The sequence below is a fragment of the Ochotona curzoniae genome, unplaced genomic scaffold (assembly GCF_017591425.1).
Source record: "Ochotona curzoniae isolate NIBS_2020 unplaced genomic scaffold, NIBS_Ocur_1.0 contig_3520, whole genome shotgun sequence".
NCBI classification, from domain to species: domain Eukaryota; kingdom Metazoa; phylum Chordata; class Mammalia; order Lagomorpha; family Ochotonidae; genus Ochotona; species Ochotona curzoniae.
This window is the reverse complement of record NW_024465894.1, coordinates 3,735,930-3,875,484: the sequence shown is the minus strand read 5'-3', so window position 1 is coordinate 3,875,484 and position 139,555 is coordinate 3,735,930. Positions and strand designations below refer to the sequence as shown.

General features: G+C 51.3%; 5 protein-coding genes and 1 pseudogene across 11 annotated transcripts in view; 2 read left to right on the top strand and 4 right to left on the bottom strand.

Annotated features, from left to right (window-relative positions):
- The window catches only part of BCAS4 (breast carcinoma amplified sequence 4), a 45,043-nt gene extending 2,921 nt beyond the window's left edge, over positions 1–42,122 (top strand). Inside the window, exons 2-6 of one of the 3 annotated variants that reach the window (XM_040981313.1) lie at positions 7,385–7,456; positions 14,044–14,145; positions 22,765–22,899; positions 40,869–41,007; positions 42,048–42,122. In XM_040981313.1, coding sequence (XP_040837247.1) covers positions 7,385–7,456; positions 14,044–14,145; positions 22,765–22,899; positions 40,869–40,991 — 432 coding nt within the window. In that variant the 3' untranslated portion in view covers positions 40,992–41,007; positions 42,048–42,122. Of the gene's footprint in view, positions 1–7,384; positions 7,457–14,043; positions 14,146–22,764; positions 22,900–40,868; positions 41,173–42,047 lie in introns of those variants that run through there. The other 2 variants (XM_040981312.1, XM_040981314.1) reach the window with 2 other exon arrangements.
- Positions 42,123–48,163: 6,041 nt separating this feature from the next.
- Positions 48,164–74,646, bottom strand: LOC121157261 (activity dependent neuroprotector homeobox). 3 transcript variants are annotated; one of them, XM_040981308.1, is made up of 4 exons: positions 72,553–74,546; positions 58,058–58,170; positions 56,232–56,324; positions 48,164–54,236 (listed from the first exon to the last, which is right to left on the bottom strand). In XM_040981308.1, exons 2-4 carry the CDS (start codon positions 58,163–58,165, stop codon positions 51,123–51,125), a joined length of 3,315 nt encoding a protein of 1,104 aa, XP_040837242.1. In that variant the 5' UTR covers positions 58,166–58,170; positions 72,553–74,546; the 3' UTR covers positions 48,164–51,122. The 3 variants fall into 3 exon arrangements, with proteins under 3 accessions (XP_040837242.1, XP_040837244.1, XP_040837243.1); XM_040981310.1 differs by lacking the exons at positions 58,058–58,170; positions 72,553–74,546 and adding an exon at positions 74,597–74,646; XM_040981309.1 differs by lacking the exons at positions 58,058–58,170; positions 72,553–74,546 and adding an exon at positions 56,676–56,867.
- LOC121157517 lies at positions 71,342–71,515 on the bottom strand (annotated as a pseudogene).
- A 1,093-nt stretch (positions 74,647–75,739) lies between the features above and the next one.
- DPM1 (dolichyl-phosphate mannosyltransferase subunit 1, catalytic) lies at positions 75,740–100,903 on the bottom strand. Of its 3 annotated transcripts, XR_005883994.1 has the most exons (10): positions 100,723–100,891; positions 98,487–98,586; positions 90,271–90,304; positions 87,162–87,238; positions 87,052–87,077; positions 84,088–84,183; positions 81,016–81,084; positions 79,544–79,658; positions 78,396–78,601; positions 75,740–75,943 (listed from the first exon to the last, which is right to left on the bottom strand). XR_005883994.1 is itself a non-coding variant. In XM_040981306.1 (9 exons), the coding sequence occupies exons 1-9, from the start codon at positions 100,881–100,883 to the stop codon at positions 78,497–78,499; spliced, it is 783 nt and encodes a 260-aa protein (XP_040837240.1). In that variant the 5' UTR covers positions 100,884–100,903; the 3' UTR covers positions 78,037–78,496. The 3 variants fall into 3 exon arrangements, 2 of the variants coding, with proteins under 2 accessions (XP_040837240.1, XP_040837241.1); XM_040981306.1 differs by lacking the exon at positions 75,740–75,943 and having other exon boundaries at positions 78,037–78,601; positions 100,723–100,903; XM_040981307.1 differs by lacking the exons at positions 75,740–75,943; positions 81,016–81,084 and having other exon boundaries at positions 78,037–78,601.
- A 280-nt stretch (positions 100,904–101,183) lies between these two features.
- MOCS3 (molybdenum cofactor synthesis 3) lies at positions 101,184–103,038 on the top strand. The gene has a single exon (XM_040981057.1). The coding sequence runs from the start codon at positions 101,207–101,209 to the stop codon at positions 102,587–102,589; it is 1,383 nt and encodes a 460-aa protein (XP_040836991.1). The 5' UTR covers positions 101,184–101,206; the 3' UTR covers positions 102,590–103,038.
- A 20,287-nt stretch (positions 103,039–123,325) lies between these two features.
- Positions 123,326–136,887, bottom strand: KCNG1 (potassium voltage-gated channel modifier subfamily G member 1). The gene is made up of 3 exons (XM_040981056.1): positions 136,625–136,887; positions 126,536–127,344; positions 123,326–124,086 (listed from the first exon to the last, which is right to left on the bottom strand). The coding sequence occupies exons 2-3, from the start codon at positions 127,316–127,318 to the stop codon at positions 123,331–123,333; spliced, it is 1,539 nt and encodes a 512-aa protein (XP_040836990.1). The 5' UTR covers positions 127,319–127,344; positions 136,625–136,887; the 3' UTR covers positions 123,326–123,330.
- Positions 136,888–139,555: the final 2,668 nt, after the last annotated feature.

Below are 139,555 nucleotides of genomic sequence, written 5' to 3'. Positions count from 1 at the left end.
GCATCCCACATGGGCCTTGGTTCGCATCCTGGCTGCTCCACTTTCTATCCAGCTCCCTGCTAATGTGTCTGGGAATGCAGCAGAAGATGACCCATGTGCTTGGGCCTCAACCCCATGTGTGAGGCCCAGAAGCAGCTCCTGACTCTAGCCCAGCCATGGCCATTGTGGTCAGTTGGGCAGTAGACCAGTGGATGGAAGATTTCTGTCTCTCCTTCTCTCTCTCTCTGTAATTCTGCTTTTCAAACATGAATCTTTTTTAAGGGGGAAATTATTTCTCCAAACCATCTAACTGGACAAAAGGAAAGATCCAGATTAGCCAAGGGTGATCTTGATTTTCAAGAAAAATGAGAGGCACATTGATTCTTCGTAGAAGCCAGAAGGTCTGGCAGCATCTAGCCTGGCCTTGTGGTGGAAAAGCTGGCACATGCTCACCCCGGGGTCTGCTGGTCTCCTGTAGGCACTCAGGTTTGGGAGATGGGTTTGATGTGTGCAAGTGGGCACTGGTGCTGTAGCCCATCCTGTCTCAAAGGGCTCCCATTGCATTCGGTGACTTCTTGGGTCTTTGTGGCAGTCCTGCTAAGTGCTGGGCATGGCAAGGCAGGTGGATGGCCTGGGATCGTGCTGGGGAGAGATGAGCAGAGTGGGGAGCAGCAGGGTAGCGATGAGAGACCCTCGGGACTCATGGCTTCACACCCGAGGACTCCCCAGCCTGCCTGAAATGATCCAGTGCTATACCAATCCTGCAGGAATTGCAACCTGCAGTGTAGCAACTGCCCACATGGGCACCTGCATTCAGGGATGATTTAGGGCCTCTGGGAGGGAACATGTATTATTTTATGAGCATCCAGGCATCTGGGTGCCTGCCATGGGGGGCACTCCAGAACCCATGCCCCAGGGGTACTGAGGGCAGACCCAAATTCTGCAGTGAGGATGAGCTGGGCCGTGTGAGCTATGCAAAGAAGGATGCTGGGGAGGACAGAACCAGGCGGAGATCTGGCAGCTAGCTTTCTGCCGCTCAAGAGGCTAAAGTGGGTGCAGGAGACTGCAGAGGGAACTGGCTTGGCCCAAGCTGAAGCTTGGGTTCTATTCTAGGTTCCTGGATCAAATCTGCAAGAGGTGTGAGCTGGCTGTGAGCAGGGAAAGGATAGGGCTGGACTCAGCCTCAGAGCTGCGATGCTGGACCATGGGGGCAAGGTCACAGATGGTGGCCAGGGACAGAGCTGGCCAGGTTCCAAGGCCCAGAGCCTTCGGGGGTGTGAGGGCCAGGGAGGCTGCGGCTGGGAGCAGGGCAGGCTTTGTGTGAGGGAAGTGAGCTGTGTGTGTCCTTGTGGCTCTTGTGCCTTTATCCTGGGACAGCCTTGCTGTGAATGAGGGTCAGCCAGATCATCAGGCCCAAGGAGCTGAGTCCCCCACGGGCTGGGGATGATCCCAGAGTCATCAGTGAGGCTGGCTGACCTGCGGGCCACTGGTGCCACTGCGACAGGCACTCTTTTTTTTTATTATTATTATTATTATATATATTTTTTACTGGGATTCCTCCCACCCCTCTCCCACCCCTCCCCCCGACAGCAACTCTTAGGGCCAGGGAAGGCTGCCAGGGAAGGGCAGGAGGCTGGTGGGGAGTGGGTCACCCCTGCCCCCCGTAAGTGCCTCTGCTACGTATGCACATCTGTGAGCAGATGAAACCTATCCTGTCTCTAGGGAGGGCTGGGGCTTCTGTCTAATGCTCTCATCCAGAGCTCAGAAACAACCCATGAGGTGCAGTGGCAGCATTGAGGCTTTTGTTTTGTTTTGTTTTAGATGTATTTACTTTTATTGCAAAGTCAGATATACAGATAGGAGATGCAGAGAGGAAGATCTTCTGTCCATTGATTCACTCCCCAAGTGGCTGCAATGGCCAGAGCTGAGCTGATCTGATGCCAAGAGCCAGGAGCTTCTTTCAGGTCTCCCACATGAGTGCAGGGGTCCAAGGCCACAAGCAGAGAGCCTGATGGGAAACAGGGCTGCCTGGGATACGAACTGGTACCCATATGGGATCCCAATGCATACAAAGTGAGGACTTTAGCCACTAGGCTACTATGCTGGGCCCAGCATTGAATTAAAAAAAATTATTTGAAAGGCATAATTAGGGAGAAACAGAGGAAGATTGTCCATACTTTTGTTCGCTCCCCAAATGGCCGCAATGGCCAAGGACAGGAACATGGAGCTGCTTCTGGGTCTCCCACATGTGCAGGAGTCCAGTTACTTGGGCCATCTGCCACTGTCCTCCCCTGCTGTAAGCTGGGAGTTAGATCCCTTGCTGTGGCTTAACCAGTTATAACGCAACACTGCCTAAGGGATTTTTCTAAGATAAAAGAAAAAATGCTCTTTTGCAAGCCTCTGTTTGAGCCTCACCTCCAGGTGCGCCTCTGGGGCATGGGGATTAGCTGAGCTCCAGCGTTAGGTCCCAGGCTGCAAGTCCCGGCTCAGCTTCCTATACCAGTGTCCTGCCACCGTGCACCCTGGGAGGGTCCCTGCCTCTTGGCTTTGACCTTTGACCTGACCCAGCCAAGGCTGTTATGGGCATGTGGAATAGTCTCTCTCTGCCATTATTCCTCTTATTTTCCCTCTTTCAAACACACTTAAAAATATACATATTTATGTATGGGCCTGACGTGATAGCCTACTGACTAAAGTCCTCACCTTGCATGTGCCAGGATCCCATATGGGTACTGGTTTGTATCCCAGTTGCTCCACTTTCATTCCAGCTCCCTGCTTGTGGCCTGGGAAAGCAGTGGAGGACAGCCCAAAGCCTTGGGACCCTACACTCACATGAGAGACCCGGATGAGGCTACTGTCTCCCGGCTTTGAATCTGCTCAGCTCCAGCTGTTGTAGCCGCTTGGGGAGTGCACCAGTGGACAGAAGATCTTTCTCTCTGTCCCTCTCTCTCTGTAAATCTGACTTTGCAATAAAAAAAAAAAATCTTAAAAGATCTATATAAAGTAAAGAAATAAGGAAATGCTCTCCAGGGTGGGGGTGGGAGCCTGGGAGTGACCCAGTGGGACAGGCCTGTTGGGAAATCACTCCGGTGGCTGGCGGACAGGTGGGAGCCAGTGCAGGTCTGTGGAGCTGGACCTCTAAGCACCTTCAGGCAAGTGTGCTGGCCAGTCTGTGTGAGGCCACATGCCTACTCTGCCTGGACCTAGCTAGGGTCCCAGGTGTGGATCAGAAGATGTGGAACCTGTCCATGGGACTGTCTGAGAGCGTCCCACTTCCAGCCACAGAAGGTAGGGACCCAGCCTGTACTACTGCCGCTGTGCCATCTGTGCATGGGGCCTTAGCTGAAGAAGCTCCTGGACAGATGCAGGAGGCCTGAGGCTCCGCCTGGCCCTGCACTCCCGGGAGGTGGGCCCGAGAGGGAACCCGGACCTGTGCGTGATAGCTCTTCCTGTGCCGGGTCTGCGCACTTCATGGGGTTCAGGGGCTGGGTGTGATGGTCCCCAGGGAACGCTTGGTGAAGGGCCTTGGTGAACAGTGGGAGCACTGGATTCGAGCAGTCACTTATTTGTCGCCCAGATGTGCCCTGAGCAAGTGCTGGGTTCAGGGGCCACAGCCAGCACTGGACACGAGCGGGAGCCCTGTCCTTAGAGCCACACCCTGGGCCTAGTTGGGGCTGGAAGTCAGGAATAGTCACTCGCCAGGGCCATCTCGTGTGGCCTGGTGTCTACCCTCCACGTGCCAGGCCAATCTTGGACTTCAGTTTCTGGTTTGCAGAGCTCAGTCGCTGAACCCCAGGCCTGAGTGAGCCCAGGCTCTTCCTGATTTATGCCTGGATTTGGATACATTCCTCCACAGCAGCTGGAAGGGGAGTTTGACTTGCTTTCGAAATCACTTGAAATTGGCTTCATTTTCAACCAATTTTGGTTTTAAAAATTTTTTATTTGTCAGGTTGTTTTATTAATTTACAAGGCAAAGTTAGAGAGACAAAGACAGCGAGATCTTCCATCTCTTGGTTCACTCCTTGAACGACTGCAATGGCCAAGGCCAGACTAGGTCAAAGTCGGGAACTTCATCCTGGTCTTCCTCATGGGTGGCACAGGCCCAAGCACTTGGGTCAACCGCTGCTGCTTTCCAAGCCATTATCAGGGAGCTGGAGAGGAACTAGAGCAGCCAGAACTTGGCCCACCGTCCAAGTAGAATATCAGCGTTACAGGTGGTAACTCTGTAACTGCCCACTATGTCACAACACCAGCTCCTAAAAGTACGTGCCTGCGACAAATGCCTGTGGCTTTCCCCCATCCTCGCACTTGTTCCTCTCTGCTCAGGCCGCCACGCTTTGTTGCTTGTGCTACTTTCAGGACAGTTCCGTGCCCGCATCATGTACCTTTATATGGTGCCGTGTGCACTGCCCATGTCTTCTGTGGGGGTGGGCAGGGAGCTGCCTGAGTATTTCTAACAGCCAGACAGCTTCCTTGTCTGAACTGGAGCTGAGCTCGCTGTTTCTTGGTGGATGTTTGGGCGGTGCAGTGTCTCCTGCTGTCACAGGTGTACGGAAATCCACACCTCTGGATATTCTTCCTGTGCTGACGGTGGCACATAGGATTGCTGCCAAGGTGGAGACCATCAGAGTTGCGAAGGGTACACCTATTTTCAATTTCTCTAAAATTATTCATTTTTATTTGAGAGGCAGAGGGAGAGAGAAATATCTTCATCCCCAAATGGCTGGAACGGCTAAGGCTGGCCAAGCCAAAACCAGGAACCAAAAGCTTCATCCAAGTCTCCCATGAGGGTGCAGAGGCCCAAGGCTTTTGGTCATCCTCCACTGTTTTCCCAGGAGTATCAGCAAAGAGCTGGATCAGAAGTGGAGTAGCCGGGACTTGAACCGGTGTCCATATGAGATGCCAGCATTACAGGCAATAATAAAATCGGCTACACCACTGTGCTGGTCTCACCCGTCTTCAGTATCAGTTCTATTGCCAAACTCTTGTGGAACTCAGGGTTAGGGTGAATATAGAAGAGAGCCATCAGCCCTTTCCAGGACACACTTCAAGGTCAAGGGTCTGTGTGGGACTGGGACAGGAATTCTGTTCTGCTTCCGGAGCCTGGCAGGGAAGTGTCCCGCACTTCATTTCTGGGACATGGTTGTTACTGATCCCGCATGTGTGACCAAGCTCCTGGCAATGCCTCACAGTTGCTCCATGGCTATGCCCCACGACAGCCAGCGCTGCTGTTTCTTCCTTTCTTCCTGGGTCCAGAGGGGCTGTTTTTCCCGCCTCGGGTGGAGCAGGCCTGCTGCTGCTGAGCAGGACCCCTGCAGGTGCGTGCATGTGTTTGTGCCTGTTCCCCTGGAGTCCCCCTGGAGTCCCTGGCCATGAGAGGAGATAGAGGTCATGCATGCTGGCGAGATGCCCGCTCCCGCTGGTGTCTGCTCCCCGAGTATGGCTCCCAGCTGGGCCCAGGCCCATCCCGGGAGCCAGCGGAAGGCTTTGTGCCGGTGGCTGCTGCCTCTGCCTTGGGGGACCAGCTGGGGAGCAGGGTGTCTTGTGGGAGCGGACTCTTGTTGGGAGTCTCTGGGGCTTGAACTCCAGAAGGTGGACTCTGCTCCTTCTTGCATTTAGACACCACCGCCCGAGGCAGTGTGCAGCTGGAGTAGGGGAGACCGCAGCTCAGAGCAGCCAGGAAGGGGCGCCTTTTTCTTCCTTCACTCCTGAGTCAGAGCAGGGTCCAGTTCTGGTTCCACATGTCGGCTCTGTGACTCTCAGCAGGTGACTCATCCTCTCTGACCTTCTCCTGCCCAGGGAGGGGTGGACAGCACCTTTCCTGGAGGGTTCTTGCTGGGAACCAGGTGAGCTCCTTGTGGTCGGCACACTCTCACTCCTCCGGTGACATGGGTGTCTGGAGCAGCCCTTTGTGGACTGGCCTGTCCTGTGCCCACCTTCAGTCATGCTGAACATGTCACATTGACTTTTTCGCAGCCCTGCCAGGTGGTGTGATAACTCCCATCACAAGGACCACCCACAATGCCCAAATCCACACATTGGGCTCGGGTGTCAACGGCTGGCAGAGGGGACCCCGAGGTGGCTGTCAATGGGCTGCAGCCCATGACAGGCCATATATGTAGGTAGACACACTTCCTGGGGCTGGGCTAGCCTGGCTCTTACGAGGGTCCTGCCTTCCCTAGCATGGTGGAAGAACTCCACACTGGAGCTTCCACCTGCCAGTCTCACCCCTTCTACCCCTCTCACCTTCCCCTCTTCCCATTCCCTCCTTGTCCCCTAGTGTGCTAATGACTTTCATTTGACCACAGTCGAGTTTCTGGAGGGTGGGGGAGGGTCTCCTCACTTCCCCTTCTTGGGGAGGCTGCCATGAAGGCCCAGAATAGCCTGGCCAGCTGTGAGTGGCAGGCTGGGGAGCTGAGTGTCGCCTCTTGCCCCTCATGCTATTTTTATTCACACCGCAGAGCTGGGGTTTGGTGCAATGGTTGGTTTTCTTGTGGGGACACGTGGGTGGTGGTGGGTCCTGCAGGTGCACAGCGTAAGGTGGGGCCAGGCACTCCTATTCTGGGTGACTTTCCCTGCTTCAAACCAGCACCACCATCTTTCACACATCATGAGAGGAGCATACGCTGCAGGCGAAGAGAAGTTTAAACTGATTTTTGCATAAAGGAATAAAGTAGGGCGGTTCGTGTTTGGCTTGGCCCAGGCAGCGTTCAAGGTGTGTGTGTGTGTGTGTGTGTGTGTGTTTCTTGAATGTATGCCAATATTTGAAAGTTGGAGCTCATTTTCTATAAAATGAGAATTCCTGGTTTTTGAACAAGTGGGAAGATCTGGCCAGTCCCAGGCTGTGTGGGGACTGGCCAAGGCCTGAAAGATATTGGATGCTCGGCTCACATAAGACTGTCCGGCTCCTCATAGGCGCCCACTCCCCATCGCTGCTGGCCTTTGCATGACTAGGGTTGGGGGGCAATTCAAGTTAACACAGGTGAGCGCATGTACATCCTGTGTGTGGCCCCTGCACATGGCGGGTCTCTACACTGCCTGCAGCTGCTGACTCTTCTGTGTGGGGGCTGAGCAGGGACCATTGAGCTCCCATTTCTTGGCTACCTCTTCTGGCTGTGTGACCAGCTCTGGGTGACCTGGCCCTGGCCCCCCTGAACTTATGACCTGCTGTCCATGCAGCCTCAGGAGGCTGAGCGTCCCCATGTAACTGCTGTTCGTGTTCCCTGATCCCATCTTTCTGAAGAGCGACCGGGCTGCTGTCCAGTGAGGCCGCGGAGGTTTGGGAAAGAGGCAGGCTGGGACAGAACTAGGCATGAGCCTGTGATTTAGTTTGCTTAAGTCAAAGAAGGGACTTTGTCGCCCTGGAAACCGCCTGCTAATCTCCAGGCTTCTGGCTCTTTTTCAGGCGAAGGAGGTTGAGGAGACCATCGAGGGGATGCTGCTGGGGCTGGAGGAGTTCTGCAGCCTGGCCGACATGGTGAGGTTCCCCCACCCCCACCCCCCGTGGAGCCAGGCCCAGCCAGACTTCAGCCCCGAGCTGGGCTTTCCTGGGGAAGCCATTTTGGTGGTGATGTAGCAACCAGAAGGAATGGGGCAGCGGCCAGCGGCAGGAGGCCAGCCACACGCTCGGGCCCTCCCTCTCCCTCCACCCCAAGGCTTCCTGGGGCGGCCATCTTGGCTCCGTCCTTCCCGAGAGGAGCCGGGAGCCGGACACAAGGTGGCGCCCTCGGGCCCGCCGCGGGAGCCGGCCGCCGTGGGGAGACTATATTTAACTTCGCTCTGCGCTGCCAGCGCCCTGGCAACATGGAGCCGGTCAGGAAGTGGCTTCAGGCCTGTGCGGCCTAGGAGAGCCTGGAGCCTGGGCCTTGCCGTGGGCATCGGTTCTCCTCCTGGGTCCCTCTGCTTCCCCTCCGTATTTCCTCCTGGCCTGCTGCGATGGGTCAGGCTTCCTAGGCTTGGAGAGGAGGTGGGTGGAGTACACCTTCTCCTCTACACAGCTCAAACTAGGTCCTGTATCCCCAGGGTTCTCACCAGCTCCACGTGGAACTTTCTAGAAGTGCCCAAGCTTCCCAAAGGCTTGACAACAACGTGACTGTGGAGGTCTAAGGGATGGAGCACTGGTTCCTGACCAGGCTCTGCCTCTCCCTATAGTGGATGCCTCTGGCCAGTTAGGTCCACCACCCCGGCCCACGTGTAGATTTGGGACCCCAAAACCCGCGTCAGAGTCTGAGTGGAGTTTGCAAGCACCTTGGGGAGCAACATGAACATCAGCCTCATATCCCAAACACCACGGGGTCCCCACAAGACTGGTGGGTCTTGGAGACCTCTGGAGCATGGCAGTGGACAAGACGGGGATGTCCCCAAGGGGCCATGTGTGCCATTCCCTTTGGGGAGCTGGTGCTGGAGGCCACAGGCAGGCCTGCCCCACCGTTGGTCACCACACGCAGGCACCTTCTCACAACATGAGGACGCAAGGTGCAGGGGTGATGGGTTTGGGGAGTAAGGACTGTGTGCTGTTAGGCCCGGGTTGTTTAGCAGAGGTGTTCAGCCCTGCCTGGGTGGCTGGGTGCACCTGCAGAGGAGCGGAGGATGACCTAGACCTGTTAGTAGGCAGCTCAGTGGGAAATGGAGCAGCCAGAATAGGAATCGGTGCCCCTAGGGGAGGCTGGCTTTCCTGGCGATGGTTTTACCTGCTTCACCATAACACTATTCCTTCTGTACAGAGTCTAAGCTAAGGTCACCAGCAGGTGCTCCAGGCCCACCTGTAGACTTGGTACTTCTAGGGGGAAAGTAGTTTAAATTCCATGCAAAAAAAAAAAAATATGAATTTCTGAATTCTCTTGGAAAAGTAAAAAATCTGGCTCCTCCTAAGCTGCCCATTTCTTCTGGCAAGCCCTCTCCCCCAACCCCAGCGCTGGGGCCCTGTAATGGCTGCAAATGAGCCCCCATCGTGGCCTCGCTGCTCCAGGCCACCGTGAGCTTGTGTATTTTTCTCAGCACGGATATTTCTATGCCCTCGACCTCTCTGACAGTGGGGCAGATAAATGCGCAGTGAGGGGTTCAAGGAGTCTGTGCTGCAGTTGGTGGGGTGCAGCGTTTCTAGGTCAGACTTACACAGCCTCCTCTCCAAGGCCCAGAGCATGCACTTGGCCCCCAAGGGTGTAGGGTACGCAGTCCCTGCGCCCTTTGTGGAGTGTGAGTGTGTGTTATCGTCTCAGCTGCTGCTGGGGAGGCTTGGCTTGCTTGGTGTGTCTGTGCCCGGCCACCTGGGGTGCTGTGGCTGCAGGATACTGCCTGTTTGTCAGCCCCAGCTTGCCACCTGCTTCTGTCTTTTATTTAAGTTTGTTTCCTTTTTTTTTTTTAAAGAGAGGCAGGGAATGCCTATCTTCTGGTTCATTCCCCAAAAGCCTCCAGTGGCTGGGGCTGAAGCCAGGACCCTGAAACTCGATGTAAGTTTCTGGTCATTTCCCCCTCTAGGGGTCTGCTGGGGAACCTGGGGCTGGCAGGTGGGGCATGCATGGAGACCAGGCACTGCTGTACAGGACACCTGGGTCTTCATTGCTATGACTGAAGCCCACCCCTGCCTTCCTCTTTAGAGCTGTTTAAAATGCAAGAGGTTCCTTGGTGCCTCTGTGGTGCATTAGCGTTGTCCTTCAGGGCTCTGTTGCTGGGTCCCAGACCTACCTACAGAAGCACTTAGGCCCCAGGGACACCAACTCCAGGCTACCTCCCTGCTGTTAACCCCCAGCCCAGTGCATCATGCCACATACCATGTCTCCCTCTGCCTGTCCTTCCCACCGTGGGGCCCTGGGTACACAGCAGCACCTCTCGGAGCCTTTGCTGCCACCTCTGTAGCGAAGAGACGGTGGCCCTGGTCATTCTTTGCTGCACCAGATTCCCCTGTGACTTAGTGGTGTGATAGTGTGGCTGACTTTGTGGTTTAGAGCCAGGCACAATGGGACAGCCCTTGGTGACTCATGAGCCACCTACCTGGGTGGGGATGTGCAGGTTCTGGCTCCTGCACTCTCCTGTCCAGTGCCTGGGCTCATTAGCATAACTGGCACATAGACTGTCTGCATGATTGGTTTGAGGGCAGGCTGTGGCTGTGGGAACTGACAGTGTCACCTCGGGCATACAGATCAAAGCAATCACAGGATCCACCCAGAATCAGGGAAGAGAGGGGTAAGTATTGTGACCTGCTAAGTCACAGCTTGGGCTGCCCCATCCCCCATCAGGGTGCCTGTATTGGAACCCAAGCTTGGTGCCTGCTTAGCGCATGCTGTAGGAAGCAGGAGATCATGTGGCCCAAGTACTGGGGTCCCTGCTTACAGCATGGGAGATCTGAATTGAGTTGCAGGCTCCTGGCTTCAGCCTGGCACAGTCTTTGTTGTTGCCACCATCTGGGGAATAAACCAACAGGTAGAAGATTCCTCTCTGTGTTTCAAACAAGCCTGCTAATTAACAACAATTTAAAAGGTGGTGTTAATTGATGACAGTGCACATGAGACGGTGGTTAGCTCTGGGAAGGTGGCCAGGTGCTGGGACGGGGGCCGTTAACATGGATGGAAACATATGCACACCTTCATCAAGCCACTGTCCACTGAAAGACTGTTACCACCTGTCCTTTACGTTCTGCTGAAAATGCTTGCTGAGCATGGCTGCCTGCTGTCTGTGATGGCCGATACATGGCCACTCCGATGGCATCGGCCCTGCAGTACCCGGCATGCTGTCCACACCACCAGCTTGGCAAGGCTCAGGGCCCCACTGGCATCTGGGCACCTTCTCTGATGCTCTGATGCACCAGTGGCCTCCCCAACTCCCAGTCAGCAGGGAGCAGACGCTCACTTCCCTCACATGCATGGAGAAAATTTCTTGTTGGCCTGGGCCCAGCACTTGCATTTGGCATTGGTGCAGGTTATTGGGTCAAGTGCATTTGGCTCTCCTTCCTAGGGGCCTTGACTCATCATGGATGGCCGTCTGAGCTCTGATGACCTCATTACCTGCCGTCCAGACTCCTGGGCTCCAAGAGCAGCCCTGGGGAGATGGGGGGAGAGGTGGGGAAGGGCCCCCAGGATCCCCAGTATCCCCAGGGGGATGCCTCCTACTCACTGACATCTCCTTCCTCTTCTTGGGGTGTGACGTGGTCACATGTGCCTCATCCCTCTACCTGAGAACCCTCTATAAGGAGGAAGGTGCTCCAGGTGGCCATGAACTGCCTGTTGGGGAGACTCTAGGGCGTGGTGGGGGCTGTGGTTAACCAGAGGGGGGCAGCTGTCACCAGCTGCAGCTGTTTTTCTCCTGACCATGGGCTCAGGGCACCAGGTTGTCTGAGTTCCCATCAGGAGCCAGAGCTGTCGGCTGCAAAGGGACATGCCCAGAACTGAGATCGCAGCCTCGTGCTTGCTTGTGTTGACACTCACTGAGTCCAGTAGAATGCATCCGTGGGCCTATGGCGCTGGGCCTGGGTGGCCTTATGCCAGCCTGGGTTGGAATTCTCCATCGCCTACTCTCCGGCTTCTGGTCCCAGCTCTGCTAAGCTCACTCCCATAGCAGGACACAGTCTGACCCATCCCTCTGTGGCTGGGTCACCATTGAACATAGTGTTTCCTGGGGTGAGGCCAAGGGAAAGGCCTGGGGGTCTCTCAGCCCCAGAGAGACTGCAGCCCACCCTGGAGAAGCCACTGCCGAGGTGGGGCTTTTTGCCCTGCCCACAAATTCAGCTGGTTCTGATTCATTCCGATGAGGGGAGGGAAAGGTCCCTGGACCTTGCCCTCGACCACTTTTCTTTTGCCCCTGGAGGTGACTGAGATCAGTCCCAATCCTCTCGGCCTTGTCCTGTTCTTAGGGAAGGATTTGCACCTGCCGGGCTGAGTTCAGAGCTGGCCATATGTCCATTATCTGCTCTTGGTGATGTTCTGCAGAAACCTTGCCAGGGGGAGTCTGGGGAGGAAAGTGAGGATGCTGAGGACTTGACCTGCCACAGGCCTTGAATGCAGATGCTGCAGGAGCAAGCGGCAGGGATGAGACGCTGGGGAGTGGTGGGGACTGGGGAAGCTGGCGAACTCGGGGCCCAGCCATCAGGCCCCAGTGTTGCCAAAGTAGGTGCTCTAATTTTTTAAAAAGATTGATTTTATTGGAAAGGCAGAATGAGGAGAAATGGTAAGCAAGGCCTCCCGTTTGCTGGTATATTCCCCAAATGTCTGCAGAGGCTGGAACTGGGTCAGGCCAGGAATCTCCTCTGGGTTTCCCATGTGTGCAGGGGCCCAAGGTCTTGGCCATATTCCATGCTTTCCCAGGCCATAGATGGAAAGCTGGATTGAAAGTGGAGCTGCGGGCCCTGTGCAGTGGCTTAGCGGCTAAAGTCCTTGCCTTGAATGTGCTGGCACCAGCATCCCACATGAGCACACTGGGTTCGAGTTGCTGCTCCATTTGCAATTGAGCTATCCTGTTAAGATGCCTGGGGAGGCAGTGAACCAATAAATGAATACAGCATGTTCTAGTAGGAGACTTAGTCTCACCATGTGGACCCAGCAACGTACATCTGTGGCTGTGTGCAGGGACAGTCTGACCCAGTCCTTGCTGGCCAATGGACTTGGAGCCAGGTACCCCCAGGATGAAGGCAGAGCTGTGGCCGAAGGAGATGGGTGGATATGAGGAAGGCTATCAGGAGTGGGCATTTACACACGCTGATCATAAGGATGAAGGTTCTAAGACTTGGTAAGGGAGACGGGGTGTGGCACATATGTGTGTGTTGGAGCAGGGAATGTCCTGTGTGGTTGTGTATGTGTGTGTGTGGTTGTAGTGTCCTGTGTAGTTGTATGTATGCAGTGTCCTGTGTGGCTGTATGTGTATGTTTGTATGCATGTGCCAGGGTTGGGGGGCCCAGTGGGTGGGTTGGGGCTGCTGTCATCACTGGGCCTGGCTGAGCAAGGTTCGCTTAGCCATCGGGGCAGATGGGCCGAGGGCCCCAGACCCTCACTGGTTGTGGTCTGCTGGCCACCTCAGTCCTTGCCCCAGCATGCCAGCTTGCCTTGTTAGAGCCTGCAACCACGAGGGTGTGAGAGCGAGAAAGAGGAGTAGGCAGGGAGGGCCAGCATGAGATGGAGTGGCAGTCTCTGGAAGTAACTCCTGTCACTTGGGCCAACTCCTTGGTAGAAATGAGTTCCTAGGCTTGGCCACCATCTAGGGGAAAGGGAGACATCAGGGTGTGGGCCACAGGGGTGTCTCCACCTTGTGCCATTATAGGAAAGGGGGCGCAGAGAGGTGTAGTGATTTGCTCAGAGTCCCCCAGCTCAGGATGAGTGGAGCTTGAGTCCCAAATCTATTTGCTGGGTGCCCACTAGTGGCTCTCTAATTGTGGCCCCAAGGTCTCCCCACCCTGGTGTTGCCTTGGAGCCTTGGCCAGCAGACTGGACTTGAGGCAGGCACAGGCTGGGAGTCAGCATTTGCAGGTGTCCCTCACGGTGTTTGCAAACACAGGAATTAGGCTTGGTCCTTTGGCTTTGATGGACCCCAGGCATCCTGATATGGGCAGACCCCAGGCTGATTCTGGCATCGAGGGGGCAGGACTGCTTTGTGGAGTTGACAGTCGCTGTCAGGGGTCTTCTAAGCAGAGTCAGTTATGGGAGACGGTAGAGCCATGCTTGGCACTGTGCCTGTGTGTGGGAAGCACTTGACACACGGGAGCTGTGGTTTTCATTAGCGTCGTTAATGAGCATTCAAGATAATTATCAACTTGTTAATATTCCAGCGCAGTGGAAAAGGGGCCTTAGCACTGCTTTGCTTCAGGGAAGTGGTTCTTGCCGCCGTTCAGGGGTTTAGAAAAATGCTCTCTAGTTTTGGGTGTGTGCTGCTGCGTGTTTAGGGCCACGGTGATTTGTTATTGTGCAGTGAGTGATATTTGGGTGCATCTGGTCCTGAGACTCCTGCGTGGGACCCGGGTTGTCCCCTGACCAGTCCTTGACTGGGCTGCTACATGATGTCTTGGCTGCCAGCAGGGCGTGGGGTCTGGAGGGGATGTGGGGTTGCCATGCAGGGCCTGACGAGCTGCTCTGTGCTCTGCAGATCAGGAATGACACGTCACAGATCCTGGAGGAAAATATCCCGCTACTCAAGGCCAAAGTGACAGAACTGCGCAGCATCTATGCCAAGGTGGACCGGCTAGAGGTGCGCCCGGGGCTGGGCAGGGGCTGGTGGGGTCTTGATCTGAATCTCAGTCTCCTGTGTAGTATGCTGGTCTGGACTTCAGAATGGGATGTTATGCCCAGGAGAGGGGCTGGTGAGGAAAAGAGGTCAGGGTCAGGTTTTTTTTTTTTTTTTTAAGATGACCAATCAGAATTTGCTTCTGAAATTAGAAATCGGGCTATTTTACATAAAAATGCAAATTCAAAGCTTTAAAAAAATTCAAAAAGCTTCTGGGGCTAGCATTGTGGCATAGCTTGTAAAGCTGCCGCCTGGGACACCTGCTTCCTATGTGGCTTGCAGTTCAGGTCCTGGCTGCTCCACTTCCCATCCAGCTTCCTGCTAGTGGTCTGGAAAAAGCAGTGGAGAATGGCCCCAGTGCTGGGCCCCTGCCACCCATGTGGGATGCCTGGAGAATGCTCCTGTCTTGTGCCGGGCCCAGCTCTGGCTGTTGTGGCCATTTGGTGGGGAGTTGGACTGGCAGATGGAAGACCTCTCTGTATCATACTTTCTCTCCATAGCTCTTTCAAATGTTTTTGTAAAAATGTTGTAAAATTTTGTAAAAATGTTCCTGGGTCAACATTGCTTTAAACATTTGGGCCTGTTTCTTTCTCAAGGTATAAACCTATAGATTGTATACTTCTCAGGTGTGCAGTTGTGAGAATGTTCACCTGGCTCAGTGGAGAGAGAGAACTTCCTGGGTCACTACCATTGTCCCTCAGAAAGTACTTGGGCTTGGTGTGGGCACCGTGGGATGGTAGCTTAAGCCACTTCCTACAATGCCAGCATCCTATTTGAAGGCCAGTTTGAATCCCAGTTGCTTTATTTCCTGTCCAGCTCCCTGCTAATAGCCTGGGAAAGTAGTGAGGGAGGGCTCAAGTATGTGGATTCCTGGCCTCCATGTGTGAGACCTGCATGGAGCTCAGGCCCTGGTTTTGGCCTAGCCCAGCCCTGGCTATTGTGGCCATTTGGGAAGTGAACAGCTAGAAGATTCTCTATCTTCTTGTCTTTCTTTCTGTGTTGATGACGTATCCCACCCACCTCCTTACCTGCATGCTGGGATTAGGTATATAGCTGCCTTTCCCTCATCCCTGCCTTTTCAGGCTACACGGCCAGGCCAGTCCCCTGGGGAGGAGCCCCAGGTCATGGTGGTAGTGTTGTCAAGCTGGGCCCACAGGTCAGATCCTGGGCTCCTGGCACCTTGCCCAGAGAGGGAATGGGGACTTTGGTGGCACCGAGTTGGCAGAGAATTAATATTTTCATCCTCAGAGAAAGGCAGGAATCCAAGGCTTTGCTCTCGGATTAGCTGACTCATTTGTGTGCTGCCGCGCACACTTGCGTGTCTGAGAGGGAGGAAGATGAAAGTTCAGCCACTGTGCCGCCTTGCTGGGCTGCCCCAGCCCCATTCCTAGCATGCTGCCCCCTGACACTTGTGGGTGCGTGTGGAGCCCAAGGTCAGAGCTGAGACTGGAGCCTTGGCCATGTGCTGCAATGCCAACTGGAGTCATGGAACTGGCCCCCTGTTCTGAGAATACCGGAACCCATCCAAGAGATGGCAGGTATTGCTCTGCTGCCTCTTTGATTACAGTGGCCCTTGTTCATGGTGTCACTTCAGGGACCTGCACTCAACCATGGTCCTAAAGTATGAAAACTGTAGACATAACCTGTAAGTATTGTCATGTTACTTATATTTATTTGAGAGGCAGATGGAGATGCCCACACATGCCCACACAGCTCAGGCTGGGCTAGGTTGAAGCTGGTAGTCGAGACCTCAGGCTGTGCCTCCCACATGGCAGCAGAGCGACCCCTTCTGCTCCGGGGTGCACAGTAGCAGGAGCCAAGATGCAAACCCCAGGCCCTGACACAAGGCACGGGTCTTCCAAAGTGGCCTTGTAACTGCTGCAACATGTGCCCACCTGTAAATTCTAAACCTCCTACAATCCTGAGTGTCGTGGTAAAATCTCAAACCCCACCTCCTGGTCCTGCGTTACCACTTATGCTTTTGGTGTGGTGGGAGAATACATAGGGCACACTGGGGTCAGTGCTGCAGTTTGAGGCCTCCATTGGTGGTCTTGGAATGTATTCCTCATGGCTAAGGGGGCATCCCATTGTTTATTTCATTTTTAAAATATTTATTTTTAAAAAGATTTATTCATTCTTGTTGGAAAGGCAGATATACAGAGAGGAGAGACAAAGAGGAAGATCTTCCATCCACTGATTCACTCCCCAAATGCCCAGCCAAAACTGCTGGAGCTGCGCCAATCCAAAGTCTGGAGCCAGGAGCTTCTTCCAGGTCTCTCACACAGGTGCAGGGTCTCAAGGCTTTGGGCTGTCCTCCACTGCTTTTCCAGGCCACAGGAAGGAACTAGATGGGAAGTGGGGTTGCCAGGATTAGAACTTGCACTCATATGTGATCCTGGTGCATTCAAGGTGAGGATTTTAGCCTCTAGGCCATTGCACTGGACCCAAATATTTATTTATATTTTATTGGAAAGGCAGACCTATAAAGAGAAGGAGAGACAAAGATCTTAAATCCACTGTTTCACTCCCCAAGTGGCTGCAGCAGCTGGAGCTGAGCTGATCTGAACCCAGGAGCCAGGAGTTCCTTCCACATTTCCCACACATGAGTGCAGGGTGCCAAGGCTTTGAGCCATCTTCCACTGCTTTCCCAGGCCATAAGCAGGCAGCTGGATGGGAAGTGGAGCAGTCGGGACACGAATTGGTGTCCATATAGGATCCCAAGAGATGCAAGATGAGGATTTGGCTGTTGTGCCAGGCCCCACTTCCTTGTTTATAAAGTATATCCTTTGGGGTTGGTGATGCTGACACGACAGATTAAGTTGCTACTTGTAATGCCAGCATTTTATGTCAAGTGCTGGTTCAAGTTCTGGCTACTCTACTTTCCATGCAACTCCCTGCTAATGCACCTGGGAAGGTGGCAGAGAATGGCCCAAGTACTTGCAGCCCTGTTGGCCGTTTGGGAGATCCTGATGTAATTCCTGGTAACTGGCATTGACCTGTCGAGCACTGGATGTTGTAGCCAATTATAGAGTGAACCAGTGGATGGAATATCTGTTTCCCTCCCTCCTTCTTACCTTACCACTCCATGCTTCTCCTTGTTTCTATCTTCCCCTCTTTTTTTACTCTGCCTTTTTAATAAGCAAAATCTTAAAAGAAAAAACATAGCATGCAAAGAATTGGATGTATCTACAAGGCTTATGGCTTATAGATAAACCATATCCATTCTAGAACATTCCACTCCCCCAAAACATTGCATACCGGTTAATGTCCTTGCCCATTCCCAGCCTTTGGCAGCCACTTAGCCTCCTTCTGTCGTTGGGACTTTACCTCTCCTGTGTGTTTGATACTGATGGAATCACACAGCCTTGATGTCTGGCTGCTTCCCCCTGTATGTGCTCAGAGTTTGTCCATCGTGTAAAGTGTAGCTTATGTCAGAACCCCATCCTTTGTTTGCCAAGTAGTATTGTACTGTTGGATATACAGGGGAATTTCCAAAGGTTCGTGAAAAATGGAATTCTGGGGCAATCTAGGGTGGGCATCTGGCCTAGTAATTAAGGTGCCTGCCTTCCATGTGGAGTGCCTATGGCCTAGCTCCCTGCTAATGTGTACCCTGGCAGGGGTGATGGCTTAACTACTTGGGACCTGTTACCCACATGGGAGGCTCACATTGAGTTCCCTACCTCTAACTTTGGTCTAGCTCAGCCCTGGCTGTTGTCGGCATTGTGGATAGAAACTCCTCTCAAACTCTAAAACTTAAAATAATAACAATAATATATTTTGAAACAAAATATTTTGAAGTCTATGCTTAGTCTTTGTTATGATACACTTTCCAGGAACTTTTTGGAGAGCTGTTCTCTTTCGTTGTATTGGTCTACTCTTGGGGCCATTCATTGATTGACATTGGGGTGTGTCGTAGATTGACATTTGGCTGTCGCAGTGTGAACTTGTGAGCAGGTGTCTGCATTTTGGGGGGGGGGCAGGGTGTGTAAATACCATGGAATGTCACTTTATATCCCACCAACAAACTACTTGGGACTTCGCATGGAGTTGACAGGAGCTGGGACTGCCAAGGGGCCAGGTGTACACAGACAGCCTTGAGTGCAGCCTGAACGTCTCCAGAGCAGCTGGAACCATGATTGTTCCTTTGTCAGCCATGAACCTCCAAGCTGTTCTAGAACCTCAATCGGTTCTAGACTCTTAGCAGCATGGAGATTAAGTGACACTTAACCTTTAAAATGTATATATATTTGGGACTCAGCACAATAGTCTAGCAGCTTAAGTCCTTGCCTTGTATGCACTGGGATCCCATACGGCCGCCAGTTTGTGTCTCAGCGGCCCCACTTCCCATCCAGCTTCCTGCTTGTGGCCTGGGAAAGCAGTGGAGGACAGCCTAAAGCCTTGGAACCCTACACCCATGTGGGAGACTTGGAAGAAACTCCTGGCTCCTGGGTTCAGATCAGCTCAGCACTGGCTGCTGCAGCCACTTGGGGAGTTAATTAGCAGATGGAAGATCTTCCTCTCTGTCTCTCCTCCTCTCTGTATATCTGCCTTTCCAATACAAATAAATAAATCTTTAAAAAAAAAACTTTAAGATTTGTTTATTTAAAAGAATTGCAGGGTGAGGCATGGAGAGACTGATCTTCCATCTGCTGGGTCACTCCTCACTAGACCAGGCTGGAGTCAGCGGCCTGGAAAGCCTTCTGGATTTCCCATGTGGGTACAGAGGTCCATGCACTTGGCCTTCTCCCACTGCTTTCCCAGGTGCATTAGCGGGGAGGTGGGCTTGAAGTGGAGCAGCTGGGGCTCAAACCAACACCCATTAAGGATGCTGGCATCGTGGGCAGTTGCTTAACCTGCTGTACTATAGCACTGGTGCCTGTTATTACCTTTCAGCCTCACTGCAATTGCTTTCTCTAGAACAGGCAATTTCCCTGTAGTAACTCGGGACTCCTGTTGAAAGGGGGAAGTGACATTAAATCAAAAAGTTTGGAGTGGATGCTTACATAATTTGGATTTGCTACGGTCTATGACCTCAATACACTGAAACTTTGGGACACAATGGGAATGTTGCATTGTATCTGAGCAGGTGGATTTCAGAGCCAGGCAGCAGGGACTTGGCACTGCCCTTTTGTGACTTACCTGTCCTGTGAGTCCAGGACAGTGACATTGTCTCTGGCAGAGCTTTGACAAGATTCCAGCAAGCCAGAGATTAGGCCAGCAGCTGGATGTTGCAGGTGCACAGCAAGGCCATGCTGTGGTTACGGCTGTCATTGTGTGTGGGCGAGAGAGGCAGAAGCTCTCCAGAGGTATGGGCACAGGTCTACCCGCCAGCTGGGGCCCAGGGGACTGGCATTGCAGTAGCATCCATGGCACAGACAGATGGGGGATGGGAAACCACCAGTGACCTCTCAGGTCCATCCAGTTTGTGTTCATACAATGAAATCTCTGAGTTTGGGTGACAATCTAGAAAAGGGGCTTACTGAGCTCACTGCCGAGTCCACAGGCCTGCGCCTGCTGGTGGCCTTCTGACTGGCACAGTCCCAGGTCTGCACTGTATATCACGTGGCGATGTGGAGGAGGTGGAGAGAAAGATCTTGTACTTGGAGGTTTACTCTCTAAGTGCCCAAAGAGCTGCGGTGAAATCAGGAGCCAGGAACTCAGTCTGGGTCTCCCGAGTGGAAGTTAGGGACCAAGTACTTGAGTCATCCCTTGCTACCTCCCAGGTGTGTCAGCAGGAAGATAGTGAAGCATGGGAGTAGGGAATCAAAGTAGGCACTTTGGTGTGGGATATGGACCACTTAACCACTTTGCCAAACTCCACCCCCTCCTTCTTCCTCTATAGCCCTTTACCCACCTCCCCCATTTAGACTGCTGTCAGCTCCCATGAGCCCCACCCTCAAGCCCCGCCAGCAGAGCAGGTTTCCCTCCCTTGGCCTCACAGTGAGGCAGTGGGGACGACATCACAGACAGGAAGGCTACCTGCCCCCCCAACCTCCAGGCCCAAGCCAAGCCAGCCATCCGCCCTGCTAACACAGCCTACTGGAACCAAGTCTTCCCTGGGCTGGGCACTCTCGATGCTTCCTACCCAATCCCTCACTTCAGCCCCCTCGAGGCAGGGCCCAGGGTTCAGAGAAGACCAGTGAAGCAGAGCTGAGAGGGAATTAAACCCACAGTAAACAGGGTATGAAGGGGAGATCTGGGACAATGTCAGCCTCCCGTCTAGACATCCCCTCCTCAGCACCCCAGGGACTTTGGGCAGAGGAGGAGGGGTCAAGTTCCCAGGACCTGCAGATGTGCCTCCAGACAGGAGGGTTGGGGGTCCTCCGCTAGCTGATTGTGGATCGGTGCATTCTCCCCAATTCTGGCCCAGCCTCAGGGAGACTAAGTTGAGCTGGCTGCCCTCTTGCTGCCTGGCCCAGTGTGGGGTCTGTAGGTCTGGCTGGGTGTTGGCCTTTCCTGGCTGCAGCTTGGCGGGCTGCCCAGGCTGGCAGGCATCAGGGGGCTGCTTCAGATGTGATGGTCATGTACCACTTGTGGCTTGACACTTTCCATCATGTGGTTCTTCTTGCAGCAAGTGTAAAATTGAAATTGGCCGGAGGAAGGAGAGTGTAGGCCTTCATTTCTTTCTCAACCAGATGTTCAGGCTAGGCCGGGCTGATGTTCTTGGGAGCCTGAGGCCTGGTCTCAAGCAGTTTCCCAGAACATTTGTCCTGCTGCTGCCTCCAACACACATGCACGCACATGCCTCCACTTCATGCACATGTCAGATTAACAGCCCTTCCGCTGCCAGCAAGCCCACAGGAGCCACAGCACAGTACATCCCGCCATGTTGGGTCCAGTCTGTGTCTTTTTGCCAAAGATGGAATCGTTCATTCACTCATTCCCTCATTCACCTGTCCATCTGTGTTCTCATGTATGCAGCCACTAGATGGAATGCTTCCACCTGGCGGGCTTGGCCTTGGCCTGTGAACCATGCTGGATCTCGGATGCAGCAAGGCTGTGGAGATGAAGGAACTGGGAGTGCCACAGTTGTGCACGGAGCAGCAAGCAGAGGAGGCATCTTAGGAGACAGTTGTCCCTGGGGTCTGAAAAACAAGCCTGGCCACCCCATTGAGAACCAAGGAGGCTTCTGGAAGCTTCCAGAGAGTGAACACAAAGGCTCTGTGTTGAGTGAGGTAGGGTGCTTTCCAGGGGCCGCAGGAGAGCACAGGAGGCAAAAGTCACGTGCAGGGCTGTGGCCTCGGGGCCAGGACACAGGTGGGGTGGTTCTGTTGGACGGATGGCCTCCTCAGGCGTGGCAGCACCTGCTGTCCTCCTTCTGGTCTTCACACAAGAAAGTGATCTGTTGTATTGCTAGTGGGGTGGCTTCCTGAGTAGTACCCATCTGAGGTGGCACCGTGTGGCCACTGGCAGTGGTCTCAGCTGTGCTGCGCAGAGCACAGAGTGTGGGGAGAGAAGGTACCCACCAGGGGCTGCCCGTGGCTTTGCAGCATTGCCCTGGGCTTGCATGGGGTTCTGTTGTGTTAATATGGATTTATTGTGAACGCTGATTTTAACAAAAGAGCAGGAGGTTTTTTTTTGTTGTTGTTTGTTTGTTTTTTCATAAAATTTGAGTGACTGATAGTGGCCAGTCTAATGAGTTCCTGTTAAGTGCTAAGCACTGCATTTGTGTAGCATGTTGGGCATTGGCATCCCCATAGTACAGATTTTAAAAATGAGGCCTGTGGAAAGTGGCTTTCCAAAGACACACACTGGCATGTGGTAGGACCTGGATTCCAGATGTGCAGGGTCCAGTCTGGAGCTGGGCAGCCCCCAGGGTCTGGAGCCAGCATTGCTGGCTGCCCGAGTGCTGGCTGAGCGGCCGTTTCCTGCCTGGCCCCCAGGGCTTTGGGTTCTGATCGTCAGCAAGTATGGAAAATGAGCCTTTGGACAACTTTAAGTAATTTTTTTTTTTTTTTTATGATTGGAAAGGCAAAGTTAGAGAGAGCTCAAGAGAGAGCCCTTCTGTCTGCTGGTTCACTCTCCAAATGGGCACAGCAGCCAGAGCTGGGCTGGTCTCAAGCCAGGAACCTAGAGCTTCTTCCAGTGTCCCAAGTGGGTGCAGGGGCCCAAGGGCTTGGACCATTCTGTGCTGCTTTCTGACATGCATTAGCAGGGAGTTGGGTCAGAACTGGAGCAGCTGGGACTCAAACCAGCACCCATGTGGGATGCTGGCACCACAGACAGAAGCTTAACTTACTTCGTCATGTTGTGGATCTGGCAATTTCTAAAAACTCTTGCTTTCAATAAGGAGAGCTTTGAATTGTGATGATGTGCCTGGAAGTCCCTTCTGCCACTTCCTGGCTGTGTGGCCCTGGGCAAGTTACTCAGCCTCTCTGAGCTTTCATTGCCCTCTTCTGAAAGATGGTGGCTGCCTATTGGGAAGCAGGAGGACACATGAGCCAGGGGCTGCCAGGTCACCCCTGGGGGATGGAATCCTTACTATGAGGCTTCACTGGGCCTGCAGGAGCGCCTGTGGGGCAGGCTGTGGCCTGTGCTTCAGCCCTTGCAGGGGTGGCCTCATGTCCTCTCTGTCTCTTGCAGGCCTTCGTCAAGATGGTGGGGCACCACGTGTCCTTCCTGGAAGCCCACGTGCTGCAGGCAGAGCGGGACCATGGGGCCTTCCCGCAGGCCCTGCGGAGGTGGCTGGGCACCATGGGGCTCCCCTCTTTCAGGAATGTGAGTAACCAGCACCTCCCTCCCCCAGCAGGGGCCTCTCCCTGGCTCTGCCCCGTACCCCAGTCTGGGGAGCAGTGGGGCTGAAGGGCAGGGCTGTGGTGTGTGTCTTCCTGGCCAGCCACCCCACCTGTGCCTTGCTTTTCACCCTGCGCCAACAGACTTACCCCACACTTACTGAGCACCTACTGTTTTCCCAAGGACTATGGTCCCTCGGGGTTATCACAGTGAACACAGAAACAGCCTGCCACCCGTCCGGTCCTTACACACCTCAGCACGATGGCCAGGGCCGTGGCCAAGTGCTTGATTATCCAACTCCAGATGTTGGTCGAATTGAGCCCCGGCTGTGACTGCATGGTGACTAGAATAGTGGCCTGTTTTAGTTCCCTTGAAAGTGATGGTACCTGCGTTGAATGTTCACAGTAGTCTCTTGGGGTGGCCCCTTTTGTCATCACCCCGTTTTGCAGCAAGGAGCCTGAGGCCCAGGGACATCAAAGGATTTGCTCTGGCTAGCAGAGCTGGCTGGGAGCCCTGGCCGGCCGTTGGCAGGAGCCTGGCCCGCCCCCAGCTCAGCCTCTGTGCCTGTGGTCCCTGCTGCCTGCTCTGCTCTCCCACAGCTCCCTGATGGAGTCCCTAGCGTTGCTGGCACCAGGTCAGGCAGTGGTGCACAGGGCATCCTTGCTTTTCTTGGCAGTTGGTATAGTGGGGAGCGGTGTTAGTCCTGGGTGGAAAATGGGGTGTCAGGAGCCTGGGGAGTCCACTGATGACATGTTTTTTCCCTGGGACATGGGGTGCTCTAGATGTGGGTGGGTCCTGACCGCCTGGCTCCCTTGTGGCTCACACCTCCTTGGCTGCTCTCTGCCACTTGCCTGCAGGTGAGTGAGGGGCCTGAGGCCAGAGAGGACTAGGCGGTGGCTTCTCAGATCTCCTGTTGATGTGCTAGAGCCCAAATTAATGCCACATCCTGTGAGAAGTTTTCTGGGATTTCCCCTCTCCTAGTTCACGCTTTCCACCTTCCTTTCTGTATTTAAATTAAAAAAAAAATATTTTTTTGAGACACAGAGATAGACCAAGAGCTCTTGCCTGCTTTTTCATTCCCCACATGCCCACGTTGGCTAGGGTTGGGCCAAGCCAAAGCCAGGAACTCAATCCAAGTTGCCTATGTGAGCAGCAGCGACCCAGTTACTTGAGCCACAACCTGTGTGTCTGTCCCAGGTGTGCATGAGCAGGCAGCTGGTTTCTCTAATTTCAACAACCATGAGGTTGCCAGCCGTTTCCTTCTTTATCCCCTCACTGCTGGGTGGCTGGGAGCCTGGTCTCTGCTCTTTGATGGATTTTGAAGCCTGCCAGAGCGAGGAGGGGCAGAAGACCAGGGCTGCCCATGGCCACGGCAGGGGTCCTGATAGTGGGCATCTTTGGGTCTTGGGCCTCTGCCCTTCTGACCGCTTCCCTGAGCCGCAGCAGTCCCCGTGAGGACATGGCTGCAGCCCGGGGCTTGGCGGGGGCTTCGGGGAGTCCCTACCTGCCAATCAGACCTGTGCTGGGAGCCCTACCTGCGGGATTCCTAACCTGGGTCCCCATGAGTAGCCGTGGGATGCCACCCAGTACAGGTCCTGGCAGGGACAGGCTGGCACCCGCAGCAGGCACCGGATCACGTGGAGCCTCCGAGAGGCCCCCGGCCTGTCTACCTGTGCTGACTTGTTCCAGGAAGCACGTTCCGGCCCGCGTTGGTGACTCATTGTGCTACTCCGGCTGTTGATCTTGGCCCCACAAGGGCCTGTTGGAGGTAGGGGGTGGGGGGGACAGGCGTGGGTGAGTGTGCACACACAGGCGTGTGTGAGTGGGCCAGCAGCTTCCTGGGCTACAGTAGTACTTGGTGAGCCCTTCGGGAGTCATGATTGCCCCTGCTCTTAGGTTCAAGTTTGCAGGCACCTTACCTTCCACCCTTGCCCTGATTCTGATTCTTGTCCCTGTTTTACAGATAGGAAAACTAAGGCATGGGGGGTAGGGTAGTGGGACACAGCGTGCCTGGTGGTGGTGGTGCTTGGATTGGAACCTGTGCTGCTGGGTCCAGGCTGGTGCTTGGCACTTACTCACTGTGTGCCTGGTGTGACCATGGCACCTGCTGTCTGTGAGCTGAGTCCTCACGGGGGTGGTGGCTCTCCTTCTCTCAGGGTGCCTCATGTCAGTTCTCCCAAGGATCCTTGGCTGCCATCAACCCCAGCGGCTGGGGTGTTAGGGCCAAAGCCACACCCAGCCCTGGTCCCGAGGCCTTCCCAGCACTTTGCCAGGAGCTTTAGTTTTTTTTCCTGCTCTTTCCTCTGGGAACCCATCTTTGATCTGTGGAGGATGGTCAAGGCTTTCCCAACCCACACAGCCTGGGCTTGAGTGTGCAGGCCCCAGAAACCCGTCAGAGGTCAAAGCTAGCTGGTGGTACCTGGGGTGGGCTGGCCCTTGCTTGGTCCCTGGGAGGGTGTCACACCCCTCTCTGGGGTCTGTTTCTGTCATGTCCCCAGGACCATGCCCAGAGCCAGGAGCCATGGGAACCCCTCATCAGCTGGAGCAGGTCGTGGGGTGAAGGCAGAGAGAAATCAGTGCTTGTTTGTTCTCGCCTTGGCTACCCCCTTACCTCTTGCCTCCTTGTCCTCATGGTGGGAAGCTTGGGCCAGGGTCTCCTCTTGCATACAGGCGCTGGGCTGGGTGTGGACAGTGGCTGTGGCCTGGCTCCAGGGCTGCCTTGGGAGCAGTGTCCTGGGAAGCCTCGTCCTGCCAAGGCCCCTTGCTCAAGGCTCGGCCTGTCTCCCACCGCATGTGGAGCTGCTTGCCAGACCCCCTCAGCCGGCAGCCCACCTCATGTTTCCACACAGAAACCTGTGTGGTTTCACACGCAAGGCCCGTGTTCTCGCTCATGCCGTGTCACAGAGGGCCCCACTGGTTTCCATGTTGAATACTGTGGCCTCCCATGTTCCCGCCAGAATTGCACCCTGCTTTCCTGGGAGCTCAGTCTTGATGTGGGTGCTTCTGAGCTGAGTGGCCTTGGCCCCAAGGAGCTAACTATTTGCCTCGGTCAGGGGTGGACACCATGACCTTGAGGACTGTCAGGAGAAACTGGGCTTAGGCAATGCTGCTTAGGCCCTGCTGGCACTGAAGCTGTGGGAAGGCGCTGGCAGCAGAGGGATGGGGTTAGCCCTGCGGTGGAGGCACCGGCCTTTCTTTGTCCCAGACAGCTGTGAAGGCACAAGTAGCCAAGCTTATGCCACCCACACGGGTGACTCTGGGTGGCACCCCAGGCTCTTGGCTCCTGGCTTCAGCTTGACCCAGTCCTGGCCGTTGGGGGCATTTGGAGAGTAAGCCAATTAGCAGCTTTGTCTGTCTCAGAAAGTAAAGCAAAATACTGAGAAATTGTGACAGAGGAGAGGAATTTGGGAGCTCTGAGAAGGCTCCAGGCGTGGGATTTAAGGGTGCTGGATGTGATGAGATGGGGGACCAGCCCTGCTCCTGCATAGCGAGTGGCCAGGATGGACTCAGCCCTCAGGCCAGTGCTCAGCAGCTGGAGTGGGAGGAAGCACAGAGCCAGCCCTGCCAACCTCCTCCCCTCGAACCTCACAGCCTCCTAGGGGCAGAAGCCAGTTTAGTCCCAATTTATAGGTGACAAAAGAAGCATATAGAGAGGTTAAATTATCCAGGATCACACAGGTGGACAGGCAGATGGCTTCTTATCTCTGTCGCTTGTCAGAGCTGTGGGGCCTGCCCTTGGGGAGCTGTGGGGTCTGCCCTTAGGGAGCTGTGGGGTCTGCCCTTGGGGAGCTGTGGGGTCTGGTAGGAGAATCTGCACAATAATCAAATTCTGAGAAAATTCAGCTGAGAGCTTATCTGTCCTTCCTTTCAAAGCCTTGTCTCACAGGGTTCCAGGGCCTCTGTCCAACCACAGGAAAAATAGAGCTCAGGTGTGGCGTCTGGGCTTCTGGGCATGTTTAGGACACCTTAGAGACCCTGCCTGAGGGGGAGGCGCATCAGCCCAGTGCCTGCCCTGAGACATAGGGCTGGAGTCACCAGCTTCTGGCCTTGGAAACCTGTGAGAGGCCAAAGCAGGTGACCCCTTGGCCTGGACAGTCATAGCAGGTGGCTGCCCGGAGTCTGAGGCGGGCCAGCCTCCCGTTGTGCACATGCCAGGAGGCGTGGAGCAGTCTCACTAATTTGTTGTAAGGCACTGTTTGTTGTTTTCAGCTGAGCCAAAACATCTTGTTCATGAGGTGTCATTTTGATGAATTTTTCCAAGGGAAAAGAATGTGGTGCTTTCCGGGGAAGGCTCTTTGGCTGGTGTGAGAACCGGCAGTGACCGCAATGGGGAGGGTGCTGGCCTGACCTGGCCTTAGGGCTGCCCAGCTCCCCCTGTAGGTCCCCACCCAAGCCAGCAAGGCCTAGCAGGGAAACTGTGTGGAGGGGCTGGCTTTAGAGGCCAGCAGGACAGGATGGAGAGAGCACGCTGGCCTGCAGATGACAAGGGGGAAGTCTGGCAACAGTGGCTGTGAGACCCCCAAGTGGTAGGGGCGGTGGCAACAGTGCCTGCTCCTCTCTGAGAGCAGGGGGGATTGTGTGACACTGTCCTTGCAGAGACATGGCCACATGTGAGCAGTTTCCTGTGCTGGGCAGAGGGCAGCTTCTTAGAGTTCATCCAAACCTTCCTGGTTTGCAGAGTGAGCACCTGGCTGTGGGGAAGGCCTGCAGCACCTGCAGGTGGCATCCGGAGCTCTCCCCTGGTCTGGAGTTTGGGGGCCAGAGAGAGACAGAGGGGCAGCTGCTCTCCTTGTGGTCCTAGTCCCTGTGGGATCCCTGCAGCAGCAGCACTACGGGTGGTTTTATTGAGCACCTATTACATCTTGTCTCAGTTTCCCTACATCAACCCTGGGCAGTTCTCATTCTTCCAGTTGACAAAGGAGAGATTTGAGTCTTGGGGTTGTTCACCTGCCCAGGGACTGCTGTATGCCTGGGGGCCGTGCAATGCCCCAGGGGCTGCCCAGTGCCTGGGCTCCACTCCCTCTGGAGATGCTTGGCAGCTGCCATGCCAGGGAGGGCTGAGGGCTCCTGCTAAGCAGGGCGAGGATGCGCTGGTACTTCTGAGACGTTGCATCTGTGTTGAGCTTTTGAGGTTGAGAAGGGAGGCAGAGCCCTTGCAGAATAAGAAATTTAATGGAGGTGCTGTTTGAAGACCACTTGAAAGTACCTCAACTTCTGGTTGTTGGGACATACCTGGTGACCTTGGCACATATTGGCCTCCATGCCCAGATTCCCCTTTCTGCCCCATGTCCTGCAAGGGCCGTCTAGTACCACCTCTGGGAAGCTATGCAGGCTTTCCCCAGGCAGCAATGACCCTCTGGGCTCTCTGCACCCTGGTCCATCTCCTAGCTGGGATGTCATCTGACCATCACCTGTCGCTTCCCTAGACTGCCAGTCTCTCAAGGGAAGGGACTGTGTCTCCCCTGTGACCCATGACCCAGTGGTAGCTGTCACCATGGTGATTGCAGTGCCAGCAGCCAGAGTGTCCCAACTTCTCTAATGTGGCAGAGGAAAACACCTGGCCTAGTGTGGCCCAGCTGTGACCCGGGTGGGGGCTGTTTGTGTCCCCTACCTTATAGGTGAGGAGGTGGAGGCTCAGAGAATGTGACATTCTCTAAGCTGAGGGCTGGCCCCTTTCCTTCCAGAGCCCCCTTTTCTACATGTCCCAGGAGTTGAAACAGCAGTATTCCTTGGAGGTTGAGCAGAAGGCCCAGAGGGTCCAGTACCTCAGAGAGAGGTCGACTTTGTGCAGCTTTTCCCATGAAATCCACACCAAACTGAGCAGCTCACAGACCTCCCCTCGTTGGGTTCCTACCTGTGCCAGCGCAGCACCTGCTTGCTGATGGAGGTGGGCAAAGGGGCTAATTAGGGAGTGGGTCACAGAATGGACAGGGCTTCCAGACCTGGTTGCTGAGTAAGCAAACAGCAGCGCTCGCCGAGCACCACACCCTACCCAGCCTTGTCCTCCCTGTACCCCTGGCAGCTCAGGCAGGGCTGTGGCCAAGTGAAGTGGCCAGGAAGAACCGCAGAACCCTGGACATGAGCTGGGCCAGTGAGCAGGGTCTCTCCCTGAGACAACTGGCTGGAGTGGGGCCATCCCCTAGGGCAGGGGTGAAGCTAGCTCAGATCTTAGTAGCTTAGTACCTCTTCCTGGTGTTGAGCAAGAACATGGATGAAGCTCCTATGTGCCCTCAGTGCCACATGTGTGTATGACCTGTTGGTGATGCAACTGCCCACGGCCCTGTCCTAGCCAGGTCATCACCCTCTGGCTACCCTGTATAGAGAAATTCTGACGTCATGATTGTACCCCCAAGCCAGTGAGCATAGACCAGGTGCCTGTGGGGTGTGGGAGGGCTCCAGTGACCCATAGGCACCATAGCATGTTTAGCTGCATCCCTGGCTTCTACTCATGCAAAGCACCCGTTAATTGCCAAGTGGCCCCCGAAGTAGACTCGCCTGCTAGGAGCTGCTGACATGGATGCATGGGTGATGTCGGAGCTGACAAGCATGCCTTGTTTCCATCTGTGTGGATAGTTTCCAGAAAAAGCACATTGCGAAGTTGTGACAACCTAGGTGTAGAGCTCCCAGAGTCCTCGGTCTTTACCTTGCAACGAGTCTCGACTTTTCTCCTCTGTGAAGTGGGTTTGCAGTTCTCTTTCCCTAGGGGATTGAGCCAAGGATTGGCATGGGCATGGTTGCTGCTTTTTGGTGACTCCTAGAACAATTGTTTGCTGTGGACACCATTCCAGATGCTGAGGCCCCAGACCGGAAGGAGTCTTTAGCCACACAGGTGTAGAGTTGAACTCTCTGCACCAGTGTCCTTACTCGTTTAGTCAGTTCCTGGAGTAACCAGTCAGCCTGCTCTTCGGGGACCTTTAACAGAACAGCAGCCAGGCCAAAGGACACTAGGCCATTTGCCCACTGTCTGTGGGGTGGAGAAGAGGAGAAGCCACAGCAGGCAAAATGACCCCAGCTGCTAGTTCTATAGCCCATGCCCCTGAGCGCTGTAGCACTGCCTAGGCCACCAGCCTGGTCAAGGTGGCAGCTGGTGGAGCCCTTGTGTGGGACATGTCCTGGGTGAAGCTGGCCATGCGGTCAGCCACATCCACCTTGCGACTCCTTCTGGGTCCCACCTCTTCCATATCAGGGCTCTGACCCTTCTGCCATGGCCTGGCTGGGCAGCACGTGGGCAGGACGTTCATGCTGCCCTCTCCCCAGTGGAGAGTGTACCTTGCTAAGGGTATGGTGCATACTTGGCAGGTGGCAGTTGTCACCATGCAGGAGTAATGAAGCCCAGCCCTGCTGAGGCTCCAGGTCTGCCCAGAGGAGGAAACTGAGGCAGCAAATGCCCCTCACCCACTGTGGATGGCACAGTCAGCGCTTATGAGGGCAGAGGAGATGCAGAGAGTGGGCCAGGACAGGACCATGGAGACACAGGTACTCAGGGCCATGAGCTTGGGCTGGCCAGAGAAGGAACCGCTGTGACCCCACCCCTACCCTGGGAGAAGTAGCTCCGAGTTCATTGTTACTGCGGACCCCTGCCTGATGCCTGTAGCCGGAATTGTCTGGAGAAATTGACTGCTTTGGTGCCCTATAAACCTGGGACCCTTGAACTTGACTTTGCTTGTGGTCACCTTTGTGCTGCGAAAATAAATCATATCTCATTAAGCAGTGAAATTGTGTGTGTCCAGGAGCCCATTCCAGGTGACACTGTCATACCTTGTGACCTGGCCAGGTCCTCAAGTCAAGGCCAAAGTGGCTGCTGCCTGGGTAGTTCTGATAGCTAACTGGGGAACCCCGCTGGATTTAAACAGAGAGAGCCCCTATGTGGGGTGTCCCTGTGCCCTGGAGGGAGAGCTCAGGCATCGGCCCCTGCTTCCCCTCTCGCTGACAGCTCTTTGGCCCCAGGGCCTCACGCAGTGCCCCTCACCCCGTATGCCTACAGGGGACAGGACGGGCTGAGGGGCCTGCAGGTGGTTGATGAGGCACCCCTGAGAACCAAACCCGCAGAGTGGCAGGTGAACCGTGCCTTGTGCCAGCTGGGACTTCAGTTTTTGTAGCTCCTCGTGAATAAATGGAGAATGACATTCCAGAACCAAACGCTTGTTTAGAACTGGAGTGTGTTGAGTGTGGAAAATGCAGTGTTATGAGCTCATACACTTGGGCTGAGTGGGCACTAATGGTGGCATCTCAGAAGGATGTTAAAGCAAGGGCTACAGTACAATGAAGTGAGCAGGCATTATGGACACCAACTGTTTCCTCAGCCCTCCGCAGCTATGTGGCATGGCACCCTCTGAGGTGAGAATTCTCACTAGTTCTGCTTTGTAGAGAGGAAATGGAGGCCCCAAGAGGTCAGGAACTTTGCCAAGGTCACAGAGCTGAGGAGGAGACCGCTGACATGTGGTCGCATCATTTCCTAAGCTGGGAGGGGACTGCCCTCCATGCATGCTATCAAAATGCGGGTCTGGATCCTCTATGACCCTCGCCTCCATGTCCACCCTCATCCTGGGAGGTGTGAGCCCCATTGGAGGAAGTGGCCTTGACCCTGGACCCTCAAGAGACCCCTAGGGGGTGAATCACACCTCCCAATCCCGCCAGCCCTAGCCCCCTTTATCCGGTTCTACTGAGAGCATCTGTGGTGGGGGAGGTGGCAGGCAGCCAGCTGGGCCTACAGCATCTGGGCTGCTCTCATTTTCCACCTAAGGTCTGGAGACCCCTACACCCTGCCCTAGCATCCCTGACCCTGGCCTCATTCCCCTTCGATGTTCCCAAAGGGAGCCCCAAGCTGCCTCCCCTGCCCCCTGGCCATGTGCCAGGTTTCCAGCTCCTTCCAGCGAATTTTTCATCTTTTAAACCCCAGCTGTGCCAGAGCTGACAGCCCAGGCTGACACAGATGTGCCCACCCTAGCAGAGTGGGCCTGGAGCTGTGTCTGGGGAGAGGTGCTGGTCAGGGTTCTGCCTCTCTGGGAAGGTGGGGCTGGGGAGACTGGTGCCTGGGAGAGGAGGGGCTGCCCGGGTGTCTGCAGCAGCAAGGGTTAGGGGCAGTGTGCAGACACACCCAGGAGGCTCTGCAAGCCACCTATGCATCTTCTTATGGGTCAGGAGGCTGCAGCCACCCTGCCCTGATGGAGGGGAGGCTGGGGGACATGGTAACACCTGTGACTGAGATGCAGTGTTGCGTGCAGTTGTGAGAAGGAGCCTGGCAGAGGGGCTTGGGGTGTGGCCACGTGGGGCATCACTGGGCATCTGCCATGCCAGTCTCGCTTGGCCTGGCTGGCGGGACTCATCAGAGTGTGATGAGCCGCTGTGTCAGTTCTGTGTGGTTCTGTGGCACCGAGCTTTTGCCTTAGTCCTGTTCTGCTGGGATTCTGCAGCAACACCCCCAACAACCACTCACCTTGCCTCCCTTTCCAGAGGTTTGCCATTTCAGAAATGCGCTATAAATGGAACCAGACAGGCTGTAACCTTTGGGGATTGGCTTTTCTTACTTGACATAACTCCCAAGAGATTCAACCAAGCTACTCTGTGAATCCATTGTAGATTCAGGCTGGAAGAATCACCTGTGCTGAATGAGGTGGCCCTGGGAGGCACCCCCCACTGCAGCAGGTACAGGTCTGTGGGGTACAGCATACAGCACCCTGCTGCAGGTGCCTGCTGAGGAACCAGGTAGGGGGTTGGAAATGGCGCTCAGGATGCCTCTTTCCTGGCCTATAGCCGTGGGGTGGGGGCAGGCACCATGCTGAGGCCAGTGGCTTGGCTAGAGGTGGCCCAAGTCCCTCCCGAGGACACCGAGAAAGTGGAGGTCACCCCAAGGCCCCCTGGAGTCTGCTCAGCAGCCTGGCCTGTCTGCCAAGCTGTCCCTTGCACTTTTTGTTTATTTGAAGAACTCTGTTAGGTAGGCAGAGTGGGGGAGGAATGGACAATGAGGAGAGAGAGGTCTTCCATCTGATGGTTGACTCCCCAAATGCCTGCAATAGTTGGGGCTGGGCCAGGCTGAAACCAGGAGCCAGGAACACCATCCGAGTCTCCCACATGAGTGGCAGGGACCTAAGCTCATGTGCCACCATCTGCTGCCTCCCAGGTGCAGGGAGAGGGACAGGGAGGAGGTGCAGGGCAGAGGCTGGAGTCAGTCACAGGTGCTTTATTGGGGCAGCAGCAGCTTGACTCTGTCCCCTTACCCCTCAACACCCTGCCCACCATGTGTTGGGATACCTGTTCTTTTGTGCTTCAGGATTGTGCTGGAGCAGAGGGGCACAGGCAGTGGGCACACGGCTGTTCTGTGTCCTTGCCAGGCATGGTGGCTTGGTCACCCTTGGCTTGGAAAGGCTTTGACTGCAGAGCAGCTCCCCTAGCCCCCCACATGCAGCAGTCTACTGCCTCATCAGGGCCGCATCCCGCGTTTTCTCTCCCACTGCCTCGGTGTGTCCCGTGTTCTCGCCACCTCTTCCCCCATGCTTCTCGTTCTTCCCACCCTCTCCTGGTGTCCTGCTGTCATGAGTGACTTTCAGCCACTCATTGTCTCTGCCTCTTATGTTTGCTCCCCTCCTTATCCCCTGGACCTTGAGGGCCCCCCTTTTTCACTCCTCAGGGCCAGATGAAGAGAATTCTTTGATCAGGCCACAGGGTTCCCTAGGGCCCCAGGCAATGGCAGCCAACTTTCTGGAGTCAGGGAGGAGGCCAGGGCTGGACCATGCTGGCAGGCGCCCGCTTCTGAGGGAGGGGGTGGGTTGGGCAGAGGCCTTGATGCAGGAGGAGGGGCCTGGTCACTGCAGCAGCAGGAGGTGGCCTCTGCTCCAGGGTAACCCTGGCAGGCCAGGCCAGAGCCCGGAGGAGGAGGCCCAGCACCTGTCCGTCCTGGGGGATGGTGTGTTTTAAAGGTTAACAGCAGCTGCAGACTGGTCTTTGTGGAGCCTGGCAGATGGCTGCTGTGTCTGCTGGGAACCGATCACCACCATGTTCTCCTGGTCTTATGTCCAGGGGAGAACGTGGCAACTCTAATGTGACAGTAGCCAGGGGCTGGGCCTCAGCCAGACTGCAGGGACTCTAATCTGGGGGCTGGACCTTGACCTTATCTGGGCTCAAGGCTGTCTCCCTAGGGAGGTTGCTGGCTGAGCAGGGCCATTAGGCACAGCTGGCTGCCCTGTGGCTTGGGCTGGGAGCAGTTACCCCTGCGCTGCCCTGTCCTCTGACTCCACCAGGAGCACCTGCTGGTGTTTCCACTCCTGCCCATGTCCTTTGCCCCGTGGTTTTCTCGGCTGCTTACTCACCCTATTCCAGGTTCTGATCTTGTCCATGGAACCTTCTGTGAGTGGCCTTTCCCTCGCCAGGATCCCACTCAGGGATGCTCACTGCCTAGCTTGTCCTTAGTTTCCTATGTAAACTTTTCTAAAAAGATTTATTCATGATTGTATATTTATGCATTTGAAAAACAAAGTGACAGGTAGAGGGAGAAAGAGGAAGAGAGACCGTTCATTTTTTGGTTCACTCCCAAATGGTAGGGCCAGGCTGAAGCGAGAGTCCGACATCTTTCCGGGTCTCCGGTGTGGGTGCAGGGACGCGGGCACTTGGGCTCAGCTGTTGCTGCTTTCCCAGGCACATTCACAGAGAGCTGGACTGGAAGTGGAGCTCGCGGCAGCCAGGTCTTGAACTGGCACGCATCTGCAGCCAGCAGCTAACCCACTGTACCATAGAGCCAGCCCTCCAATTATTTGTAGGGAAGCTTAGAATCTATTTTTAAAAGGCGAATGGCACTTCTTCAGGAAATAAGTTGGGGAAGAATTAGCAGGTGGAGTGAAAAACAGGCTGGGGAGCAGGTGGGGGGAGGAGAGGGAGACCCACGGGATTCTGGTTTGGGCAGACGGGTTTGGCTTGGTGAGACAAGACAGAGGGTAGGGTGTGGGGAGGGGGCATCAGTCACACAAAGCAGCGGGGCTGCAGGGGTCACTGACCCGCACGAAACAGTGCAGTTTGTGACACTTGTGCAGATGGACATTCCTGCCCTGCAGCTCCTCCTCAGCTAAAAATAGATGTGGAAGTAGGGCTGCGGGGCAGTGCTGTGGAGGTAGGGCTGCGGGGCACTGGTGAAGAACCCGCTTAGGGCCCCACACTCCACTGTCCAGGCCCTGAGTTCAAGTCCTGACCCCAACCAGATTCCAGCTTCCTACTGACGCACAGCAGGTGATGGCTCAAGTCCCTTGGGACCCTGCCCCACAGGGGAGGCCTGGATGAAGTTCCTGCTCCGAGCTTTGGCCTGGCCTGGCTGTTCCTGATATCTGGAGGTGTACTAGCCAATGGGAGGCCTCTCTCTGTCTCTGCTTTTCAAGTAAATGATGGGTAAATTTAAAAATAGAAATACACACCTAGGTGAGATCAGTTGGTGAGGATGAGCAAGGGGCAAGCTGGGGTATGGGACAGCAGACACAGCGGCTTGACCGAGGGGGCAGGGTTCTGCTCTCAGCTGTTAGGCTGGGGCCCTGGAGCAGATGCAGGCAGCTCAGCCTGGAGTGGGGCGTGGCCTGAGGCCCAGGGAGGCCCAGGGGGTTGGTGTGGCCTCTTCCAGGGTCAGCACACTAGCAGAGGAGGAGGGTCGGGGGCGGAGAGGGCCAGGCACTGGGACAGCGGGTGTCCCTCTGCCAAGGTCAGAGAGGCTGGGCAGCTGGTGCCCCCAGGCAGACCTGATTCTGGCGGGTGCCTTGACACTCACCATCTGGCTGTCCCTGTGTGGGCGCTTGAATTTAGGAGCCAGCGTCTTGGCAGAACTTCTGGGGGTTCCTCCTCTGCTGGTTTCCATGTTAACGCTGCTCCTCCAGCTAAATGTAGACTCTGTGGGGATCCAGGAACCTTCCAGAGCTGCCACGTGGGTCAGCAGTGCCTGCTGAGCTGCACCAACTTATCCCAGTGGCGGGTTACCATGGCTATTAGCTGCCCACCCTGGGGACCCCCAGATCTGCACATGCACACCTCACTGGGTTCCTGGCCAGCAAAGATTGGGGCTAGATCGGCCTGTACAGTGGGACTATGTGAGCAGTGGGACTGCGAAGCCAGCCGGCCCTGCCTTGTGGGCAGGATAGGACATGCAGGGACCACTTACAGAGCAATGGAGGGGTTCTGCTCACAGCTGTTGAGTGTTCTGGAAGGTTGGGGACCCTGGTGGAGTAGACTTGGGCAGTGCAGGCAGGACAGCCAGGCATGGCCAGAGGACAGAGTACTGAGCCAGAGCCAAGGGGCGGGTCTGGGGTAGCAGGGCTCTGGGCAGCGCGGCCACTGCCATGGAGTGGCTGAGCGCACATGACACACCCTGGTCCTCCAAGCTGCTGTCTTCTTTGGTAGAGGATGTCCCAGCTCATCTTGGGGTTCACCTGAGCTCCAGGGGAGACTGAAACTCAAAGAGCAGCTGTGTGGGATCCTGGCACTGGTGGGGGTGCACAGTGTGGTTCTGGAAGCCAAGCGCTTTCCGCCAGCAGTCCCACTGCCCACCATGAGCCTGGCGCTCCTTCCCCTGGATGTCCCGGCTTCCGCAGGCCTGTGCCGAGTGAGTCCAGCCAGGCGGGGACCATGGCAAATCAGACAGCACATGCCCTGGGTGTGCTGCCAGCCCGCTGCACTCCACAGGAATGTAGCTGGGCAGCCAGATCACTCTGATTCAGGAGAAAGAGGCAGGCACACGCTCCTGGTTGGAATGCCCCACTTGGCAGCGAGCTCCTGATTCCGTCTGTATCTGCGTGCTGGCCAGGGGTCAAGAGTCTGGGATTCGGGAGACTCCCGAGGGCCCCACGCCTGGAAAGCGGAGGCTCCTGGAGGGCTGTGTCCTAGCTGGCTGCTGGGGGCCGTGCCAGGCTGCTCTGCTACTGTCCAGTGGGGGTGCTCAGGACCAGGCTATCCCTGAGCTGCAATTACTGCTCTTGCAGAATAGGGTCAAGACCATGTGCCCCCTTGGCAGCTGGAAGACTGAGCGTGCTGGACGCCTGCAGGGTGTGGGGAGCAGGTCGGAGCTTGTAGCTGGGCCGTGTCCTGCTCACCGCGCTGCTTAGAATTAGCTTTTAGCACATCAAGGAGAGGAAGTTGCCATGGTGATAAGAGTCCCTGGGCATTCCTCACCCACTGTCATTGGTGACATGTTGCCAGGGCTCCTGGTCACAGCCCAGGAGCCAAGGTCAAGACACTGTGATGAACCGGATGCCTCAGGGCCGTTTCCCTGTGTCCCAGGAAGACCTGGTCAGTGTCAGGCTCTCAGGCTCAAGTGTCCTTGGCCGCTTGTCTCTGTGGCACGGTCTCTGACTTCCTGATTTTTTGATGCACCCCCCCCTTTTTAAAAAAAAAAAAAGATGACTATCTTTAAAATGCACCAGGGGAGGGGAAATAGTTTCCATCCACTGGTTCATCCCCCTCGCCCACCGCCAGATGGCCACGACAGCCAGAGCTGGGCGAGGCCACAGCCAGGAGCCAGGCACTCCAGCCTGCTGGGCCATGTATTTTCCTGACACTGTCTTGTTTTCATGTCCATGGCTCTTTACAGGGAGCTGGCCTGGAAGTGGGGTGAGCAGCACAGAGGAATGCACGGGTGCAGGCTGCCAGCTATGTGAGCAGCTCCGTGCTGCTGCTGCACTGCCATGGGCCCAGGATGGTGGGCTTATCTGACACTTTTCTCTTGGTTCCACTGGAGACATGTGTTGGCTGAGGAAGACCCAAAGACACATCTCTGTCATCTGTGGCTGCAAAGGTGTATTGCTGAGGTCAGCACCCGGGAGCACCTGGCCACAGTGGTGCTTGCCAGGTGTCTGCAGCACACGGTTGCTCCCTACCCTCTCACATGGCAGTTCTTGGGAGCGAGTGGCTGAGTGCAGCCCCCACCGCACGTGGGGTCCTCTGTGCTGCATCTGGCAGTCGCTCCTCTCACTACCCGATCTCGGCAACCTGGGCCGAGTCCCAACTTTGCTCCTCTGTTCTCTGCACAGTCTGGGGTGACTCACAGTTATGGGATGTGATGGTGAGAAGGAAGGGTCACAACTGGCCACTGTGGGGAGACCCAGCTGCAGTCATTTATCCAAATAGAGTTTTGCATTTTCGCTTCTCGTGACAGGAAGTCCTGCACTGGGAGCAGAGCTGATGAGGTTTCTCCAGGAAGTAGTCGGGGCACGTGAGGTTGCTGGCAGCTGTTTTGCCATCTTTGTCCTCATGGTCCCTGGGTGGCTGAGGCCCTTCTGGCATCACTGCAGTGCTCCGGGCAGGGCTAGATGGCGTTGAGGGTGTGGTCCCCATTCTGCAGAGTAGCAAAGTGAGGCTCGGAGGGATGGGAAATCTCTACCCCAAAGGGGTGCAGCAAAGGTTAGAGTACACCTTGGCTGCTCCCAAGCTGCCTGGGCACTGAGAGGTGGAGGGTGGACACCTAAGCTGCTACTCGTGAACAGCCTGGGGTCTCCCCTGCCCAGGGGTTGGCGCCCGCTCTGAGGGCTTCCATCTTGGGTAGGGCTGCCGTGTACCTGCAGCTCCTCTGGGGGTGGAGCCGAGACCCGGGTTGTGGTGATTGTCCCAGAGCGGCTGACCTAGTGGCCCCAGGCGGTACCCCTGGTAGGTGAGCCTGTGGCTGGCTCCTCGGTGCCTGCTGGGGTGGCAGGTGGAGGGAAGAGCTTGCCTATCCTGTCTGGGCAACCAGATTCAAGGCAGAGGCAAACTCTAGATCTGGCCTGTCCCTGTGTTTGTAAGGTTTTATTAGCACCCAGCATGCTTTTTTATTTACATGTTGTCAGGGCAGTGTCAAACCGTGGCGACAGACCATGCGGCTTGTCAAGCAGGTTGTAAGCACAGCCTGACCCTTCCTATGGGGTGTACGTGCCAGCCCTGTCTTAAACTGAGAGCTGTCTGGGGTCAGGAGGTGCACCTGGGGCTGCCCAGCAGAGTTGGGGCATAAGAGAGGATGTAACACTTCCTGGGTACAGGCGAGAGGCCACCCTGGATGAGCAAAGGCCGTGAGGTGGCTGGACTTGTCTTTGGAGCAGGTGGAGGTTGATGGGAGCTTCTGAAGAGAAGCTCTGAAGCCCACTGGGCCTGGGGCTTCACCTTCACCTTACCGTGTGCTGGGCCAGCCATTTGTGAGTTGTGAGCTACACCCCCCCCACCCCTTTTATTTTGAAAAGCAGAGAGGAGACTTTCCACCTGCTAGTTCACTCCCAAAATGCCTCTGGCAGTCAGGACTGAGCCAGGCTGAAGCCATAAGCCTCAGGTGTGGGTGGCAGGGCCATGTGCGCCAACATGGGACAAGGGTGTCCTAGTGAAGACTTAATGGCTGCACTAAACGCTAACCCTCCACCCTGTTTGGACTCATCATCCAGAAAGGAGCTGCTTGGGGGTGGACAGGAGCGGGTGGGAGGGCAGTGGGGATCTGCCAGAACAGTAGATTCCAGATGGGTCTGAGGACAGTTTTTCCTTGGCTGCTGGGCCCCCTGGGGCCACACAGGGCATTAGCCCAGGGCCGTATGTCATCTGATTTGCCAGAAGGCCTGGGCAGTCTGCTTTTCCAGCAAAAATCTGGTCTTCATATGTTGCCAGCTAATTCTGTTTTCATGCCATCATGAGGTAGAGCGAGCACATGCGTGCCTGATCTGAGGCTGTGTGTTTGGGAACTTGGTGTCCAGGAGGAGAGTGGGGACGACCCGCCAGGCTCAGGCTTGCAAGAGGATGGAGCAGGGCTCTTGACCAGTGTTGTCAGGTTTCTAGTCTTGGCCTACCCAATTTCCCGCCTTAGAACATTCCTGCCCACAACTGGGAGATGGGAAGCCAGACCCTAGGCCTCATAGCCCCAGGGAGGGGTCTTGTCAGGGAAGGACCAGGGTAGAAGCTGCTGGAAAGCCCATCCTGGAGTGTCAGGGTGCAGATGCAGGCAACACCGTTGGGTCTGGGTTTGCTACCTGTTGCCCAGCAACCACAGGGGGCAGTGAGAGGGTCTGGGCTCCAGCGGGTCACAGCTGCATGGTCTGCTCACTCCTGTAATTTGAGACCAGAGTGGCTCCTTGCAGAAGCTTTGGGCGCTGCCGAAGTCGGGGGGATCCAGGAGATGGTGCTGGGGTGCTGGTGACAGTTCTGGCCTCTTGGGTTGAGGTCCTGCTCGCTCACACGAATCTATGTCTTCTTGGAGGCATCTGATCGTTTTCAGGCACAGCTGGGCATACTGACTGTTAACAGCTGGTAACAGGCATGGTTGAAGATTTGTTTGTTACAAGCAGGATTCTTCTTTTTTTTTTTTTAAGATTTTATTTTTATTGGAAAGGCAGATTTACAGAACAAGACAGAAATGTCTTTATCTGCTGGTTCACTCACTCCCGAGTGGCCGTAATGGTCGGAACTGAGCCTGATCTGAAGCCAGGAGCCTCCTTGAGGTCTCCCACATGAGTGCAGGGTTCCAATGCTTTGGTCTATCCTTCACTACTTTCCCAGGCCACAGTCAGGGGATTAGATGGGAAGTGGAGCAGCCAGGACACAAACCAGCATCCATATAGGATGCCAGCTCTTGCAGGTGTAAGATTAGCTAGTTGAGCCATTGTGCTGGTCCCTTAAATCATGCTTACAATTGGTGGCTTAAGTCTATTTCATCAGATGATGTGTGCTTACCAAAGAGCTAGTTATTTCCAGTTGCAAATAAAGCACTTGGGAGTGTTAACTTGTCATTGTGCCACCTGCAGTTGGACAAGCACCACCTTTTGCCTTTCGTACTTCATTTGCTGTGGATTTGTCCCAGATGCCCTTGAGTGCCTGAGGGTGTGGAGATGGGTGACACCTGGGCTCAGCCCTCTGGGGTGGCTGGCTTGGACACTCACATCATAGTGGGCACCTCATTGTGGGGCCAATCCTACACCGAGTCCCCGGGTCCCAGAACAAGCAGGCTGAGACCACTGACTGCTCCGTGGTTTTTGTCATTCCAGAAAGCGCCCGCGTCAGCACCCCCGACCTATGAGCTGCCTACGCTCTACAGGACTGAGCACTATTTTCCCGTGGACGCCAGGGAGGCCCCGCGCCCTGCCACGTCGCCACCAGCTGCACCGTGAGCTCTCTGGTCAGCCTGTAGGTCCCGGCACTGCCTATGCATCCGCTCCTGTGCTCATTCTTTGCATCCTCTACCTTGCAGTGGGAACCCTTGGGTGGTTTGGGGCGTGGCTGGCCTGGCCATAAAGGGCAGCCAGGTTTACCCTGTGGCTCATACCAATAAAGCTGTTGAGAGCTTGTGAATGGATGAATGTTCTCGGTGTGAGAGCCACAGGGGTGAAGGAGAGCCACAGGAGGTGGAGGTGAACCTGTTTGCAATGGGGGTGGATTCTCAAAGGCCCCTCTGTGTCTGATTGTTCATGACAAAACTGCCTGTGGTGAGGGACAGGCCAAGGGGCAAGGCTACTGGAATCTGCACTTGGACATGAATTTCCAGCTTTGTCCCAGCTCTCCAGATTGCTCATAGGCATGGGGTGAGCAGGGATATTTCTGAGATTACACACACCACCACCATCCCCCACCCCCACTAAAATAATGTGTTCTGGGATGTGGCAAGAGAGCAGTAGAAAAGCCAGGGAGCCGTGGGACTGTGCTAATGTTAAGATGGGTTTTTGGATCGAAAAGATCCATGGGGGCCCCTTATTTCAGGAAGGTTTGGCACTGTTCTGCCGAGGTCCCTGCTGCCAGCTGCTAGGGGAGGAAGAGTCATGGTGACAGACGGGTACCCCAGGGCCTTTTCACCAACTGAACACACCTGTTCTGTCTGCACCAGGCCCAGGCCTCCATGGGCTTTAGGCCAGAAGTGACCACACCAGGGACAAACCAGGTGGCGCAGCACCCCATGTGCATCCTTGCTCATGGCATGTCCCCATCCAGCAGCTGGGGCTGGTGAGTGGCTGGCTCCATGGATGGCATGCCATGCCTGGGAGGTGTCCCCTGCTGCCTGTATCTGCAGACTGCTGGCATTCTCAGCCATGCTGCGCTGCTTCAAGGAGCTGTGCTGGTGCTGTATCTGTCCAGGGAGATGCCAGCTTCCGTGGAAGGTGGGTTTTTTAGACACAATCAAGGGCACTAATTCCCAGGAGGCATGCAGCTGCCCAGCTTCTTTCTCCTTCCAGGGACCAGTCTCAGGGCCAGATAGAAGGGAGTGTTGTGGGAAGAAGCCACGGCCACAGTATGCAGTCCATCACAGAGACTCCTGGGATTGTGGGGAGCCCGGAGCCTGTGAGGTCACCTGCCTGGTGTCTGCGTTCTCCTCTGCTCAGCTCCGGGACCCTGGAATCCTTGTTCAATGGTGCGATGACCAAAGGCATCATCCCCTGCCATGTGGGAGGTCAGTTGATATGGATTGTGCACAGGGTTTGGCTCGGGGTCCAGCAAGAGGCATGAGCAAGGGGCTTGGTGGGGAACGGGCTGACTGTGTCGCATTTCTCAGTTGGCAGTGCCCTCCAAACAAGGACCCCCATGGAGAGTGACGCAGGGACTACCCTGTGTCGCACTAACTCACAGAGAAGACCCTGGCATTCCTCTTGGGGCTCCCAGAACCCCGCCATCCCTCCTCAGTGAGATGGAGTGAGGCTGCCTGTTAGGAGCTGCTGGATGAGCTGGAGTGTCCTGGGAGTGGCCCTGGGGACACCTGGAGAAGGCAGGTGGGGACAGGGACCTGCCAACAATTCCATCTGGCCCTCTGAGCTACTCTCTGAGAGGCACTCTTCCTGTGCCAGTGACATGGCTCTAGTTTGGTGTTTTTAGGACTTCTTTATGTATTTGAAAGGCAGAATGAGAGAGAAATCCATCTTCCATCCACTGGTTCCTTCTCCAAATGGCCAGAAGTCCAGGCTGAAGCCAGGAGTTCCAACACTCCAGTGGGGTCCCCTGGGGGTGGGTGCTGGACTTGGCTGCTGTCAGGTCAAGCAAGTCCTTAACCGCTGAGTTCAGGATCTTGTCCCAGGGCAAGGGCAAATGCAGTCTAACAGAACTCACCTTTGTGCTGGGTGCCTGGCAGGCAGGGCCACTAGCACAGGGTCCCCACCCCTGTCCCTTCTTCGGCCTCTCCCAGGGGAAGTGAGAGGTCTCGAAGATGACAGCCTGTGGGGGCTGTGTCTGCAGGCCAGGAGTCCATGGTTGCCCTGCAGAGCTGTTTAAGATGCTTGCCTGTGGGACAGCTGGGTCAGCATCTGGAACAAATTAAAGGAGTTCTGTGCCCCACTCTACACTCTCTGGAACAGCTCCCAAATTCCAAGTGGATCAAGGAGTGAAACAGACAGAATGAATCCTCTAAGAAGTAGGTGAGAATGCCGGAGAATGACCCCAGTGCAGAAGCTGTCAGAGAAACTTGATCATACAAAAAGGAGTATTATGGCACAACAAAAGACTCCACCAACCAACCAACCAACCAACCAACCAAAATACCTAAACAGAAAATCACAAGATTCCAGGCAAATTCAAGACAAATGACAAACTCGGAACTACACTTCCAAGTCATGATACATAGGGACAATGTCCCTCATGTGTAAAGGCACCCACAAGTAAAACTCCAGACAGATGGCAGGGGACACACACAGGCATTTTTTTCAGGCAAGAAGATCGAGAAGGTATTTAAACATCTGGAAAGACTTTGAGCTGCCCCGCAGGCAGATAGGAACGGGAGCAGGCTGACATTGTTCTAGACTCCTGACAAATCATAATGGCAACAATTACAGGCCGAAGGAACAAACCTTGTGCGCAGCTGGCAGGACACTGCCATTGTCCCTCCAGAGGCCAGTGGGCAGTAGTACTGTGAGCTGGAATGGTAACCCAGCAGCCCCACTATGGCAGCCCAGGTGACACCCTCAAGGACACAGACTATACCAGGCAACTTGCCATGGAGACAGGGGGAAGAGTCATACATATGTGTGTTGGGAGGTGGAGTGGGGTTCCCTGAATGCTTCCGCATGACAGTTCTGGGGGACTGTAAAAACAGATTGGGATTCCTTAGGAAGGACATGGAAATACCAATGTTAAGATGTGAAAAGCGGGCCCAGTGCCGTAGCCCAGTGGCTAAAATCCCCGCCTTGCATACACCGGGATACCATAGGGGTGCACATTTGTCATGGCTGATCCACTTCCCTTTCAGTTCCCTGCTTGTGGTTTGAGAAAGCAGTAGAGACAGCCCAAAGCCCTGGGACCCTGCACCCACATGGGAGACCTGGAAGAAGATCGTGGCTCCTGGCTTCGGATTGGCTTAACTCTGGCCGTTGTGACTACTTGGAGAGTGAACCAGTAGACAGAAGATCTGTCTCTTCTTTCCTCCATAATTCTACCTTTCTAATAAAAATAAATAAATAAATCTTTTAAAAAGTTTTTTCTTTTAATTTTGTTGATAATCTTTACATATTGATGAGGGCGCAAAGGGTCAAGGGCTAGAGGAAAGTAGGTAAGACCATTGTTACCACATTCTTTTTTCCTTCTTGTATCTGGGGAAAGGGGAGAGATAAGGGGAAAAGCCACACCCAGCTTCTCAACCATCCCAGGGTCCCTGATGTGGGCCTGCTCCGAGGGATCCGCTCAAGTGGTTTTGATAGTTTAACAGTTCTGAATTGCTTGTCAGTCTCACCACTCCAAGATGGTGAAATCGCTCCAGAACCCACTGGCTGACACAGTCCACCTTAGAGTCTCCATTTGCTTAGATTTAAAAAAAAAAATTCACAACTGGCAGTTGTGAACTACAGCAGGTGAGAAAGGCCTGGAAGGAAAACCTTAAGATAGTGGGCACCTGTGTGGGCTGAGGCCTCCTGGTCACTGCCCTTTCACAGCTCTTTGATATTCCAGTACTTACCTTTACAACGCCACTTAGAAGCAGTTGCCAGCCCTTCAAAACGAAGACCTGGATGTCCTGTTTTTGGGGAAAATGACCGTGTGCTTTTCGCACCAGTTGTTACAGGACAGTGAAGTCAGATGCACGTCGCTGTGTAGGCACCTGCTTGCAGGACTTTGCTAGTTGATCCTGCCTGCTTGGCCCTGTGTGCCTTAGCCAGTGGATTCTGACCAGAGGTGGTGGGGATTTACTGCAAGGATGGGAGTGCATGGAGAGGCATCTGGACCTCGCCTTTGGTGGTTGTGGCACCCCTGGCATCCCTTGCCATTCTGGCAGCTGGCAGCCTCACCAGGGCCTATACACCCACCCTGAGGACAGAGGACAGGTCCCCCTCGTGAAGATGATGCCAGTCAACAAGATGTGAGCACACAGAATCCAGCACCACACAGGACACAGTCTACATGGGAACCAAGCAGCACCAAACAGGCCAGATTTCTCCCAGGAAGGCAAGGTTTGTTTCACATCTGGAAATCAGTCACCTTAACATGCTCTGTCAGTAAGGGACAAATCCTCTATCACTTCAGTAGATGCAGAAAGGCAAGTAGCTAACAGCATCCTGCATCCAGTCATGAGAATGCTCCCACTGCAGCTCATGGCTGGGCAGACACCCCCACCAGGGTTACAGAGCCACTGACTCTGGACATGCTTTGCTGACCCAAGCAGCCAAGGGCATCTGGGAAGCGTCCTCCCTGTCAGATAGCCAAACCCACTTGGCCTTGTGGCTGTGAGCATGGCCAGCAGAGGTCTTGGATTTCAGAGCCGTTGTGATGTAAGGCAGCTGTCATGACTCTGCCATGTATCCTGTGGGCAGCCAGGCATGGGTGGGGTCTGTGGGGCAGGGCTCACTTGGCCCCACCTCTGGCAGTGTACTTGGGGGCCTATGGTGCTGCTCATCATGAGGAAGGAGCTGAGGTGACAGATGTGTTGGGTCCAAGTGAACATGTATGTGTGTGTTCTGGGGAAAGGCTCCACCCGGAGGTTCAAGCAGTATCTTCCGAAGTGCTCCTCTGGAAGAGCTAGGCCTGAGGAGCTAGGGAGGGAGGAGACTGGAGGAGGGGTAGCCCAGGAGGGCTGGGTTTGTTTTCTTCCATGGTACACTCAGGAGCCTGGAGCTGAGATGATGGCAGCACCATCCATGAGCCTGGTGGATCAGCTCAGGCTTATGTTCCCACTGCCTGGTGTAATGGAGACTAGGGGCTCACACTGAGGCACGTAATCTCTGGTGGAGTCCAGCTTCCTTCCCAGGCTGCAGGCTGGTGTTTTGTGTGGGGAGACAGAATGGTTTCCCAAAGCTGCAGGCAGCAAATACATGATTCTGTGGGAGCCACATGCTTATAGCCCATATTTGCCGTGCAGCGCTTTCAAATGGGTCCTCAGCCCGACATCAGCCGCTCTGGAAAGGCAGTGTGGCCCTAGGCTGCGAGTCATGCTTTCGCATACCCAGCAAGTTTTCAAGGAGGAGCTGCCCTGGGCCATGTGGGCACATGTGCCTGTGGAATCCATGTGGGTCACAAGGCTCCTTTGCAAGAGCGTAACACTCTTCCCACTTGAACCTCCCTGAACACAGCATAGTCTTGGGTTTCTTTCTTGCTTGGGTTGCACTGGTTCCAGCTCAGCTTGAGAGGGCTCCTGGCTGGCATTAGCCCACATGGACCGTGCTGATTAGCACTGGACCTGGCACATCAGCTCCTGAGACTGGCTCAGGATATTCCAGACAGCTGAGCTTGGCATTTGCTCAGTAGTGGAGGTGGGTCATCCCCTCTTGGGGTAGGTCAGTGAGAGGCACCTCGCAAACACCAGGATGCTTCCTTGCCATCATAGTGCTGCCTTCCAAAACAGCTCACAGATCCTGCCTCCTTGGTTAAGCCACCTAGGCTGGACTTAGGCTTCTGGCCAGTGGAAGTCCTCTTTGTTGAGCAATCACTACTGAAGGAAGCAGACACTTCCCTAACCAGCATTTGCAACCAGAGCCCAAGCTGGACTGGGAGCCCATCTCTGACCTGTTAGGGCAGTGTTACCAGTGAGAGGTGCCGCGAGTTGTTGTGGCAGGACCCCTTCAGTTGGCCTTCTGGTGTCTGTGCTCAGAACCAGCCCTGTTAAGGGCTGAGTCTGGCTTACAGTCCTCAGCATAGTAGGCTTTGTCTTGCGTTCCTTTTCATGGTAACCTTCAGTAATGGCATTATGATTTTCCTTAGTCTAAAAAGGGGACTGGAAGCATGGTGAAAACGTCAGGCTGTTGTTAGGCTTCAGTAATGACGGTGGCAGTTATGCCGGGGAGACACTGGGCCAGGTCAAAGCCCACGGGCTGGTGGAGACTGAGGCTCTCCGTAGCAGGGGAGGCCACTCTCAGGAGTTACCTTTCACCAAGGCTAAAATTGTGGCGGTGCGTTTGGGAATAGCAGCCATGGCCACAAGTATCCCAGGTGTGAGCCAGCCAGCAGCATCTCCCCTTTTGCAAGTGTGATCTTAGGTGTATTCTTCTCTGAGCCTTCATGTTAGCACTTGGGCTTAGAGCTATTATTCCCATACAGAGCTGTTTAGATCCGGACATCTCTGGAGTGTCCCACAACTACATCCCAGAGACAACACTTCAGTCATATCCTGAGGACAATGGAAAGGTGTGCCACAGACACAGGGGACTCCTTTGGCTACAGGTCCCCACTTTGGAGGGCAGGGCTCAAAATCCCCATGCATGCTCTCCTTAGGGGTGCCCATTCTGCCTTATTGGCAGGCTGAGCCCCCAGGCCCAGACTTATTTAGTCTCCAAAGTAGGGTCATTTTGTGCTCTAGACCCCAGGTGGCTGCTCCATGTACACAGCGGACAGTCTGTGCCAGCCACCAATGCAGCCAGGACATGGGAAAGGCCTGTACTTCCAGCTTCTTAACCAGATTCCAGGCATCCAACCATCCCCTACTGGTACTGTAAGGTTTTCTATTGCCAGAAACGGTTCAGGCTTAAAAGGGTATTATGACAGGCCATTTTGTTCTTGAGTGTCAGCAATGTAACTGACAGCATATTCTAGAACGTATCATTGACAACTCATCTTAGTGGCATGGCATTCCTGCAACTGACTGCAGACCTCCTTTGTGGTTGGAACCCTCAGTTTTTTTGATGACACCCAAATTTCACAGTATATACAGACGTTCCAGTTTAACCACCACTACATTCAATCTACTGGGGCTGTTCCAGTTGCATTAAACCTGTGACAAGGTAAGAGCAAGTTGGAGGACACAGAATTACCCACCTGTGGCACAAGTTCATACCTGGTTTCCAATCCAAGCCTCAATTTTGAAACAGTGCACCGTCAACTTGTTTCAGTTGGGATAGCGGATCTCTGAATTGCTTCATGGAGGCCCAGTTGGCATGTTGAGATCCCATTTTGGAATGTCATCCTTTTATTTTTGATCTTGTGTGGAGTGAGTTTGATGTGTTGCTACATGATGCTGGTAAAATATTTGCAGCTGGAATCAACTGAATGAGCAGCGACTGAGTAGAAAACCCCAGGCGTTAGGTCAAGTTCCGTAGGAAGAGTGAATGGTCTTTGGGACTCACCTTGAGGGTTCAGTGCCAGTAGCCTGAAGTCAAGAACCAGCCCTTTGCTTGGTAGCCTTCTCATGGCAAGATGGCTTACTTCCTTCTGGCTCAGGAAGGGATCTCTCCAGTCTACAGTAGATCCAGTTTTCAAGTCTGGTGTTCACTTTGTTCATGTCTGAAATTGGCTTCTTTACAACGGACTGGCATTTGGATCATATGCACAGCTGAGATGTTAAAAAGGGACACGCACTTTCCTGCTTAGGTCTCTAGTGGGGACAGAGGTGTCTAACAGACTTCTCCTTGTATGGCTTGTTGGCAAGGAACCAAAGATGGTCCCATGTGTTGAGGCGGCAAAAACACCAAAGCCTTTTTTTTGTGTATGTAGTATTCAAGGAAATTTCAGGAGCTAAGTTCTCTGGGATAATTAGGGATTTCCTTATTTTTTTAAAATAAAATCTATAGATCCATCAAGCTCAGTTATGGAGATTTTCTAAGTGTAAGGTGGCAGACTGCCACAGCTTAAGTTAAAGAATTTCCAGATTGTTCCAAAACCAAACAGGAGCAACAACACTCAATTTTAACATTAAACATGGCTTTTATTGAGATACTTTTAGGGCTTCTGCAACATTTCCAGTTGGGAATCTGGATTTCCAACTCTTTTTGGTGGCTAAACCGTTTTTACTCCCAGAAAGGCACGTAGCCACCACTAGCAAGAAAGCACATTTGTTTTTGCCCAAGTGTTCAAGACCCTAGATCCCCATCCTCAACCCTCAAGCTGCCTGTGCCCAAATCTCACTGCTCTGCCGTGTATGGACCCAGAAGCCCACCTTAACCAAGCAGAATCCGCCTCCAAGCCAACGTTAGGTGGTTTACCTTCAGGTGGCAAGATTTGGTACACAGGTCTTGTCCTACATCTGAGTGGGTGCACAAAGAATCCACCAGCTACTTGTGTAGCAGATATATAATGGCTAATGGGCCCAGACACCCTGAAGATTACAGACTGTCCTTGCACTCCTCACAGGCCTGGGATTGTGAAAAGCCTGACCTAACAGGCAGAAAGGCTGGTCAGAATTCTCTCAGGTAACAAGAGTCTTCTGGGAAGGGTCTTGGAACCATGAACATCAATCATTACAGGTCAAAGTCCCTAAGAGGTGACTGACCAACCTCAAACCTGCTGAGAGCATCACACTGTTGTTTGCATCACTAAGCCTGACAGCTGAGTTTTGCATCCTTGTGACTTTCTGCTTTTCAGTACCACTTTCTCTTGGAAACCTGCAGTCAAGCAGCCAGCTCCTTCCACCTGACAGCCCTAGCTGTGTGTGTGGTCTCCAGGCTCTTCTCTTACTGGCTAGATGGTCAAGAGCTTTAACACAAGAGTTGTTGCTCTGGGTACAACTGTTCCATTCTTAAGGTGAAAACTAATGTTTTTTTTCATCAATGGAACACCATGGTGATGATTCTGCTTGTAAATTAATGCCAATATGGTTACTTTTTAAAAAGTGGAGACATTTACACAGATCTGCAGGTTCTGCTCAACAAAAAAGGATGTTTGCTCAGTTTAAAGGGGGGGGGGCTACAAAACTGAAAACAATCTATAATACGTGCCTTAACACAAAAGATAACTTAAGCAAGTGGCAGATCTGTTTCCTCTGTGACTGTGCCATGGTGGGAAATGGCACAGACCTGATGCACACAGGCCATCGTGTGTAATGAAGCAAATGTTTACATTAAGCACAATACAGCAATTTATTTAGATGCTTAAAATGAATACAAAGGGAAATAAAGATCACAAAATTATACATACTACAACAGTGTGTCATATATTAGATGGTATAAATGAACACACCAGAGTGGTGTTTAACTAAAGATAAAACTAAATATCCAAAATGCAGCACTCATTGGTTTGCTGCTTCAACACAACACACTTTTATACAGATCTAAAAGGTGTCCAAATTAGTAGCTGTAAAGTCAATGTTTCCATGTGATTTTAGCTTAAAAGATTTCAGAAAACAGATCTGAAATACCAGTTTTTTGTTTTTGACAACTGTAATGTCAAGGATATTCAGAACAAGAAAAATTCTATAATACAAGAGAGTCCAGATATATATCTTATGTGGCTGGCCTCTGTTGCAAGATTGTACAAGGTTATGTGCAAAGAACTAAGTCTGTCCAAAAGTCCGTACTAGCGCAGTTTCAAGCTTTTGCTAGAGAAACTAGATACAGCGTTTATACACAGCAAGGGCAGCACTAAAAAACCCAAAAACCAAAAAAAAAAAAAAAAAAAACAAAGCTATGATGGGCACACAGTAACAATATCATATGCATCACTTGCGTAGGTCTAAAAGACTGTACAAATATACATTTCAACTATTCAGAATGAATGAATACAAGAAAAAGAGCTGATTTTCCCAAAGCCTGCTATACACTTTAGAATGGCAGCTTGTCTGTTGGCCCTACACTACCACATGGATCAGTGAATCAAGGACATCCACCAGAACATTCTACAGAGAGAAATTGCTGAAGACAAATCCACCTCTGCTCTCCCTCTTTGGGAGTGTGAGCCATCAGCTTATTTGTTTTCACATTAAGTTACTGTCTGTCAGAAAAGTTCTGAAGCAATCACCAGCCAATCATGTGTCACAGACTTAGAATTAGCCACTGACATAGCAGTGGCTCCATGTCCCACAGTGTGTTGACCAGCACTCACACGGCAGTACCAGTTATGACACAGCCCTGCAGGCACACTGAAAGGACTGCGGAGTTCCAAGCTGCAGTGTGTCAGTGATGCGGGCAACCAGGCACTCAGGCCTGCTGGCTGCTCAGTTTCACGCCGGTTAGGCTGCCGTGCATGGACTCAGCTACTCCATCAGTCATACTGTCAAACTGCTCCCCGTCCTCACTGTCAATTGTGCTATTCTGCCACTCAATCTGGGGGTTGGATAAGCGCTCATCATTCTCAGATGTGTTCTTCCACTGTGACTGGTCCTTGGACCAAAATCCTTCAACTTTTCCATAGGAACTATTCTTCCATTTCAACTGCTCTCTGTCACCATGCATGGTAGCCTTTTTTTTGACAGCTGGCTTACTGCTCCTTGCATCTTCACTCTGGGAAGACTCATCAGACCAGGTCCCGGGTTTCACCTCACATGTGTTGTCCTCAAAGTCCGACACATGCTGGGAGCCAGGCACGCTCTCGGGAGGAGAGGCACCGTCCTTCCACTCAACGACATCATCCTGGTCAACCTCACTGTCAGAAGCATCGTGCATTAATTTGGTTGGTGCCTTAGTCAAATGAAGAGTTTCAAATTTTGAACCCTCCTGCTCTTTTTGGTCTAGTTTCTCCTCAGATTCTAAAGCATCCTCTGGAATTACCTTCGGTTCATGTTCTTCTGGATTATCATTGGGGATTTTAGGTTCAACTTCAAAAACAGGGTCAAAAGGACTACCACTTGCATTGGATTCTTCTTCTAGATTCTCAAAGCTGTCTGAGGAACTGTCATCGTCTTTGCCGAGGCTGAGCTTTTTGTCAGCAGTCTTACTAGCATTGACTCTGGAATCCTTTTCATCATGATTTTCAAACAGCCACTCAGCATCAAAGTCCATCTCATGTTTGACTTTATTTAATTCTTTCATGTTGAAACCCAGCAACACACCGGGTTTATATTTTTCACAATCACGGACACATTTCTTCCTTTTGTTACTAAAATGGGAAGCAATGTCACTTTTCCATAGCCATAAACTGGCCGCCAGCTTCTCAATCTCTCTCCGGGTGGGGTACGGTTGCTTGTTGAAATACTTTGTTAGAAAACTTTTCCTGGCTTCATAGGAATCATCTTCATGACCCTTGGGGTCTAAAGCCAGGACGACAGGCTCCTCTGGCTTCTCTTCAAAGAAGCTGGGTGCATCGCTATCTTCCTCTAACTTCCGCTTCTTCAGCAAGGGAAATTCCATCTGTTCGTAGGTGCGCTTCACAGGGGCCAGGCCTGGGGACTGATTAAGCCGAGAAGGCGCATTCGTCTTATCCTGGCCATTCTGGGTCTTCCCAACACCCCTGCAGTGAACCAGATGCAGAGTGATAGTCGAGGCGGTCATATTGCTGGTATATACACCAAGGCAATGAATACATTTGTAGGTGAGCTTCTTCTCAACTGGATGAACCGTCTGAATTACTTGGTGCCTCTCTCGTAAGTGATGTGCAAGTGCATCAGATATGGGTCCTTTTAGGATTGAGAAGCAAAGCGGGCAAAGGGTTTTTCCGACATCCTTTTTGTAGGGCACTGCAGCTTGAGGCGAACTTTTAACAGGGATGTCTGCCTTTTCCTGAACTTTGGGCTGTGGCTTTGGAGGAACTGGAGGGTTATTCTGGGCATGGTAAGCAACAGATTCAGCAGGAGCATCCCTCAGGTTGTACGTGGTCACCAGGAGGTGGATGTTGGTGTGACTGCCCTGCTGTAAGGTCAGATCAAAACTCAAAGTAGAATCTGTCTTGGGCCCCATTTCCTCATCAATGTGAACCATCCGCATGTGTGCTGCCATCTTTTCTACATCATTGAAAGTCGAACGGCAATATGGGCAAGACAGACCATGAATAAGCATGTGGTTGAGCAAGGTATCTGTGGGCAAATAGCGATTACAATAGAGGCATTTGCTAGTAAAATTGTGTATCTTCATAATGTAGTTGGCTACTGCTGGGACTTTCTCAGCTTTATGTTCTTTTTCGAAGTGCACACTATAGACATTTTCAGGAAAAAGCTCATTGCAGATTGTACAAATTTTCCACTTTTGAGTTGAGGAAGTATTGGCTGGAGGAGGGCCTGTGGCAGCTGCAGTAGGTTTAGAGCTGGACTGACCTGATACTCTAGAGGCCTGTGCCTGGGACAGGGAAGGGGACTTTAATGGGCCCGATGAGAGAGACGAGGTGGCATTAGGAGACTGTAGGGAGAACCGCGCAGGTGCCTGGGACCTCTGTTCCGAGCCAAGCCCGTACGATCTTCCATTTCCACTTGGAAGTAATTGCTTCACAGACTGAGATTGCTGAGGGATAGAAACTGGTGCGTTGCCACCAAGACCCAGTCTCACTGACTGACCAACGCCATAGCCCTGGCCCACGGACTTGACCCCATAGTTATTTTGCTGTAGGTGAACATTGGGCATCATGTTGACTCCTGTAGAATTTAAGTTAGGCTTTGGTATGGAGAGTCGATTCACCATCTGCTGTGATGGTAAAGATCGGACATTTCCAGAAGCAAGAGAACCAATTCTTGGGGGAAGTCCCATGCCCTTCTTCTCTTGAGGCTTGGGCGCAATCAGCATCAAGGGTTTAGATCGAGGAACCACCACATTGGTGTGCCCGATCATGGCAGTGACCTGATAGCCTATGCGTTCATGGTCTTCAATGACATGCTGTACCAAAGCTTCATAGGACTTTGGCATGAAAAGGCATCGCTTGCAGTGAATACTACACTCTTCCCTGGCACTTGAGCCTAAGGGGACTGCACCGTTGAGTGATTTTTCTCCTGCCTTTGCTATGTAGGGTGCTGCCACATGCTGAAAATGTTCCCTGTATATGTGCTTCCTAACTATCTCGTAAAGAGGATCTCGGTAAGTGCACTTCTTACAGTAATAAACAGCTTGCTCTACACTGTCAGCCTGCTTAGGTTTAAGGCCATCATTTTTGCTTTTATCTTTGAAAGTGCTGAGGCTGCTACTTGGTGCGCTGGCGTTTGGAGCATGAAAGATTTTAATGTGTGTTTCCAAAGTCTTTTTGTCTGCATTGAAGGTACAGTAGGGGCAATTAAGAAGAATCCTATTTTCAAAGTCTTCACTATGGACATTCCGGAAATGACTTTTGTAGGCAGAGAAGAATTTTGAGGAAAATGGGCAAGCACTGCAGCAAAAAGGTTTTGTTCGATAGTCCTAAAGAAAACAGAAACTAGTATGAGAACGTCACTTCAGGACAAGTGATTGCAGGTTCTAAAGCACCCCGCACCCCCACCACCGGCACAGACATTCTCAGAGTGCTATATTTAGAACAGAAACACTAACTGATTTCAATATTTTTTCCTTTTTGCAGAATACATTTATGAAATAGAAATTCAAAGGAAAAAGCTGTGTGAAATCAATGCTAAGGCCTTTCTAATATTTGCTTTGAGTCACATTTGTTCATGGGTTTTAGACAAACTGAAGACAACTAACTTCCAAGGAGCAATACTTTCAGTCAAAAATAATAAACCTTGTAAAAGCATTTTACTTCAGGAATCTGGAAACTTAAATACTTCAGACTTTATATACAGTTAGGTTCAGTGCCTGAGTGTTTTTTGGTGAAACCAGACAAAAGCTCAAGTTGCAATTTCTTTCTCATCCCAGAAAATTTCCAGATTAAAAAAAATTTTAAGATTTATTTATTTTTATTGGAAAGGCAGACATATATAGAGAGAGGAGGAGAGATAGAGAGGAAGATCTTCCGTCCGATGATTCACTCCCCAAGTGCCTACAATGGCTGGTGCTGCGCTGATCCGAAGCCAGGAGCTTCTTCCAGCTCTTCCACGTGGGTGCAGGAACCCAAGGCTTTGGGCTGTCTTCGACTGCTTTGCCAGGCCACAAGCAGGAAGCTGGATGGGAAGTGGGGCCGCCGGGATTAGAACCGACGCCCATGTATGATCCTGGCTCATTCAAGGCGAGGACTTTAGCCACTAGGCCACGGCACTGGGCACAAAATATTATTTTTCAATGTACTTTCTTCTGTGATACAAAGTGTGCTACGGTATTCAGTTTCATTACTGATGAAAAATGAATGTATTGAATTCACATGTCGGCTTCTTTCTATAAAGAGTGTTATCCCCTCTCCAGCAAGACTTGCTTCCAAAGAAAGTAAAACTGTCCTACAAGTGGTAAAGAATGCACTGGTACCCAAAAATCCAATGCTGTGCTGCAACACGTACCGACGTCAAAAAGGAACTGTGTACTGTAGTCCATGAAAACAGGTTAACATGTGCATACTGCCTCATTCTCTTCTCCCTCAAACCCTGTTGTAAATATAGGTTTACACCCAAATTTGAGGGCTTTGTATACCACTCAGTTAACAACTTCACCATAGCATTTCCACAGTTTTAGATACTGGAAGTAACTCAGACATGAAGGAAATCTTACATGATGATGTGTACAGGTTCCATGCAAATGCTACACCATACTGGTATCCCCAACAGTCCCGGAATTTGTCCTCCTTCTGTAGCATTAGGCTATGAGGCTTACCAGATTCATAAAACTGACCTAAATAAAAGCTAGTGAGAATGCTGAGTGTTGAGAAGGCCCAGGTGGAATTTAAAAGCAGCCATTGGCTGCCACATATAACCCCAACAGATGGAGAAGACACTAATGCTGAATTACCAGCACGAGAGGGATCAGTGACATCTGAATTAACAATTTTTCCTTATTGGGACAAAGCATCACCACCACCTTCAATTCCCTGTAGCTCCGCACATCCTCACTCTCAATACTGATGTCCATGCTGTTGTGTGGAATCAGCTGTGACTGCCACCTTACAGATACACTTCACGTCTCCCAGAGGCTGTGTGTCGTCAACAGGAGAAAGAAAACCCTAACTAGGCTGTGTTTGGCTCTGGTCTATGAAATCAGAAAGATACTTGGCATCTGGGTCAACACAACTTGGGAAGAGACAGAAGAGGCCAATGTGCTCCAGGAAATCTAGACAGACACACAGTGGCCTTCAGAGCTTTGCAGCAACAGAATTTTCCTTTTCTTTTTACACTTAAAGCCTCATTCCAATGACCTAATAAGTAGATTTTTAGATGCCAAATCTGGAATGTTTAGCATCACTTTGGATGGCTGAGAGCTACAGCACGAGATGAGCCAAGGATGCAGATAACTGGGGAAGTTTCCTGTGCCACTCACCTGGTTTTTCGTAAGTGAAGGGTCCCACAATCCTACATCCTCCCATGTAGTGTTTTTCAAATAAAAGTCATTAGGTTCAAACTGTTTAAAATCCTAGAAAACAGTAAAAAAAGTTTACAAAACACACAGTGATATCAACTCTAGCCCAACCTTACCTAGAAGTCATTACCTTTTTACTAGGATTGAGGAGAGGCACAGGAAAACCAAACCCAGCCCGAACTAAAAACTAGGAACATAAGACTCTTAGGCAAGACAAAAGGGCACACCTTGAAGTTAAGTTATACTGAACATTTTGTATTAACCCAAAAATACCCCGATGGTCAGCCAGGTTTCCAAGGAAACCATTGTGTGTTCTATATACAGTGATACCCGAGCAGTTTTCGTCAGAGCACTGTAACTCATCAGCGACAGTGCTGGAATGTAGCCTAAGAAACGTGCACTTACGGTTCTGCAGATGAGTATTCTTTTTGAGGGGTGGGGTGGGGTGGGGTGGGACGGGAGATTCTTCAGGGGTAGATGGGCCAGGCCAGAGATTGGAATGGAAAGAAAATTCAGGATTTTTGAACCCAAAAAGGAGGAAAGAAAGCTACTCAAAGAAAGCAAGCAATGTGATGTTAACTTTATATGCTCATGTAAAATGCTAACAGCCCCTTTTCCCTCAGACTAGGAAGATAAAAAGTTTCAGAATAAAAATTTTCCTTGCTCCTAAGTGGGTCACAGTTCCAGGGAAATCCAGTACACCTCATCCTCAGTGAGTAACGATGTCATCAGAGGAACAAAGCACGTGCAGGACAGAAAGGCATTTGAGCACCTGCATGGTTGGTTTCTGTGAAGAGGGCCTCATCCACTGCGCAGTGAATGGACCACTGAGTTGGGGCCCAGCTGCCTGGAGCTGGGCTGGGGACAAGCTAACCAGCAGCTCTCCTCCAAGGAGCTGCAGACTCCACGCTGTATCCTAGAGTCTTACTGGGACTCGGGGAATAAAGACCACCGCATTAATGAATTTACTCTTCCATCCCAAATATTTACTGAGGTCCTATTTTGTGCTGAACATTGTGCTAGGTACTTAGGGATAAATGGATGAACAAGGTAGCTCTGGTCCTTGTGTTAGCAGGGAAATGGTTTTAAATATACCTTTTCAACCAGAGCTCTGACCAACTAACCATAAGACCCGGAGTACTGTGATCTGGAAAAGGAGGAACCTTCCACTCTGGCTATCCCATCCCAGGGGTTGTCATAAAGCTCTCAGAATAAAAAGGCTAGAGAACAGTAGGTAAAAGGCATCTGTTAAACAAGGGGAAGACCTAGTCCCTGCTGGGTCAAAGGGGCCAACAAATGCTCAAATCCCAAGGAGAGACAACAAGCACCTCAGTAACCATGCCTCCGCACTAGGTCACCAGCACCCTTAGGCCTCTCAAGAATGAGGACAGGCCTGGAGCCCCACAGACGGCACTGCTTCCTCAGCTGGGAGGCCGACCCAGACCCTGCGCCAGGCTCCACCTGTCAAATGGAGGTTAAGAATTCCTACTCTCCCCTCCGAAGTGGCTGAAGGAGTCAATGGAGAGGCTATTCTAGACCAGCCTGTTCAACGTCTGACAAGCTCTGAGTTCTCAATGGCAGCTGCTTTTGCTGCAGGACGCAAAGATGAAAAACCCCATTTTAAGGTGAAGGGAAGAAGTTTATGCTAATTCAAAAAGCTTTGGAGAAGCTAATGCTGTGGTTAAAATTCAGAATCCCACCTAAGAATTAACCATCCTGGCTGCTGACACAAAGTAGTGGACCAGAAGCTGAGTCATGTTAAAAGTTAAAAATGACATGCTACTTACTTCTATATGTTCTTTACAGTATTCCAACCCAATGTCACTAAGTATTTTTTTCACAGTTTTCCGGGCTTTTCTTAAACTGCCAAGATTGTTGACAGGAAGTTGGAACATAGTTTCTATTGGGAAAAAAAATTTAAGTCAAAGTCAAAACATGTACAACTTGTAATAATTTACTAATTCCAGTGATGATAGGATCACAAACCCTGACCCCAACTAAAAAAAGGTGAATAAATACAGGCAAAAATAAGTGCTCTCTGAATTGTTTCTGAATGGCACATTGCTTTGAAATTATAGATCAACTGTGAGTCTCACTCATTCTGGCACAATTCTGTTTAGACAAAAACAAAAAAACAAAACAGTTCAATGATAAAGTTGAGAATGAGGAAATAATACCAACCAATTATTTTTAAATAAAGTTTAAGTGCTTTTCTGCTTGTGATGTTGAACCTCTGAAAATAGAAAAATGCTCACCGTTTTAGTATTGTAACCACAGTGTTGAGTGCCAGGGAAAAGAAGTCTGTCTGGGAACTGTCCCTGTCCACTGCTCTGGCATTCTTAAAGAAACATGCCGAGCTAATCCTGCACACGCCCCAAATCAATGACAAAATGGTTTTGAGGACTCACCCCTGACAGCTACTGGCTGACAGCTGGAGTGACTGCCAGGAGGGGAAGGTGGGTACTTGGCATTAGCGCACTTGGCATCTCTCAGGGGTTTTTAGTGGTTCCTTCCCAAAGACAAAAAGCCCATGTGTGTACGAGAATGGTACAACTGCCTAAGTGACCTAAGGCATTAATACCAGAAACTTAGAGCCACTTCTCCCAGGTCCTTAAAAACAAAGGACGACGTAAAATTAGTATTTTGGACAACTGAGAATCTGTATGGCTCCCAATGTGACCATAAGTGCTTCCATAAAACATCTTTAAGTATTTGTCTTCAATTTAATGGTCCAAATTCAAAACAATTTTACAGAATAAAGTAGCTCTAAAACCCACAGCAGCAAAAAGAAAAGCCAAAGCCACCACTAGCTAACATTTAATATATGGAAATATGATTTGTCAATTAGGATGAGCTGTTATACCTGCAAGTCAACTATTCCAAATATGCGTTCTCACTTATCCTAATCTGAAACTTAACACTACCTATGAAAAATGGAAGGAGAGCTAGAAAGGACTCACACCTACCAAAACAAATAATGCTCAGAAATGCTAACTCTGGTGTTCAGAACACAGAAGTCTCCAACAATCCTAAGTGAGGTACCAAGAAGGGCCAAATGAGAATAAAGCACTTCACCAAACTCCCTGGCTGCGGTGGTGCGGACTTAGCACTGCGCTGTGGGTGCTGCGGGTCGTGTGCCTGCCACCAGTTACACATCCCATCTGCATCCTGCTTGTGACACAAACCAATGTGCGCTAAAGGTCAAATCAACTATTGTTTGTGGAGTGTTATTGCTAAATTGTTTAAAATCATTGTTTGGGTAGTTTACTTTTTTCTTTTTTTTAAAGAAAACCCAGTTGTTCACACGAAGTTGATCTTTTTTTGAGAGAATTAAAAAGCAGCTGGGGCTGACTTCCTGAGGCTCAGCAAAGCAAAGGCTCCAGAGCTGCAACTGTGCCCACTAAGGCTGCCAGCCTCTACCTGTGGCTTGGGGAGGAAAAGCGTTCTCCTCAGGCCATCCCACAGCTCACAGTCATTTAAATCACCCAGCGGAGCAGCCCAGCTTCTCCAACCACAGTCCTAAAGAAGAAATTGTGCTTATAGCAGCAAGAGATGTATTTTAAAAGTAGCACAACACAGGGTCACCTTCTGAGTTTACTTATATGACTGAATTAAAAGTGTACAAATGAAATAAACATCACTGCTTACTGAAAAATGTGGTACATGTTTATTTTTCTACGTGCATACTTAAACTGATAGATGTAGAATGTTGTAAGAGTGTAAATGGATTCATGACATTCTGATTACTCTGAGAATTCTTTAATCTACCCCTTCACCCAGATGGAAATGCCCTCATATACTTGTTTATGGAAACTATTTCTAAGATTCTGTCCATTTGGAGCTAGTCTGCACATATTCAAAATTAACCATTTACAAAGATTGTTCTGGTTGTTGGCTTTCAATGACACAGTTCTCTACAAAGAAAAAATAAAAAGCACAGGAATAGAAATGGTGGCGAGCTTCCTTGCCACCATCCTGCAGCCATGCAGCCCTCTTCCCAGATGGGGTGACCACGCTCAATTCTGAAAGCACATGCTAGAACACGTCTGTGCCTTCTGTTTAACGAGCCAACCGACCCCTTGAAAGTCTCCTCCCCGCCTCACCCTGTCAGTGCTGGGATAAACACAAAATTCAAGGGCCCTACGTTTTCTTCAGCCGCTCGTTGTTCAAAATATATACATGATTCATCAATGTAATCTATTTGATCCTTTAAAAACGCCTGGCCTCCTCTCCAAACCCCTTCCTAATCAAAAACCCGGACAAGGGCCCCTTACTTGTAAGTGCCTGAAGAGTAGGGACAGAAGAGAAAAAAATCTATCTGCTCTTAAGGAAGAGATGCCTCGAAGTTACAGCAAGGTCCTTGTGCAGTCGGCTGCGGCAGGCAGGGGAGCAGGTCAGCCGTGCAGCCCCCTTTCTCTGTAACCTTCTTAGTTATCAGGTCTTCAGCAGATGAACATCACTATCCTGATGAGGGAGAGCGCCAGTTATGGCATCAAAGGGAAATGACCCATTGTAATGGAACATTCCCTGTTTCTCCATCATATTCAGAATCGCTGTGTTAGGGACGGAGTAGAGTGCAACAGAGCTGTCTTCCCTCTAGCAGCAGTCCACCTGTCTAGAGCACACAGCAGGCCCTTCCTCCTGCCTGCACAGTGTCCGCTCAACTGCTGCTGGGCGGTCCTTGCTCCTCTAGAGCACAGGGTCAGAGTATTTCATCTCTGCAGCCACTGGTTGCACACACACACACGGCAATGATGCTGCAAAGGAGCAGAGACCTGACAGAGCCTCCTACTGACACTGCTCACGGGGCCCATACAGCTGTGCCTTTTACCCCGCCTGGTCTCCAGGTTTCCCTGAGAAAGCAGAGTCACTTCCACTTAAGCTTTGTTCATAACACTTGCAACTGAGACTCGGCGTATCCACCAGGTAATGGGACACAAAAGAGGAACTAATAATTAAGAGGGAAGATACAGCATTTTACACAATTACACTTGTGAACTAGATCAAGTAATAACATGAATCTGTCAGAAGACAGTTATTCTAAAAAGGCTTTCCCCCAGTTTCATTAACCTAAAACAATGCATAGAAAAGTCAAGCATTTTCTAATAGAATTTAGGAAAAGCTCAATGACAACTGAACATTTCCAAGTGCTTTATTTGCAACTGGGAGTAACTAGCCTTTTGGTAAGCACATATCATTTGATGAACGAGGTGTAAGCCATTAATTTTTAGGAATGATTTAAGGACCCAGTACAATGGCTCAACTACTGGCTAATCCTCTGCTTGCAAGGGCTGGCATCTCATATGGTGTGGTTTGTGTCCCGGCAGCCCCACTTCCCATCCAGCTCCCTGCTTGTGGCCTGGGAAGGCAGTCAAGGACGGCCCAAAGCCTTGGGATCTTGCACCAGTGAGGGAGACCTGGAGGAACTTCCCGGCCTCAGGTTGTTAAGGCCATTTGGGGTAGTGAATCAGATCTACTACTGTAAACCTGTCTATTCAATAAAATAAAATTTTTTAAGTTAATAAAATAAATTGTTTTAGGATATTTTCATTGGAAAGTCAGATTCACAGAGAAAGATCCTCCAGTCACTGGCCCACTCCCTAAGTGGCCGCAACAGCTGGAGCTGAGCCAATCGAAGCCAGGAGCCAGGAGCTACAGTCTCCCATGTGGGTAGAGTCAGTCACAAGGCCTTGTGCTGAACCAGCAGATTGTAGATGTTCTGTATCTGTAAATTCTCCTTTTCAACAAAAACAAATAAAGTATTTTATTTTAGATCTTTCATCCACGGCTTCACCCTCTATCCAAGTGGGCACATTGTCCAGAGCTGAACCAACCTGAAGCCAGGAGCCAGGAGCTTCTCCCACACGGGTGCAAAGTCCCAAGGTTTTATTTGGGCCATCCTCAACTGTTTTCCCAGGCTACAAGCAGGGAACTGGAAGGGAAGTGGAACACCTAGGATATGAACTGACACCCATATGGGATCCTAGTGGATGCAAAGCGAGGACTTTAGCTATTAGGCTACCACACCAGGCCCCAAGAAAAAAAATCTTACAAAAAAAAAAAGAGGAAAGAATTTAAATGATTTGGCTGATTATTCCTGTCAATCTCCATAAATTATACCCAGCCCAGCTGGCCAGGGCTCAAACATTCCAGTATTTCTACTCCAGGCTCCCATCAGCATGCTTCCTAAAGAAAAAGTTAAATGACTGGGAAAAGCAGAGAATCACTCAGACTAAAAATGCCAGAGATGAATTGAGGCCATATAAATAATAAATAACACCTATCTGACTCTACCCTCTGAATACTAAACACAAGACTACTCTTACTCAAGTATTACAAAGGGAAATAAAAGTAGACAGCACCCACCTCATGAGGAGATAATCTGTACAGAAGGTTCTAACACCACCACTGCCTGAAGACAGTGACTGACGATCCTAATTACCCTGATTTACAACTGCTCTTTTAGAACCCCGCGCCTGGTCAGGGGCTTTGAATCAGCAGACGGAAGACAGTACAACAAGCCCTCATACTGGCTTAGCAGTCTCACTAAGGCTTGCAAGACTGAACACAACAAAACTATTACTAGGGCTTGGCTGTGGTGGTTCCTATTCAAAACCACCACTTCAAGGATGGCCCATATATTTAGGGATAGCAGAAAAGCATCGACTGTGCCATCAGAATGTAAAACAAACAAACAAACAAACAAACAAACAAACAAACATTTTCTGCCAAGCACAGAAAACAATTCAGGAGAAAAGCAATCAGCCTCCAAATCAAATTGTCCATGTTACATTTTAAACAATCATAAGCAAGCATCTAGTACATTTTCTAGCACACAAATCTTAACATTTTAACCTGCATTCTTATGTGATGTTCCCAAATGCTGAGTAATAATACATAGCATTAACTTGACATACCAGAAAATTCAGCAGTAAATGAGTGTGTCCTACTTTTCACCAATAGTAAGTGGCTATTTTTTAATGCTATAAGAGCCAAAATATGAATATACACAGTAACTAGAGTTTATCAGTTACAGCAGTGAAAGTCAATCTACAGCTTCTGTTAGGACAAGTGGCTCTACCCTGTCCTGATGGCCTCCTGGGAACACCTAACAGGACCTGCTCAGTTTAAACCATGTATTTTTCCTTTAGGTAAAACAGAGAGAAAACATCTCCTTGTAATACTCACACTCCAAACTAAGTCCTCAGGGCAGCTGTGGTGGTGCAGCTAGTTAATCTACCACTTGTCACGTCTGCTTCCCTTGTCAGAGTGCTGGAAGTTATCGCTGCTCCACTTCTCATCCATCTCCCTGCTGATGCACCTGGGAAGCAGCAGGCAACAGCCACAGTGCTGGAGGCCTAAGTGGAGTTCTTGGATCCTGGCCATGGAGTTACTCAGTGGATGGAAGCTCTCTCCTCACTCTACTTTCAAATAGTTGAAAGAACAAACAAAACTAAATCCATAATGCAAATTTATGCTACAGTGGCATTCTACTGAAATGTAGTAAACTGGGCCCAGTGTTTTGTTTGAAGACTAATGCCTTTTTTTAAAAAAAAAAAATTATTTATTTATTTTTATTACAAAGTCAGATATACAGAGGAGAGACAGAGAGGAAGATCTTCTGTCCGATGATTCACTCCCCAAGTGACCGCAACGGCCAGTGCTGCACCGATCTGAAGCCAGGATCCAGGAACCTCTTCCGGTCTCCCACGTGGGTGCAGGGTCCCAAAGCCGTCCTCGACTGCTTTCCCAGGCCACAAGCAGGGAGCTCGGTGGGAAGTGGGGCTGCTGGATAGAACTGGTGCCCATATGGGATCCCGGCACGTTCAAGGCAAGGACTTTAGCCACTAGGCCATGCTGCACAGCCCGAAGACTAATGCTTAACCCTAATAGTTTACAAAAAATTTTCCCTATATCAAAGTAGTCTTCTCACAGTGGTAAGTTACATTAAGTCCACAGTAGGGCTAAAGGATGAGAATGTAAAGTTTATACTACTGTGCTGTCTTCTTCAGTATCACTAAATACAGTCTTGCTGGGATCATCCTTCACGGAGGTAGAGGGTCAAAGGCTGAAAAAAAAAATGCTGTTTCTGGTGAAAAGTCACCAAGTTCACAGGAATTAGGATATCCAAGTTATTAATTATCAGTTATTTCAATTCTGTGCAATTCTGTGGACATCAACAATTCAGATCAATACGCAAAAAATTCACATTCTTCATATTTAAGAGTACTCCAATCACTGTTATCTTTAAAGAGTACATAATATCCACTGGGGTTTACAACTCAGTAAAGTTTCTTTAAATCAATGATTTAACTAAAAATGTTAAGTTGTACTGGCAGTCTTCTACAAGGAGCAAACACCGTACATCAGCAAAGTACCAGTTACTTCATGGCTATGACAGTACTTGAAGAGATGTTATAGTGTTTCTAGGCAAACATTTATGCCGTTTTTAAAAAGTATTTATTTTTATTAGAAAGGCAGATTTTCAGAAAGAACATACAGGGAGAAAGATCTCCTGTCTGCTAGTTCATTCTCCAGGTGACTACAATGACTGGAGCTGAACCAACCAGGAGCTTCTTCTGGGTCTCCCAAACAGGTGCAGGGTCCCAAGGCTTTGGGTCATCCTCAACTGTTCTCCCAGGTCACAAGCAGGGAGCTGAATGGCATGTGGAGCAGTGGACATAAACTGTTGCACACAAATGGAATCCCAGAATATGTAAGGCAAGGATTTAGTTATTAGACCAACATGTCGGGCCCACATTTAGGTCATGTTAAGAATTATTTAGGGGCCTGGTACGGTAGCCAAGTGGCTTAAGTCCTTGCCTTGCATGTGCTGAGATCCCATATGGGCACCATTTCATCCGGCTCCCTGCTTGTGGCCTGGAAGAGCAGTGGAGGATGGCCCAAAGCCTTGGGACCCTGCACCCGCATGGGAGTCCCAGAAAAAGTTCCTGCCTTCGGGTCAGCTCTGTTCTAGCCATTATGGCTACTTGGGGAGTGAACCTGTGGACGGAAGATCTATTTCTCTCTCCTTCACTCTGTAAATCTGACTTTCCAATTAAAAAAAAAAAAGTATGACCCAAACTAGAGTTGGACACATGCGGCAAAGAGGAATTTATGTCTGCATATGGAATCAATGTGTATCCCATGTTCAGCAGTTTTTTCTTGTTTCAAATAACGGGTGAACCAGAACTAGCACATGTTACAGGACAAGGGTATCATTTCACAATTTGAGATAAAGGAGTCCCCATAAAAGAGCTTGCACGGGTTTCCCCAACTCCTTATCGCATGGCTGGCACAAAGCAGGTACTCATTAAAGCAGAATGCATAATTTGGAAATCACACCCCATAAGTATCAGCAAAAGAGGTAGTGTGCCACAAGGTAAATGGCAGCAAGCTTTGCAACATAGGGAACACGTTCTCAGTAAAGGGGTGGCAAGTAGGTACTGAGAGGGGCACACTAAATTAGGCTGACCCTGCACATAAAATAAACCCACAGGCAGGAAAGCAGTTCTAGGAACTACTGCAGAGAGGTCAGAACAGCTGCTGTGTCACGACTGCAGGTGACAATGAAGGACAAAGCTGGAAAGCTGGTTGAGGGTCCAGTGCAATGGCTCAGGGGCTAAATCCTCACCTTGCAGGCACCAGGATCTCATGTGGGCACTGGTTCATATCTCGCCTGTTCTACTTCCCATCCTGCTCCCCGTTTGTGGCCTGGGAAAGTAGTGGAGCATGGCGCAAAGCCTTGGGGCCCTGCATCTGTGTGGGAGTACCAGAAGTTGTTCCTGGCTCCTCGCCTTGAATCAGCTTCAGCTCAGCTCAAAAAGCCTGAATGAGGCACAATGATTAAGACTCCACCCTAGAGGTGGATACATCTGTGTTTAGACCCTTGCTGCCACCTACTTATTGCCTTTGTGACCCTAAAAATGCTACTTAGCCTCCAGAGGCCTGTTCCTTTAATTTTTTTCAAATGTCAGAGGGCTAAATGGGAAGATTCAATTCAACACGTAAACCAGTTAGCATTATTACTTTAAACTAGAACAAATACTGCAAAAACCATGGAAAATACAAGCTTGTATCTCCCGCACCCCTCCAACCGTATGAATTGTCATTTCATTTGAAAGACAAAGACAGAAGGAAGATCTTTCCTCCAATGATTCATTCCCCAGGTGACTAAAATAATTAGGTCTAGCACAAGCCAAACCCAAGAAATCAGAATTCAATCTTGGTCACCTGTGTGGGGGTAGCTGACACTTAAGTACTTGAGCCAGCATGTGCTGGGGCCCAGAGTGCACCGCAGTAGGAAGCTGAATCTGAGGCAGAGTACCAGGACTCAACCTAAGCACCCCAATATGTGATGTGACTGACTTTTCTTTTACTGCTAAGCCACAGTCCACACCCTTTAGAAAGCCTGGCCTATTATTACCAGGAATCAAACTGGATGACAATATCTGTTCTCAAACACATAATGCACATTCATAACTCAAACACACACACAGCAGTAATTTCATAGTTTTCAATTACTCCATATGATCCATTTAAGTTGAAGAGTCTGCATATTAATGATTTCATAGAGAATGTATGCAAGAGTGAGACTTCACTCCCTGGTCCACTCTGAATACCTATAAGTGCCTGGGCTTTGGCCACACTGAAGCCAGGAATCAGGAACTCAGTTCAGGTTTCTAATGTGAACGGTCGCTACTTGCTACCTCCCAGGGTACACAGTAGTAGGAACATGGTTTCAGGGGTGGAACTGGGACTTGAACCCACATACTCTACTACATACCAGAGACATGTAGTGTTTACAAGTCCCTAAAATACTTACGCAACTGGACATCTATAATTGCTTTAAGTAAACCTAAGTGACTTACAGTCACCCAGCTGTGGTCCGATTATGGATCTGAAGATTTCTCTCTTTGAAAGGCAAAGTGATAGATGTTCATCCATTGGTGCACCCCCCAAATGGCCCCAACAGCCAATGCTGGGCCAGGCTAAAGCCAGAAGCCTGGAACTCCATCTGGGTCTCCCGTGTGGGTGGCAGGCTTAGGGATGTGGCCCATCATCCACAATCCACATGCACATCAGCAGGGAGTGGGAATGGAAGAACAGTCAGAATCTAAAATGGCAGCCTGTTATAGGATGCTGGTGTCACAGCTAGTAGCTTAACCTGCTGTACAACACTGCCCCACCCTCTTTTTAAGATTTTATTTTTTATTGGAGTAGTTAGTGTACTTACAGACAGAAAGATCTTTCATCCACTACTTCACTCCCCAGATGGCTGTACAGGTCAGTTCAGCCACAGAGAAAATTGAGGGAGAGATCTCTAACATACTTACACTCTTTGAACATCCGTGACAGCTGGAGCTAGCTGGGTCAAACACCATGGAATACCATCTGGGTATCCTACTTGTGTGGCAGGAAGCCAAGTTATGAGCCATCATTGGCTGCCTCCCAGGATGCATTAGCAGGGAGCTCGATCAGAAGTAGAGGAGCCGATGTTCAAATTAGGCACTTGTGACTGAAGATGCAGGAATCTCAAGCTTAACCTGTTATATGAGAACATCCATCTCAGCCACTAGACATTTAGTCTGAAAGTCGTAGAACACTGGTGATCCACATACTTTTAAGAAAAGCAAATGTGGGTCCGGTATGATAACTCAGTCGGCTAATCCTCCACCTGCAAGTGCCAGCATCCTGAATAGGTACCAGCTGTTCCACTTCCCATCCAGCCCCTGCTTATGGCCTGGGAAAGTAATATAGGATGGGCCAAAGTCTCTATCAAAAACTCCTCAGAAAAGAAAAAATTCCCACAGTAGCGGAAATAACAGAACTATTGCTGAATGACAGAGCAACTTGTCTAAATCACGTTACCAATTGTCTTTCTAAGCCATCTCTCAGGGTCAAAGCTTAGCCAAAGGCAGTTTTCCACAACCATTTTTTTAAAAACACTTTTTGCCACTTGATGGTTCAATCTTTACAGTGTTAGCTATTTTCTTGTATTATTCTGAAATACAACACATCTTGAACCAGATTCTGAGTAGTCACTACATTGGGATCGTCTCAGCCTTAGCAAGCAAGCACAGTACTGGCTTCACTCTTGTAAGTGCAGTGTAAAAGCTCAACACATCCTATTAGAAGCAAGAGACCACTGACAGTTACCAATTAAGGTACTAACGCCAAAAGAAAAGAACTTCACAGATCAGCAAGGGAAGTGCAGATTTCCACATGGTCTGAAATGGAGCATAACAAGTTTGGAAAAAGAAAGAGTAAAAGCCAGCTGATAATTATCTGTCTAAGCAAAAATAACTGCTCAGGGAAGGAAGAAGACTGTCCCAGACTAAAACACTGGGAAAAGCAAAGGGTCCATCAACAAAGTTTCTTTCTAGATACTCAAACAGGTAACTCCAAAGGTGACAGGTTACTTTAACTGTCACCTGTGCAATGTATACCTGTATTCTATTGCTAGGGGTGTGAATGGTTTAACTTTCAGCCCATGTGGCGCACACACACACTACTACTACTACAAAATCAGAAGCAACCCTGGCGCCCTGTGACCCCTCACAGCCCCAGGGTCACCACTGCGGCCTGTGTTCTAGTCCTGGTCTGGGAACCAAGCACCCCTGGCATGTTCACTCCATCAGTGGATGCAGTGGTGACTTGACTTCTCTGCTTGTCTGTCAATCAAAGACAGTCCCCACAGAATTGAGAACGGATTACAGAGGGATCGAAAAATAAAATGGAAGTCATTTATAAGGGTACACCAGAATAGTCAGCAACAGGATCTTATCTTCCCAGCTCATCCCTACAGAAGTAGAACACAACAGCCCACGGCTGGGTGACATAATTACACTTCTATATCCTTACTGCACTGAGTACTAGGAAACGCACATTCACTTTTTAACTCTAACAGCTGGTCGAATACTGTATGAGTTTCTTTTAGATTATACGTCGGTTTTCTTTTTTTTTAATCTGAAAATCCAAATCTAGAACTGGAGCTCTTTCACCCACTGGTTCATTCCCCAGATGACTGTGAACAGTCAGAGTTGAGTCAGGTGGGAGTTGGGGCTTCATCCAGGATTCCAACATGGGTCCAGGGGTCTAAGCACTCGGGTCATCTTCTGATGCTTCTTCTAGGCCATGAACTGGTGTCATTATTGAATGCTGGCAGCAGCAGTTTTTCCCACTATGCTACAACACAGGCCCCTTAAGTTATGTTCCCTGTGTATACTCTAAAGTTTCCCGTGCTCTCTTCTTCTCCAAACATTTGTTTTTGGAACAGTGCTGAAACTCCTGAGACCTTCTAGGATTTCTCTACTTGGCGCTGGGGAACTAAAGTAGGGACCAATCAAAGGAAGGCGGCTTGTGAGTGCTGCTCAGAGAACTGAAGGCTCACGAAGCAGAAGCAACTGGAAGGTAAACAGCAGAAGGATTTGCACTGAGTGGAACTGCATCCCCATCCAAACTGTCCCTTCACTTTGTGGCTCTCATTTCCCTGAGACTGCTTACACAGACATGCATACACTCCCACACACTCCCATTTGAGCAGGACAATGGGAATGAAGCTGTCTCCTAGCGAAGCAGACATGTGCTCACTTAGGTTGAGCTCTGCACAGGCAGACAGCAAAGGTAGCGGATGGCAAAACACAGGGAGAAGGGAATGAAGATGTGCAGACTACAGAGACACAACCCTCCCCCACTCAACTTTCTAATTAAAACGTAGAAAGTCACAATGGTCATTCGGTATGATTTATCTTACAGTGTTTCAATGATGCAAATGAAAAAAGTGAATGCAAAAAACAAACCAAAACAAAAACAGTTTTTATATTTAAAATGAGTAGGGAGCTTTGATTTCATCCAGATTTGAACAATTTCCAAGCTAACAGCGATGCACCTGCAACAGGACGCAGCACTAGCTCCAGGGAATACCTCATGCTCTCAGAAAAACCAGGGGAACAACTAGGGAAGGGAATCTATGCAACAAAACATCAAGGGCGGCCAGTCTAATGAATGCGAATGTTCACACGGGGAGCAACACTTCTCTCAGTGCGCGCCTCTCAGGCGATGAATGAGCGTTAAATTCTCATGAAACTCATTTTAATTTGAGACCAGAGAAACTATAGGATGCTAACTCAAATTCAAAAAATTTAAGAAGTCCAGTCTGAAGCAGCAGCTTCTTCTAAACCAGTACCACAGTGTCAGGCATCTTGGTGCATTACTACAAACAAAAATTTCATAGTTTTGTTCTTTTTATCTAACTTTTTAATCTTCACTTCACTAAGGTTTAAACAGTTTTTTTCTTTTTAAAGATCTATAAAAAAAGCTTAAATCTGGTATGTTCATTTCCAGCTCTTAGAGAAACACTGCACTGATGTGTTTGTGCACATCCCCAATTAACGGAGTTACTTACTCGCTACTGCACACAGGCATACAATCCATGATTCGTAAGAGAAAAAAACCTACACTTCAACCCTGTACCACAAACACAATGGCTTTCCTTCCATATTAAATTGCAATTTTCATAACTGAACATGCAGCCAGCGTGTATACAACATCTGAAAGAATCCACCAACTTACGAGGTCATTTCAGGAGGAAAATGCGTATTATGAAAAAACTATGCATGGATCTGAAGAATTTTCACCCACATAAAATAAACATTTCAATTCCATTTTCATCAAGTTTTGAAGTGCTCCTGTATTTCTCATTGTTTCAGTGTTCTAAATATAAACGCTTATTTTCAGTAGGTTATTCAGAAGTTTTAAGCAGATACCAAAAAAAGCAACAAGTTTATATGTACTGTATTCCTTATACACCTATGCCTCTAATCAAGCATACATGGTAAGGCCCTCTCTGCCCGTGTGCTGGAATGAACATTAACAGGTGTTCTTGATAGCAGCTGACTGCTGCTGGCATCGTGGGGAAGGTGTGTCTGAACGCAAACACTACGCCTAGAACTCATGCACCGGTTAAGGAGGAGGAGCACTGTGTAACCACTGTAAACTCAGCAGGCATGCCTAGGCATCAGGGGCTCCTGAGGCCCACAGGCCCAACTATCATACTTCTAAATGGCAGCTGTAAGAATCAGAGTTAAAGATACAGTTTCAATATTTAACAGCCTTACAGTAAGACATGCAAGGGAAAATTTTCAACAAGCATTAAAATAAAGAAGCCATTTCTATTTTCAATTAGCAATAATCACGCCTTGGATAAACCTCATTGGCTACAATACTGCCACTGCGGCAAAGCTTGAAGCAATGTCCATTTAAAGTTGAGCCGAACAGGAAACTCACTCCTCCGCCGCCAGTTTATTACGGATACTTCAATGAATCCTTACAGTCCACCTATTGTAAACCCCAGCCTTCAGCCCTACTGGTTCACCTTCACTGCTACCGAGTGTCTAAACAAGCAAAAGTTTCAAACTCTGTTCTTGATGGTTTCTAAGAGCTTACAGGAAAGTCTTCCCATAAGGGAAAACAGCTATCAGAACTAGACATCAGTTAGCACCACATCTTATCTGGAATTCGCTAAATTAGATAAAACACCTTTGCAAACCATCTCAAAAAAGAAGTGGCATTCAAATTATTCATTTCAAGAGCTTAACTAATGTATATCACACACCCAGTGTGTCAAAACTTATATATATTACATAAACACTACAGAGTAGTTTTAAAATGACAAATACCATTATACTAAATATCTACCATAACAGAATTGTAGAACCATGTAGCCTACAGTGAAATACCTGAACCAAGCTGTCTACATTTCATTCACCAAATATTACTTAGTAGCAATTGGCCAACAAAACATATTTCCCATACGCATCAGCTGATTAACAGTGTTATCAAAGGACACACCCATTCAGTGCACACCCGTACATGCACATTAGCTCATCCACAGAAGCTTGCAAGGAGCCTTCAGCATACTGTACACATCAACCACCACTGTCAGTCTTTGGTGGCAAGAAGTTCATGGAGAGACAGGTTCTGATCAGAGGCTTAAGGCTCCCAGAAGCCTAACAACTTTTGAGATTGGGCATCATAGTAACACTCGATCAGTATTTAACATATTTTAGACACAAGTAATTATGATACGAGTCCCTTAAACTTTAAGTCATCTGTAAGGTTCGCAGATGTTAAGGGCCCACTATGGCAACCTACTCCACCTGGCTCTGGGGAATGGGGCTAGCTGAGATTCTGGAAGTGCTGCCTTGGGTGGTGACCTAGGAGGAAGCAGTCTTTCTGCCCTGTTGCTGCAGTCCCCACCCTCCAAAATGATTATACCCACCGGTGTGAATTGACAATGCGGTCCAAAGAGCAAGGCGGGAAACGGAGTCCAGATCCTCAAAATGGCAGTACAGGACATAACCACTAGGCCACCTATCAGCTCAGTACAAAAAGTACAACCCTGTGCATCATGGCGCAAAAGCTGGGGCCTAGGTTTCGCACTGTGCATCTCACACCTATGGAAATAACAAGAGGAGTAAAATCTACAGAAATCAACACACCCCAAGACAGTGGGTGCTCACAGAAGACTGGTGTGTCAACACTTTGCAAAGGTGGTTGGCTACCGAGATAACGAAGGGCAACCATGAGTCCAAAGAGGGAAAGAAACACAATTTCACACTCCAGTCTGTTGAGCTGGACAGTGAAGAACCCAACATGGGCTTGAAGTTTACCAACAAGCCTTTGCAAATCTTGACACCCATCTACACACTTATCAAATTTACTACCCCACACAAAGCTCACACCCCTCAAGAATGACTTTTAACTCTCCCAGGATTGGAAAGATTTGGATCATGAAGGAGGGAGTTAGTCACCAATGTCCCAAACCCACGACTCCCAGGGTTGAAACTACCTCCTGCACCACCTGACCTTGCAAAGACATGTTGACATTTTCAAAGCTTAAGGTGGAAGAATTCTGGAATTCCAGAAAAGAAAGGATGTGTCAAGGTGATTGCTTATGAAGAGTGTGGATTGTCTAAGGGTCAACAGCTTTGTCAAAGCCAAGAGAAAACTTGTATGCTGCAGAGTAGATTCTTCCCAAGAAAAAAAATCACTGCTCTTGACTCCCTGAAGCCTCGCCATGTTGCTGTCAACTCTGAGTGCGGTGTGCGTCTTGCTGGGCCCATTTCCCCGTGGTCTGTAGAAGGCGCTGTGAAGCACATCCTGTCCTGGCTGGGGCCCTTCCCCCCTCTGCAGCCTTACCCAGTGCAGAGAATGCGCCCCCTACTGACTCCAACACTCATCGCCTTTAGCCGACTTGGCTGCGGTGCATTTTGGGTGGGGGCTGGTATTTTCTTCATGGCCATAAACCAGAAGCAACAATGCAGATTTACAAAGAAACTGTAGCAGGCAATCCAAGAGATTTTTTCGTTGGTGTTCATCTTGCAGGCTCAAGACACAGACACAAGAAGCATCAGGGATGGGAACTGGGTGTGTGGAGATGGACAGCATTAAAAGGGCAGGAAACAGTTAGGTTCTTTTTCACTCCTAAGCCTTTGTCTGTGAAATAGGGATGTGGCAAGAACTATCCAGAAGAACTGGTGAATGCAAAGCCATCAAGAAGACTTGGTGTGGAGGGGGTGTGGGTGTGTGGCTGAAGCGCTGCCAGAGCTGGGAGCCGGGCTTGGGCAGAAGAGGAAGAGAAGCAATCGCGCCTTTTCCAGCAGGCAGGCATTAGGTTGGCGGGTGGGGGAAGCAGGCAGAGAGCCCACAGCAAAGAAGAGGTGAATAAGAGGGTACTCAAAGAACTACTCCCCATTCATTGCATTAAAAATCAAATCCCTGCAGCTTTCTGGATTTCCATTCTCTTCCACCTCCCTGCAAAGTTGGGGCTCAGAAGCGCTCCTGAGCTGCTTCGCTGAGCAGGCAGCTGAGCCCGAGAAGGGTGGAGAGCTGGGAAGCTGGCATACTGGGGAGGAAGACACTTTTGCTCCGAACCGTGCATGCTCCCCGCCCCCCAGCTAAGGTTGGGCCGACCTGGCAGCAGGCTCCTTCCGGGCACTGGAGGTGTGCGTGGGGGGCTCGCTGAGGGCTGGGGGGGCTGCTTAGCAAGGTGGGGGTGGTGGTGGAGAGCCGAGTTCCAGGAGCCCGAGGAGCCCGGTGCCGGCTGGGGGCGGGGTGGGGGGAGATGCCACGAGCTGCAAAAGCTCGGAGCGGCCGGGCTAGCTGCTGGCCGCGGAGGGGCTCGGGCTGCAACCGGCGACGCCGGGCCCCCAGGCACACGGCCGGGCCGGGAGCGGGGACGCACGGGGCTCGGGGCAGCGCCGACAACAATGCGCCCCGCGCCTGCGGGGCCGGGCCGGGCAGGGCCGCGCGCCGGAGCTTACCTTGGCTCGGCCTCGAGGCGCGCGCGGGGCCGGCGTGCTCGGGGGCCGGGCGGCGGCGGCGGCGGGCGGATGGCGGCGGCACGGCGGCGAGGGCGGGCAGGGCGCGCCCGGGGCCTCGTCGCGCTCGGGCTCCGGCTCGCGCCGCGGCCGCGGCTCCTGCCGGGGGGCGCGGCGGGCGCAGCAGAGCGGCGGGCGGCGGCGCGAGCGGCTCGCTCCGGACCCCGCGCGGGCGGCGGCGGCGTCGAGCGGTGCAGACAAAGGAGGGGCGGAGGGAGGAGACGGAGGGCGTGGGAGAGGCGGCTTCACCGGCGCGGCCGGGCGGGCGGCGGCGGCCACGCTCCCCTCGCTCCTCGGCGGCGGAGACCGAGAGAGGGAGCTGTGTCTGAGGAGACGCCAAAATCCCCCTTAGCGCTGCCTGCGGGAGGGGGAGGGGGCACAAGATGGCGGCGGCCGGGGGGGCGGGAGTTCAGCTCATGGATCCCGGCGGGCGGCGGAGGGGAGACCGGGCCGGCGGAGGCGGCGGCGGCCACGGGCGGGGGAGGGGGCCGATCCCGCGTCTCCCCTCGGCAGACAATACAAGCGCCTCGGAGCGAGTCCCCGAACCTGCCTTAGCCAAAATGGCGGCCGAGAAAGAGCGGAAGTGACGTAAGGGCCTCATTAGCATAAGAGGACTCATTGTCCAGCTAGATGGGGGGGCCCTGGGAGGGCAGGCCCCTCTCCTACCATGCCCCCCGGGGACAGCCCTCTAGCTCCCCACCCATGCCTGCACCAAACTTTCCCTGAAAGTGGATGCCCCCAGCACCCCCACACTCGCCTAAGGGAAATTATATAATCCCCACTGAGGGGAGCTCTCGCGAGAAGCGGGATTTGCCACTGCCCCGCTAGGAGGCGCCGTGCATAATGGCCGCAGTGCGCTCCCGGGGCCGTGGGCTCGGCGGGCGCCTTCCTCCGGCCGCAGCGCCGGCGGCGGAGGCACAAGCAGCGGGCCGCAGCACGCCCAGCACTCAGTCAGGTGGCCGTGCTGGGGATCCCTGCGCGGGCCCCGATGGGCCTGGACTACATCTGGAGGGAGGGGTGTGCAGGGCAGCCCGGACGGCCCCACGTGCTTGCAGGGCGGCGCGCTCCTGGGCTGGGCAGCAGAGGCAAGGGGCAGGGACATCAGCCTTAAACGAGGCGTGAGAGCCTCGTGCTTCACACCCCGACTCGTGATGAGACACAGCCCTGGGGCGGCCCAAGCTCTTCTTGGTGGGGGCAGTGCGTGGACAGGGTCAGAATTCTACAGGAGGTCGCTGTCGTGCCCAGATAGGCCATTCTTTCTTCAGTCAGTGATGGACTCTCCTCCTTGGCCTGAGAAAAACAAATGGGAGCCCCAGCGTTGGGAAATAGGCACAGCCTTAGGGCCCATACTTGGGAGCCGTAGGGATTAGGGCTGGTGCTCGACTGTCCCAACTACTACCTGACCTCCCATTGCTGAACACACTTTTATACCAGACCGCACCTGACAGCTTGCCATTCGTTAAATGTACTGCAAATAAATGCCAAGTGTGATTAACCATGCCCCTGTCTTCAATAAATAATCTGTAAATACAACCGTCTTTTCTGTTTCACTTTGAAAAGAGCTTCAAACCACACTTAACATCACCAAAGCCAACTCAACTGCATGTAGTGTATAAATTGTGGTTACACATACTTCAATGTCTAAGGCTTCAATTAGAAACTATACCAAACTATCTTTGCATCTGCGATCAAATATATCTGTAAAAGCCAAATCAAGTGTTTCTGTGGAAAGCAAAAGAGATGAAAAGGGGAGAGGCAAAGCAGGCAACTCCTAGGACTAGAGATTACTAATTATTGGCTACAGGAGACATTAAATAAGAATGTTTTTGTTTTCCTTAGACACTCATATTTCATACATAACACAAATACAGCAGAGAACATCTGGATTTCATCCATGGCCTCATTTATGGAGCAAAAGTGACGCTAGCTTCAAACTTGAGTATTTAAACTCACCTAGGTGTTTAAGTTATCAACTTTATTATCACAAGGCATCTACATTGTCCAGATTCTTTTCTAAATGGTTTCCAAAAAATGATCCAAAAGCTTCCCTTGTCCCACACTCTAAATCCGACCAGCAAGGATGGCAGTAAAGAGGGCAGCTTAGTGCCTCTAGTGAGCTCCAGAGGAGGATCTCTAATTTCTGCTCCATACACTGGGTATTAACACACTTTAGGGGGCTATCATGAATTAAGCTGCTGCCAGCAATGCTGGCATTCCACACAGGCAATGGTTCAAGTCTGGGCTGCTGCTCTTTGATTCAGCTTCCTACTTAATGTGCTGGGAAGGTCTTCAAGTGCCTGCATCCAAAAGGGAGACCCAAGGCAGCTGCTGACTTCAGCCTGGTCAAGCCCTGGCTCTTGTGGCCACTTGGGGAGTGAACCAGCAGATGGGAGAGCTTGTCCTTCCTCTTTGTGGAGCTCTGAGATAAATAAATCAAAACTTGAGATTTAGGGTAGAAAATATATCCTAGACACTCCCCAAATAATGAAATTATTATGTTTCTATAATCACAACTTAAAACCAACTTTACAGACACTAACTTTCCAGTTGCTACCAATGAAGCCACTTGTCAAGGGTCTCTGGGTACACCAGCTAAGCAGCCGCAGGAAAGGCAGAGAGCACAGCAGGGCTCTTACCATAATGGGTACTACAGGTTCAACAATGAGCACAGAGGAGAGGTTTTATGCAGAAAATCGTGCCAAAGTATTTGATAATCTAGTATTCATTTCTGGTAGGATCAGAGAAATATAAATGGAAGCAGACTTTCATGAAAATGTAGTTATTAGGATTCTTATCTGCTAAATATGGCTATTAAAATCACTGAGACACATCTTATTTAGAAAGAAAAATTAACTTAAGCATATTTGCTCAAAGAAATGTCTTTCTTCACTTTAAAGATACTGTAGGATCCCAAAGTCATGCCACAATTAAAAATTCTTGTTGGCTGCACACCTGCTTTAGGGAGGGTTCCTACCAGGAGCGTCTGAACTGCCCCCATAGAGCAGCTAACCAGTGCTGACAGCTCCTCTGGAATGCAGAGCTCCGGAGGAGATTTTTGTCATGTTAATGAGGACAAGAGCTCCACCGAGGGCCTTGTAATTCTGTGAAAACAAACGTTTTTAGAAAAACATCTTTAAAGTGATTCAGTACAAGCTTTCAAAAATCACTACAGCAGCCAGGCTTACGTGTGAGTGTCATCAGTATTTGTCCTTATTAATAGATGTTATCACTCAAAAGAGAAAAAAGTCTATGCTACTAGCTGCTACCCCGCTGCTTCCCAATTCACAATATAAGGGGAGGAGACTTCGCTGGTGACCAAGATTCTCCCAACTGAACATCATGCCCCAAACGTACTCTTCAATCTAAGAAATCAGAGACACACATTTTTAAGTAAAATCCAGAAATCTAATTTTTAATTCATATGGAAACTAACATAATTCATACATGTTCCTAAACTTTATCTTACTTCTAATATGAAGCAGATATAAAGAACTAGGAATCTAGTTTATATAAAAATTATCACAAAACACTTTCTCATGCCAGAAATACTGGATTGGCATGCTCTAATAAAAGCAGTATTTTATGCAAAAAAATCTATATGTATTTATTCACAGATCTTAATATAGCGAAACACAAAGGAAAGTTGAGACCACTGCTCATTCAACCAGTAACTTTAAAATTATTTAATTTGAAATATAAAATGGACTTTCTCCAGAACAGATCTGCATGGATTTTACCTTACCTTATCGTTAATGCTCTAAGAGTACATTTTATAAACATCAGTGACCAGGATTCTTTCATGTTTAAATTGAAGTGGACATGACAAGCATAAAGGAGTAACTTTCATGTCGTTGCAAAAAGAGTCAATAATCCTTTCAAGAAAGAGACTATCTCATTTCCTCCCAACTTGGATTCACCATAAACACGATCCACAAATGATATTGGAACCTAGTGAAAAAATATATGGTAAAGTCAGTCTTCAAACAACCAGCAGGACGTCTAGCAGCTGTCCAGCCACCACTCATCCCACAGACCCGGGCAGTCCTGGAGCAAAGGCTCCTGGAAGGGGCCGCTGCACCTCCTAATGTTCAAATTCACCAGCCCACGTGCCCTGACTCACACGCTAAGCTGCATTTCAAGAAAAAACTCTAATTCATAAGCAAAATGGCAGGCTGAGTTTGGTGCAGTGCTTAAGCCCTGCCTTGGGGCACTCTGCCTGGTATCAAGAGTGCCAGCCTCCTGGGAGGCAGCTGCAGCAGCAGAGGGCTCTAGCACCCAGGCCCTACCAACTACATGTGGTCCAGCTTCGGCCAGCTCCAGCCCTAACCCCTCCACCCCTGCCTGTTTTGGGCATATCAGAGTGAACCACTGGAGAGCAGATCTTTCAGTCTCTGTCTCCCTGCCTTTGAAATAAAAAATTTAATGTAAAATGCCTTGCACTGCACCCCCATCTGTAAAATTTAGCTACTGCTGCAATTTCAGCATTGAGTTAAAAACTTTACACGAGAGAACTGGCATTCTAAGGAAACTATTTTCTTGTAGTTAACGCTTTAGTGTTATATGAGGTCTTCCAAGAAAGCTCATTAAGCAGTCCTGAATGCTACAAACTCCCAACCTCCTACAATCCCTGGAAATTTTCATTTATACACCAGCAATGGGCACAACAGACTCAGTTTAAAGTGTGAGCTTCTGGCTGGGGTTCGAGAAGGAGCAGCAGACTTGGCCTGTGGGCTGACCAGGCACAAGAAAGCCTGACAATAAGAAGTGGATTTAAAAAGAAGTTTCCTCTATTTAACTCTTGGTAGGCCTAATTTTAGTTATGAAATAAAAACCTTTTTTGTACTTTCTCTTCTGAGGAACATGACATAGGATTTAACACCAACTGCATACCTCACCAATGGTATAATTCAGCTGTCTTGCCCGAACAATCATCTCCATTTGGAAGACGTAGCCTTTAGAAACACATTTTTCTATTAATTTCTGCAGAACCTCTTTTCGATATAATCTGTAAGAAAGCAGAATATATGTAAGTACCTAGGTAAATATAGTTACTTATTTACATGGATCTTACTTAAAAAAAAAGATCCTGGTGTTTACAAAGCCTTAAACTCTCACCACTGGAACACAGAAAAGTTCACATTGTTGGTGACTGCTACATTTGTGCTGAACAAGAAACACCATGAAATACTTATCGAATATTGTGGAGTAATTCTGAAAATGAACGCTCAGTATCTTCAGAGAACCATCTTCTTATCTATACTATCAGCAACTGTTCAAATGCTGCAAAATGAATTATATGACGCAGAAACTCCCTGGAATATCTGGTTGAGTTTCCTTGAACTGCGTGAATAGGACAGGCCACAGGTGACAGTGAAGAACCCAGAACAGGTGAACAAGCCAGAACCCAGGAGTCGACAAATAAATAAATACATAAGTCTTTAGGGTAACAGTAATTTCCAAGACACTTATTTCTCTTCATTGCCACCCCTCTCTTTTACATTATCCCATAGTATCTTTAAAATTATGGCCAATGAAATAAAACCATACATTGTTAGGAGTCAAGGTATTTCTTTGTTATGAAACAACTTTATGTAAGACTACAGCTTTGAGGAGATTCTTTTTATCATTTTGTAAGACACCACTTTACAAAACAATTTATTATTTTGATATTCATTACAAAGGTGAGGAGTTGCAGACCCATGTGGACCTCCAATTAAGAGTGCAGAGGATCAGGGTAGTGGGTAGACGAGTAAGACAAATAAGTGTTTGTTTTTCCAGCTAAAGACACCCCATCTTAAGTCTAACTAATTAAGGACAAGAACTTTATCCAATAGCAATTTACAATTTAATATATTTACTTAATAAACCGCTACTTTTATTAGAAAACAAACTTTTTTCTAATTCTGAAACGAACAGATTTATTTTTATCTGCGTTTGGCTACCCAGCCTGCTCTTCCTGGGTCTCCTATTGTTCTCCACCTCCTACCCTTTCTCCTGTGGTCCAAGGGTGATGAGGTACCTCACTACCCTCCTAGCTGCATCCCAGCCATGGCAGGTGGACAGCATCTCATGAATGCCATTCTCTGCACTGTTGTTACTGGACAGTGAGAAACCCTCATCACATCCATCACACGATTCCTCTGCTTGAGTCTGGATCGGAAGGGGTACACCTGCAGCCCCTGAACCCCCAAACTCAAGCTGGAGCCCCGTGCGGCAGGCACACCTCCCCAAGCCACAGCTGCCAGTTTCCTCAAGTGCAGTATGATCAGCCTTTGTTGGAAGCCTTTGTATTTTTCAGTATTCCAGAACAAAAACAAAGTAGAAGAAATTTAGGCAAGTTATAAATACAGGCTGCACAGTACCTGAAGCTTCCTGTTAGATCAGACGCTCCTGGTCTCAGTAAAACCTGAGTGATAAAATTGGCCCCACGGCTGTCAAATAAAACAAATATCCTTTATCAAATGCCATCTACAAACACAAAATATATGCAAAAGTAGAGTGCTACAAATGTACAATTTCACAAGTTAGTTTTCTAGAACAAGAAATATTTATTCAATGAAAATAACAAAATTACATTTTCAGAACATAGGAGTTCTATGCTTTGACAGTGAAATTCAGAAGAAATAACATAGTAACAATGCTTAATTCTGGTTAAGATTAAAAAGGTGATAAAACCATGTTCATGTTTATCAACATTGCTATGCAGAATTATGCACGTACATTAAAGAGCTAAAAATCAGGGACTCACTGAAGTGTTTCCTTCTCATGCCCCAAAACACACAAAGGGCAGTCTTCATCTAGGGCCACAACAAAATGACATATCCCCAGTCCTGGGGAACAGCAGGGGTCAGTGGGTTTGGGGGTTCTCTGAAAAGTGACCAAAAGCTCACTCCATGAATCATTCGGCTCAGTTGATCTAACCAACAGCACACAATGCGAAGTGTGAACTAGGAAAATCTCACAGCTCTGTGGAGGCTGGGAAATCCAAGGTCAGGGCCAGCTGCCCTGCTTCCCATGAAAGTTCCTATGCTGGCCTCCCAGAGCAAACTCTTAGCATGTGGGCAAGCCCCTGGTGGAGGAAAGGGATGCAAGCTCCACCGCCTCCACTCCTGAGGGCACTACTAATCCCATTAGCTGACCCCTCCCCTAGGGGTGCTAAGGCTTCATTCAGGAATTCTAGTAAAACAAAAACACTGGGTCCCTAACAAAACCTTAGGGCAACTGTTTCAGGCTATCCAGCAGGGGCTAACTACAGGTGATTAACAGCGTTTATTAACATTTCCAAAGGATCACTGTCATTGACAGACAAAGGTATGCTGGAGATAAAGGCTTTTTCTCTAAAGCTCAGGCCTCCCCATCCATTTCCTTCCAATAGACTTAACATTTCAGAAATATAATTTTATCTCCCCAAAAATGTAGTTAAGCACAGGAGTATGTGTGCACACTCATTCACACACGTATTCAAGCGAATGCATTTTTAAAATGGGTTCTTCTCTAGTTCTGGACCCTGCCCATGAGACACGCCTACAAGGCATGCAGACATTAACAACTAACAAACTGAACCAAATAGCTAAAAGGTGGTGAAGGGGCTGGCACGTGTCACAGCACATTAAGCTGTCACTGGGGGCACCGGCAGGACCCTGGCTACTCCACTTCCGACCAGCATCCTCTAGTGTTCCTGGGAAGCAGTGGAAATGGCTGAAGTACTGGAGTTCCTATAACCCATGTGCCATTCCTGCTTCTAGCCTTGTGCCTGGCCCAGCTATGGCGGCCGTGGGAAAGTGAACCAGCAAACGAAGATCTCAGTCTCCATCACACTGCCTTCAAATAAACCTTAAAAACCTCTAAACTTCTTTACATATGGCTGCAACATGTCTCTGAGACTCCCCAGTTTTAAATAACAGACGATTGACCAGAGACCAGTCACTTGTTCTCAACCTTGGCTTGCAGACTAAAATCCATCCGGAAGGCCTGCATATGGAATGGCAAGGATTTTGATGCATTCCTGCAGGTCAGCAGTGTGTGTGGGCGGGGGTGGGGGGAGGGTGTGTGGAGATGAGCAGGGCAGGATCCCAGTGCTCAACAGAACTGAAAGCCACATCTTAGCCCATCACGACTGTCAGGAGGATTAGCTCTGAGTGTTCTAAGTGACTGTCCTAAGCTCATCAGGTAACAGGTGGCAATGCGTTACTTCAGTAGCATCAACAGGATTCACAAAGTTGGTGACAAAGCACATTGTTAGGAGAACTCATCCTCCTACCAGCTCAGGGAAGTAGGTGAGGTAGGTGAAAAGCAGACAGGAAATCTTCATGGTCTTCTCATCAAAAAACTGATCCTTTCCCCCACACCTGGATTATGGAGTCTCGACCAACAGATCTTGGGTGAGCTTCAAGGGCCGATGACTCCAGAGGTTACGTAGTTTGTTTCTGCACTACTGGACACTGTCCTTAGAATCCAAGGATGCCTGTCTGGCTTGCAGGAGGCGTCCCAGGGGCTGTCTCAGGCCTGCCAGCAAGGCTGCCCTCAGCTGCAGGAACCATCAGGAATCCAAGTCATCAGAACTCAGGTCACTATAAGTCACTAAGCTTTGGAGCGGTTTGTTCAGTTAACTGAAGGCTCCAACAACAGGTTTCCTTCCATCTTCTAATGAGAGAAGGGTAACTGAGCAAAGTAAAACAGGCAAGGACCACCCAAGATATAACAGGACCAACAAGAAGGAACCCTGGTCTGTGTGACTCCCAAGGCCCACTAGAATGTTGCGAAAGGAAAGCTGACATCATGGACTATTTTTATGTAGTTAAAATTTAAAATAGAAATGTGAGGAGAAATCTTCCTAAGCCGCAAACCACCACCAAAATGTGACCAAATCAAAACCGAAGGCCTGGGCACAGCACATTAATCCTCTGCCTACCAGTGCATACCACTTGGGTGCTGTCTGTGTCCTGGCTGCTCCACTCCTCATGAGCTAGCTGCTCCAGTTCTCTTCTTACGGCCCAGCAAGGCAGCAGAGGATGGCCAATTCCTTGAGCCCCTGCACCATATGGGAGGCCAAAAAGAAGCTCCTGCTTTTGGATCAGCTCAGCTCTGGCTGTTGTGGCCATTTGCAGAGTGAACTAGCAGATGCAAGGCCTTTCTAAAAGTTGTCTTCCAAATGAAAACAAAAGCAAAAACCTAAAAGTCTAACCATAAACCTGAACTAGCTCCAAAGGTTCCTGTGATCAACGCTCAATGAGACACAATGAGAACTAACCACAGATAGAACTATATGTAAAAGCAATCTACAAATATTTACTGGCATTTATAATTTGATCCCACAAACCCCAAAGCAACAACTTATTTTAATGTCAATATTTGTTACAGACACATTTCTAAAACAAAGCACACCCATATTTCTAGTACTTGCAATAATGGAGAAATCACAGTAACGAACATACCTTATTAATTTTCTTTTCAAATCCCAGCCATATACACCTCCATTTCCTTTATAGCGAGTTCCAGAGACAATATCAAAATTTCCTTCCTTTTGCTTCCTGTAGGAAAACATAAACTAGTTGTCGATTAAAAACAGCTACTGAGGGACTGGTGGAATGTACAACTAATTAATCCTCTGCCTGCAAGCACTGACATTCCATATGGGCGTTGGTTTGTGACCTGGCTGCTGCACTTCCCATCCAGTTCTCTGCTTATGGCCCGGGAAAGCAGCAGGGGATGGCAGATAGCCTTGGGACCCTGCAGAACAAGGGGAGATCAAGAGCCTTTTGGGTTTGGATTGACTCAGCTCCAGCCATTGCAGCCATTTGGGGAGTGACCAAGGAGATGGAAGATCTTTCACTGGCTGTCTTTCCAATAAAAATCACTGTCTTTAAAAACAGAACAAAACAAAAAGCTACTGAGCACTGAACAGATATTTTCATGAACTACACAAAAACTTTCAGAGAAGCAGAGAAAAACACAATGCTAAACAAAAAAATGGGACAAAGAAAAGTACTGAAAAATCTTCCGAAGTGAGATTTTCCAACCTGAATCTTTTTGATTCCTTTTTCCTTCTCAAACTACAAGGCAGTGGACATTTTGTCTTGCTCTGTACTCTGAGTCCATCCTGCAGTGTATTAGTTGCATGCTGTCAGCTCTGTCTGATTCACTCTGATCTTGCCCTCCCTCACCCCATGCCTCAGTCTTGGGACTTCTCTTCCTACTGTGTAGGAGTCTTAGTTCTGTTTATGACACTGGAATTGAGAAAAGTACATGTGTGACTTGGTTACTGCCACCTGAACAAGTTACCATGGCGTGAAGGGCATCCCCACAGGTCAGCACCAGACTATTGCATGGTCTTTCAGAGCTGCAGAAACAGCTCACACACCTTTGTGGCTGTTGTCACAAGAGAGACACAATGAATCAAGCTACAAAAAAATCACCAAGACACTCTCACTCTTCATGTGGAAAACACTGGGACTGCCAAAACAACCAACAAGCATTTTTCATTCTAATAGACACTGCCAGAAACTACTTTCCAAAAATGCAAGAGTAATATTTTCTTTGCCAATATTTGAGTTTCATTTTTAAATTTTGAATTATTTTTTATTTTAGAGCATGCTTATTTTTACCATTCCATTGATGGCACTACTAAATCTTTTTCTAAGACTTATTATTTGAAGGGCAGGACTAGAGAGTAGACACAAAGGGGTTGGTGCAGCAGCTTAGCAAACTGATCCTGCAGGACCAGCATACCATACAGAAGTCAGTTCCAGTACTGGATGCTCCACATTCGATCAAGCTCCTTGCTTACACGCTGGGTAAGCAGCAGAGATTGGCCCACATTTTCAGACCCCTGTACCCACATGGGAGACCCAGAAGTAACTCCTGGCTTTGGATCAGCTCAGCCCTGCTTGTTGTGGCAACTTGGGGAGTGAACCATCGAATAGAAAAATCTAGTTCCTGTTCTTTCTCTAAATTTTTTTTTTAAGATTTATTTTATTTTCATTGGAAAGGCAGATATACAGAGAGGAGAGACAGAGAGGAAGATCTTCCATCCGATGATTCACTCCCCAGGCGGCCACAACAGCTGGTACTATGCCGATCCGAAGCCAGGAGCCTCTTCCAGGTCTCCTACACGGGTGCAGGGTCCCAAAGCTTTGGGCCGTCCTTGACTGCTTTCCCGGGCCACAGGCAGGGAGCTACATGGGAAGCGGGGCCGCCAGGATTAGAACCAGCGCCCATATGGGATCCCGGGCTTGCAAGGCGAGAACCTTAACCACTGCGCCATCACGCTGGGCCCTCTCTCTCTAAATTTTTTAAATAACAATAAATATTTAAAAGATATAGAAAAAAGAAAAAAAAAAAAAGACAGCTATTGAACAAGGACAAGAAGATCTCCCCAAGAAGCCGTTAAACTTATCTGGACTATAACATGCTGGACTCTATCTATGCTTGGTATATGCTTGCAATGAAAAATCTCAACTAAACTTGAACTGTGGTTATGCAACAAGGTGGAGGAATCCACCATGGGGGGAGGGTTAGGGGGAATCCCAGTACCTATAAAATGGTGTCACATAATACAATATAATTAATAAAATTTTAAAAAGAAAAAAAAAAAAAAAAAAAAAGACAGCTATCTTCCATTCACTGGGTCATTTCCCAAACAGCTACAACAGCCATAGCTGGCCAAGCTAAAGCGAGGAGCCCAGAGCGTCACCTGGCCCTCCCATGTGGACACAGATATGCAAGTCCTTGGGGTCATTCTCCAATTCCTTCCCGGATACATTAGCAGGGAGGCAGACTGGAAGTAGAGCAGCCAGGCCTTACACCCAAATGGGATGCAAGCATCTTAGGTGGCAGCCTAATCTGCTTGGCACAATACAGGCCCCTCAAGTTTTTAATTTTGATAAATGAATGGGTCATGAAATAACTAGCAACTAGTTATTTAAATTTGGATTTCCTTGACTGTATTCCAGAAAGCTCATTTTCTTTAGTGTCTGTGAGCTGTTGGACACAGCCTGTTTTACTTGTCCCATCTGGCTTACAGAAGCCAGAGACTTCTGTGTATTGGAAATTGAAGCAGAAATGGTCTAAGGTGACTTCTTCACTCAGAGAGCAAAGAATGAGCAGCAGTTGGTCATTAGTGAGCAGGGTAAAAATCATCTCATTTCAAGACTTAATCTCATCCACCAGGAAGTGACTTTCCATTTTTTCCTTATGTATCTGTTGATCTCGCTCTTTCAGAGTTTCTAAAATATATCTTCACAGCCCCAGATCTATATTTTTTAATGATGCTCAAATCTGTCAATTTTTAATAGAAAACTTTAAATAGCATCTGCATTTCAGTATAAAAATGCCCAAAATCATTATAAGGCAAACAACTTCAATGTGAATTCTTCTCCCATATTAGAAATAATACCTACCTAATAAATTCAGGAATAAATTTTGGCTGAAATTTAGAAAGAATAAATAGTTAAATCAGTAAAATAGGCCAAAATCCTCACAAATAACCACTAAAGAATCTCTCACTCACATGGTGTGAAAGATCAGCATCCATTATAATGATATAGTTTCCTGTAGCATGCTTCATTCCATGGATGTACGCAGTTCCTGGAAACCAAAGTGTTTATGAACAAGAATCACCAGAAAAGCTTTAGAATACTCATGAATGGGGGAGAAACTGCTTAGTACCAGAAAAGCAAACACTGGTCCTCTAAAAGTAACAGTCACAAACTGGGAACTCTTCTCCTTAAGTATACAGTCAACAGGATGGCAAGGTCAAGGTAGCTGGCTACCTATTCCCCATTCAAGAGTAAATTTAAGAGGAAGATCAAGAGCCAGTACTATGGCCCAGCTGCCACCTATGATGCCAGCATCCCAGGAGTACTGGTTCCTGTTCCAGTCACTCCCCTTCAGATCCAGCTCCCCACTAACACATTGGGAAAACACCAGCAGGTGATCTGGGTATCTGGGCCCTGGCTCCCGTGTGGGAAACCAGGTTCCTAGCTGCTGGCTCGGGTTGGCCCAGCCTCAACTGTGATGGCCACCTGGGGAATGGACAAGGAGATGGAATCTTTCTTTTATCCTCTCTGCAACTGTCCTTCGAATGAATAAATCTCTTTTAAAAAATCTTACTTATTTCAGTTTAGCAAAGAAATAATACCAAAGATCTTCCATTATGTACAACAATCACACTCTGATGGTTCAAAACAACACCGTTACTCAAGTCTACATAGGCATTCTCATGTGAACTGTGTAACAGAGACTAATATACTGGGAAGTAAGGGTGCACTACAGTAAATTTCTCTGCTCCTGAGTAAAAGTAGGACGCCCAAAGAAGCATTTAAATATACCTTTAGAGTATGATACTAGATTTTCTACTTTTGCTTATACCCACCATGTCATGATACACCTTAAACAGCAGAAGGTTAAACTTGTAACTATGACTAAGGGATAAACTTATAATTATGACATGTACTGATATGAGGAAATATGGTGGGAGGGGAAGATGTTGAGGGAGGAATCTTGACACAGAACTGTACCAAGGAAAATAAGAAAAAAAGGGAAGAAAAGTCCAGCGACAGCTTTCCACCAGTGCTCCAGCGTCTCAGTGTCTGCCGTGACACAGCAGAGCAGAGGCTGGGCCTCTGCTGAAGAGAACCCTGCTGACCATGGGCTTCCTGCTGTACCTCCACTGTCCATTTCAGAAACCCTAAAGCATTCCCAACTTGTCCCCCAATTTCCTAAGCTGCAACAGACCACATCTCAGGAACTGGCACCACCCACCAATTTCTCATCTCTAAGTCTGGCGATGCTCTTTGGTTTCTGGCCTTTACCAAGGACTTCTAACGTGTAATGAAGTCCTGGTGAGCCTGGATCCAAGCCATTCAATCCCTTGTTTCACCTGAAGCACTACATCCTGATGCCTGGCACACAAACCAACAAGTTTCTCTGCATATGTTCTTCCCAATACTCCAATTCCACTTCCTCAAAAGCATCCCAAATATCTGATTCTGGAAGCCTGATACACTAGGCTCTTGCTCCAGTATTTGAGGTCAAAGACATAGTTACTCAGTGACCTTCATCCCACGGTCCCTCACAAAGGGATTTGACAGGACAACATAGCTTATCAGGAGTGAGACTCAGAGGAAGTAGTGGAGGGCCTTCCCCAGGCCCAAATCATCACAAGGAGCGGACTCCAAGAGTGACCCTGACCTCATCTGACCCCATTATCAGCTATCCACGGATTTGTGTGTTATCACTAGCTGATCAGTGATTCTTCTTTCATGTCAACTTCCAGGAATTTCAATGCTAGACGATCTCGTGGATTCTGATATTCAGAGGATCTTCAGAAGATCAGATTTCAATTTTACGAAGTGGTGTTTTCTCCATACTCCCCAAATCTTCCATTAAAGGTATCTCAATCCCAAACATGAGCAATTGCCACCAACAGCAACAACTAAAGCTTTACCTTAGACACAATGAGCTTACTGGGCATTTTTCCATATCAAACGTTGGAAAATCCTTCCTCCTCCTCTTTTCTTTTTTTTTTTTTAAATTTTATTTTTATTGGATAGGCAGATCTCCCACATAGGTGCAGGGTTCCAAGGCCTTGGTTCGTCCTCTACTGCTTTCCCAGGCCACAAGTAGGGAGCTGCATGGGAAGTGGACCAGCCAGGACCTGAACCAGCATCCATATGGGATCCCAGTGCATTCGAGGCAAGGATTTAGCCACTAAACTATTGTACTAGGCCCTAATCTTTCTTTCTTAAAAATCAAAGTAAGTTGGAAGCCAGCACTAAGGCATAGAAGGTTAAGTCTCCAACTGTAGTGTTAACATCCCATATGGATGCAGCTTTGTATTCCACTTCCAATTAACCTTCTTGCTTATGGCCTGGGAATACAGCAGAGGATGGCTCAAGTTCCTAGGACCCTACACCCACTTCTGGCTTTAGACTGAGTCAGCCCTGCCCACTGAGGCCATTTAGGGTGTGATCCAGCAGATTCAAGATCTCTCTTTGTGTCATTCCTTCTCTCTGTAACTCTTAAAAAAAAAAAAGTTAAAGAGAAAATAACTGTTTGCACTTAAAGCTGAAACACGTTGCAAGGTGTATGGCTACGGCAATGTGCTGGTCTGAGACGCCTGCCCTCACTCGTTCTCTGGCCCCTTCCTATCCGGTGCTCTTGTCATCTGGCTCTCAACTCTGGGCAGCAGAGGCCAGAAGAGAAAGGGGCCTCCCACCCTCTCGGCCCATAGCACAGTGGGTTTCTCCCATGGTTCCATGGCTATAGCCCCACCCTCTGGACATGCACTGCTCTGTCCCTGGGAACGTTAGTGCCCTACAGCCATTACTAAGCTCCCAGGAGCTTTGCTATTCCACTAGCTGCTTAGCAATTCTTCCACCATGTAACCAGACGCCCTGCAATAAATTCCTTCTCCTGAAAGACTCAAGGCAGCAGTGGGACCTGCCTGAGACAGGCAAGCCAAGCCTCACTAGTTGACTATCATTAAGATCATTACTAACCCTCCAAGGAAGTTATACTGTATCTTGCCCTGTTCCCAGTGGGAGAATTCACACTGGATAATTGCACCAAAGGCACAGCAGGCATGGGGGCGGGGACTGGCTGGCAGCTCTCCTTACCTAGTCCCAGCTTCTTCTCTCGAGGCCTCAGAAGCTACAGGAATAAAAAATGGCAAGTTAACACTGACAAATCCCAACTATGTTTAACTCTATTTCATTAATATAAGTGAAGTCATTTTTAACAGAAATATAGCTACACAAATCAAACCTTAAGGCATCTTTTGCCAAAAGGGGGTTTGGGGGAAGCACGTGGCTACAAACCAATAGTTTTTGCATACAAACTTTTTTGGCGCCATCCACCATTTTACACAACATACCTTGATTTGTCACAATGTGTTATTTTAAACAATAGTATGCTTCTTCCTAAATAAACTGAGCCCTTAATTCATTATTCTTCACTTTCTCAGAATACCTGATACTGTGTTTTTTTCAATTCGCTTTGTGATTGTAAATATTGACAAATAACTCTTCCTCTGTCAACTTACCTTGTTTTACACTTTTTAAAAGAAAGATTTATTTTTATTTGAAAGGCAGATTCAGAGAGAGAAGGACAAACAGAAAGATCTTCAATCCACTGCTTCTTTCTCTAAGTGGCCACAATGGCTGGAGCTGAGACAACTGGAAACCAGGAGCCTCTTCGATGTCTCCCAACACAGGTGCAGGGTACTCAAAGGGGAGCTGGATGGAAAGTGGAGCAGTCAGAACATGAACCAGCACCCATATGGAATGCTGGTACTGCAGGCAGAGATTAGTCAGATGAGCCAATCCAATGGCCCCAAATTTTCTTTTTTAAATTCATTGATTCAAACTGCATAGACACAGGAGGGAGATCTTTCCTCCACTGGTTCAATCCTCAAATGGCCACAACAGCCAGCACAGGGTCAGGATGAGGCCGGGGGCAGAAGCTTCACCTGGGTCTCCCACGCCGGCAGGGACCCGAGCACTTGGGGCATCATCCTCTGTTACTTCCTCAGGGAACTGCAGGTGGTGGCTTTACCTGTGGTGCCAGCTCCTTGAACAAGCTCGGGCAGTCCATGTAACATTTCCAACAAAAAGGTTGGGCTGTCTGTCTTTAAGATCTATTTCTACTGGAAAGGCAGATTCATTGACAGAAAGATCTTCCATCCCCTGGTTCAAAGCCCAGCCACAATGTCCAGAGCTGAGTGAATCCAAAGCCAGACGCCAGAAGCCTCTTCTTGGTTTCTCACATGGATGTAGGGTCCAAAGGACCTGGGCCATCTTCTGCTCCCCTCCCAGACCACAGCAGCAAGCTGGATGGGAAGTGGAACAGCCGGGACCCACATGAAATGCTAGCACTTTAAGGTGGAGGACTAGCCATAGTGAGCCACGCCATCTGCCACGGTTCTGTTTTCTTACCAACTGTCAATCATTCAGCAGCCTTTGTTACCTTTTTGCTTCCTATCTGGATCCTGACTTTATTGTTCAGGTTTTTCCCTTTAGGGTAGAAACCTGCTAAGGTTCAGGCTTAGCCAGTTTATTTTATCCTCAATGTTATTTCCCAAGGTGTAGCAGGTAGCCTCAGATCAAAAATCCTACACAAAGAGTCTTCAGTTTACCGCAAGCAGAGTGGATTATATTTGAAAGTTTAAGAAAATGTATACAGCCTGCTCTAAGTCTTGCGAGGAACAAAAACAGATAAAAACACATTCCTGTCTGATAAGAGACCATAGAGTAAGGCAGTCAGTCAGTCTTCCATAACAGTGAAGGAAAAAAGCTACAACCTTTGGCCTAGTGGTGACCAGTGGTTCCGGGGAGCCCAGTGGGTGTGGGCACACCCACAATCCACATTCAGTTGTGTAGATTTGAGTTCTGGTTCTGCTCCAAGGTCCATTTCCTAGAAATGTGTGCTCAAGGAGGTAATAGATGATACCTCAGCGGTGGGTCCCTGACACCCATGTGAGAAAACTCATCTGTGTCTCTGGCATCTCACTTCAGCCAGGTCCAGCACAACTAGCTGGTGCAGGCATTTTGGGGAATGTTCTAGTAGTTTATTAGTCCCCCGAGTTTCAGAATATTAAGAAAGAAAGAGACAGACAGGAAGGAAAGAAGGAAGAGAGAGAGGGATTTCTGGCTCCTGTTTCAGCTCTCGCCATTGCAGTCACTTAGGAAGTGAATCAGTGGTTGGAAGATCTTCCTTTCTGTGTATCTGACTTTGCAATAACAATAATAATTATAAGAGGAAGGAGGAGAAGGAGGAGAAAGAAAGAAGTTATAATATGAAGATGTATATACAGACAAAATACTGACCCCATCTGGTATTTGCCCTGAAAAACAGAACTTTAAATTTAAATGTTCATCTGATATCCCCCATTACTCTGTTTCAGCTGAAATTATTTTATCACTCATATTTAGATCACTCAAAAGTTACATAAATTATTAACAATATTGCAAAAATTATGGAACAGTTATAGAAAATGCTGTGCTCTGGTGAAAAAAGATCTCCAAAACAGAATAATGACACAGAAGACTGCACTGATGCTGAAGGCAAACCCCAGGTCTGCCTCTGTGGCTCGGCAAGCTGCACCACTGCCTGTGACCCAGCTTCCCCTATCAATGCTGCTTTGAATTGCAGCTCCTCTACTTCCAACCCAGCTCCAAAATCCTGTGCTGACCAGCAGACAGCCCAACTATCTGGGTCCTGCCAACCACGAGGAAGACCAAGATTGACTTCCAGCCCTTTTCATTACAGCCACTGCAGAACGAACCAGTGAAGATTCTCTGAAATTCTGCCTCTCAAATAAAAAAGAAAGCATCCTTCCTTTCCCCCCCAAAAATCACCATCCAGAAAATGTAAACATACAACAGAACACACAAGCCATGCATGTACGTGCACACACACAGACACACAGGGACACAACCACACACTGAACTGCTCACCTCCCAAGGGCAGGAAGAACTAGGTCCAGAAGAAAAAAATCAACATTGCCCAGAAAGGAGTTTCTTCTTCATTTGTAACTTCCAACTGCCCATACTCCATTTGCTTTACCTGTACTGACCATCCCCACCCCCGACCCACGAGGGGGTGACCAGCAGGGCAGCAATTAGAAGCCACACTGCTTTGCTGGAATCTAGTTTCCCTGCTCAGCCTCAAGTGCGATCGAGGACAGGAGAGGCGGACAAGCAACAGAGCCTCCCGGTCTTCAGGGACAGCAGAGAATTCATGGAAAGTGTTGCCTGGAGTGCTGAGCACCACTCCTTACAGGAATCTGGCACAGTTGCTGATAAAATACTGCGTATCATCTGACAAGAACTTTGCAAACATTTTTATTATTGAAAATCTTGGAAAAAAAACTTAGAAAACACTTCATGTTATTTTACTAAAACATGTGTCCAATTTCTAATTTGCTTTATATTTACTGCATCAAAGGTATATACAGGGACCAGTGTGGTAGCCCAGTGGCCGAAATCCTCGCCTAGCATGTGTCAAAATCTCATATGGTCACTTATTTGTATCTCAGTGGTCCCGCTTCCCATCCAGCTCCCTACGTGTGGCCTGGGAAAGCAGTCCCAAAGGCTTAGGATCTTGTACCCGTGTGGGAGACCCAGAAGAGGCTCCTGGTCCAGCCCTGGCCATTGCAGCCACTTGGGGAATGAATCAGTGGATGGAAGATTTTCCTTTCTGTATATCTGACTTTGCAATAAAAATAAATCTAAAAAAAAAGATGAAAGAGAAACCAACATTAGCAGCTGGCAGTCCGTTTCTTTAAAAACAACAACAAAAATGGCATATACAATTTGAAGGCTATGAGAGTGTTCCCAGGTGACACTTCAGACAAATTATAATCAATTTATACCAAGATGAACAGCTTGAGTTTTATTATATTTCCAAAACCATTAAACATTTAAACAGGGGCCAATATTAGGCCTGAAGGCTGAGACCCGCTGTTGAGGATGCCCACGTCCAATCAGAGCATCTGGGCGCGATGCCTACGCCCACAGCTCCTGCCAAGCAGACCCTGGGTGACAGCAGTGATGGTGCAAGTTATCCTGCCACCCACATGAGAGCTGGAAATAAATTTCCTGGCTCCTGGCTTTAGTCCCAGCCCAGGCCAGGTCACTGTAGCCATTTGGGCAGTGAACAAACAAATAAGGACCAAAAGATTAAAAAGTAAGAAGATGTCTTCAGCTAAGAATGGCTAATGGTGAATCTGGCGTGATGCCTCAATGGTTAAATTCTCACCTTGTAAGCTCCAGGATCCCATATGGGTATGCCCCATGTTCATGTCTCGACTGTTCCACTTCCCATCCACCTCCTGCTTTTAGCTGGAAAAGCAGAGGAAGATGGCCCAAAGCCTTGGGACCCAGAACACACAAAGGGAAACCAGAAGAAGCTCCTGGCTCTGGATCAGCTCAGCTCTGGATTTTGCAGCCATTTGGGGAGTAAACCACTGGATGGAACATCTCTCACTCTCTGTCCCTCCTCTCTATAAACCTGTCAAAGAGATCTTTAAAAAAAAATTTAGAAGGAGATGCAGAGGAAGAAGGAGAAGTAGAGAAGTCTTCCATCTCTTCATTCCCCAGCTTCAACAGCCAGGACAGGCCGGGCTGAAGCCAGGAGTTTCTTTTGGGTCTTCCCTGGAAGGTGACTTAGCCGGTAGCCTCCATTTCCTGACTACAGAATATTAAAAATACATCCTCCTTGTTTTCTTTTCAGCCGGTTTGAAAGGCAAGTGGATGAAGCTTCCGTGTTGACAATTCTGTAAGATTGTGTTAAGACTCACTGTTCCACAACTGCTTCTCAACTAAACATACAAGCAGCACTTCAAATGAGTAAATCACATTTCTGGCACTGCCTTTCTTTAAAAAGGTCAATTTCTAGTTTAAATGATTTACAGTCATAAAAGGACAAATGATTGGGGGAATCTTACTTTGTACTAAGGAAAGGATGAGTGATTGATTTTCTCTCACCATTTTGAATTTTACTGAGTTGAGAAGAAAAAAGAATCCTTTGAGGACAATGTAGTTTTAGAGATTCCCTAAAATCAACTATGTTATGGCTGATTAGTTATGACTGAAGCATTCAAAACGCTGCCAAGGTTCTGTGTTCCCAGGTTAAAATTGGTATAAAAGTCAGAGTATTTTATGGACAGAAATGTGAATTAGCGCCTTTGGTCCAGGGCTTCTAGAAGAGAAGCAGGGGGAACGTTAGGCCAAAAACATGAGCACAGCATCACCGGAAATATTTGCTAAATGACTGAAACTTGTCAATTTTTCATCTCCTCCTATATTCCTATATTTAGGGAAATTTTCAGAGAGGACTTAAGGTGTCACAGACTGAAAAACCCATCAGTACAGGATGGTCCCATATGGGACCCGACTGTTCCACTTCCCATCCAGCTCCCTGCTCATGGCCTGGGAAAGCAGTACAGGATGGCCCAAAGCCTTGGGACCCTGCACCCAAGTGGAAGACCTGGAGAGGCTCCTGGCTCCTGGCTTTATATTAGCTCAGCTCCAGCTGTTGCGGACACTTGGGGCATGAACCAGTGGACGGAGGATCTTTTTCTGTCTCTCCTTCTCTGTATTCTAATAAAAATCAGTAAAATCTTTAAAAAATAATAATAAAGGCTCTTCTTTCTACCAATGGCTTTCTATTGTGGGAAAGACCAATTCTACCCCTAGATACACTTCTGGCTGCCCACTGGGAGGGAAGGTGTTGCTGGCATCTGGCAGAGGGAGCCCAGGGATTGTGGAACATTCCATGAAGAACAGCATCTCACAGCAAAGGAGCATCTGACCCCAATAGCATCAAGGGAGAGAAACACTGGTCCACAACAAATTACATATATCAACCAAAGAAAAAAAAGACCCAGTGCCTACCGAACATCTTCTAACCTAATCTTGTACTTGCACTGCATGTCTCCACGCTAAGTTACCAAAACAAGAGCGCACAGCTATATCCGACCATATACAGATTCATGGAGCTGATGCTGTGCTAGTGGCACCAGTTTCGGTCCCAAATGCTCTACTCACTCTCCAGCTCCCTGCTAACACTCTGCGAAAGCAGCCCAAGGGCCTGGGATCCTGCTCCCACGGGAGAGCTGGGCAAAGCTCCCGTCTCCAGGCCCTGGCCTCTTCAGTCCTCACTGATAGGGTCGTTTTGGGAGCGAACCAGGGAATAAAAATTGTCTTCCTCCCTCTTTCTCTCTTTTAATTCCATCTCTATAACTTTCAAATGAATAAACCAATTATTTTTAAAATAAAATTCAAGAAGCCCTAGTGAAGCTCCATGCCTGGATTGTGCACAGTGGATGCCGCGCGCAAGGGGTGAGCTGCTACTCGGGCCCAGTGCGCCATTTGGCGCTAGGCTCTGCCTGCTGGCCGCCCGGCCAGGGAGCTTTGGGAATCTCATTCTTTGATTATTGCTTAGGTAGCTCCATTTCGAACCCTCAGTGCTTTGTCAATGGGAATCAATCCCAACGTTCCCAATGACAGTTAATTTTCCTCAGATGAACCTGTATTTAATACTATTTCTAACGAAGTGTTGTGAAAAATTGCAATCCCTAACATATGGTCAAAACCTTGTGCTACTCAGAAATGGAGCGGGAGAGCAGGGAAGTCTCCCATTCCCCTTGAAGGTGTGAGGAAGTCATGTAGTGTAACCTACCAGGAACAAGGCAGGTAACCTACAGAGAATAAACTCAAAACAGAATGAGACAATAGTAAAAACACTAAGACATACAGGGGGCAATCAAAAGCAATCCTAGCAACCTAATAGGTGGTCACTTGCGCAGAGCAGGGGAGGTACCGAGTGGAGCAGGTGCACAGGAGGCTTGTGTCCCAAACCTGGAGACTCCTGGATCCCCACCAAGGACCGACAATACGGGCACCAAGGACTGCATCCCAACTGCCAACAGGGGGAACTGGAATGCCTTCGGAGGCCGAGAACTCGGAGGACATTCCCCCCACCCTTCGGACCCACCATACGGGATGGAAGAAGCCTGAGCCCTTCATCGTGGGACTGAGAGCCTCCGGAACAACAGACAGGAACCCTGAGTGGTCCTCAGAACCAGAAGAACAGTAAACCTCCTTCGGAATTGGGGAGAGGAGCTTTCTCTAGCCCTCGCTTGGTTCCAGCTTTGGGTCCTCACCCTCTCTGCAATGACTACTGGGGTTGCTCCAGAGCCCGCCCTCCAAACACACACACAAGTTAGAATAGATAGGCAGAGAACAAAAAAGTAAGCCTGATGACCATAAATTCATACACACTTCACTAGGGAGGACACGAAGATTAAGCACTCCTCAAGAAGGTAGTGAGAATTTCTCTGCATACCCCCACTAAACCGTTTTCCATCTCAATTGTTGAAATGTCATCAAAGTAGTCACAGGAAGTGGTTAGGAACTTACTTACTCGATACTATGTCAGTTCCACAGTGTTGTGTACTGTTGCTGATGTTATGTTGGGGCTTGTAACTGACCGGGATTTTACTTTGTTGGCTCTGTGTACCAGAGAGGGTCTCCCCAAGAAGCTGCTGAACTTATCCAGACGATGAGAGGATGCACTCTATGCTAGGTATAGGCTCACAGGGAAGGAATCTCAACTGAACTCAAACTATGGACACGCAACGGAGTGGAGAAATCCACCATGGGGGGAGGATGGGGAGGGAAAGGGGGAAACTCCAGTACCTAAAAAGCTGTATCACATAATGCAACGTAATAAATTTAAAAAAAAAATAAATAAAATTTAAAAAAATAAATAAAATTCAGGAAGCCACTGCAAAATATACTCTAGATTTTCCCAGGTTACTGCTACAAATAAGCTTCCAAAGGAAAAAAAAAACCTTAAAGTATGAGATTCAGAAAATCAGTCTATCCCACAAGACTGTTCCAGAGATTCAAATGAAAATGCCAGGTGCTCTGAGGATCCAGCCACGTCACCATGAAGAGTCCTATTTCTCACCTACAAACTCAGCTGCAGGCAGTGTTCTCCACCGAAACTGAAAACACCAAGAGAAACACAGCAAAAAGGAGCAAGACACGCGCACCCAATTCCAGCCAGCTCCACACTACTCCACACTTTCATCTGGCCCTTTGAGAAAATGAAAACACATGCCATCCGTTCTTTTGCTGTAAAAGGACCACTGACTCAGCATACCAGAGGGATGTACCATTTAGAACAATGACAATGTACTTGAACGTCAACAGCTGTAAAGTGCTGTTGCAGTTTCAATGCAACCACAATGCACTTTAGCACTGCTCATGTCTCACCTTCCCACCACACAAACACAACTCACACGAGAGAAAAATGTTGAACTTACAATTTTGTCTGACCCGTAGATTTTCTCCAGCTGTTCAGCAACGTCTCTCGTCCCATCTGGGCTCCCATCATCTATGATTATAATTTCATAGTTGATTCCACTAGAACAGAAAGAGTATATTCATACTCAGACGGAATAATCACTTTTAAAACATTAACTTTTAAACTATTAACTCTTCGCCCATTAGTTGCTATAGAAAGATCTATGTCAAGTGAGATCAAACAGTTGTACTCCATCTGCAAATGTTAGGGTGGAGTCCTGATCCCTAAAGCACACTCACAGAGGACGTAACTTTAGTCAAGGAAAAAAAAAAAAAAACGTGTGTGGGTGTACATGCTCAGATTTCACTCAAAATTTTACATACCTAGTTTGGAAATGGAATTCAATCTTGATTACATAAAACATCTCCTAGCTGGCACTGTGGCACAGTGGGGAAGCCTCCACCTGCAATCCTGGCCACCCTATGCCAATGCAGACTTGTTCCGCAGATCCAGCGCCCCGCTAACGTGCCTGTGAAAGCAGCCTAACACAGCCTCACCCATGTGGCAAACCAGCATGGAGCGCCTGGCTCCGGAATTTGGTGTTGCAAATCAGTGCATAAAAGGCATCTCTTTTTCTGTAACTTTCAACAAATGAATAATATATACACACTTTTAATCTCGAAAGTACTTTAAATGGTAACTTGAATCAAACTGTGACCATTCTTCTCAATCAAATCCCAAGAGACTGGCAATCAGCAATAAATTTCAACCCCCTTAGGAAAACCCAGTTTAGAAGAGTAACTTCAAACCACCACTTCAAACAGCTGTTATCTATCTTTCCACATTATGGGGAAAGCAAAAATAAGAAAATAAATAAAAGAATCAGAAAACAGATCCCAGGGCTACTTTCTATCAATTTCCACTACAAACACAGCCAGTGCAGCACCTGGAGGAACAGGGGATCTCCCAGATACCCCCGCCAAGGAAAGTAAGAGGAAAGACTAGGAGGCACAGATGAAGTCCCACTACCTAACACCTCCTCCAGGTACTGCTTCTAGCAAGTACGCAAGGGACTCACGCATTCTACTGCAAACAGCTTTAAAGTCAGTTCCACTAAAATCTCAACAGAAGAAAGCCAAACTGCCTGTTCTCCCAGTTGAATGCAATGACCGCAGCTGCCCACTGGGCTCCAAGCTGGTCCCATGCCAGAACAGGCAGGATAACAGCTCCAGGAAGTTTCAAAAGAGATGTGTTGCGTAAACAAAATGGAGATTCATTCATAAAGGAAAATGACTCCTCCATCCAGCTTCAAAGCAGCCGGGGCGCCAGGCTGCTGCGGTTACTCTGACTGCAGCCTTAAGACTAGCCACCTGTTTTGCTCACTAAACCTCATTCTGAGCTGTTGAAAAGTCACCCAGAAACCACCGAAAGAAAAAAATCACATTAAAAAAAGGGGCATAAAATCAAACTACAAGCCCGAAACAAGACTGGCTACATGACGGTTAATTTTTCAAATCTGGAAAGAGCTTGCAAAAATCAAAACAAAAAAGATGGAAGAACCAACTAGGAGGGAGAAAAAAAAAAAGGTAAGTGAGGTTATATACAAGGATCTGGTCAAATAAATGCAAAGAGCCATACGGATATTCTAAATAATCTGTGCTTGTGTCGAGGAGGGGAAAAAACAAATCCAAAAGGTTTCCACAGCAGGATTCCTATTTCACTATAAAACAGGCTACTCCCTAATAACACTTCGTAACCACATCTTAAAAAAAAAATTGCGTAACGCGTCCAAACTCCCACTCTGAAAACCTCCAATCTCGACCGACCCCGACAAACAACCGCCAACGACCCCCTAGGGGTCCCTGCAGCGAGCTCCGGAACCGACTCACGCTTACATAAGCTGCGGGCGTCGGAGCTCCCGGCCCGGGCCGCAGGTCCCGTGCGCCCCAGGCGAGGACCGAGCGCGGGGTACCGGCCTCACTCGCCCCTCAAAACAAGGGCGGCCAGACCCTTCCAGCGAACGGGGAAGAAAAACAATAACAATCCATCAGAGACGCGGGAGGGGGGCGGGGGCGGAAGGACAAACGGGAATCTTCGCCAGGAACCGCGAGGGCGGGGTTGGGGTTAGGGTTAGGACCCGCGTCCGCCGCGCCCTCCCGGGCCCGGTGCGAGAGCCCGGGGCCGGGCAGGGCGGCCGCGCGCGGCCAACGGCCGACACCCAGCCCGGTCCCCGGAGAGGGCGGCCGCCGCGCTACCTCTCGGAGAAGCTCTTCACCAGCAGCCACACGATGAGCGGCAGGTTCTCGCGCTCGTTGTAGGTCGGCAGAAGAACCGAGTATTTGTCCCCCGGCCCGGCGAGACTCCCCGCCGTTCGCCCGGAACCGGGCAGCGTCCGACTCCCTTCCGCGGAGGCCATGGCGGAACTGCGCGAGGCGCCGGAAGAAGAATGACGTTAGCGGAGCCCAGAGAGGTGGCGGGTCGGACCGTACCAAATTCAAAAGGGGGGGAGAATGACTGTCCTTTAGTTCCTGAATCGACAACCTCTGTGAGGACTAGTGGAAATATGAAAAACTTGTGTGAATCTTTCCAGTTGAGGCCCGAGGCTTCTTACGAACTGAAAACCTAGATTTTACCCTTTCCCAACCTCCTCCAAGATTTTTAGATGATCCCAGTCGCTAGGAGACAAGAAGCCGGAACCGGAAATGTGCTGTGCCCGACACCCCTGCGAAGGAGGCCGCCATGGCTGCCCGGGCAGAGGTTCTGGCTTTACAGGCTGAAGTCGCCCGGCGTGAGGAGGAGCTGAATTCTCTGAAGCAGAGACTGGCGGCGGCTCTCGTGGCTGAACGGGAAGCGGGATCGGAGCTGCCGGCTGCTGTGTCGCCACTGACTCCCAAGGCCTCCCTGTCCCGGGATGAGATTCTGCGCTACAGCCGGCAGCTAGTGCTGCCGGAGCTGGGCGTGCGTGGACAGCTGCGCCTGGCGGCCGCGTCCGTCCTGATCGTGGGCTGCGGGGGCCTCGGCTGTCCCCTGGCGCAGTACTTGGCCGCGGCCGGCGTGGGCCGCCTGGGTCTGGTGGACTACGACGTGGTGGAGATGAGCAACCTGGCCCGCCAGGTGTTGCATGGTGAGGCGCTGGCCGGCGAGGCCAAAGCCTTTTCGGCCGCCGCCTCGCTGCGCCGCCTCAATTCGGCCGTGGAGTGCGTGCCCTACGCGCAGGCCCTGACCCCGGCCACGGCGCTGGACCTGGTCCGCCGCTACGACGTGGTGGCCGACTGCTCCGACAACGTGCCCACTCGCTACCTGGTGAACGACGCGTGCGTGCTGGCTGGCCGGCCGCTGGTGTCGGCCAGCGCCCTGCGCTTCGAGGGCCAGATCACCGTGTACCACTACGACGGGGGGCCTTGCTACCGCTGCGTCTTCCCGCAGCCACCCCCGGCCGAGACAGTGACCAACTGCGCCGACGGCGGGGTGCTCGGTGTGGTCACCGGGGTGCTGGGCTGCCTGCAGGCGCTGGAGGTGCTCAAGATCGCCGCGGGCCTGGGCCCCTCTTACAGCGGCAGCCTGTTGCTCTTCGACGCTCTCGGAGGCCATTTCCGCTGCATTCGGTTGCGGAGACGCCGGCCCGACTGTGCCGCATGTGGGGAGCGGCCCACCGTGACTGCCCTGCAGGACTATGAGGCCTTCTGCGGCGCCTCGGCCACCGACAGGTGCCGCTCCCTGCAGTTACTGAGCCCAGAGGAGCGGATTTCGGTCACCGACTATAAACGGCTTCTAGACTCGGGGGCACCGCACCTGCTGCTGGACGTGAGGCCACAAGTGGAGGTGGACATCTGTGGACTGCCCCATGCCCTACATGTCCCCTTGAAACACTTGGAACGCAGGGATGCGGGGAGCCTAGAGCTCCTTGCAGAAGCCGTGCGGGAACGGAGGCGAGGCGCTGGGGAAGGGACTGCCCTTTCTGTTTTTGTCATCTGCAAGCTGGGCAACGACTCCCAGAAGGCTGTGAAGATCCTGCAGTCCTTGTCAGACGTGCAGGAATTAGGGTGCCTGGCAGTTCAGGATGTTGTAGGGGGTCTCATGGCCTGGGCTGCCAAGGTTGATGACTCGTTCCCCCAGTACTGAGGTGCAGGCCCTGGCACGTGAGTGTTGAGGCGGGTCTGAGGTCCTGCAGCGGCCCACTGGGCTTTGTGGCCGCAGCTGATCGGATGGTCACGCGGTCATCGCACTGTTACTGAGAGCCATTTTGTGTCCTCAGCGCCTGGGCGGTGTCGCAGACAAACACAGGTGCATGTAGGGTGATCCGGTTTGGTCATTCTTGTCTCCTGATGCCCTCTGGTCTTGTCTCCCATGTCTCTCTGGTACCTGCAATTAAGTTGGAGTAAGCTCAGTCTCACCGAGTTGATCACAGATGATCTTCCTGGCAGGGTCAGCTTACTGCTTAGTAAGACGCTCTGCATCTTGTTTCTGACTCAGATAAGCTGCGTGTTCGTTTGTCAGGAATCCATGTGAAACGTGCCTCTCCAGTATAGCAAATTAAAGAAAGCTGTCCATGTAGGCTGCCAGTGTCAGCATCAGCGTGCTCTTTCTGTTCTGTGGCTTGGTTTGGCTCAGCCAACTTTGGCTTATCTGTTCCAGCATTTCATAGCAGCGTTTTTGTGTTTGCTTTTGTGTCAACACCCACATGAATTGATGGTTCACCCAACTCCTTGTACATAGAACAAAATGTAAGAGTTGGTGTGTGAGTGTGTGTTAATGGCTGTGTGCAGACCCATTGCCAGATTTCATTTCATTATTTTTAAGATTATTTTTGATAGAAAGGTAGATCTACAGAGAGGAGAGACACACAAATCTTCATCCCCTGGTTCACTCCCCAAGTGGCCGCAAACAGCCAAAGCTGAACTGATCCAAAGCCAGGAGCCAGGAGCTTCTTCCAGGTCTGCCTCTTGGATGCAAGGTTGCAGAGTTTTGCTCTGTCCTCTACTGCTTTCTCAGGCCACAAGGAGGGAGCTGGATGGGAAGTAGAGCAGCTGGGATGAACAGGCATCCATTTGCGATCTGGGTGCTTGAAGGGGGAGAATTAGCCAATTGAGCCATTGCACTGGGCCCAAACATCAGATTTTTCTTAAGAGAAACAAAAGCTATTATAACTGAAATCCTCATGTATGTGCCACCAAACCTACTTTCAAAAATCTGAAAGCATTGTGGGGCAGACGGAATCCTTTGTAGTTCAGATGTACTCCCCAGTTTTACAACCTATATTGTGGTCTCTGGTTTTATAAAAGGCTGATGCTAGCCAACAAAATCAAAATTGGGGTAGCCCTTAACTTTTTTCTTAAAAGATTTATTTTATTTTTATTGGAAAGGCGGATATACAGAGAAGAGAGACAGAAAGGAAGATCCTCCGTCTGATGATTCACTCCCCAGGCGGCCACAACGGCTGATGCTATGCCGATCCGAAGCCAGGATCCAGGAACTTCTCCAGGTCTAACACATGGGTGCAGGGTCCCAAAGCTTTGGGCTGTCCTCGACTGCTTTCCTGGGCCACAGGCGGGGAGCTGGATGGTAAGCGGGGCTGCCGGGATTAGAACCGGCGCCCACATGGGATCCCGGGTGTGCAAGGCGAGGACCTTAACCACTGCACCACCATGCTGGGCCCAGCCCTTAACTTTTTAACTGCGAAGCACTGTAACCAATGTTTCCAGCAGGTGCACTAGGCAGTAGCGTGACCATTTCTTAAAAAGCTGAAGTGGGTCCTGTGGGATGGTTTCTTGAAAGAACTGGGAGCAGAGACCACCGAGGCCTGGATCAGGAAACAGACGCCAACACGGCTCTTCCAGCTGCCTGTTGAATGCAAAACTCAGGTCCAGAAGCAATTCAGTGGATAGACACAGAAATCATTATTCTTTAAGATTTATTTGTTTTTATTGGAAAGGCAGAGCTACGGAGAGACAGAAACATCTTCCATCTGCTAGTCCATTCCCCAAGTGGCTGCAATGGCCAGTACATTCTGAAACCAGGAGCTTGGAGCTTACACCAGGTCTCCCATTTGGGTGCAGAGTCCCAAGGTTTTGAACTGTCCTCCACTACTTTCTCAGTCCACAGAGTTGGAAGGGAAGTGGAGCAGCTGGGACATGAACCTGCACCCATAGGGGATGCTGGTGCTTGCAGGTGGAGGATTAGACAATTGAGCCATCACGTGTGCCACACACAAATCATTTTGTATTGTAAACACTGATGTTGAGGGGGTTCGGCAGTGGCCACAGTTCTTTTTTTTTTTTTTTTTTTTTTTTTAAAGATTTATTTTTATTATTGTTTTATTGGAAAGGCGGATATACAGAGAGGAGAGACAGAGAGGAAGATCTTCCGTCCGATGATTCACTCCCCAAGTGAGCGCAACGGGTCGATACTATGCCGATCCGAAGCCAGGAGCCTCTTCCGGGTCTCCCACGCGGGTGCAGGTTCCCAAAGCTTTGGGCCGTCCTCTGCTGCTTTCCCAGGCCACAGGCAGGGAGCTGGAAGGGAAGTGGGGCTGCCGGGATTAGAACCGGCGCCCATATGGGATCCCGGGCGTGCAAGGCGAGGACCTTTAACCACTTGCGCCACCGCGCCGGGCCCAGTGGCCACAGTTCTTGAAAACCTGGTTGGAAAGGGTATAGTAAAGCAATGGGAGGTACCTTTAGGAATCTGCAGGGCAGGTTTAAGCAGTCAATCAGTGCCCCAAACTTAAGGAGCCGTAAACAAAGGTAGCCCCTTGGGAACACTGCTGTGCTGCTCCGCGTGGCACAGAGGTTGGGGGGGGCAACACTCAGCACAGCCCTGGCAGTCTCACTTGCCCTCAGGTTCTCCCAGAAAGCTCCCTTGAGAGCAGCAGAGTCCCTTAACGTTGGTTTGTTCTGAGTGGGTCCTCCAAGGGTGCCTGGTGGGCAGGCTCCAGGCCCCTACCTGCCTGCGTCATAGCTGCCAGAGAGGCAGAAAATCTGTGGTCAGGAGGCAGAATGGAGTTTTCCCCAGAGGGAAAGGTTTTGCCAAAGACGGGCTGTTGGGAATAGGACAGACGGCAGGAGAGGTGCAAGATCCCAGTCAGGATGGGAAGTGCTATGTTGGGATTGTGACTCGGATGGAATTTGGTCATTTGGTTTCCTTTGAATTTGACAAATACCTTTAGTGTCCTGGCATTCTAAGCTCTATGATAAAAGTGATCAAGGTTTCTTTTTATCATTGAGTTTACATCTGGCCCCAGAAGATGGCTTTTACACACTGCTTCCTCTCACCGTTCCATATTTTAGGTTAGGTAGCAGGACAGTCTTTTTGTTAGAAACCTTGCAGCTGCCTCAGGTTCAGGATCATTCTGGAGTCAGTTTGGAATGTTAGAACTCTTACGGTGTAGGAATGGGAAAATATTTTGCAAATAAAGTGGTGAAAAGGGTTAATTAGACCTCTGGACTATAATTTCTGCAGCACTCCAAATGTGAAGGAATTGGGGTGACAAGATATCTATTTAGTCTTTGTCTTTGAGGGGATTTCAGATAGCTCATGGAGAGGCTGCTGCTGTAGCAACAGCAAGCTAAAACACTGCAACACTGGCATCCCTTCTAAGCACCAGTTCAAGTCCTGGCTGTTCCACTGCAATCCAGGTCCCTGCTAATGTGCCTGGGGAGGCAGCAGAAGATGGCCCAAGTACCTGGCTGCTCGCATCCATTTGGGAACCCCAGTGGCGTTCCAGACTCGCCTCGGCCGGGCCCAGCCCTAGCCACCACTGTGATCATTTGGGGAGTGAACCAGCAAATCCTAGAATTCTCTCTGTAACTCTGCCTTCCAAATGAATTAAGTGTTTTTTGTGTGTGCGGGAATATCTACATAATTTTCCCATAGTATGTGTTTTCCATGAACTTGCTGTGAAGCCCCATGTATTGACACCAACTCTACCTTCTAATCTTTCGTTTCAATGTTTGAGATATGGATCGCCTAGGTTTTTATTGCTGCCTATTTTTGGACACATTGCTGAAAGCAAGGGGGAAGAAGGCCCATAAAGTGTCCCTTCTCGGCACTGCTGCTGAGACTGGAGGGAAGAGCAGTGTTGATGCAAGATGTCTTGGGCGTAGATTTTAGTCAACAGTGTTCTTACCCAGTGCTTCCAGATGAGGGGAGCCTTGAGTGAACTGGAACCAGCAGGCATTCAGAGAAATCACTGCAGTTTTGAGACAGTGAGACCCCGAGCCAGGGGTGCGGGTATCAAAGCCTTGGCTTTTGTCATCTGTCAGCCACCGCCTCCTCACTGTAAGGGCTCACGGTATCACTCCTCCATCTCCCAGATCCTCTGCAGTGTGAAGGGCCTATTTTCTGAAAGGCAGAGAGAGAATTTCTTCCATTCACTGGTTCAACCTCCAAATGGCTGCAATGGTTTGGACTGGCCCAGGCCAAATCCAGGAACTAGGAGTCCATCAGGATCTTGCACCGTCTTTTGCTGCCTTTTTAGGTGCAGTAGAGGGGCTGGATTGGAAGCAGAGGAAGCAGAACTCAGCTGACACTCCTGTACAGGATGTTGTCTCTGATCTTAGGTCTGCTTTTTCTTTTTTTAAGATGTGCTTAATAGAGCTGGCACTGTGGCATAGTAACTGAAGCATTGACATCCCATAGGAGTGCCAGGTGAAATCTCAGTTGCCCTGCTTCCAATCCAACTCCCTGTTAATGCTCTTGGGAAGGCACCAGAGGGTGGTCCAAGTGCTTGGGCCATCCTCTGTTGTCCCCAAGCCACAGGCAGGGAGCTGGTAGGGAAGTAGAGCAGCCATGATATGAACCTGTGTCCATGTGGGATCCTGGGCATGCGCAAGGCGGGGACTTTAACCACTAGGCTACCAATCTGAGCCCTTACTGTTTTCTTACACATGTTTAAATAGAAGTGGTAGCATCCTATTTCCATTTTCTGTATCTTTTTTTTTTTTAATCTTGTTTATGGGTTTGAAAGAGCGCTCTCATCTGAACGGCTCACTGGTCTGAGTACTGTGACATCAGTGAGCAACAAGGCTGGGCCAGGCCGAAGCTGGGAGCTGGGAACGTGCCTATGTAAATGTTAGGACCCCGAGAACCTGAGTCCACACGTGCTGCCTCCAGGGCGTGCCTTGAGAAGAAGCTGAAATACAGTGGAGTCAGTACTAGTCACATAACATTTACATTGTACAGGGGTAATTTAAAAAGCTCTTGAAAAATTGCATGCAAAAGGGGCCAGTGCCATGGCTCAACTGGCTAATCAGACTTTTGAAGACCCTTCATGTTTGGTATTATAAACATTAGTGACGATTTATGGGAGGTTGTATGTAGTTTATTTGCTCATACTGAGCCATTTTATAGAAGGGACTTGAAGATTTTGGTGTCCTGCGGTATCGAGGGACAACGATCTCTCCTGTGTCTGGAAGCAGGTCTTCACTAAGGGACGTGGGGCTTGACGTCGCCCTGTCAGTAACAATGCATCCGAGAGGAACTTAACATTTCTGTCCGGCTGAATGCATTTAACAAGCAATAAAGTACTTAGGATGGTAGAATAATTCTAGATCTAATTTTGAACAGTCAGTGCCAAGTTCCCCTTTTAAGCAGACAGGCTGTACCCCTTATCCCTGTCAGCATACACTTCAAACATTGAACTTCTCGCTGTTCTGATGGCTTCAAAAAGAAACTGGCCTGGCCATTGTGGTGCAGTGGATGAAGCCACCATTTGGGATGCCTGTGTACCAAAGCAGACTGCCAGTTGGATTCCTGGCGTCTCTGCCTCCCACCCAGCTTCCTGCTAACGTGCACCCAGGGCGGCACGGTTAATGGCTTCAGCAGTTGGGTCACTGCCACCCATACAGGGGACCCAGGCTGAGTCCTGGGCTCCTGGCTTCAGCCGGTCCCAGCCCTGGCTCTTATTGACATTTGGGGAGTGAACCAGGGGACAGAAAATTTCTCTGTTGCTTGCTCTGCCTTCCAGCTGATGAAAATAAGCATTAAAAACATGTAAGATTATACTTAAAATCTCCTGTTAGTCTGTATTTTTATCATGAAACTTGAGCAGTTTTTCATGTATGTCTTTTCAGAACAACAGAGTGGTCATCCACGGCTCAGCAAAAGCAGACTGACCTGTAGGATTAGGGCAGACCACTATGGAAAGACCTGGATTTACATACAAGAGCCTGAGAACATCGGAGGCCTCCCCCTTGGGCTTATTTTGTATCTTCGCCGGGGAACTCACGGGCCCCTGCCCACCTGCCTGGCCATGCTGTGAACTGTAGTAAGCTCCCCCTCCTGCTTGCAGGCTCTGCCCCGTCCCGAGCAGTGATTTCAGGTCCCTTGAGGTAAACTCTCTTTGGGCGGCTCGTTCTCCCACTGGAATCTGACATGAGATCAGCCTCTTGTCCCTGTAGAACCTTTTGGGAAACATTGCACTGGGTTCTGGGTAGATTTCTCAGCTGTTCCCAACTATGTTACATGTGCCCTGAGCATCAGCCTACCGCTTTGGGGTCATGCTGGTACTTGGTGAGCACACTGAACTGCCACAGAATTCAGGTGTGTCCCCACAGCCCCCGTCCGTGGTCTGCTTTTGGGGTCACCATCCCTCCAGCTCTCACTTGGGTCTTTGTCAAAAAGCAGCCGGTTACAGTCAGGCACGAGGGACACGTGAGCCATTAGCTGGGTGCGATCCTTCCACCACACATTCCTTGTTTCTGGTAAGCATTTTATCTAAGATTCCATGTTAGGGAGCAGGGTGGTACACACACTGCCCTGTATGTGTCTGCACTCGGGCTAAAGCGCCAGGCTGGTTTGCTGAGCAACAAAACGAGCTGATCGTGTGCTGTACAAACCCAGCAGGGGTGACCATAGTCTACAACCATTGAGGTGTATTTGAAACACCCAGATGAGTCTGAAGTTTCCAATATGTGAAATGATAAAAAGACGGTTACGCCCAGGATGACGATGGTCTGTGGCATGCAGGCACTGCTTTTCACTTCCTGCCAGCCAGAAGTCCTGAGTCCTGGCATCCTGGAGGTGCCCTCCTAGCAGAGGCCTGGGAGAATCCATTCCCACCTCTGCAGTCCTCCGGCACCCGCATGCCAAGAGCCCACCAGCTCCTTCTGGCTAAGTCTAACCCTCTGGCTCTCAGCCCTCCCCTGCTCCAGGCATCACCCCACATTCTCTGACTGGTCCTCCTGCCTTCCTCTTACAAGGAACCCAGTGAGTATACTTGGACCTACCTGGATCATCCCAGCTACCCTCATTTCAAGATGCTTTGTCCTACCTGCGAAGTCCAGGATGGCACGTCAAGTGCCACACTCCCAGGCTCTGGGGATTCAGACTGGATGTGTTCCCAGGGGTTGCTTTGCGGCTGCTCACGCTAGGACTAAGTCTGATTGGGTACTGATGAGGGCTATGGGGTAAGCACCGTGCCCAGGGTGCTCCATAGGAAGGGTCACAGTTGCCCTCATGGAGCAACAGGGTCCCACGGGGGGCACACACTCCTGTGCAAGAGCACCAAGGAATATTTAGGGCTGCGCATGTGGCCTGATCTGGCTCAGAGTACTGCAGCCATCTGGGGGTAAACCAGTGGATGGAAGGATGCTCTCTGCCACTCTGCCTTTCAAATCTTCTTATTTAATCTTTAATTAAACAAGCATATGTAAAAAGGTACACCAATTCTCAGGTACCACTTGCTGAATTTCCAGAAATTGTGTACAATTGTGCCACCCACTAGCCCTCTCACAGAATGTTCCAGGCACAGAATGTTTTACCTCACCGCCTCCTCTGAGCAGGAAGTGCTACAAGCCAGCAGTGTGTGGAAGAAAGCTGCAAGAGGAGAAGCAAGTAGACTTAAAATTGTATATTTATTTATTTGGGCCCTGGTGCAATGAATCAATGGCTAAATCCTTACCTTGCACATGCCAGGATTCTGTATGGACGCTGATTTGTGTCCCAGCTGCCCCATTCCCATCTAGCTACCTGTTTGTAGCCTGAGAAAGCAGTCAGGGATGGCCCAAAACCTTGGGACCCTGCACCTGTGCTGGAGACCTGGAGGAGGGTCCTGACGTCTGGCTCCTGGCTTCAGATTGGCTCAGCTCCAGCCATTGTAGCTGCTTGGGGAATGAATCATTGGACAGATGTCTCTCCTCCTCTCTGTATATCTGCCCTTCTGATAAAAATAAATAAACCTTAAAGAAACAAACAAAAAAAAAACCTAAAGCATAGATTTTATCATTCCAGAGTAGGGAGTCTGTACCCCAGAAAATGACTGCTATATGGCACCTGGTTTGTTAGACTCACAGACCTGGAGAAGGGCCACACAGGAGGAATGGGGTGGGAAGCCGGGGTGGGGAAAGAGACGGGGGGCACGCAAGGGGGCCTTTTGTGGCTTCTGTGACAAGGAGCAGGTGAGGACATGCAGGTTTAGGTTGACCTCTTTTTTTTTTTAATTTTTTAAATTGGAAAATCGGATTTACAGAGAGAAAGAGATCATCCATCCTCTGGTTCACTCCCCAAGTGGCTGCTGGAGTTGAACCAACCCAAAGCCAGGAGCCAGGAGCCTCTTCCAGGTCTCACATGGGTGCGGGATCCCAAGGCTTTGTGCCGTCCTCCACTGCTTTCCCAGGCCATAAGCAGGGAGCTGGATGGGAAGTGGAGCAACTGGGACACGAACTGGTACCCATGTGTGATCCCGGCACGTGCAAGGTGAGGACTTCAGCCATTAGGCTACCACACTGGGCCCAGGATTGGCCTTTCAATGAGTCCAGTGGGTGCAGGGCTGGGCAGTGGCTAGCTAACTGGTGGCCGTGGGGTGACAGAGACATTTGAGCAGGTGGACAGTGGCCAGGAAAGCCAGAAGCACTGATTTAAGCAACAGGTGTGGTGTGGTTACCAAACGTGTCCTAGGCCAGCTGGGGGGTTGGCTGAGCCTGAAAGGGGCCATCCCACCAGGTCTACCAGAGTCCCAGAAGCTGTAAGAACAAGATGTGTTAACAAGAACACACCACAAATAAACACAGGTGTCCAGGTTCTGGGTCCAGAAGTGGAGGCAGGAGCCTGGCAGGCAGCTTGGGGCCATGCTGCATCCCCACGCCCCCGTCAGGACCAGGGTCTCTCTCCTGGCATTCCTGGCCTCTGCACGCCTTCCTGGGACCCTGGCAGAATGCTCCAGGCTCTTCCAGGCATCTGCCAGGTCCATGAATTGGAAATGGCCACATCTGCCCCCGTCATTCATTTAAGAAAATGTGCCATTCTCACCCTGGCACTGGCCGCTACAGAAGCCAGACCCACTGTCGGTGGAAGCAGGGGACCACTTGCACAGACACCCCCAGATGCTAGCCGCAGGTTCCTCGCTTGGAAGGTGCAATCTGAGGTGAGGGGAGACGAGAGATACACTCACCGGGGCAGCTGCTGTCCACACTGCTGCCAGAAGGCTGTCTGGTGACTCAGCTTAAGGAGTTCAAAATGGAAAAGTGAATTAAAACCGGGCCCAGTGTGGTGGCTCAATTGGCTAATCCTCTACCTCCAAGCGTGGCATTCCTAATAGGTGCCAATTTGTGTCCCAGTTGCTCCACTTCCCATCCAGCTCCCTGCTTGTGGCCTGGGAAAGCATAGAGGACAGCCCAAAGCCTTAGGACCCTGCACCCATGTGGGAGACTTGGAAGAGGCTCCTGGCTCCTGGCTTTGGGTTGGCTGAACTCCAGCAGCCATTGCAGCCTCAGGCAGGTTACTCCTCTCCTGGTTCCTGCTGGAACATAGAGGGCGGGTCACTGACACCTTCCCCACACAAGTGACCACTGAACACGCAATGGCTGGGCACTCACTGCCCTGCAGCTCTGTGAGATGACACGTAGTTGAGGTAGGTGGACAGTCGTGGCCTTCCAGGGAGTGGCTGAGGGCGCAGAGAATCGAGCCAGAGGAAGCCTGCAGATGGGGGTGAAGCCCGGGTGGGAGCAGGGGCCCCATTAACCTGCAGGCTCTGCCAGGAAACCAGAAAGAGGGTTCCCTGAGGAGCCACAGCCGGGCCTAGTTTGCCCCCTGCGTCCTCTTTCTGCCCAAGGCCCTTATCTCCCAGGGGACCTCGGCAAGGGGATGCTTGGGCTCCCAGCCGAGTCCCGCGCCTTGCACAGGGCTGGTGGCTGAGCTGGGCCATCTGCAGCATCTCCAGTGGCCAGCGAGCGGAAACGCCGCTGCCAGCAGGGGGCGCTGCGCCACTTTGAATGCCGAGTACACCTGCGCTTTTGGAGAAAGAAAAACCAAACAGGTTTTTCTGAAAATGATTTTATTTTTTTCCTAATATACATTAAAACAAATGCCAAATAATCACAGCTATAAGTGCAGGGCAGGTTTTTTGTTGTTGTTGTTTAGGCAAAGAGAGGGCTTCCATATACTGCTTCACTTCCAGAAGCCTGCAGCAGCCAAGGCTGAGCAGGAGCCTGGAGCAGGAGCCTAGACCTCAGCCCAGGCCCTCCAGGCAGGACACGGGCCCCTGAGCGAGGCAGGGCGCTACAGGCATGTAAACATCTGCTCACAGAGCTCCCATCGCTGGGCGCAGCTGCAGCCCTTCCAGGCTGCCCAGATGCACGGGGTCTCCAGGAGGCAGTTGCCTGGGGCCCCTTGCTGGCAGCACACCGGAGGACCCCGCTGTCCACCACACACAGGCTCAGGGTGGGTCAGACTGCCCCTCGTGACTCCTGCAGTCTGTATCAGAGTTCCTGGGCTGGAGTCCCTGCTTGGCTGCCCTCTGGGAATATAAAAATACTGCTAATATAATGCACCTCGGGAGGCAGCGACACGAGTGTGAGTGTGTGTTTTGCAATCGGCTGAAGCTGTTGGCCCTTTTCTCGGAGTGTTGTAAGCACATGCAGTAGAATCCAATGCAGACAGAGTTGATACAAATGCCCATCTATCCATGAGGGCCCAGGGATCTGTTGGCTTCCAACTCTCTTTTTCTATTGCAGATGGAGGCAGTGAGTGCTTCTTAAACATTTAGCCAGTGTGGCTGTAGAATAGCTTTCTAGAAGTGGATCTGTGGGGCAAAGGTCATATGCATAGGGATGACTTTTGCCTAATGGCTCCTTGCAAAATGTGGAACAACCGATTCTCCCAACAGTGCATGGGGAGAAGTGACCTGCTTCTTATTGAACTTATGGAACCATCGCCAGTAACAAAGTGTTCTTTCCTTGTGCCTTTAACTGTATCCCTGTTTTTGTTTCCCTTTGAGATATAGACACACCCACGGAAATGAGAGGGAGATTGGGAGAGATCCTTCAGTGTCTTCCAACAGCCAGAGCCCCGACGTGTGAGCCCTCCTGGCTGCCGCCCAGGATGTGGGTTGGCAGGAAGCTGGCGTCAGGAGCCAGAGCTGGGCTTTAAACCCAGGTCCCTCAGTGTAGCCACAGGCATCTTCACTGCTAGCCCCTGAGGTCCTGTTACCTGAGCGAGGTTTTCTGTGTTCGTAGCTGCTCCACCAACAAATGTTGCATGTTTACGGTGGAATAGGTCATGGCTACTTCCTGCTCAAATCCAGTTTTACATGTACTTTCCACTGTGAACGCAAACCCCTACAGTTAGAACAAAGGGTATTTGTACAAATAACATTAGTGCTCAAGAGGGGTCTTTGCCATCAATTTATTCCAAAACGGAAGGAAAGATGGTCTTTGCTTTGTGATCGGTGGGTGGTGACAAGCTAGAAAAACATGCTCACCACAAGTGGGATTAGCTGTGAGCACCATTGGTCCTCCTGGGTGGTAGGGAGAGCCTGCCCAGGTGGGCAGGTGGCAGCTTCTTACCTGAAGTGGCCAGGCTCGGGTCACAGAGGGCTGACATCTGAGGGTGGTCAGGTACATGACTTCAAAGGACCACCTTCTTGGCATGTGGGCGTGATCTAGGTGCTGGGACCACAAGGAATGGCAGAGTGCGCACACGTGGCATGGGCTGCTGCCCAAACCGACCCTGAGGAACCGACCCCAGGTTCAACCGACCCTGAGGAAATCAAGGGGGACTGATGGGGGGACTTCTTGCATACACACAGGCGCTTGAAGGCTGCTGCCGCTTGTGTAGAAATGGGCCAACCTAGGAGTGCACCAGCGGGGTCACCTCCAGAGTGGGGAGCTGGTCTTAGCCTCAGGATGTAGTTCTGGATATGACCAGTTGGGGGAGCTGAAGGACAAGGAACAAGCTAGGGCTCTGGCTCCCTCCAGGCTTGGGCGGGGCTGGCTGGGGTAAACACGCGTGGGCACACGCGTACTTGCGAGCCTCATTTGCATGCAAACGTCTGCCTTTCCAAGGGCCACACGTGCTTTCCACTCTGAGATATGAGCCAAGGAAAGTGCAGTGAGCACATGGCTGGACAGCCTGTGGACACAGAGGATGGGGTGAGGGGACAGCCTGAGGCCAGGGAAGCATGGCAACTAGGTGGGGACATAGTTGTTACCTGGTTGAGTTGAGAAGCCAGGACTTGAGCGTTTCCGTAAGATTTCTGGTATAAAATATAGGTTTGGGGCCTGGCGTGGTAACCTAGAAGCTTAAGTCCTTCTCTTGCATGTGCCAGGATACCATATAGGCGCTGGAGATGTGGCGGCCGCGGGCGGGGGTGGTCGCAGGATAGCAGTTGTGCTATACGGCCGAGCGCTTACTAGATGCAGTTCAAGCGCATTGCAGCCGACAACTCACTCCACCCTGTGCAGCAGGAGTCGCCATTTCGCAGCCGAGGGAATCAAGGCTCGGTGAGAAGGGGCCTAACCACCTGCAATGCCATCTATCCGGGGAATCCAACCAGGGAGTGTGCTTTGTGGATGCGTGTGGGCTCCAGTCCTGGAGGCCGCTGCCACCTAGTGCCCTGCTCCCCCAACTCAAGGACCGGGTGGTGCTCCGTTCCTTAGCTTTACCCTAGATTTTCTGACCCCTGCCTGCCCAGCTCCCAGAGATCCCGAGGACGGGGTGGGTGTAGGGTCAGCCCTGTGGTTCTTCACTTGAATTCCTGGCATTGGAAGACTCCAGTGTGGGCAGGGCAGAGAGCTGCCAACAGCCTCAGACTGCATCTTGGGCAGCAGTGTGAGGAGGCCTCTGCCCTGTGCACTCCCTGCTTGCCAAGCAGTCATCACGCCCCAAGGTCCTATGCTCTCCTCGCCCTACTCCTGCTGGTCCCACCAGGCTCGTCTGAGTCCAGGACTTCTGTAGTGTTCCTTGGTACACAAATACCTTGGCCCCTTTAACCTGTTGGCAAGAGCAGGTGCAGCACTCCGAGTAGCAAGGGGTGGGAGACCCCCCCAACTCGCCCCCAGGCTCTGTTTCTGCCCCTGGCCATCCTAAAAGCACAGCTGGACTTCTTGCAGGCGCCCAGCCACCACACCCCTGTCCGCCCAGTTACCAAGAGGCCAATGGGCTGCGGTTGAGAAGCCACACAGGCCACTTGCAGACCTGTGGGATCCTAAGCATTGTTTATTTGGTTTACTTTTCAACAGCTTCTGTCCCTCCCCTCTAGCTTGGCTGCGGTGTGGCTGTGTCTTGCATTCTTGGAGTCTGCTTTTATCTCACTTACTTTTCACCTCCCAGCAGTCTGGGTCAATGTAGAAATGAGATCCAGTCCGGGGAGATGAGCACTCCCGCTGGGAGACTAGCTGGGAGGAGATGGAATCCGAGATTGTTTTCCCAGCCAGCTCCCTCCTGCAGTGTTGTGCAGAGGTGCATTTGGGGAAATTGCTGGGAGGGGCAAGGCTGAGGAGCTTTCAGGAATACGCTGCCCCAGCTTCCTCTCTCTGCTCTGCCCAGGAGAACCAGGCAGGCTGGCATGGCAGCACGGCTTGTGTGGTGGCACAGGCTCAGCACGTTTCCTGCCCCCCCGGGAGGTCCTCCTCCCCGAAAACCAGGGTGGGAAACTCCAGCAGGTGCAGGGCTCGGTGTAAGATTAAGCACCTAGGGCTGGGCACTTTATGAAGAAAAGGGGTTTCTCCAGCTCAGGGGCTCAGGAGCGCAGCAGTGACATCTTCCGGGTCTTGGGCGGAATGCCCTGACTGTATTGAATGGTGTCAAGGTGGGAGCGTGTGCAGTGGGAGAGATTACACGGGGAGACAGGAATGTAGAGACTGGGGAGGGGTCAGGCTCGCTGCTGTACCATTTCCCTCCTGAGAACTAACTGGAATCTCACAAGAGCTCTGCTCAGGGCTGCCAGGGTCACCGGCTCCAGGCACCTCCCCACCTCCTCCGAGGCTTCGCCTCTTAAAGGACCAAGCTACCTCTTAAAGGACCAAGGACCTACCTATGTCCCAGATCCACTCTCTGCCCTGGGACATGGGTGGTTGCCTTGCTGGAGTGCTCCTCCTAAGGGCTTCTGCCTGGATTTGCAAAGCAGGTGCTAACGACAGCTGGGCGCTGCTACGTTTATTGTTTCTCCCCTGCGCTATGGGTGGCGATGGTGTTTTTTCAACCCTGAGGCTTAGCCTTACTAAGTGCTTCTGGGACACAAAGTAACCTTCAGTATTTGCTCTGGAGTAACTTTGGTGCTCGCTTTCAGGGAACGCAACACTAAGATTTGTCAGTAGAGGGCGCCATAGGGCACCACAGGTTTCTCACTTGGGTCATCTCTCCCTCACAGTCCCATCAAATTCCCTAGGCCAGGCCAGTACCAAGGGATTCCATCTTCTGGGTCAATCCAAAGCCAGGAACTTCTCCTGGGTTTCCCACGTGAATGTAGGAGACCAAGCAGTTAGGCGCTCCTCCACTGCCTTCCCAGGAGAATTAGAGCTGCACAGAAAGTACGGTAGCTGGGACCCCAACCAGCGTCCACAGGGGATCCTGGCCCTGCAGGAGTCTGCTTCACCTGCTTCACCACAGAGCTGGCCCAGAGGACAGAGTCTTAAACTGTCAGGAATTGCCACGGGGACACCACAGTTGAGCCCAAGGAGTGGAAGCTGTAAGCTGGAGAGAAACTGACCCCTGTGAAGTTTCTGTAACCTTTGGGCTTGTCAGTTACACGAACCTATCAAGAAATGGTCCAGCCAACCAGCCCTGGGACAAGCTTTTACCCTAGGCCAGTCGGAGTTGTGATTTCTGAGACTGGAATCTGCAAGTGCGCGCTCACACAGGCTGCAACACCATTTCTCAATGTGGAGTACCTCTCCACCTTAACTCCTCTCCCGTTGGTCCTGCAGTGTCTGGCAGGAGGTGTGGCCATCGCCCCCAGGAACACCGCCTGCCTGTTTGCAAATGAGGCTGGGAATGCAGCTTTTTCCCCCTCACTGACAGGGGACTGGATAAACAGAGGGCAGCGGGATGGGGCTGGTCCTGCACGTGGGGAGGAGGGACAAGGGAGCCATGACTGGGTACTGGGGGAATAGATATGAGGGACCCACTAGATTGCCAGTTCAGACTCGGCCTTAGCCCACGGATGCCTCCTCTGTCAACAAGTGCTAGTGAGAGGCTGGCACATGCAGCGGCCGACCAGCCGTGTGACTTGTGTCTGAGTATCTTCAACCGTGTTAACAGTGTCTGCTGCTCCAGCTGCAGGCAGTGTGGGGCGCATCTCGTCTTGGTCTTCCTGGACTTCTCTGCCTCTCCCCCTCCCCCCATGCTAGATCCTTCCCGAAGAACCCTGGGTGCCACGTCGCGCAGACCCAGCTGCCGTGGCCACTTTCACTGGCACCTGGTAGCAGCCGCGGCTGTAGGGCATGCGCTGGTTGGAGGTGGGCAGCCCCTGATGATTGGCAGCTCAGCCACACTCTCCTGAAGTCACTGCTCTCCCATCCCTTGGGGCCACTGCTCCTGGCTGCAGTTTTCTTCCTTCTTGCCCCTCTGGGTCAAAAGCAAGACCACCCATGCTGTCCCACCCCCCCACCGCCCCCGTCTTATCCCCCAGGGTACAAGCTGAGCTGGGGTTTAGGTGATAGCTCCTTTTAAAAAAAAATTAATATTTATTTATTGTTATCAGAAAGGCAGATTGGGCCTGGTGTGATAGTGTAGTGCTTAAAGTCCTCGTCTTGCATGTGCTGGGATCCCATATGGGTGCAGGTTCTAATCCCAGCGGCTCCACTTCCCATCCAGCTCCCTGCTTGTGGCCTGGGAAAGCAGTCAAAGATGGCCTAAAACCTTGGGACCCTGCATCCATGTGGGAGACCTGGAAGAGCTCCTGGCTCCTGGCTTCGGATTGGCTCAGTTCCAGCCATTGCAGCCGCTTAGGGAATGAACCATCGGATGGAAGATCTTACTGTCTGTCTCTCTTCCTCTCTGTATATCTGACTTTCCAATAAAAATAAATAAATCTTTAAAAATAAATAAAGAAAAAAAAAAGAAAGAAAGAAAAGCAGATTGACAGAGAGAAGGAGAGAGAAAGATTTTCACTGCTGGCTCACTCCCCAAACGGCCCCAATCTCTGGAGCTAAGCTGATCTGAAGCCTGGAGTCTCTTGGTCTCCCACATGGGTGGCAGGGTCCCAAGGCTTTGGGCTGTCCTCTGCTGCTTTCCCAGGCCACAAGCAGGGAGCTGGATGGGAAGTGGAGCAGCTGGGACGTGAACTGGCGCTCATATGGGATGCTAGCGCTTGCAAGGGAAGGATTAGCCAATTGAACCCTGCACCAGGCCCCAGGTACTTACTGTTTATTGAAGACAAACTCTTAGGGGAGACTTGGCAGGTATGTCTGGGCAGGGCAAAGATAAATTTTTGAATGCAGTTTGCGGTGTGTCGGGGCTGTTGCCTGACCCTTGGGGAGCCCTGAGGTGTGAACAGTCTGGTGTGAACAGTCTCACAGAATGAGCACTCTGGCTCCATCAGGCACTGTCGCATCAGCCCTGGGCACAGGGTGGGGGGTTGCTTCTCTGGCATCTCTGGCTGCTGCGGCTTCTGATGCAGGGAGAAGTGGTCTAGGCAGGACACCCAGGGCACCTACCCACGTCCTTCCTCAGCAGCAGCAGCTGAGGCCAAACGGGGAGAAAAGATGTTACAGGGAGTTAGTGCAGTGCCAGCTGACATGCTTCCCATCCTGCCCCCTGCTGTTGCTCTGAGGCACCCACAGATGCGACCCACCCACAGGGGCCACCCACCCACAGGGGTCACCCAACCACAGGGGCGACCCAGCTGGATCCCCTCTAACTCCAGCCTGGCCCAGATCTGGCTTTTGTGGCCATTTGGAGAGCGAACCAGCAGATAGGAGCTCGCTCTCTGCATGTTTCTGTCGCTCTCTCTGTGTCTCTCCATTTGTCTGTCTCTGTCGCCCTCTCTGCCACTCTGCCTTCCAAGTAAATGAACAGATCATTTCTTTTAAAGCTGGGCCTTTTGAGAAGGAAACCGTGCCTGGCGATTTCAGGCAGACACCTTGGGGTCTCAGTGACCAGAGCTGAGTCACATGCCCAACCCCCAGTGACTCATTGCCAAGGGTGAAGGGACTGCTGTGGTTGGCATAAACCCCAGAACTGGGCACATTTAGGGGCTCTTATGGTGAGGAAATGTGTGCGAGCTGGGGACCTTAAGGCCCTGAAGGTGCTGGGACATCACCTGTGATTCTGGCAGAGGCCAGTTCCAGCCTTGGAGAAAGCCCAGGGTCCTAGCCCAACTTGGGTACCTTGGGGTTACAATGTAAAGACTTTGTCCTACAGGCAACAGGATAAAAACCTGGGTTCATTTCTGCAGCAGCTGCTGACTTCCCCCAACCCTGGCCCTCTTTGGGGACCTAGGTTGACTGTCATATCCAAAGTGACACCCGTGGGCGCCTAAGCTGAGGCATTTCCTGCCTAGTCATATCCATGGTGACACTGCCTTTTGCACCTTGCAGCTTTTCTGGTTCCCAGTTAAGGGGGCTTCCCCATTCAGAGGATTGAATCTAAGGATTTATTTTTGGGGCTCCCTAAAAACCCCCATCCTATATGTGGTGTAAAACCCAGAGCCAGCAAATAATCCCAATTGCACGACACAGCCCTGCCGCTTTGGGGTTTTGAGAGCAAGGCCTGTGGATGGCTGTCGATTTATTTCAGCCAAGTGAGCTTGGACTGCTGGCTATGGGTCATCTGGGTAAACAACGCGTTCTTTGCAGAAACAAATGGAAAAAAACCACTCAGGCTCCGGTCAACGGCTGCAGAGGTGCATCCCAGGGCAATGCTTCATCCGCCTCCTGAGAAGTTCCGCGGCGCCAATGGGGCCCTAACCTCCTGGCTGAGGTGACTCCCCCACAGACACAGCATTACATGACCTGGTGGGGTGGGGGGTTGTCTGTGGTGCTCCTGTCTGCCCCATCCCCTTCAGTGGTCCAGGCAGGTGCAGCAAGAGGTCGTACCCATACTTCTTGGGGGCACGCTGGGGTTGATGGGACGTGTCTTCTGGGGGATACCAGGGGTGGGGGACAGGACCTGCTCTGGGGCGTGGCATGTATCACGACAGATGTGGCCGTAGCATAGGCTTCGGCTGCTTATTCCTCTGCAGGTTTCTGGCAGGGCTTCCTTTTTGGGTTAAGTCCCTGGGTTGGTTTTCGGCTCCCCCGCTCCAACCCAGTGTGCCCAGGGCCAGTGCCCTGCTTCTTCTTCTTCTTCTTTTTAAAGATTTATTTATTTTTATTGGAAAGTCAGATATACAGAGAGGAGGAGAGCCAGAGAGGAAGATCTTCTGTCCGATGGTTCACTCCCCAAGCGACCACAATGGCTGGAGCCTGGAGTCTCTTCCAAGTCTCCCACTCAGGTGCAGGGTTCCAAGGCTTTGGGCCATCCTCAACTGCTTTCCCAGGCCACAAGCTGGGAGCTGGATGGGAAGCAGGGCTGCTGGGATTAGAACTTGCGACCATATGGGATCCTGGTGCGTGTAAGGCAAAAACTTGAGCCGTTAGGCTACTGTACTAGGCCCTTGCTTCCTTTACCTTACACCCTGCACTTCTGACAGAGGAGGTCTGAGGCTGCATCGTGAAGTCGGCCTCCCAAGCCCTTCCCGACATGAGTCCTGGAGAAGCACTGAGCTAAACGGACATGGGGTGCCCCCGGGACCCAACAAAGAAGCTGAATTGTGAAAGATCTGTGAGGCTGCCTCCCCTGAACAGCCAGGGTCACACAGCGCGCCCTGGGGTGTACGCCATGAACCTCATCTGGCTCAGAAGAGAAACCTCGGGGCCTCCCAGTTCTTAACTGACCCTGGGGACACACCCCTCAGTCCACTGCAGGTGTGCAGATCCACGGGGATCTGCAGTCCCCGTCCCTCCCACGAAGGCCTGTGAGGTCACGGATCACACGTCTGCCTGGATCACAGGACACATCAGATTCTTCAAGGCAAGAACAGAAAACCCTGGCATGCAGAGGCCCCCCCCACGCCCGCTTCTCGGCGGGGGCCCTGTCTCCATCTTTGGTATCTGTGGTGGGGGAAGAGGCGTCCCTCCCAGCGCTGCTCTGGGGGCTCCCTTTGTTTTCTGGCTCCCCTAAGCTTTGAAATGCTCCATTTTTAATTTCTCAGCACATTCTATTTCTCTCTGTTCAGCATTACCAGTGACCCCTGGCCTCTCAGAGCCCCTTTGAAGCAGGGGAGGGGGTGAGGGGGTGGTTAGAAAGCCATTCCATCTGTATTGGGTGTGATGACAGTGACAGCAAGGCTGTGACCCCCCCTGGGCTGGGGCGGGTAGAGCTAATGAGCCAGAAAAGGGACTTCCCGAGTGAAAGGCAGTGAAAGCTGGTGTCAGGGGAGTCTCTAATGGGGTCCTGGGGACTGGGGTGACATTTCCACAGGGAGGGAGGGACACACAGAGAGGCAGGAGGGCAGGGCATGGCAGGCACTGCGGGCACTGGGTCTGCCAGCCACTGAGGTGGATGGGTCGGCACTGTGGTCCGGTTTGTCCCAAAGTTGCCTTCTGCTGCCTGGCAGAAGGAGGCCGTGGGGTTGGGAGTGGAGAAGCAGGCGACGCTGCTGTGTCCAGGCAGGTGGGGAAACGCTTGTGAGGGTGCCCTGTGCAGAAAGACCCTCCCCGTGCCCACACCTAGGGTTCCCATGGTGCCAACTGAGGAGGAACTTGGGGCCAGATCTCTCCATGTGTGCAGTTTGACCTGCCTGGGGGCATCTGCTGGGGCACAGGCAGGCCTTCAGGGCTCCTGTTTGTGCCTCTCAGACCACTATGGGGGCCAGGGACTGCTGGCCTGGAGTACTAAGTCCCATGTGACTTCAGATTTAGATTCAGGCAAGCTGCATAAAACCTTTCCCTTCCCCTCACGTGCTAAACCAAAACACACCCTGGCTTTGAGACTTGGTCGAGCCATTCCATCTTGTGGTCAGTGATGCTCACAGGCGGTGAGGGGTGCCTTCAAAGTCTGAAAACAAACTGTAAGACATCAAACAGAATAGAAGGTGGGAGAGAGAGAGAATATGAAAGGGGAAGAAGGGAGGAGAAGGGCTGGAGGCAGGAAGGAGACAGAATGTCAGATGGAGAGGCAACAGCCTCTAGGCCAGCTCACCCTACTCCTCCACGCCCCCCCCCTCCCGGGGGCCCCTGGCCTGAGGGACCCTGGACCCAGTTCTGGTCCTGGCAGCCCCTGGCCCGTGGGTCTGCCCACTCTGCCCACTCCGTCTTTTCCAGCAGCTCCAGGGAAGGCATTTTCTTCCCCTTCCTGTTTCCTTTCCTGGGACACAGTGCATGAGCACAACAGACGAGGTGGATACACAGAGAGACGGACGGACAGGGCGTGTTGGTGTTGGCTGCTCTATTTTCCTCTACCCGCAGCCCCACACAGCCAGTCCTTTCTGGGCACAGTGGTCACAGGGTGGGAAGGGAAGCCGTGTTCTGGGCGGGAGTGACACGCAGGGGCAGGGGCTGGGGCTGGGAGGGAGCGCAGCCAGGGCGGAGCCGGCACCCATCTCTCCCTCCCCCAGCTGCAAGCCAGACGTCCTTCCCCGTGGTCAGAAGCGCTGCGGTGGCTCGGGCTCAGCGCGGGTCTCTGCCATCGGAGGAGGCACTTTCGAAGAGGATGTCGCTGTCTTGGGATTTGGTCTTGAGCAGGAACTGCGCCCTGCGGAACAGCACCCGCTCCTGCTCCTGCTTGAGCTCCAGATAGGAGCGCGAGAAGGTGTGGAAGATGGACGTGACCGGGAAAGCCATGAGAAGGATCCCGCTGAGGATGCTGCTCAGCGCCACCACCTGGCCCGGCGTGCTGCGCGGCACCATGTCGCCGTAGCCCACGGTGGTCATGGTGATGACGGCCCACCAGTAGCAGGCGGGGATGCTGGTGAACTCGGGGCTGTCGGCCATCTCGTTCTCGATGACGTAGAGGAGCGGGGCGAAGAGCGCAATGGCCACGCACAGGAAGAGCAGCAAGAGGCCGAACTCGCGCGTGCAGCGGCGCGCTGTGAGCCCCAGCGTCTGCAGCCCCAGGGAGTGGCGCGCCAGGCGCATCACGTAGAGGATGCGCAGCGCCCGCAGCACGCGCAGCACCAGCCCCACCTTGTCCAGGTAGCTGTTGCCGGCGCCGGACTTGCGGCGGCCTGCGGCGGCCGCACCGTCCACCAGCAGCGTGACGTAGTAGGGTAGAATGGCCACCAGGTCAATGAGCGTGAGTGGGCTGCGCAGGAAGGAGAACTTGCTGGGCGCCTGGATGAAGCGCAGGACGAACTCGAGTGAGAACCAGCCCACGCACACCGACTCCACGATGAACACGTTGTGGCACATCTGGGAACACTGGCCCTGGTGGAGGGGGACAGGTGACAGGTGGGTCGAGGTTAGGTTGTGTCCCTAAGGGCACCTCCTACGAGCTAAACCCCACCCAGCTCCTCTGCCCACCAAATCCTTGGCAGGAGACCAGCTGAGGAGTGGGGAGGCCCTCAGTGCCACTCTCCCTGCTCCCAGCAGACCCCTGGAACAAGTGCTTTGTCCTTGAATTCCTTTTGTCCATCAACTTAGAGCGCAAACCACTTCTCTGTCCCTGGCCATGCCCACCTGCACAGCCATGGCTCCCTCCTCCTGGGTTCCCCCCTGCCTACCACCCACTTTGTACACCAGCCAGGGGCACACCCAGGGCATGGACCATGGCTCTCCTCCACTCAGGACCCACACAGCTCTAGAGGGACCTGGAGACAAAATCTTGAGCTATCTGTCCATCCATCACTTCTCTGACGTTCTCCTACCACACCGGCTCTCCTGCCACAGCCTCACTGGTCTCCCCAACCCACAAACACCCGTGTGGCTCCTGCCTTCCGCTCTTCAGCTCCTGGTTTTCCAGGGAAACCTCTCTGATGAAAACTCATCTTTTTTTGCACCCCAACTTTTCTTATCCTGAGCTACCGGTTCTTCGAGCTCATCCTTTCTCAGGAGGTGTTGTAAGTTACTACTTCTCAGGCTTACTGCCTACACCTCGCCCCCCCAACTGCCCTGGCAGATTCCAGTCCCAGGGACAGGGCACTCTGTGCAAGCCACTGGCTGCCCAGAAAGGCCAGGCGCACAACAGGTGTTTGATGCAGGCCTGTCCTGGGTATCAAGTGGCAAAACCTTGCACGGAACTCAGATGGGGCTGCAAATGCAGAGCAGACAGGGGCCACGCAAGCACGTGGACACAGAATCCACTGGAGATCTTGGTGGTCATGCTTAGTACCCTGTGATCTCTGCGCCCCACTTCCCACCCTCTGCCTCCTGTGCATGCCAGTTCAGGCTCAGGCTGCCTCGTGGTGCAGAGCAGCCGGAGAGCCCCAGCCTCCAGTAGAATATCTGCTGAGAGGTATTGGTGAAACAGACGAAAGGCTGATGCAAGTGCAGGTGCTCATTCATTCTTGACATGCCGTGAAAGGACATCCTCTAGTGGGGTCTGGCCTGCAGGCTGCCAGCTCGTCCGCCTAGTCTGGGGTCCAACAAGACCGCAGGCAGTGCACCCAGGCCCTGTTCTCAGCAGGGGCCATTGGCAGAGAGGGAGCATGAAGAGGGTTCTAGCTCAGGTGGCATGTGGATTCTTGGGCACGAGCGGGTTCCGTGGGTCCTGCTCTCAGAGTTCTCTAGGAGGCTGGAGATAGGAGCTGTTAGTTACAGGCAGGGGTGAGGGTGGGGGGACACCTTGAGATTGGCAAATCCTCTCTTTCAGGAAGGCTTCCTGGACTGTGCCTGCTCCAAGAAGTCCCAGCCATGTCCCTGCACGTCTCACACAGGGCCTCTTGAGGCTCACGCTCATGGTCGTGGAGGTGTACGGTGGGGTCTTGTGTCCCATCATACCTCCACCGGGATGGACTTGGAGCCTCTTGAGGTTGGAAAACTTGTCCTGATCATAGTCACACGGCCTTCCCTGTGGAGCCTGCGTACAGAAGGCACTCAAATGCAAGAAGCTAAAAATGAGAATTTTTGTATGCACACCACCTGACTTTGGAATGTTGGCACTCAAGTCTGAATTGGGGCAAAAGGTTCAAAAAGTGTGTGGGAAGCGGAATGACTAGATGTGTATTTTGGAGCAGACTGAGATCCACGTGTGCTTTCTCTTGTGAACTTTCTGAAAGTCCCTGGGACCTGGGGACTTGCCCCTGTGTGATTAAGGACACAAATTGGACCTGGACTTCCCTTGGGTAACGCAGAGAGACTCTGCTTCAGTGATTTCAGAGACTGCAGGAGGCATGCCGGACTGTTGTTAGGGAAGGATCTTCCATCCACTGATTTACTCTGCAAATGGCTGGCAACGGCCAGAGTTGGCCCCATTCCAGAGCTACGAAAACCTGGAGCCTGCTCCATGTTTCCCACATGGGTGCAGGAGTCCACGGACTTGGATTTTTTTTTTTTTTTTCTTGCTTTCCTAGCACATTGGGAGGGAGACCCAAAGTAGAACAGCTGGGACTTTGAACCAGTGCCCTGTGGGATGTCAGCACTGCAGGCACAGGCTTTACCTACCACACCACAGTGCTAACCTGGTGCTCTATCATTAAATAAAGACATTCGTTAAAATCACACTAAGCCAGTGACTGAGTGCTCATCTATGCCGAACCCTGTTCCAGGCAGAGCAGAGCTGCGGGCAGAGTGGAGAGCAGGACAGGCACAGCCAATGACCAGGCAGCATCTCCTGGTGACAGGGAGGCTAACAGCAGGGGACACTGGGGATGCCATGCAGAGGGCTCCAGCTGCCTCGGATCCTCACCAGCTTCTCTCACCTCAGCAAGTCTCTTACCTGCTCCTCCTCCTCCCTGAGACTGGGCAGGGTGCTGACCGACAGGTTGACTGCAGTGACGGTGACAAACAGAACGGACAGGCAGGCGAACACCTTGCCCGGCAGCCCCGAGTGCGGCCTCTCCACCATGTCACGCAGTCTCCGCATGCAGCGGCCCAGGCGGCCAGTGGTGGCTGGGGCCAGGCCGTCACTGTCGTGGCTGTCGCTGTAGGGTGGGTCCTCCTCCTCCTCCTCGCGCTCGGCCATCTCGGCGAACTCCTCGATCTTCTGCAGGTAGCGCCGCTTGCAGCAGCCGTCCAGCTGGTCCTCGGCGATGCCCCAGTAGAGCAGCTCCTCCTGGAAGGACAGCGCGCACATCTCGCGCAGCAGCCGCAGCTTGCCGGCCCGCAGGAAGGTGAGGATGGTGCCGAAGGCCCCCGGGTTGCGGTCGAAGAAGAACTCGTTGCAGGTCACATCGTAGTCGTCGCACACATTGAGGATGTCGTCGAAGTTGGTGCAGGCCTTGAGCTGGCCCAGCCGCGTCAGCGGGAACTCGTCCAGTGTGGTCCAGGGCAGCGAGTACTTGATGCCCCCAACGTTGATGATGATCTGCCGCCGCCGGTCCCCGCCGGGCGGGCTGACCTGGCGGGGGTCGTCCTGGGGCCGCAGGCGCTGCGCCCTGCGGTAGAACACTCCCTTGATGGACTGGCCCTGCGGGAAGAAGGCCGGATGAAAGGAGGCTTCCGAGGTGCAGCTCAGGGCGCTGTAGTCGTAGTCGGAGTTGTCTCCTGGTAAAAGGGTCATCTTGGGCCTTCACATCCCCCTGGGACCTGGGGAGAGAGTGGGGAGACACGCCGTGAGCCCTGGGTACGCCTTCTGCTGGGTCCCACCCTTCCCCCGCTGAGGCTGAGGCCCCAACTACCACTGCCTTGGGTTTTAGGAGAAGATGTAGTGTGTAGGGTTTTAGGAGAGAATATGGCGTAGGTGAGGTTAGGCGACTTGAACCACCCTGGCCTGGCAGGACTGGTGTTCCTGTTAATACAGGAAGAGAAGGGACCCAGCATGGTAGCCTAGTGGGTAATGCTCTCCCCTTGCATGCCCGGATCCCATATGGATGCCGGTTCTAATCCTGGAGGCCCACTTCCCATCCAACTCCTCGCGTGTGGCCTGGGAAAGCAGTCGAAGATGGTCCAAAGCCTTGGGACCCTGCACCTGTGTGGGAGACCTGGAAGAGACTCCAGGCTCCTGGCTTCAGATCAGCTCAGCTCTGGCTGTTGTGATCACTACAGCAGTGAATCATCAGATGCAAGATCTTCCTGTCTGTCTCTCTTCCTCTCTGTATATCTGACTTTCCAATAAAAATAAACAATAAAAAAAAAAAAAGAGGAAGAGAAAGGGCCCAGTGTGATAGCTCAACAGCTAAATCCTCACCTTGCATGTGTTAGCATCTCTCATGGGTGTCAGTGTGTGTCCTGTCTGCTCCACTTCCCATCCAGATCCCTGCTTTGGGCCTGGGAAAGCAGTAGAAAATGACCCAAGGCCGTGGGACCATGCACCTGCATACGGGACCTAGAAGAAACTCCTGAATTTGGATCGGCTCAGCTCTGGCCATTGCGAGCACTTGGGGAGTGAATCAGCGAATGGAAGATCTTTCTCTCTGTCTTTCCTTTTCTCTGTATATCTGTCTTTCAAACAACAAAAAGGAAAAGACGGCATAGAACCTTCTGGGTCTGGGGAGGACTCAGCCAGACACGGGAGTCTGCACCCGCGGAAGGCGGCCGGCCCTGACAAGGGCAGGGAGGCATCTGCTGTCCCCTCTTCTGGCCTCCAGAACCTGGAGAAGCCGAGGCCAGCTCAGCCCACTCTGCCTGCACTGTTTTCTTTTTCTTTTAAAAAGATTTCTTTGTTTTTATTAGAAAGACAGATTTATGGAGTGAAGAAGAGAGAGACAAAGATCCACCACCCTTTAGTTCATAAAAATGACTGCAGTGGCTGAAGCTGAGCCAATTCAAAGCTAGAAGCCAGGAGCCTCTTCCACATCCCCCATGGCTTTGGGCCACCGTCATTGCTTTCCCAGTCCATAAGCAGAGAGCTGGATCAGAAATGGAACAGCCAGGACATGAACTGGTGCCCATATGGGTTGCTGGTGCTTGCAGGGGGAGGATTAGCCTGTGGAGCCACAGTGCTGGATCCTGTGGTGTTTTCTTACGGCAGCCTGAGCTGCCCTTCACTTCATAACCCTAACCTCGGGGGCCACCTGTGATGCTGGCATCCCATAATGGAGTACTAGTTGGAGTGGCAGCCATTCTGCATCCGATCCAGCTCCCTGCTAATGTACCTGAGATGGCAGCGGAAGATGGCTTAAGTTGTCCACCCCACCCTAGACAAGCGGGGCCCCCATCTCCATGGCACTGACTGCCGGCCGGGTGTGGGTGCTATTGGGTGAAGGCCCCGCTCCCTCTTAGCAGGCCTTGCTCCTTGGGGCCCCAGGAAGTGTCTCTCAGGGAGGACCCTGCTTACAGAGGCGGGCGTGTCCAGGTCCCTGTGCTCGTGGGACTCCGTGCCACCCAGCTCTCTGAGCAGAGGGTTAGCACGACCGGAACGAGTTCTCCTCCTCCTCACCGACTCAGGGCCTGCGTCTGGTTCCACCGCAAATCCAGCAAATATTTTGCTTGGCTCAGAAAAGCTTTCAAAAATTGAGAAATTCCATGTAAAAAAAAAAGCTAAATCCATATTTTTGGCTTTTCTTAAAAATTCAGAATATCTGGCAACACGTGGCTCAAATTCCTTCTGAGAAACAGTTGTCCTCCAGCCCACCACAGCCCCCAGCCTTCCCATCGCCTTCTTCATGCTGACTCTACTTCCCTTCGTGGCCCTGTGGGTCCTGCAGGCTGTTCCCTTGGCATCAAGCTGATACAGGTGGAATTAGTGAGAGTCTGGTGCTTTGTTTTAGAAGATAACCATCGCTCTCCCGTCAGTCCCTGCTGGAAGCAAGGGGGCATCCACATGGCCCGGCCATCCCAGGAAAACCGGGTCCCAATGCCGTGGGGTCACTCTGAGCTGCGGACAGGAGCAGGGGCACCCCACCGCACCCCCGTGGGGATGCGAGACAAGGTTTTGACAGGGGCTTTCGCAGGAAAACCCATTCCCCTACTCATTCGTCTCTGGAGAAAGCCTGTTTCCCAGACTGGGATTGGGACAACTTGGGTGCACCTGTGTTTGAAATAAAAACGGTTTGATCTCAGAGCACCGAGTGCGTTTTTTAACTTCACCTAAAATTGGCACCCATTTCCTCAGGCAAAGCTTGCCAGGATCCCTCGGAGGCGTGGGAACAAGTGTTTCAAGCGCTGCTCTCAGAGGGTAAAATTTTTTTCTCAGCTCGCTGCTTTATCTTTGCCGCCAAATGCAGCAGCAAGAAGCAGCAGCGACTGCATCTGGCAAGAATGGAGGTGGAGGCAAATAGCGCACCTCTCCCACCAAGGCCCAAGGACTCAGCGAGCCCCTCCAGCCTTCAGCTTCCCTGCAGCCACTTCCCGCCCCGGGGCTCAGCAGCCGGTTCCAAAATTGCGCTGTGTGTGCTTCCTGGATCCTGAGCACCCTGCAAGGCCAGGGTTCTGGGAAGTGTTACACGGAGAATAGACACAGTTCCTGGGGGCATCTTCAACGTCAGAGTCAAGTTCATCAATCAAACAGTGCCCCACGTTGGGCAGTTTTGGATAGTGATACTGCTTGGTAGCCAGCCTGGCATGCTGGTCTCTCATTTGACCTCAGGTGGGGCCCTAGAGCACGCTGCGTTGCAGGGACTTTGCCACTGAGGGCCTCAGGAAAACAAAACCATTTGACAAGGAGACTGCCACAGCAGAGGTGAGAGGCCCCAGGGGGTCTCATATTCATTCATTCTAATATTCATTCATTTGTTCAATGGTTTCGTACCACTCCCATTGTGTGTGTCAGTCCTCGATGAGACAAACCCCACCCGGGCTCATGAAGCCGACGTTCACTGGGGGAGACCTCTCTAAATACAACAGAGGAGCAGTGTGAGGCTGCAGTGGGGGGCTGTGATGGAACAGAGCGAGACAATGGATGGAGAAGGATGACCATGGGGCATGGGCAGCGCTGGCTGGAGGGTTCTGGAGGGATTCCTGGAGGAGGGGACCTTGGAAGGAGCTAGCTTCCTAGATGTAATACCCGAGCTGGGAGGTGTCTTAGGCAAAGGGCAGAGAATAGATGGTGGAAGCCACTGTAGTCACTGTGAAAAGAGATGCTGAGGCTGAACAAAGCAAGGGGGCTGAAGACCTGGGTAGATGGGAGATGCACGGGGGGGTGGGGGTAAGGGGGGGATTGGTGCAGGCTGAAGGCAAGAGATCCAGGGCAGTACCTTCACGGGGTGACAAGCAGGTGGCACTTTGGTGAATCGTGCAGAAGAGCAGTTCCTTGTGTGTGGGATGAGGGCTGGGACAATGATGCATGACCAAAGATGACCTGAAAGTATGTGTAAGTGTGAATGTGTGTATATGTGAGTCTGTGCATGAGTGTGTCTCTCTGTATGAGTGTGTGTACATATGTGTGAATGTGATTCTGTATGTAAGTGAACATGTATGTGAATATGTGGGTTTGTAAGTGCATGAGTGTGTTTGTGCAGCTCTGACCTTCCTGTGGGGAAGCCAGGGTCTAGGCTTGCAGAGCTGTTGTGAAACCCAGAGCCAGGGGCCTGGGCAGTGTCACTGCCAAGGCTGTGTCACATCCAGTCCAGGTGGTCAGTGCAAGAAGACACCTCTGGAGGCAACTGAGAGACAAAATGGTTGTCTACTCCCCAGTCCTAATTCCTGAGACTCCACGGCAAGGAGATGGTGTGCAAGGGATCCAGCACAGATGGACTCCAGGCCACCACTGGCTTTGACGATGAACCTGGTGGCCCTCTTAGCCGAGGCAGATCCACTGCAAACCTCTGACAGCCAATCACCAGCTCAGGCCATTCACTCCAGTGGGAAAGGAGTTGGTGCTCCTTGGCTGGGGCAGGCTCAGGGCCTGCTGGCTTTGAAGGCAGGAGCTCTGGGCTCATGTCCTCACGTACCTCTGTGACACAGTCTCTCTATCTGGGAAATGGGGCTGTGAATAGCTCCTGCCTCTTCCCACAATGGTGAGGCTGAAGACAGATGATCTGGTGAACACATCTGCTTCATGGTGAGCCTTCAATAGATGCCTGGGTGGGCCTGTCATCTACCACAGACAGCTTCACCAACCGACAGCGTCTCCTTTTCTGATCTGACCCACTGAAGCCCAAACCCAGCACTCCATGGCAGGACAGCCTGGGACACCCCGGGAAAGTTTCCAGGCAGTGCTGAGGGACATGGAGGCCATTGTGTCTCGTGTGCTAGGAATCCTACTCCTGGGCCTGTCTCCCACATGCAGAGCCCCGGGGCTGCAGAAGGCAAGGTCGGCACTGCATTCTTTGCATTCAAATCCTTCATTCAGTGCCTGCCCCGGGCAGGCAGGGCTGAGAGAGGGACAGGACACAGCAATGTGTCCTTGTGGGGCCCCCTCGTGGCCACTCTTAGCGAATGAGTGAGTTGTGGCAAGTACAGATGGCAGGACTACACACAGGAGTCAGAAGCCATGAACAAGATGCAGGTTTGGCAACATGTTTTGGTCTTGAAAACGTGGAGCTGAGTGGAAAAGGAGAGAAGCTGCCACACTGTGCCATTCCTGCAAATGAGCACACACAGCCTCACAGCTTTTGCAAGGACTGAAGCACACTTAAGGATTGCTAGCAACCGAGTGGAAGGTGCCTGCAAGGGCAGGGGAAGAGGCAGCCTTGGAAGAGAGGAGGAAGATGTCCAGCTGGGCTGGCCCCAGGCAGCAAGAAAAAGACCTGAGAAGTGGGGGCCGCAGCTCTCATCACCCTGGGCTTTATCCAGGCTCCAATGCGGGACATGAAGGGCACAAAACCAGAGAAAAGGGAGCTGCCAAGAACACCTGGAGCTCTCGAGGGCTAGAGGGACTACAAGTACAAGAGCTGCTCTGGGTGTTAGCGGGAGCCCTCCGTCTTCCACCCTATTGCCTGGTGCTCCCGGGGCTCTGGAAGGCTCTGTGGGTGCCACTTAGGGGAGAGCTTCACAGAGAAGCAGAACCCTGGTGGCTGGTGAGAGGCGCTATCTGGCTGGGCACCCCCTCCTCACCTGCTCCTTTGGGAGCCCAGAGACCCACTCACGGCTCCCCTGTGACATCTCATCCTTCCTCTTGGATGGAAGACGATGCTAACAAGTTCCAACTTGGGCTGAGTGCACATGTCCAAAGATGAGCAATCATGGTGCCTGACTGGAGGTCTGGAGGGGCACCTTGCCCCGAGGCCAGTCAGTGGGGCATGTGTGGGGTTTTGCCGCCACCTCTGTGGCCTGAGCCACCCACCCACACTCTTGCCTTCTGGCTTCCCTGAGCCTCTCCAAGCCCCGAAGGACATGGCTATCTCACAGCACTGCCAGGAGGATCTGGAGGGTGGAGCTGCACTGCACACAGGAGCTGCATTCCAACCAGGACACAAGAATTCTGGAAACTCCTCTAACCTGCCTTGTCTCAGCTGCTAGACCACTGCTAGGATATCCCCGTAGGGTTTCCACAAACCGCTGGGCTCCTTCTACTCTGTTTTTCCTATCTCGTACCTGTGCCTTCTGAGCATCTCTCGGTGGTCTTTTGGGAGGAGGGCTGCTGAAGACAGCAGTGCCTGCACTGTGTTATAAACCACGGCAGCCACAGCCTCACTGGCCAACACACTCCCCAGGGACAAGCACTGTGACAGGTGCTTGTGCTGTGCGAGCCTGGCCTTAAAAACCCCGATGGTACTGATGGGGAGAGCAAAGCTCCACAAAGTGGCAACGTAAAGCCAGACCAGGCATGGCTCTGTGGGATCCAAGCCGCAGTTCTGACCCCAGCATTCTATAGCCTCTGGCCGCTGTTCGCGCCAGGAGGCGGGATCTCCAATCTATTTTCCGTAGACAGGCTTTTAGGAAGTCTTTTGGGATGGAGGGAAGAAGGCAGCTGCCCAGGATAGGGGACACCCCTTCACGTCTGTTTCACAGCTACACAAGAACAGTGCAAGACATCACCAGACCTTGTCACTTGGTTCAGTCCTAGGTTGCCACTAGGGCTTCTGGGAAGATGTGAGCAGGACAGCACAGGTGGCAGCCCAGCCCTGCAGGGCGCAGGGGCAACGAATGGCGGCTATCTGGAGTAGCCATAGTGGAGGCCAGGAAATGGCTCCTCTCCCAGAGACACCATGCTTTAGTGTACTTTGGACTTCTGACCTCTTAGAGGAGACCTGTGAGCTAAGACCACCTGCCAGGAATTTCTGCCCAGGGTAGCTCCATGGCTTCCTGCTGCTACTCCTTGCTTCACCTGTCACCACTCCCTCCAGGCAGGGGTCCCAGGCCCCCTCTCCCCACCTGCTCCTCCCCAGACACTGCGTGGTTCACTGTCAGTGTGGCAGTCCCCATCTGTCAGGATTAGGGCTCCTAGCTGGGCTGACTCAGAGGCAGGTCATGCTGCATTAATCCCCAATTAAATCGTTAATCAAAACAGATCCAGCCATTAGCCTGGCCCAGGTCCTGGCCTGCTGGGCCTCCAGGAGAGGCTGTGCCCATGTGGGCAATCTGTCTTTCTCAGCCACTTGCTCTCCCTCCTCGACACAATCCAATCATTTTGGACTTCAGATCTGCTTCCTGGAAACTGGGGCCACACCCCTGGAGGGGGATGCTGTGCTGAGAGCTGTGCTTCTCCCTCTATCCCTCACCTGCCCCCAAATGGAGAGAGTCAGAGTTCCCCCCACTCCCACCATAGAAAGGACCGCCTCTGGGACCCCTCTGCTGTTGGCAAGATAGAAGTAGGCAGGGCTTGCCCTCAGCCGGGAGATACATGGAGGCTGTTTCCTGTCTGCCTCCTTGTAGCTCAACATCTGAGAACACATGGGTACCCAACAGGGTCCCCTGGGGAGCAGGACGCGGTGGCAGAGGACATTTGATCACGAGGGAAGCGTCATTGAACCAACTACCTACCTTTGGAAGAGCAGGTAAGAAGCAAAAGTCACCACAGGACAGAGGACAGGCCTGGACACAGTTCAGATATGGAGCAAATCCATCGCATATCTAATTATTTGGACCCAGCGCAGGCTGGGCTGCCCTGGCGACAACTGGTGGCAACCTGTGCTCACCGCCTGCCTGCCTCCGGCCCTCCCTTGTTTTCTCTTCTTTCTGAGGATGCTGGTTAGCCATGGTCTCCCCATCCAAGGGCTCCGTTTCCAAGTTTAATGAATCAACCAAGAACGCAGTCCCAGATCTCTGGCAACCTGAAATGTTGACTCTTCTTTATCACCCACTTGAAAAGAGTATGTGGAGAATGGAGCTCAGGCAAGACTCTCCACGGGAGTCCCAGGGGGAGAAGTCCTTAGTTCCGGCTCCAGGACACAACCTCCATACGCTGCTGCTCTCCAAGCCCAGCCTGGGTCAGGTTCACAGGGACTCCCTGACCTGCCCCTGATCAGGCTCTGAGGCAGCCACAGCCTGGCTCCTCAAGTCTCGAGAGAGAGGAACCAAGGCTGTCTCATTTGCAGCTCACTTGCGGTTCCCTCTGGGCTTGCAGTGGGTCCCACAACAGATATCTTTCCATGGAACGGACAAACTTAGACCAGCACCCAGGAGGGCTGTCCCCAGGGGCCACAGCTTGATACCTGCCCTTGCATCCTCACCTCCCTCCCTCTCCACGCAGCAGGTGCCTCTGGCACAGTCAGAGCAGCCCACTCCAGAAAGATGCCACACCCTGGCCAGGAGCCAATATGTTAGCCACACCAGGTCCTGCCATACGTGTTCTGGAGGTGTCCTGCCCTGAGCCCCCTGAAGCTGTACGAGGGAAGTCAGAGATCCTAGTGAACTGACCTGACAGAAGCAGTATACCCCTTCCTCCCTTGCTCTCCCGCAGTGATTCAGCCCAGCTCCTGCACCCTCCGCTTTGCCGCTCCCCCCACCCCTTATCCCAGGTGTCAGCACACCTACCTAGGTGCCTTGGACACCGGAGCCCTTTTGGTGTTTAAGAAAATACACACAGAGGGGACAGCTTTAGTGCAATCCTGGGGAGATGGATCCCCATCACCCTCTACCCCATCACCATCCTCCCCCAAGGAGCTTTTTCCTCCCCTTTATGTCCAGTACCCAGTTCGAACCTCCTGTGCTCCAGCAGTAGCTGCTACACATAGCCCTGAGTGCATGTGTGTGAGGGGGGGGGCGGGGGGGTTAAGAGATGGCTGCCCAGGCAGGCTGTGTCCCCCCTATCTCTGTCCCAGTCAGCCTCTCTTCTTGCTCACAGATCCTTGTCCAGGACCAGCTCCATAGCTACTGGTTAGATGAAAGCGCAAAGGGCACTTGGTATGGGGAGTCGCCATAAGCAGGTGCTCAACTCATCTTTGTCCAATCCATGAAAGAATGAATGAGTAAACTCTTTTCTTTCCCATCAAAGGCTCCAGACTTGTTTGGTATTTTGGTATTGAGTCCCCGAAGCTGAGACCACTGCCTCTCCTGACCCTGGGGCGGCCGTGCCCCTCAGCGTCCAGGTCAGCAGGCACTCAACAAACGCTTGTGGAGTTCACGGTTCATGGACGCTCCCACCAAGGCCCGCTGGGGAGGATGCACCACTCGGTACCTGAGGCTGGAACGAATGCACGAGCCACAGGCGCGCCCCCACCCCCACCCCAGAGTCGCGACCCCCAAAAACCTCTGCCCCTAGGCAGGAAGCAGCTCCAGCCGGGGTGCGTGCAAGGAGAACGTCCCCGCGCTGCGCATCCCACATTCCGGAGACCCTCCCCGCCTCCCCGGCCACCACTCCCCTCTCACCCCTCTCCCCACTGGAAGCCACCTTCCAGACCCGCACAGTGCGCTGGCAAGCGCTCTCCACAATGCCACCCGCGGCTGCTCCTGGGTTCTCCATCGCCCGAGCCTTCCCCCGGGGCAGGTTTTGCGGTCCCCGCAGGGGAGTCCAACTCACGCCACGTGCAGCTCCCTGGTGCCCGACTTTGCAGGCGCGGGGTCCAATCCCGCCCGGCGAGGCTGCGGAGCGCAAAGTTCTCACCTCAAGTTCCCGTCGCGGCGTTGGCCCGGCCGTGGCTTGCGTCCCTCACCGGCAGCTAGTGGGTCCGGGGCGAGGATGCGAGGTGGAAGGAGGGGACTGCAAGTGACGGGGACGCCCGCTCGGTCTCCGGGAGCCGCGGCCAAACTTGGTCCCCGAGGCCGTGCTCGACTACTGCACTCGGTCCTTCGTCCGCCCCGCCTCCGCGTCCAGGTCCCAGCCGGGCTCCGAGTGCGCCGGGAGCACGGCGCTGCAGCCGCGGAGGGAGGGAGTCGGGGCAGGAGGCGGGACCGAGGGAGGGGACTGCGCTCGGGGCGGGGAGTGGGCGGGCAGCGGAGCGCGCTGCTGGGACCCAGGCAGCCACAAAGCCCGTTCGGGATGTCCAGGTGCCTGGCTCAGGATCCCGGAGTTCTGATCCCGGGACTGTAGCGCGCTTGCTCGGGCCGCGCGAGGGGAGCCCTCGCTCCATGGCCATCTCCAGGCCCTTGCGTCCCCTCTGTTTGCCGCTGGCTCCCCGCGCGCCGCTGCTCTGTTGTCCCCCGGTGCCCTCCGGTGGGGTCACTTGCTTTCCCCAGGGGCGGCGGGAGTTCCCCTTGCAGCGCAGGCTCAGGTGCCACGTCTCAGGTGGTCGCGGCCGCCAGCCTGTAGCAAGCTTTCTCTTGGGACCGCCCGCGCCGCGTCAGCTTCTTAGGGACCACTTGGGCCATGCCAGGTAACTTTCTCTGCAGGTCCTGGCCTGCTCAGCCCTGGAGTTTGTAGGGTCCCGGCCTTCGCGTCCTCCAAGCCGCAGTGTGACCAGGGGCTCAGGCTGCCGATCTGAAATTCCGCACGGGGTCTGAATTGGTGGGAGTGGCAAGCCGCCAGGGCCTGGTGCGGGGCTCTGTGGGGGCGAGGCTGCCGCCTGCCGGGCTTAGCTCTATAGCCTTTGCACCTATGCTACCCTCTGCCGCCGCCTCCCACCACCCCAGGACTCAGAAAAACCCTGCAGGCTCAGGAGGTGGGGTTGCCCACCCCTTGCCAGGGTTCCACGCAGAGAAAAAAGGGTCATCCATTCCTTCAGCAAAGTGGGTCAGCGGTGCGAAAGAGGTGATGGAAATGGGCCAAGACCGCACCACCTGCCAGGACTCCCAATTTGGGGGGTGCCGGAAAGAGGGAAGAATGACAGTGGCCTTCAGTCAACTGGTAGGAGGAGCCCAATATTGGAAACTGGGTTCCAGCTGGGCAGGTGGCCTGGGGTGGGGGGCAGGTTGAGAACCCTCCGGTCTTGTGGCCAGTTCTGCCTTTTCCACCTGCTTGATATCTGTGCCCTTAGAGTCGGGTCTGCGCACTCCCCCCTCGCCAGCCCCTTCCACACTGACAGACCTGCCCAGCACAGGCTTCTTCAGCACGTGTTGGAAGAGCAGGGCGCAGCCCTGTGAAGTGGATTTGATCTAGAGGGCAGCCTGCTGCGGCTGGTTGCCTGGTTTCCCTTTGCAACCCGCTGATCCTGGGGGCTTGAGCAGCCAACTAGGCTGGCCTGACCCCAGGGCCTCTCTCCAGCTTCCCTTCCAGCAGAGCAGTGGGTCTTTGTGGGCTGCCCTAGGCAGGAAGCAGTCCCCAGTGCAGAGGGGGCCTGTGCCTGTCAGAGTGTGCCAGGTGATGCGGTGGCTTGTGGACCCATAGGGTCCCTGGCATTGTCTGCCCTGCCTGTCCACGTCTGGCTCAAGTCATGGCTTGATCTCCTTAGTCTTTGCTAAGCCATGTCCAATAAAATTCTCCCAGATCCTTTTAAGGTTTCCCCACTTGGTGGTTCCTCCCGCCTGGAGAGCAGTCCAGATGTTCTGCTCTGTGCTTCCCAGCCTTGTTTCCCCCTGGGGAGGCAAGCAGCAAGCCCTCTCCAGGCTGCTGTGTGGCAGTGGCTGCTGGGGATGCTTGGGAAAGCTTTGTAAAAAGACAGGAGCTGTGGGTGCTTGCTGAGCACCTACTGGGGACCAGGCAGGTGCTGGGTGACTTGTAGGCATCAGATGCCAAACGGAGACAGTAAGTGGGCTTGGTCATGCGGAGTTGCTCTACTTGTCCCTACTGATTTAAGTTTTTCTTTTTGTTTCTTTACTTGTTGGCCTTTGAAAATGATGAAATTTCACATAAAGCTTTTCTTTCGAGACCCTGGGAAGTGCTAACCTGTGTCATCCCCTGGAGCATGCTGGCTGGCGCTGGGTCTCACCCCCCAGCCCTTGCCTGCATCTGTGTTTTAGTCCTAAGTATGTCCTGTAAGGTCCTGCCAGGCCCTTGGTGGCATTTCCTCTTGACCTGGGTCAAGTGGTAAATAGCAATGCGGTGTCTTTCCCCAGACCAGTCTGACACCCAGGTCTGAGCCCTTTGCTGGAAAACAAACTGCTGATGTTAACCCGGGGAGTGGGGGGCGGGAGAAGGTGGCGCCATGGCCTAGGAAATGCCTTAAAAGGAAGGCGCTGTCCGCTGTAAGCTTGTGCTTTCCCTCCCATTCATAGCTGGCTGTCAGGAAGTCATGAAGGCCTGGGGATATTTTTCCTTTGGGAGCTGCACAAACAGTTCATCCACCCTTCCTTGCCTGGAGATGAACCTGCTCAGAGCTGGTGAGGGTTTGGGGCTGGGGAGAGGACGGTGTTTTGTTCGAAATTGACTGTCCATGCAAAACATCTCTGAGGGTGCTTAAGGGGCCCAGCTCTTTGTAGAATTGCTGCCCCTCCCCCTTCTGTGTCGCCCACTTCCCAAGCTACAAGCTGGTGCCTGGAGTCACCTTCCATTGGAGTTCCGCATCCATCTGGCTCTTTTAGGACCCAGTTGTATCCCCAACACTCCTGGTCCAGACCCCAAGTCTGGATGCAGTGGGTATGGCTGAGGCATGCTAAAATGAGGTATTGTTTGCATCCTGAAATGTTTGTGCTCATTTTTTTTTAGAATATTGTATCAAAA

Excerpts from the sequence above, each read along its gene's own strand:
- DPM1 (XM_040981306.1), bottom strand. The coding sequence starts at position 100,883 with ATGGCCTCCGCGGAAGGGAGTCGGACGCTGCCCGGTTCCGGGCGAACG. Across the intron at positions 98,587-100,722 it reads GTGAAGAGCTTCTCCGAGAG|TGGAATCAACTATGAAATTA; the intron begins GTAGCGCGGCGG and ends TTTCTGTTCTAG. Across the intron at positions 87,078-87,161 it reads ATGCTGATCTTTCACACCAT|CCAAAATTTATTCCTGAATT; the intron begins GTGAGTGAGAGA and ends TCTAAATTTCAG.
- KCNG1 (XM_040981056.1), bottom strand. The coding sequence starts at position 127,318 with ATGACCCTTTTACCAGGAGACAACTCCGACTACGACTACAGCGCCCTG. Across the intron at positions 124,087-126,535 it reads TCAGGGAGGAGGAGGAGCAG|GGCCAGTGTTCCCAGATGTG; the intron begins GTAAGAGACTTG and ends CCCCTCCACCAG.
- MOCS3 (XM_040981057.1), top strand. The coding sequence starts at position 101,207 with ATGGCTGCCCGGGCAGAGGTTCTGGCTTTACAGGCTGAAGTCGCCCGG.
- LOC121157261 (XM_040981308.1), bottom strand. The coding sequence starts at position 58,165 with ATGTTCCAACTTCCTGTCAACAATCTTGGCAGTTTAAGAAAAGCCCGG. Across the intron at positions 56,325-58,057 it reads ACTGTAAAGAACATATAGAA|GATTTTAAACAGTTTGAACC; the intron begins GTAAGTAGCATG and ends ACTGTTTTCTAG. Across the intron at positions 54,237-56,231 it reads CTTCACTTACGAAAAACCAG|GACTATCGAACAAAACCTTT; the intron begins GTGAGTGGCACA and ends TGTTTTCTTTAG.